This window comes from Mus musculus, chromosome 12, assembly GCF_000001635.26.
Source record: "Mus musculus strain C57BL/6J chromosome 12, GRCm38.p6 C57BL/6J".
NCBI lineage: Eukaryota > Metazoa > Chordata > Mammalia > Rodentia > Muridae > Mus > Mus musculus.
Window position 1 is genome coordinate 26,306,081 of NC_000078.6, and position 112,580 is coordinate 26,418,660.

General features: G+C 46.3%; 1 protein-coding gene, 1 long non-coding RNA gene and 1 other non-coding gene across 11 annotated transcripts; 1 reads left to right on the plus strand and 2 right to left on the minus strand.

The window, feature by feature from the left end:
* Positions 1-713: 713 nt before the first annotated feature.
* Positions 714-109,239, minus strand: Rnf144a (ring finger protein 144A). 9 transcript variants are annotated; one of them, XM_006514948.4, is made up of 11 exons: positions 109,021-109,091; positions 107,684-107,751; positions 99,239-99,312; positions 83,314-83,495; positions 33,226-33,371; positions 21,423-21,527; positions 21,198-21,258; positions 14,872-15,079; positions 11,569-11,716; positions 7,940-8,029; positions 803-4,709 (listed from the first exon to the last, which is right to left on the minus strand). In XM_006514948.4, exons 5-11 carry the CDS (start codon positions 33,358-33,360, stop codon positions 4,578-4,580), a joined length of 879 nt encoding a protein of 292 aa, XP_006515011.1. In that variant the 5' UTR covers positions 33,361-33,371; positions 83,314-83,495; positions 99,239-99,312; positions 107,684-107,751; positions 109,021-109,091; the 3' UTR covers positions 803-4,577. The 9 variants fall into 9 exon arrangements, with proteins under 9 accessions (NP_001075446.1, NP_542130.1, XP_006515007.1 ...); NM_001081977.2 differs by lacking the exon at positions 107,684-107,751 and having other exon boundaries at positions 714-4,709; positions 109,021-109,182; XM_011243807.3 differs by lacking the exon at positions 99,239-99,312.
* On the plus strand, positions 40,630-65,668 carry 4930549C15Rik (RIKEN cDNA 4930549C15 gene). Its single transcript, NR_130981.1, has 5 exons — positions 40,630-40,830; positions 49,926-50,032; positions 51,548-51,741; positions 62,479-62,640; positions 65,066-65,668. It is a non-coding gene; the product is annotated as an RIKEN cDNA 4930549C15 gene (long non-coding RNA).
* Mir6538 (microRNA 6538) lies at positions 108,821-108,930 on the minus strand. The gene has a single exon (NR_105856.1). It is a non-coding gene; the product is annotated as a microRNA 6538 (primary transcript).
* Positions 109,240-112,580: the final 3,341 nt, after the last annotated feature.

The window sequence follows — 112,580 nt, forward strand, 5'->3', positions numbered from 1 at the left end:
ACCTTGGTCATTAGTGAAGAAGCACACCTTTGAGTGTGTGTAGAAGGTGTTTCTACAGACTAAGGGGAAATGATCTCATGGGCTGGTATGATGGTCAATCTTCAGGGAATCACCATGCAAACAGACCTCTGGGTCTACCTATGAGGGTACTTCTATTAGGATTTAACTGAAGAAGGCATCTTAACTGTGGGCAAAACTATCTCGCCATGAAGTAAATTTTGTTGAAAAAGCAAGCTGATCATCAGGGTCCCTCCCTCCATTGCCCCACCCCCTGCACTTGCTGACTGTGGATGCCCTGTGACTAGCTGCCAGGTACTCCTACAGTCACCTACTGATGCAGCTGGTATTCAAGAATGGATAAAAGAGGAGAAGAAAGCCAGCTGGGTGCCAGCTGTTCCCTCTTTTGCTTCCTACTTGGTTGAGATGTAAAGAGTCACAGCGACACACTCTTGCTGCTAAGGACTCTGCCATCTATTTACCATTGTAAGAGACTGGCATCTTCAACCATGAGACAAAACAAACCCTTCAGTTGCTTCTGTTGTGTATGTTGTCACAGTGATTAACAGTCCCAGAATACACATGTTGTGTTCCAAGCGGCAAGATGCCCCTCTTTCCTTCCTACCTGTCCCCCTCCCCCCTCCTACCTCCAGCAGCATTTATTATCCAATCTTCAGGCTAGCCAATGAAGCAGCTACAAAAGATGGAGCCAGGCAGGGTTTACAAAATAATCACCTGTATTCCAGCCAAAATACCTTTAAAAAGATATCCCTTCGAAAGGGGAGACAGACTACATAAGACACAATACATTTAAAATATGTATTGAAATTATAAACCAAATGTTTCCATAGGATTCTAGAGTACAAATCACAACATGAAAAGGCATTCAGACAGCTCTTATACATCACAGTGTTAGTGGTACAAAGTGTACTCACGCTGCAAAACCACAAATGCAATTCTCTTCTTGTTTTTTTTTTTGTTTGTTTGTTTTTTTGGTCTTACCACCATTTGTCAAATACAGAATGTCTACGTGTGCACGTGCGCATGACCGACACATGCATTTTTGTTTTATACAAGATTAAAATATACCCAAGGCAAAGTAAGCAAAGTACAAAAGAAAAGTCAGGCACGTGGCACACAGCTACACCTAACGGAAGGGCCCTGGGATCTTGGAAGACAGGATTATACAAGTCAGGAAGGCTGGAGACCATGGGGTTTTAACTACCAAAAGGACGTGTTCCCCTAGTCACAGGGCATCAGTAATTGTTTGAACATAAGCCCTTCCCTCCTGGTTGAGTTTTTGGCAATAGCCAAATTTCTTCACCTCATTTAACTTCATAAGGGTTTGGGTTCATTGTGAGGGAGAAACAAGCTTTGGTATTTATTTTATTTAAGGAAACCTTCATAAAACGGTATACATGCAAAATGGTTTCCCTTGAAAATTTCATTGTGATCTACATATATATATTCACAGGTATATTTATTAATCAGTGGAAATCTGGGAAGTATACAAAATAAGTCCTCCCTTTTTTTTCTAATCCCTTAATCTTTAAAGACTACCAAGGGAAACTCTTCTCTTCTAACTCATAAAATAATCTTTCCCCTTTCTAATTCCAATGGAAAAGATAATTTCACCTTGAAGCCAATTTTCCAGCCTCACTATCCTTCCTCTCACGTGCACTGTTTTCAGTGGGGAACTGGTCAGAGTCTCACATCTGCTTTATGAAATAATAAACTATAGGGAAGATTTGCTCTCCTCAAGATAGGCAGGAAAGCGGGATGGGTGGGCAAGTTTTGGTTCCACACTCTGGGTAGTGAAACTCATGAAATCCAATTCCCCTGTCCCTGCAAGGAGCTGTCACCCAGTCCTCCACGAACACCTATCATGACTTAGCCACTGCTGGCATCACTCTGGGGGAGAATGTGACGCCTCATCCCCCAGGACACAAGGTGCAAGAATGAATTTGGCAGAGATAAGCACACCCAGGGAGATTCTGTAGCAGGGTCAGCTGCGGATAACCCACAGACCAGCGAGTGCTCAGTGAAGTCTTACGGAACAGCCCCATAGCCCGCCACTCTGAGCCTTCTCTACAAGGCCAGCTCTTCTTCCATCAGGAAAACAGTCTGTCTCAGGGAACTCCATTTTCAGTTCTGAGGTACCACACTGAGCAACAGAAATGAGACTGGTCACAGAGGCCCTCGGGCTTCTTAGGACCGACAGAGAGGCCAGCTTCATCGGGGGCCACCTCTTCTGTTGCATATGCATTTCAAACCACAATTGGCTCAAGCTGAATGTCCATAGTAAACGCATGTGGTAACCTCTACTTAGAGGACTCCCTCGGGCGACAATACATAAGTTTATATATTTCAACGTGATCTTACTGGTGTTTCTATAGGGAATGGACAAGTTAGGTTTTATTACTGAAGCCAACTGAGTAAGTGTACAAAGACTCAGGGCAGACAGGATACAGTTTGGCCCATGTCCCCACAATTCCCGCTTGTGCCAGCCATGTGCTTAGGAAGCCCACTATAGGCTGCTGTGTGAGCACAGGTGGGGTTACAGAGGTGTGTGGACATCCAGAGGAGTCTCCTAGACATAAGGGGACCCCATCTTTGATTAGGGAGCTTGAACTGCAGCCTCCCCCACCGCAAAGACAGAATGTCACTGAACAAATCAGACAGCAGCAATCAAGGCAAGGCAAGAAGGAGCCAGGGCCCAGGACAGCTGAGATTCCTGACAGGCATTTTAAGGGGTGGTGACTGGATAACATCTCATACAAACTGCAGGCTTGAGGTCTCAAATCTCAGCTACTGACCAGTTTCTCACCACAGAGCATCAAGACCTAGGCTTCACCCAGCAGAAGTCACACCTGTAATTTGCAACTACCAGGGGGACTTTTTGAGTGTGGTTTTGATGAGGACTGAGACTCTAAATGGCTTTAGCTTAATAAAGAAAATCAGTACCAGAGGATGAGAGACCAGTGGTTCTGTTTTACCTCAGTTACTCACTGTCAATTAAAAATAAAGAGAATTATGCCATTGCCCTGCAGGGAGTGTCTGTTAGGGCTTAACATTGACCCATAAACGAAGAGTCATACAGACAGCCCCTAAGGATGTTCCTGCAGTAGTCAAATGCCCAGCCACCCCCTCCCCAAATCTCTACATCTCCTGGGAAGCACACTGGACTATGAAAGCCAACTCTGAGAGAAAGCACTGCTCCCTATTTTCAGAGACGATTTAAGGAATACCTGTGTCTTCTTACTAACTTGCTCTTTGTTGATATGTAACTGTCACATAGCCCAGGGAAGGATCAATTCACAAACTCTGCACATCAGAAAAATTAAGTGAAACAGAAGGGTCTCTCCTTCCTTCCTTCCTTCCTTCCTTCCTTCCTTCCTTCCTTCCTTCCTTCCTTCCTTCCTTCCTTCCTTTATTCCTTTTTTATTCTTTCTCTCTCCTTTTTTCACCTAGCAAGAACAAACTGGTTAGCAGGGTTCAGAGTGTGTGAGCCACATGATTTTTCAAATTACTTAAAACATTTTAACAATGCATAGACTTCAGAAAGCTCTAAGCCAGCCTCCAAGTGTTCCCTAGAGATAGATGACACTGTCTCCTTGATGCCTACCTAAAAAGTTGGGCATGGAATCAAAATAGAGTCACTCGGAGTAAAATTAGTTCAGAGGAGAACATCCGGTTTAAAGATGCGCAAAGGCATCTGATGTCACCCGGGAGAGAGGACTGAAGGGACGCGCCCTGTGAGCTGAACTGGGGCAAAGGGCAATGCTGTGAAGCTAGAGATAATCCTTCAAATGTAGCAGTGTTTTCAAAGAAATGCAATGACACGGGGCCCGTGTGGGTAACAGTACACAGCTCACAGCATTCAAAAACTGATGACAGCAGGTTCCAAGAAAAACACAGAGTGTGCATAAGGCTTTCTGTAGCTCCTGAATAAAATGGTCAGGCCAGAAAAGATTTATATCTATAACTTCATAAAATGCACATTTCGAAAAAAGGCATAGGATGGTTTTTACGCACCTTATTGATTTTTCACTACTCAGTTGACAGGGGGAGAGAGTCTTCTAAAAAGGGTTTTACTAAATGCCTTTAGGAATAAAAACAGTTGTCACAAACAGGGTGGTTTTCTCAAGTCGGATATTCAGGTGCTGGCTGAAGACAGTCTAATCCTTGAAGACTTCTCTTGACACCACAGTGCCATCTGGAAGCCAAGGAGACCCTTTGTCCCAGTGGGTCTCTTAAACTTGACATTTCCAGTCTACGGCCAGGGGGAGGAGACTGCCTGGTATGCAGCTGACGCCACCTCCAGCCAGGTCTGCAGACACAGAACGACTCTGAGGGGATGCCCCCACCCACTTCCGCCTCCCGTGCCTCAGCAGCACCCAGGAGACCACACCCGGGCCTCTGCCCACTTGCTGGCGCCATCCCTGAAATCTCTGCAGCAAGCCGGACACTGAAGCTCAATGGGGCACATAAGGCAAATAACATGTTTAGTGTGAGGGGTGGTAGGGGTAGGGGAGCCACACGTCCCGAGGAAGGGGTCTGTTCCAGCGTCGTGCCATCCTCTAGGTGGGCAGTGGGTCGTCGTCACCTTTACTGCACTTGCATTTGCAGCAAAGCACGAAGGGTGTGGCCAGGAGCAGGAAAGGGGAGGCCACTAAGAGCAGGAGCCCAAATCCAGCAAAAATTCCCACCACCTAGAAGGGAAACATAGGAGAGAGGTGAGGAAGGCTGGTCTGTAGGTTCTATAGCTGAAGTTTAAATTACACCAACTCTCACCCACCATTACCAAATCCATCAATACATCTATATCCATCTATCCATCTACCATCCCGCCATACACTTTCCCATGTATTCATCTATTCAGCTAACCACCCATCTATGCATTCATTCATCCAACCCACCTATCCAACCATCCACAGAGTCACGCATGCATCCATCCACCACCTATCCTCCCATTCATAGATCTATTTCTCTGACGAGCATCCATGGGCCCATCTTTCCTCCTATGTTCCCAACAAACCGCTGGCTCATTCACTTGTATTCCCTCTTCTCCCCGCTTCCTTTCTATTCTCCCTTCATGCTCCACCCCAAGCCATACTTCCATGCATTCAACCATTTTGTGATTTCTCCCTGGACGACCACTATTTGTCAGATCATGGCTAGTTGTCACATAATCAATGGCACCTGAGATCTGGACACTCCAAGAGAACACTGTCTGATTGAAAGACCAAGATTTCATCAAAGGCTAATAAACCTAACAGGAAGTGGGTTCAGCTCTGGGTAAAGGCCATCCAAGAAAAAGGCCTACCTTTGCTAGAGGACAGGAAACAGCTGAGATGACTAGATTCCTGGACGGTTAATGTATAAGAAGACAAGGACAGGACCCTTCCAATGAAGTAACTAGAATGACTGGGACATGGGACATCAGAACTAGCTTTGCTCTTCTGCAATTTAAAGCCTAACATGGACTTTTTTGATTAAAAAAGAAAAAACTCATTTTCCCCTCTTGGTAATAAGGCCCAAACACAGACCTACTGACACCTACAGCAGGCAGTGGGGTTGTTTCAAATGAACAAGGTCCTCTTTTCCCTATTCTTGCTTAGATTAGCCATTCTGCCTACTGAAAAGCTGAACATGGAGTTTGACTGCCACCTAGTGCTCAAGATGATAAGTGCATGACTCCCCCAAGTCTGTTTCCTCAACTTTGGATATAATAAATGATCTCCAAGGCCCACTATATGGTGAAGCATCAAATATGAGTAAGGGAAGGAATTCCTTTATTGGAATTGTCCCTGGGAATAAACCATACATGTGTACTTACATAGGTGTACATGCCCACAATTAAAATAAATGAATAAGGTCACATTCCGAATTGTAAATGAGGCTCTGATGTAGCTAAGCCAGGGACGCTCCTTTGATAAACATAATATTGGTGGTGGGATCCCACCAAGCAGGCCAGGTGACATGTTAAAGATCATGTGCACACTGTGGGAGCTGAAGAGATGGCTCAGCACTTGGGAGCACACTGCTCTTTTAGAGGCTCTGAGTCGGGTTTCTAGTACCAGTGCTAGGCAGGTCACAAATGCCTGTAATTCCCGTTCTAAGGAATCTTTATCTCTGCAGGCCTCTGCAGCCAGGTGCACATACAAACACATATGTTTAACTTTGGGGTCCCAAAGCTCACAGTGAAGTCCCTCAAGGTCACTTGGAGCTCCTGATAACCCCAGCTGGCACATGACACAGCCTCCACAGTGACCTGACCACATGGCTCACACTCTGACCAGTACAACCCACCTCGGCTCAGATCCTCAGCCTACCTCGTCTGTATTTACATGCTGTTTGGTAAGTTGAGCTTTCAAGCTACTGCCAGTTGGTGACTGGCAGATAGAGAAATCACCAGAAAGAGAAAAAAAGAGAGACAAAAGTGAGTGACACAAGGAAAAAGTCACCGTGAACATGCCCTGATGGCCAGGCCATGGATATACCATACGGGTGGCAGAGGGATGGGTCCAGGCTCCAGAGAGGGTCACTCATCACAAACATGGTGACCTCCGCATGCACTGTGGAGTACAGGAAAACAGGCCTGGTCAGCCCCTGGGAGTAGTGCCTGCTCCTAAGCAACACCTTGAAGGCACAGGTTTTATGCCCTTCCCCTCAGCCCTGCTGCAGACAGTCACACTCGTGGGCTTCCAGCCCCATCAACTTGTAGCAATGAGTGCCAAGAAAAAGTAGTTACAGTTAGATCTGCTCCCAACTCTAGGCCACCAACCTGAAAGTGGGGCTCTGTCTTCAGATGGCCTGGCACAGTGAGCTCAGAGGATTCATGGGAAAGTCTGTGAACGAAGCCCCTTCCACAGCAAGTAGGGGGCATTGCAGACCCCACTCTCCTAACCCCTCCATAGTTACCAACTTCAGTATGAATACAATCCATGTCTGCTAGGTCTTGCATAGATCTGAGACACGGTCTTGCTGAAATGTCAAACTAACCCTGTACTCCCTGTCCCACTCTGTCCTTCCATGATCCAAGCCACTTACACACAGACATACGACGTGACGTGCAGAAGTAGCGCTAACCCATAAAGAACCTTCCCACTCACTCTATCTAAGCCCCTGTCGCTGTCCCTCACTCTGGAGACCAGTTATGTTGTGGGTGAGAATGCTGGTTCATCATCCCTCTGCTTTCCACCTAACAGACAGCAGGCTCCATAAAAGAATGTCTTACAGATGTGGCTCCGACTCCCAAAGGGGCCTGCCACACAGGTGATAAATACCACTCAACATATAATTATGCTAGCTGAATCAGCTAACATAAGAGCCACTTACAGCACAGACAGAAGAAGTGTTCCTTTACTTGCCCATCAACCTTCCCTGTTAACAACTTGCTTGCCTCTCTCAGGACAGCTCTAGGCAGTTCTTCATCAAGTACAAGGGGTTCAGGGCCATCAGCATTACTTTCAGTTGGCAAGTCTTTTAGGACATGCACACAAACACAAACATACACATACACTCATCTTCTAGAATACACACACACACACACACACACTCATCTAGAACACATATACATACACTCATCTTCTAGAACACACACACACACACATCTTCTAGAACACACACATACACACACTCATCCTCTAGAACACATATGCACACACTCATCTTCTAGAACACACATATATACACACTCATCTTCTAGAAAACACATTCCTGTCTTCTGAAAAATACAGATATACACACTCACCTTCTAGATCTCTCTCTCTCACTCATCCTCTAGAACACATATGCACACACTCATCTTCTAGAACACACATATATACACACTCATCTTCTAGAAAACACATTCTTGTCTTCTGAAAAATACACAGATATACACATTCACCTTCTAGATCTCTCTCTCTCTCTCTCTCTCTCTCTCTCTCTCTCTCACCTGTGTCCGATGCCAGATCACTGATGCTCGGGAGTGGCCCAGCTTGTTGCGGCAGGGCCCCTTGTCATAATGTATCAGAAGGAAATCATCCTGTGAAGGTCAGAGAAAGGTCTACAGTGAATGCTGGATTTGGACTCTCAGTCTTTTGAACGCTTCAGTTTGTTTGATCTTTCCAGATACCCGGTGTGCGCGCACAGGAAAGAGTGAGAGCAGGGGCATGTATGTGCTGCACACCTGGAGACTGTTTCTCTTGACCACAGCCCTCTCCACAGAGCAGCAAGGAGGAGCTGTGAGCCTCGGGCAGTAGAGGGAGTCTTGGCCACATTTCGGTACTGAGCCAGAGGTCTCCTGGGTGTAGAGGCTGCCTCTGGAGTTTGTACCAACACAGGTGAGTGAAGAGAAAGATCAGGTTCTGAGTGTCAGGAGTTTTTCTGGGGCCTGCCTGTGTCAAATCCCACGGTATGAGAACAGCTTCTCATCAGGTGAGTCCTCCCTGAGCTCAGAACACTGCCATGCTTCTCTTTATTCAAGACCTAGTCCAGCAACCACCCTCTACCCACAAGGTCTCCCTCCACCTGCCTAGAGGGAGCAGGGGTCCTTTCATAGTGCGCAGAGAACTGTCCGGTCCATGTCTCTTTCCAGGTGGCCCTGCCTCACGTTCTCAGGACAGTCACCTCCAGACTGCCAGGTCCCTGGGCTGAATGAAGGCTTGTTATATTGGTCCCTCTGAGGATGATCATCCCTCAAATGTATCTCAGTCTGTATCAGCATCACCGAGTGTCAGGGACAGGCGTTCTCACCTCCACACATAGGAAGCCCTGCCTGTCCATCACGAGCACAGAAAACAGGAAGGAAAGGGCACCCAGCAGGCTAACACCCTTTGCTCGTTTTACCAAGGCCACCAACGGAAAGCTTCCTTTAAAGAATATCCATGGGGTCTACTATGACTGAAAGGACAAGAAAACCAGAGAAGCCTAGGATAGCAATCATCTGTCCCCTCAGACCAACACTAGGGGATAGTCGACCTAAAATGCCTCTCAAGCTGAAAGGGGAACCACCCTGGAGATTTCTGTTCTAAGGTCTAGCCCCCTAGACAGTGTGGCAGCAAACCCTGGCTTTTCCGATGCAGTTCCAGGCGATGACCACTGGAGGCAGAAGCTCAACAGCTGTCTCACCCTCCTTGGACAGGTGAGCTCACAGCCTCTTTCTTCTAGCTCCAGATGTGTCTCTGTTGAAACTCCATCTGGCCACTTCTGCCCGCCGAGTGCTCTCCTCTTGGAGTCTTAATTGCCTTTTCCTTCACATGGATGTTAATAGTACATTACCCCAGAGGACAGCTTGAGTGCGCTTGTCTCAGGTTTTGTTTGTTTGTTTGTTTGTTTGTTTTTTCTCCAATCTGCCTATCACAGCATCTTATTCTGTGGGCTCTCTAAAAGGCGTTGAAGTCCTTTTCTAAAGCACACATTGAGCCACAGGGCATCAGCTACTGGACAGTCTTTACTGATGTCTGCCCTTGGAAATGGGTACTGGTCATCCAATCCTCCTAGATAGCCTGTGGCAAATAAAAACTTGCAGAGCACACCCCATGGAGAGTGTGACCACCCTGGCAGAGGTAGAAATATTCTAAAGAGACACTTGGGACACCAGTAGCTTGAACCCGTAGCTCATCAATTCAGCTAGACTGGCTGTCCAAGGAGCTCCAGTCATCCCCCTGCCTCTGGCTTCCCAGCCCTGAAATAATAGGTCCTGACTTCAGTGCCAGCTTTTATGCCAGCCTCTAAGACTATTAAAAAAATGGACTCCAAGGACTTGGGGTTTTCCCATGAGTCTCAAGATGAAAGAAGAAATAAGCTGAAGTCTGGTACAAAGGGGAGCTGTGGTTGTCACTCTCAGGAAAAGTTCACGACTTCGTGACAACTCATCAGGCTACCTTGCAGCAAAGCCTAGAGCTGAGACAACAACGGCCAGGACCACACCTTGGCCATGGCTGCTAGACTCTGTCTTCTATCTTGACCCCTATTTAAACCTAAACCTCAGGCTGGTACCTGGCAGAGGAGTCCAGGGGGTGAGGGCAGGGTCACCGGACTCCTTTTCCTGTTCCTCCTCCCAGTGCGACCACACTGAACACATACACATCTCTCTGCTTCTCAACTGGGTAGCCAAGTCTAGTTGTGAGAGCTACTGAAGTCCAGGCATTGATCCTGACAGTTCTGGTAATAACACGGAACCCCAGGCAAAGAGCAAGCTCACTTTCCAGATTCTGCTAGGGGTTCTATCCAATCAGTCCTTGCATGGCTGCTTTGCCAGGTATCCAGGTCCTGAGGGAGGTCAAAGCCTTCAACCTCACACACAGAGAAGAGTTACTCCATCCTGGCTTCAGCTCCTCCCACCAGCATTCCTTGCCACATCAAGCCTTTCTCGTGTCCAATTCTTTTGTAACCACTGGCTTCAACATCTCTTGTTCTATTTGGCAGGTGAACAAACTCTTGCTCAACTTCCACGTCCCCAGCCACCCCCATCCTCTAGCCTCTGGTCCTATATCACTCTGCATAGTGGATTGATTTCACACCCATCAAAAATCGCCCCCTCTGTGGGTTGCCATGCACTTCCTGCCTGGCTGTGTGTGTTATCTGCTTTCTTTGGTATATGACATAACTTTAGGAGGGGATCATTTTGGCTCACAGTCTGAAAGGATTATAAAGCCTGGCTTCACACAGGAGCTTGAGGCAGATTGAAGGTCACATTGAAGCCAGTCAGCTTCCTCACCCTTGTTCAGGCGAGGACTTCAGCCTACATTTTTCCTCACTTAATACCATCTAGAAACCTCTTCACAGACATGCCCAGACGTGGGTTTCCATGTAAAATATATATCCCATCAAGCTGACCCATCACAGAGGAAAACCATGAATGTTAACATACTGGGTTGTCTTTCCAAAGAAAAAGATGTATAGAATCTGTCTTCCATCCAGAAGGCTGGGAGATGGAGGTGGTCAACAGTCTAGGACCTCTGTACTATCTATACGGACAGGGGATGCTCCAAGCTCTCACAATAAGGACTACAGGTGGCTAATAGCCCAGATGACCCCTCTGCTATCTGTATCACCCAGACCACAGCAGATCCTCTCTTAGGCCCTTAAGACAATACATGTACCCTACCTCTTGAAGCCATCGTCACAGAAGTGACATGTATTTTGAGAAGAGTTTCGATGTAATCACGCCTCTTTGTGTACTCAGGAATGTGTTAAATAGCTTTCCAAATTGTGCTGTACTGAAACATGCCTAAAATGAGCTGCTCGTGGTCAGACTCTAGAAGTTTGAACCAGCACTGGTTACCTATGGAATCATGTAGAACCAGATAGCCTTTTTGCCTCACTACGAACCTTACTCTGATGTTTGCGGAGACCCCAACACTCTTCAAAGCAAAGCTAAACCCCAAGCCTGGCCCAAGCTTCCGTACCCAGATGTCACCTCAGGGAACCAAGATCCGCACAAACACAGGAGAATCATCCCCCGGTGCTCTGTCTTTGTTGCTAGTGAGGCCTCCAGCTTTCCAGGGCAAGGATGGTCCCTCTCCCACATTATCTGAATCCACAGCTCATGTCTGCCATTCGAGGTTGCATAGTACTCACATCCAGAGACTCCAGGCAGTACCAGCAGAAGGCATGCTTGCAGTTCTTACACATCATCTGTGCACAGCCCTCATCCCGCTCGATGTACACCCTGCACTTGGGGCAGCGTTTGATGGGTGCGTCGCCCTCTTCCATCTTGAAAGCAGAGCTGTGGGAGACATACTATGAGGGTCATGTAATAGGGACCAAGAGAAACTCAGCAGCAGGGCTGTTCTGGGAGCACCACTCTACTGCAAGGACCCCAGGCCCTCTTGTTACTAAGGGAAGTGATACAAAGCCAAAGAAACAAACGCTCTGGAAAACAAATAGCCAACATACAGTGATTCTGCTAGATTAAGGCAAAACAAAACAAAACAAAAAGCAACGTCAGCACATACCTAAATTTAGACTTCTATAAAAAACAAACAAACAAAGCCTTCACAAATGTGTGCATTTTCCAAAGGGGGATAATAAATTTTATCCACTTTAGTCTTGTCATAAAAAAATCATATATACACGTGTATATGAAGATACACACTTGGTTCAGAAGATTTGCCTGACACTACTGTTTCACTGGGGACTTGGAATAGATGTGCAGTAGTTACTAGTTTTAAGTCTGGTGGCAGATGCTGGCTTCTCGACAAACCAGCTACAGGACACCTCTACAAAGCTGTCTTCAGTGTGAGGCTAGTTAAGTACCCTGCTTGTGTAAAGCAGCTATGATATTGAGCTGTGTCTCAATGATAATGGCCACCACAGGCTCATGTATTTGAATGCCGAGTCACCAGGGAGTGTTTAAGAAGATTTCGAAAGGCAAGGGCACGTGGCTTTTGGAGAATAGGTGTGGCCTTGTTGCAGGAAGTTTGCTAATGGGGATGGGCTTTGAGGTTTCAAAAGCTCACACCATGCCCAGTGTCTTTCTCTCTCTTTCCCTCTTTCTGCTTGCTGCCTGCAGATGAAAATGTAAAACTCTCAACCACTGCTCCAGCACCATGCCTGTCTATTTTCCACCACGGTAAACCAGGCCCCAGTTGAATACCTTTATTTATCAGAGTTGCCTCTGTCATGGTGTCTCTTCACAGCCATAGAACAGTGACTAAGACAGTAACTGATTTTTTTTAATTGACAATAAGTAGACATTATTAATTTTTCAAAAGTAAAACAGGTATTTTGGCATAGCAGAACAAGATCATCCATTGCATTCTTTTAGTTTTTAAAAGATGGCTATTCTTTGAAATATATATTCATAACAACATCCAGGAGAATAAATGGGAAAGGCCAAGAGAAGATGCCACTATTACCGGCATACTGTAGTAGAACCCACAGCATCAATCAAGTATGACCTGCAAAGAGATGGCTCCACTTTGAGCCAATCATAGTGCAATTTGTCTTAGTGCACAGTCATTGAGGCATCTTGGCAGAGGGATCATTTGGAAGGACCACAGTATATGCAAGAGTCAAATGCCAATTCCTTTAGTACAACTTGCCTGATGATCAGCAATGAACATGCCTCATGATCATGCCCTCTGGTTTCCTAAGTGTAGTGAGGTGTGTGCTCCTGATGGGGTTCTGTTTTGTCCACCAGTGGAATGTGATAGGTTAAGACATTCTGAGAAAGGCTGGAAAGATGGTTCAGTGGAGAAAGTGCGGGTCATGCAAGCACAAGAACTGGAGTTTGGATCCCCCAAACACAACTAAAAGCTCGGTTGGTGTGGTATCTCACTACAATCTTAGTGCTAGAGGCAGGTAGGAACAGGGTATCTCCAGGGCAAGCTAGAGAGCTAGTGTAGCTGATCGATGAGCTCTGCACTCAATTGACAGACCCTCCTTCAATATATAAAATGGAGAATAATCCAGGAAACTGCTCGGTTCCAACTTCCTCCTAAATGCTGGGGTTATGAGCATGAGCCACCATGTCTGATTTATGCAGAGTGGAGATTAAACATGGATCTTCTTGCATGATAGGCAGGCAGTCTCATTTCCAGCTCTGGTAAAGTTTTATAATTAGAAAAATGCATGGGCTGGCAACCTCCTCAGGCCTACTAGGAAGGCTCCTCACTCCTGTCCTTCCTGTTCAGAGGCAGGACTCACTCACTCACTTTCTAAGGATTACACTTAGAGACAAAACACTGGACCATTCTCCTGGTAGATGCTTATCTGCTTCTGCTCGCCTCTCCCTAAAAAACCTCTATTGACCACTTTTAATCAAGCCAAGCAAGTACGTTTCTTCTTAGAGTCTAGAAGTTTCTACGACCCTACATCTAAATCAAATGCTGGTATCAAATGCCTGATGTATGCCAGGTCAAATGTCAAGCATGCAGGATCCCCTAACAGCAGAAGCATCAGTCAGTCATGGGAAGATGTGACCTACAACACAGTAAGTCCTGGACGGTGATCAATGCATCTAAGCTGCAGTAGGGAAACACAGGATGTAGTCACCAATACTACCCTGGGGAAAAAGATGACAGAATGGGTAGGGAACCCATGCAAAGGGTGGTGAGGAGGAACATGGTGGACCTGAAGACCTAGAGACCAAGGGAGAGAGGACAGTGCTATGCTGGGAGAGCAACAGAGGATCTGTGGCTGGGGCATGGCTGAGGTACCTTCCTGAGGATGGGAAAACAAAAGAAATCAGGGACCAGGTGGGGAGGACCCCATTTGGGTAGGGGGTGAGCAGCCACGAGTGTGTGATCACCAGGACCACAGCCACTTTGCCCAGCTGAGCTACATGATAGCACACATTTTATTGTGGGGAAATACCCCTGATATAACCAGTTGGTTATGGTTCACTCTATTCAATTCATCCATAAAGTCCACCTGGGAAAAGAGCTGGGCTATCTGACTAGGAGAAGCAAGAGGAAAGAAATACAGCAGTCTTTTGCCATATTCCAATAGACTCAGCATTTTAGAAAGACGTGGGGCTCTTGGCTTCAGGTACCTGTGGACGTACTAGTGACCTTGCTTGTCCCCAGCGCCTACTATGCTTAGTGGTCTTACTCCTGCACTCCCATTTCAGACCACCTTCAACAGAGGGTAGCTGTGGAAAACTTGCAGGTTCCAGAGGAATTAATCTGGGTGCGCAGTCCAGTGTGGTTCTATCATTTCACTCAGGGAGGGTGGTTCTTAGACATCTTTATATATCCAGGGTCTTGTGTCTTACTTTAGGAGGTAGGGTGTTTTCTGAGTTCAAAGTATTTATAGCCACATGTTCTCAAGTGATACTTTCAGGAAGGCAGCCTACTTCTTCTGCTGGCCCCCACTCCCAGTCCCCAGCCCTCAGCTCCAAGCCCATTCTTTGTACCATACATGGCTCCTATACAGTACCTGGTCTCTCCGGGAAGGAATGTGATGGGCATGGTCTCTGGGCAGCCTTGGCCAGGGTGCCAGCGGGCTTTGCAAGCAGAGCAGAATTCCATGTCACAGGCTTTGCACTGTACCAGCTGCGGGGTCTGCAGCCCTATGTCCTGGAGTTGGCACACGGCCTGGCAGGTGGATGCTGGGCACCACGTCCGACAAGGGTCAAAGAGCACCTCTAGCACAATGAGACAGAAGGCAAAAATCAGATTCAGGATGCCATGGGCATCGCAGAGGGTGAGCATGGATTCAGGATGTCATGGGCACCAGGGAGGGTGAGCATGGAGACCCTCTGGGGCCTGCCCATGCAGTCAGAATGCAGGGCATCTAGGTGACCCAGCCAGACACCCCCCAGACAATTGCTCCTTTACTGCTCCTGTGTTCATCCAACTCCTTGCAAACCCCTTGCAGCTTTTTACTCTAGTACCTGGTGTGCCCAGGGCTCCTTCAGCTGCCATCTTAACCTCCAGTTCCATTACTTTCTGGAGAAATACTAGCCCAGCCCAGCTCCCCTGAGCGTCAACATTACCAGATCTTTGTCTGCAACCTGCCCACTGGTTCCCCCACCACAAGCAGTCCACATTTCCTGGAGTCAGGTGAGAACCTTTTCTTTTACCACCCAGTGCCAGGGGTGTACATAGTCAGTTGCAAATAGTTGTTGAATGGTGAAAAGAAGGAAAGAAAGAAGGAAGGAAGAGAAGGAGGGAGGGAGGGAGGGATGAGGGAGGGAGGGAGGGAGGGAGGGAGGGAGGAAGGAAGGAAGGAAGGAAGGAAGGAAGGAAGGAAGGAAGGAAGGAAGGAAGGAAGGTAGTTGGTATTGCATTAGTCTTCTTGCCTTACTACATTTTAGGGAGGCATACAAAACCGTGGTTTTTGCAATGACATTTCCAGACCTAGGTGTCTAATTTTGTTCTCAATTAGTCTTCTACTAGGATGGTTCACATACCCAAGGCAGATTCTCTTGCCAAGCCTGACCCCCTAACTACTGGGTAAAACTAGAAATTTGTCTTCTATGCTGAATAAGCCCAAGTTACTGCAAAGCCTGACTTGATGGGGTTGGTCAGGGAATTTAGTTTAAAAACAGGATATGGTGGCACTCCCCCTCCTTCACATCTTGGTCCAAACCCTGCATTTATAATTCGTCCTGAGCTGCCCTCCCTCCATAGTGAGCCAGCAGGCCATCTCCATTTCCCTCTTCTCTAGTGGACTTTGAACTTTCACCAGGTGTGGTAGGAGACACAAACAGGAGGCTAATAGCCGGGACCATGGCAGGCCATCGAATTACAGGACCATCTCCACAAACCTGCACAAGCTGCTTGCCCTCAGCTTTGCACTCAGGCTGTTCTTGAGAAGCAATCTGGGGAGCAGTGACTTTTGCTGAGAGAACGTGCTTGCTTGCAAACCCCCGGTCCTGTGCCCGGTAGCCTGACATGGTTGTAGTTCAGCCAGTCCAAAGGCAGGCGTTCCACCTAATGGGACACCCAGCAGACTGAGGGTGCAGAGGGCTGTAATGATCATCATTGACTGTCAACTACAGAGGAGAGTTGATCACCTACGATACAAGCCTCTGGCAACACAATTCCACAGACTGGAGCCCTGGACTGGATAAAAAGGAGCAATCAAGCTAAGAAGAGTTATTCAGTACTTTCTGCTTCCTGGCTGAGGATGCAATGTGACCAGCTACCCCACGTTCCTGCCACCATGGTTTCCCTACTTATATAACTTATAGAATGAATGTATAACTTCCAACTGAGCCAAATAAGCCCTCACTTACAGGGCCTCACACTGCAGAGTCCTGACCTCATACACATGTGTGTGCCTTTCTGTGGGTTTCATGTTGCTCCAATTATAGAGGACCATTCTGATCAGTGTTGGAGGAGCAAGCCTGTCAGGTGTGAGATCAGCAATGGTCGTATCTACTTGTGTGAAGGCAGGCCAAGCTCTGTAAGGGGCAAGGTAGGGATTATTTACATTGTTATAGACCATGTGATTTTTGGTTTTCTATGACATCTGCTTTGTTTGCTGCTGGGTTAAGAGCAGACAAACCAACCTACAAATGAAGGTTCTGGGGAAACCTTAATTATAGCAGCTGGGAGCTGGAGATGGGCTGGCCTACCAGACATGGCTGGCGGACTCTTAACCCAAGGTTACTAACTACTCTTTATTTATTAAGAAGTGTTCATCAAAAGCATAAAGGGATCTTGTTGCTATGACAGCAAGGGCCTGAGACGATGTATGTGACACTCTAGAACTGAGAACTGCACTCCACATTGACTGGACTTCATACAATACTGTAAAACATTTGAGGTGCTCCTGACACTCAACAAACAAACAGTAGCTACTGTCCAACTTGGGTGTCAACGTTTGCTATCTGAAGAAAGGTTATGGCCAGTAAACATGTAAATACATATAGAACTGGAGAAGTGTTGCCCAGGAAGCTTGAGGTGTTGAAAGCTCCTTGAAACTTCACAGCCCTCAGATATGTGCTGAGAGAAATCCCCAGCGAGCACCCACAGCCCAAGGACCCCCAGCATTCTCTCTTCTAGCAGCCCTTCCCCTTCCACACACACCAACTTTCAAATTCACCTCTCTACGTACACATGTTGGGGGAGTTAGCCTGGCCCCACACCAGATATTCATACTCCATCTGCATAGCTACTGAATGATGTTCTGGGGAGAGGGAGACATGGGCACTTGGCATGCTGAATGTGTGAATGACCATAGGCTTCTGGCCTTATGCTTACTCATTCTGTAGGTGAACCTTGCTGGAGTAGGCTTTCTGTCTCAGACCCTTGGAGTCCTTATGTCCTGCCTCTTGCCTGCTGACTTTCCCTCTGCTCTGGAAGCCCCAGACATTAGTTGGGGTAGGGTTCTCTTCACACACTTCCTGACATGTGCTATCACCCTTGACAACAGTAAGTGAGTCTACCTTGTTCCTTTATCACAGAAGGCCCCACTCTGCTGTGGCATGGAAATGAGGCCTAGGGAAGGTTTCCATGGTAACAACTCCAAGAACATGACTGTTTTACTCAGGGCAATGATATGACCCTACCTATCACCACGGAAAGATTCCCAGCAGACAAGGTGAAGTGATTTGTCTCTAAGTGGACTACAAGCATCCACCTTCTGCTGAGGCCCATCACGCCTGGCTATGCAGCAGCTCCAACCCCTGGCAGGAATCTATTAATATGCTCATTGTCCTTCTCACTGCTCAGTTCTGCCAGCTGTGCACACAAGCAAGGGGCATCCATAACAAAGCCCACAGAAAGCAGCATTCTTGTGTTTCTCTCAGAACATAGAGATGTGTCCCTCAGCTTTCCTGACGCCAGCGTCTATTAATAACACATGATCCGTGCTACATCTCACATAGTGGATTATATCTACTGTATACGTGCATGCATGTTCATAAGATATGTTTACATGTAGCAAACTATACCTTCTAGGGAAGCAAAAGCATCAAGTCAGAACTCTACTCTGCCAGAGGCATACTAGTCATGCAGAGGTGTTCTTGAGGAGGCTGGGGTTAACACAGATTTCCTATGGACCTTCAGTGAAGCAGAGTCCAACCACTGTTTACAAAGGTGGTTTACATTTTAAAGACAGATGGTAGGCTAAAGTATCCTGAGGGACTAGTACCCAACACAGCCTCATGTGTTCCCTGTTGCCGTGTTGTTCCATCTGCCCAGAGCCCTGGTCCTTGTCTGTGGTGGTGAGTAAACCCATGCTGGGAAGACAGAGCAAATTGAGGACTCTTGGTAGGGAATGGAAACATACCTGGTCCTTTTATTAATCATTCTGAAAAGGGTTTTCTTTTAGTAAACAAGATGGTGTAGTTGAGATACAGCGTGCTTCCAGACAGACATGGGAAGAAATGCATGTAGCCTTCCATGGCACACAGACAGACACTGCAGGGCAGGCATGCACAAGAGAATGCTTCATGGACATCTCTCCAGAGCCTTTCCTCATCCAGGTATCAGAGTAATAGGCCGAGTGGGAGAGAAGGTTCCAGAAAGCAGAAGCAGTAACTAAGAACCCTCGGTGCCTCCAGATGGTCAAAGACTTCAGGGGAGAGGTCAGTCAAGACACCTGGCTGTATGTGTGGCAGGGGCCTAAGTAAAGAACCTTTTGCAGCTAAAACGAACTCTAGGACTTCTCTGTAACTACCTGTTAGAAAATCATCTAAATGAGTTTCTTCCTAAGGTGTCCTCCACTGACTAAATTTTGAAGGAATGAAGCAAGTCAAAGTTGGCTTTGAGATCACAGCTCTAGGTTAGTCCAAGGTGCTGGCTGGAGCAGACAGGTGTGTCTTAGGTCCCACAAGGCCATCTGGCCAGCACTTCTGTGGTATTAAGTCCAAATCCTCTCTAAATATCACTCGATGTAAGGCTGCTGAAATGTTTTCTAGTGAGAGTTTTCAGTATTTTTCTAACCTTAGTTAAGGTGATTCATTTCTTATTCAAGAGCCAGAAACTTTTAGACTCAGCCAAAGTACTGGGAGGGAAAAGAAAGCTTAAAATTATTTGATAGGAAAATCTACCAAGCTTCACTTTGGAATTAAACCTCATGTCACAGAAAGTTCATCTCCCTGGGATCTAAATGACCTCCAGTTTCTGTTAAGATCCTCTGAAAATGAGTTGAAAAGAGTCTGAGATTCTCAGAGATCCAAATGAATCAATTTTACAGCCCCTCATTCTGTCTTTAATGCTGCATGACAGTATATTTACGGTAAGCTGTCCCAAAGAGAATGATGGGCGCCATCTAAAGAAACAAACCATGGACAGCAAATTCTGAAGCCATTAAAGATCCTTATTGACCTGTTGAGAATTTTATTTCATCTAATTTTATGAGCATGTATGTAGCTTGTATGTTTGTCTGCATGGATGTATATGGCCCTCATGCATGTGGTGCTCACAGAGGCCAGAGAAAGGGTGTCAGACCTTGCACTGGAGTTATACATGATTGCAAGCCACCACCCGGATGCTGGGAACCTAAGCAGAGTCCTGTTGAAAAACAGCTATAAGTGTTCTGAACCTTTGAGCCTTCTCTCCACTGCCCTGGTTGATCTTTGAAGTTGTCCATATGTACACATGTACATATAAAATACAGGTATACATAAAAGTGTGCGTATATTATATTTTAAGAAAATTGGAGATTATCTTTAGCATTTCTCCTATTTTCTTTTTAAGCTTGATACCCTGGAGTGTCCACAGCCCCTTGTCACAGGTGTATCCTGCTCCGAATTTTGCATTTCCATGTAAGCACATCACCTTGGGATGTGGCTCAGAAGGAGACCTCTGGTACAGGCTCACAGTGTCTAGGGAGAGGGGATATGGTCACAGGAGCTTCCACTGCACTGTCAATCAGAGCAGTTACTGGATGCCTTCACAGAGGCTCTGCAGCAGAAGCCACCTGCATCGCAGTCTCTGATCTGCTCTTTGCAGGGGACCTCAAGTCTCTGAAATCGGAGGAAAAGGGTTCTGTAGGTTCTTTCAAATACCATTTCATGAGTGCAGAACACCTGAGAGAGCAAAGATGGAAAGTTCCCCAGGCATCCAACATGTCTCAAGCTTAGCAATGTAACCATCAAAGTTAGTCCTCCTCTCATTCCACTCCACACACCTATTTCTCTGTCTTCACCAAGACTGCATCTAGTAGGAAGGTCTGTGAAGGGCCCAGCAGAAGGGGAGGAGTTGGCCCTCAGAGATGAGTGTGTGGCCAGACTCCTACTGGAATTTAGAAACCAGGGAAGTCACCCAATAGCCATAGGGAAGGGCACCGTGGACCTTGGTATATCAGGCCTGTGATACTCACTGAGGACCAAGACTCATTTACTCATGAGCACAGCTAGCTAAGCCTGCAAGGCGCAGTGGGACAGAGCAGGTTGAATGTAGATTCAGTGTTCTACAGTGGTACCTGCAAGGAGTACCCAGCTTGGGGACCTCCTCCCAGGCCTTTGGGTTTTTTCAATGCAGGAGAAATCTAAAAGTTTCCAAAACCAATAAACCCAAGCCTGGCTGAAGAACAACGTGAACCAGGGATCTCTTTAAGCCACCACGAAGCCCCAATCCCTGTATATACACAGTGTCTCCCAGGTCCCTCCTGGTGCCAAATAGATCACATACCCAGGCCACCAGACTCTGAGCATCTCAGAGGATTTCACACCAACATTATCCCAGAGGTGCAATATTTCACTCCCACCAAATCAGGTTCACTCATCTCTCCCAAAAGAAGGCTTCATAAAAGTTATCCACCTTCTGTTGTAGGATTCAAAGGCGGATACACAGCAGGCCACCTACCTCTTTCAAATTGTAGCTTTTTATATCTCTGCATTATTTCTGCGGCAACCATACACTCAATCTGAAAGGGGAAAAAAAATAAGACTTCAGGTAATGATGGTGATACTGAGAGGTCTAGAACATAATACAACATCAGGCCAAGCAGAAGAACACAGCATCCTGATAAGCCAGACACAGCCAAGCAGACACAGACAACCAAACCATGTGCTCCCTCCCTGAATGTACCTCATTCTCCTGAAGGTGGCCCTGTTTGGGACAGGCAGCATCCGGGCAGCTAATTGCAGTTTCTAGCCCTTCTTTGATCAAGAGCTCAACATACTGTTTCAGGCACTGAAAGAAAGACAGAAACGTGTATAAGCACCTTTACCTCTCAAACATCAAAGACAAAGTGATTTGTTAAGCAAACAGCTAACTGTTAACCATAAGAGATACATTAACTATTGGACTGGCAAGATATGCCTGCTGGGGCAATAGTGGTATGAATGCTACATAACCAAAAGTCTGGATTTAAGTCTAGTCATTAAGATAGAACGCATACCTGGTATTGTTCACTGTCTAGGTTATAGGCCCTTCAGTAAACCTACTACCACTATTCTGCCAAACGGACATTGTATTAAATTGCTCCCTACGTTCTTATCACCATACCCATAGAGTAGTACATCTCTCAACCTTCATCAGAAAAGTTTCTTTCTTCAGTAGAGAATGGAAAATTAATATAAGTCCTAGTAGCCAATGTGCGCAGAGTAATGGGATAGCAATATTATATCCCCTACTCACAAGGATCAGGGATCATTGGAGAAGAAGAGGCAGAAAGATTGTAAGAGACGGAAGGATTTCATGTCTTCGGCAAAACATGTTTTTTTTTTTTTTTTTTTTTTTTTTTTTTTGCCAGATGTGGCAGGGCAAGGGAAGAGAAGGAAGGAAAACATGGCAAGACAAAGGAAAATGGAGGGAGGAAGTAAGGAAGTAGGAGAGGAGGGCCAAGGCAAACTCCCCAAAAAGCCATTCTCAAAGCTGCTTTCCAGAGACTTGACTTAATATACAAAGTATTGCCCGAAGCTCTAAGCCAGTGCCTCTCAACTTGTGGATCACTACCCCTTTGGGGGTTGCATATTATGTATCCTGCATATTGGATATTTACGTTATCATTCATAACAGGAGCAAAATTACACGTATGGAATGGCGATGAAAATAATTTCATGGTTGGGAGTCACTACACATGAGGAACTATACAGCATTAGGTGGGTTGAGAACCACTGCTCTAAGCAGTGGCTTTTGTCCAACTGCCTCAGCTTTCTGCATCTTCCAGGGCTCTCTGATAATGACACTGGTTCTGCACATCACCCACTTACATCTCTCTGTGGATGAGAGAGGCTTTGGAGTTCTGTTTGAGGCACAACATGGTGAACTTGTCAGAAACAAACTCATCGTCATCTATGGGAGGCCCACCCAAGACAAGAGAGGGCAGGTAACCAGAAAAAGATAAGAACAGGATTATCACCAAGTATGTTAGGGTTACAGTGACACCCCACCCCAACCCAGACAGCATTGCTAACCTGCTATGAGGTGGCACTTGGCATGCCTTGTCTATGGTGATAACTGAGAGGGGAGCATGACCCCTGCAGTCTTAGAGTCAAATACATTCAGTTAATCTTGGTCCCTGTAGTACGGCCATGGTGGCTCATCTGTGATATGTTTGGCCCCTAGTTCTTTAGATGATAAAATCAAAATGCCTGCCTTGCTGGGCTTTTTATAGACAGAATAAAATGAAGAATATCCCAACCCTTGGTCCAAATCCTGTTATAGGAACTAAGTATGCAGAGGCTCTTGTCTCATTTGTCCGACTGTGTGATACGCCTTTTACAGTCACAGGCATAAAACGCTCAAACCCTTAGCAACGAGAGCATTGCTTTACTGTCTATAATTAAATCTGTCTAATTGGGTCTCTGGGGGGGGATCCTGGAATGTCTTAAACCAATGGAACTCAGAAAACTTGGACCACACTGGCTAAAATCCAATATAATGACACAGCCTCCTTCTCTCTAAAAGGGAAACACAACAATTAAACCAGGTGTGAGATGTATACCCTGGGGAAGTCTCACAACCACATTGTTCAAAGGCTTGCTTATAACAACAATCAGTGAGTCATGTCTTGGGGGGTGGGTGCCTCTCCCTAAGAGCAAGCTCAGAGGGCTGATGGACTGCATCTCTGAGCAGCACACACCATGAGCTTATGTCATGAGAATATTGATTTGTTTACTACAGAGTGACCGCTCCTGCATCCATCAAAAACCAGCCACGGCCCTCTTCCAGATGTAAAGTGGGTCATGACTCACAAGCCTTGTTTTCCAATCTAATAGCAAAAAGATGTCTTAAAATGAACACACACACATACACACACACACACACACACACACACACACACACACACACACAAATCAAACAATCAGAGAAACTTTTGAAACAATAAATAAACATCCCCCAAACAGGAACAGATGCAGTTTCTGATATATCTATCATCTTTCTTTAATCAAATGCCTTCCAAGGACCAGACTGCTGTTAGTCATTCTGCCGCTGTAGCTCAACAAACAGTCCTGGAAACCAGAAACCCATGGGAGGTGTTATCACTACCATTTACCGAAGTGAAACTGAGGGCCCACCACCTAAGGCCATTCTCTGCAAATGCAATCACTAAGACCCCAGAGCGTTTGTGCCGAACTCCAAGGTTGGCTCTATTTTTTTTTGTCTGATCCTTCTATTTTTTCCTCAATTAGGAGCTCCTTAAACTGGGTCTGATGACTCAGGCCTGTAATCCCAGAACTTTGTAGGCGAGACAAAAAAATTAGTGAGTTAAAGGTCACTCTGGCTACACAGTAAGTTCCTGTTACTAGATAGCTGGTCATCCTGAATTAGAGAACAAGACCCTATCTCTGAAAGACAACACACACATACACACACACGCGCGCGCACACACACACACACACACACACACACACACACACACACACACACACACATTATACACACTCAGACGCACACACTGCACAAAACGCTCAGATACACACACACACACAGAGGCAGGCACACATAAATTACATACACACACTGCACAAACACACACATATACATGTTGCACATAAACACTCAGATACACACACAAACACACACACACTCAGACACACCACATACACACACACACACACACACACTCAGGAACACATACATTGCACACACATACACACTACACATAAACAGACACACACACACTCAGACACAGCACACACACACAGCCTCTCGTAGCATAAGCAATAATTTTTGAAGCATCTCTGTTACCTCAAATTTTTTTCACAGAACAAAGACTACATGTACTAAACTGACAACATCCAAGACAACACAGAGGCACATCATAGCTTTTACTGTTCACTGGACACAAACCTAGAGACACTTGGTAAGAGCTAACATCAACTGAAAAATTGCTTCAATCAGACTGTCCCATGGCCATGTCTATGAGGAATTTTCTTAATTGCTAAGTGATGGTGGAAGGCCCAGCCCACTGTGGGTGTTGACATTCCTAGGCAGATGAGCCTGAGATGTATAAGAAAGGTAGCATGAGCCAGGGAGCAGCCAGTAAGCAGCCTCCCTCCACAGTTCCTGCTTCAAATTCTTGCCGTATCAGAGTACCCTCAAAAATGGAGTATCACCTGAAAGATGAAACTCTCATCCTGTCCTCTGTGGGTCATGATTTATCACCAAAACAGGAAACAAAGACACTGGGGATCTGTGTCACCTGGGGTCAGAAAAAGGCTTGGGAGAGAAAAAATGGCCCTAAGGACAAAAGAGCTCCAGGAAAGGAGCGTGGACTATGGAAAGCAGTGCAGAGCGGGAGAGGAACCACAGAACGTTCCAGGCACTACACTTTCCACTGTGGCTTCCAAGTCTTTCAGAGAGCTGGAGAGACAGATCTGCTGACTGGCCAGGACACTCCCACTCCACTGGAAGCTTCCTGCCAAGGAACAGTGGGCTGCAGAAACTGGCCTGAACCTCCAGTGAGCCAACTATGAATGCTTTGTCTTCAAAAGCCTGCTTGTGACAATACCCAGACACTGTGGCTTACACATACCCAGGTGGCCTAGGCAAATCACAAACCATGGTTTATAAAGACCACTCAGGGACAGATGCAGACCAAAGAAGTAGGCTCTGAGAATGGCATTTAGGGAGCCAGGACCCTGGAGTCACAGCTGGCTCTGAACCCATGAACCAGTCTTGTCACAGTGGGTACAACCTTCATCTGGGAACCTTGTGCCCTGGGTATGAGGTAAGCTTGGCAGACATGGGAAATGTCACTCTCCAGAGACATGCTGCTCCAGGTGACAGCTGGAAGTCAAGATTCTCCCAGCATTCCCAGAACCAGCAGTAACGGACCTCTTTCTGCCATCAGCAGGCACGTTCTCTGAAGGTCAGAAGAGTTTAGCATTCTCTCTATTACCTGTGAGAGAGTGGCAGTCAGTGGGGAATCAGTGGTCTACAGCTGAGCCAGAACTCAACTGGCACGCTGTGTCTCAGCAGAAGACCTAGTGATCTGAGACAGCATCAAGCTGCTCACACACGCCTGCAGATAACTGAGCTCCAGACTCCGAGACTAGCACTCTATACAGCATAGCCCTCTGAAGACAGTTTCCTGAGAACCTTGGGCAGCCCCAAACGCTTAGTACAAACTGCCTGACATGTACAGGCCCTGATGTCACTCACAGCATCCAACATAGAAAAGTCTCTGAAAATTAATGAAATAAAAATAAAATCTAGACTTTACATATTTAAAGAGAAGATGGAAACCACTCCTGTTTATTAGTCTGGATGAAACAGGGATTCTGTGTCTCCAGAGTAAATGTGGCTGTGGTGCCAGCCCTGCCACTGGCCAAGTGCATGTCACCAGCTGTGCGCAGGTACTAACCTGCTGCATCCGCCCAAGGCTTCCAAGAAGAGTTCTTTCATGCACGAGGGTACTTAAGCATGTCTACTGCCAGTGTCTAGTCATTATGTGCATATTCCACTTACCATTCGATCTGTGTTCATAACCTCCCTACTGGAAGGCCCGGTATTGCCTCCCAGCAAGGAGACAATTCTTAAATAGTGACCTTCACCTCCTACAATTCCTTACTTCCAACTTTACTTTTAAAACTGTTTTCATTATTAAAAATATTAAAACAAAAAACTCTACTTCCCAGCCTTAGTAGTCTTCTAGTCCGATACAGAGTGGCCATCCTGGTCATGAAATGAGCCACCTGGTATCTGAGGAGTACAGTGTCCAGTGTCCCTGTCCAGTGTTATTGCATGATTCATTCTCACATCAGGTAATGCACATCTCTCTGTTGACTTTCCAGGCTCTACACAGAAGCCATGGCTTCTTTGATGCCTAGTGAAGAATGGGGCCTATAATTGCAGGTAACCAGAGAAGAGCAGTCTATGGCACTCTTCCAGGCTGCACACAGAGGCTCAAGATTATGGGTGCTCACTGAAATGACCTTTAGGGTCCACAAAGAGCCTGCCGCTATGAGCATCCTATGAAGACACAGACTGAAGTTTAGTTGATACAGGTGCTGACCTCTCTCCTGTCTAGGGTTGAAGGTCAAGTCGACATAGACAGTTTCTTCACAGGGAAATATGCTGAAACTTGAAGAAGGGGCTGACGTCAGAGCAGGCCTCTATGCCCGTGGGAATGTAAGAGAGTCTGGGGAGAGTACAGGCTAAAGTGTGTGGTGAGGCTGGGAGTCTGAGCGTATCACAGTGTGATACTTGATCACATTCAATTTCTCAGACTGGTAACACTTGAGGCCTAAACTCCAACAGGGACACTCTGGGAGACATGAATTTTCTAGACCATCAAAGATCAAACCATCAAATAGCAAAGCCAGGAGTTTTATGTTGTTACATCATGATGACAATGGGCTGGGAGTCTGGCGAGCACACTCGATGGGGAGTCTTTTTATCCCAGGTTCAGGGTGGACCTATTTGCAACACATCATAGACAGGCCTCTTGGGAGAACACAAGGACCAATTTGGGGATAGACTAGTCAAAACAGGAAGAGGGAAGGTATCCTTCAATTCCTGCCTCTTTCTCAGGTCAAAAGATACCTGGCCTTGGGGATAGTAGGAAGGAACTGTAACTTTGGCCCATGGCGGGTGAGAACATGCCTACAGAGCAGCCCCCAGTTCCTAGCTATATTTATTTTGGGAAAAGTGATATGGGGTAACAAATTCTTAAAGACTGCCATGAGATATGAATAGAGATTGCTCTCCTTCCTGGGACATGCCACTCAGTCCTGCATAACAGGGCAATTGTCAACCAATGAGGATGTCATTGAACAGGCTGGTAGTAAGCATGGGAAGAGGAGGTGAGAAGCCTCCAGGGCAGAGAAGATCTGTGGAGAAGTCACTGAGTGACATCTAGGTCCCAGACGTGTACATGAGACCTGGGAGGCAGAAGTAAAGTCTACACAGCCAGGTACAGAGCAGCAAGGGTTTGCCTCAGAGGAGCCCAGCTCTCAGTAGGGGCTGTGATGAACAGCAGACATGAGAGCCACAAGGACTGCCCCTCCTTGCCCTGGTGACAAGCAGCTATCTCTATATAGTGCTTAATCAGTAGCATGGGCTGTGACATTCTGCTGGCAGGAAATGAACTGTCACTTCTTGTTGCAAAAAACCTCATCTTCAAGCTTGTGGCACTTGTCATATTATATATTAGTGCACACACATGCCAGCTTGGAAGACTGTGCCCAAAGCACTCAAAAGCTATAAGTGAGGAGGAGCTGGGAGCATTAAGGATGCTCAGGAAACTGTCCTACTTCAGCCAGAATTATGGGCTATGCTCTGCAAAACAGAGGCTGTCAAGACAAAGAATGGGCTTCAGGGGCACACAGCACAGCATGGTGCTGGGACAGCATTAACAGAAGTGTGAGTGTGTGCATGTGTGTGTGTCTGTGTGTAGTGTGTGTGTGTGTAATGTGTGTGTGTGTGTGTGTGTGTGTGTAGTGTGTGTGTGTGTGTGTGTGTGTGTGTGTGTGTGTAGTGTGTGTGTTTGTAATGTGTGTGTGTGTGTTTGTGTGTGTGTGGTGTGTGTGTGAGAATTCACTTTTGCCATTTCAGTTCATCAGCATCCCATGTAAAATTAATGATGACAGAAGGCACAGACCTGGAAACAGAGGCATACATACCCAGTAACAACTTGACCTTTATAATAACAACAGCCCATTACAACATTCCCATCTGTTGGTCCTTTATACCAGATGAAATCTGTCCATGTCACAGGCTTTTAGAAGCAGAACACAGAAAGGACACAGTAAACCTTTAGCATGCCCTGCCTTAGGGTTCTATCACTATGATAAAACACTGTGACCCAATGGAAGTTTGTGGAGGAAGGGGCTTATTTCAGCTTATAACACTCAGGTCACACTCCATCACAGAGAAGTCAAGGAAGAGACCTGCATGCAGGAACTAGAGCCGAGGTTATGGAGAAGTACTGCTGACCGGCTTGCTCTTTATGGATTGCTTAGCCTACACTCTTATGCCATCCAGGACCAAGGACCCCAGGGATCTCAGACTATCCTTCATAGGCTGGGACCTCTCACATCAACCATTAACCAAGACGAAGCCCCATAGGCCTGCTTGCAGGCTAATCTGACGGAGACATTTCTCAGTTAAGAGTCCCTCTTCCCGGGTATGCCTACGTTTATGTCAAAACCTAGGTGTATGTTATGACAAAAACCAACCAGCACACACCCCAAACTATCAATGCATTATATCCCCAATCCCTTGTAGCAAGTATAGATGAGGTAGTTTTATAAGAACCCTAAAGTCTGAGGTAGATGTGGAAATGCTTCACCCGTGGCATGCAAATTGTGTTAGAGAAGAGAGAAGTCCACCCAGGTCAGAAAACTTTGCTGAGCACAAAACACAAAAGCCTGCTCTGCGGCCTCTTAACAAAGAAACGCACTCCTGCACCTCAAGTCACCCCACCTAGCCTTCTCCACCTGGTGGACCAATACCAGGATACTCACCCGTTCTGATCATTGGTTCCCTCATCTGTGTACCTCTCTGATCCCAGAAAAGGGGCCCCACCGCCAGACAGGAGGATGTAGGGTGAGGGTAACCAGCTGACTCTTGGCCCCTAACTCCATCTGTCAGAACAACCTGATTCAGGCTGTTCACACTCCTAGATTTCCCTGTGATGGGCACTTGTACCAAGGCACCTAATCTCAAGAACACTTTTGGAAACTATTTGCTAGAATTTTCTCTGACCAGGGCCAGCTGACTCCACATAGTAAAACAGAATTTGTTTCTTCAAACCGTGCCAAGCCTACAAGTAATTAGGTACACAACCCTGCTGGACCTGCAGACTACTCCCAGCAGCAGAACTGGATCGATAAACAGAACCACAGTGTCTGGCGAAGACGAAACTTAAACACCAGGTGACTGAGGAGATGAGAAGCTTCAGGTATGGATACAAAGGAAACCAAGGCAGTGGGAGAAGCCTAGTCATAGAGGTGCTTTGTGGTTGCAGAGAGAGGAGGCGTGTGCAAAGGCTGTGTTTTGAAGTCTTTAGCATGGACGGTATTTAATCTCTACATTCACAGAAATGTTCTGACTCTCTGCTTCCATGGTTCTCCCTACCTGCTTGGTCTTAAGGTTTAGAGAGACTATCTCAGAGATCTATGCCAGATTCCAGTCCCCTGGCTGACCCAATCAATGGACCTATCTTCACTAACCCAGGAGTCAGGTCCTACAGCTGGGTCTTTCTTGGGAAAGGATTGTACTTTTGATCCAGAGTTACTGGTGACACCCCTCCTCCTCTTCTACTGTCACGAAGAAATGACCACTGAAGTCACCCATCTATTAGTGACCCTTTTGGGAAAGAAAAAGAGCCCAGTCCTGGTATAAGCCATAGATATGAGTAGCTGGCACATACCACAGAGACTAGGGTGAGAATGGCAAAGCTGGTTAATACATCTTAGTGTTCAGAGACAACCCAGGTTCCTAATGTGGAGACCACAGACGATAAGGAGTCAAACTTATCACTCCACCTCTGGGCACTCCTGAGGTGATTCTCAGTCCTCACACTACTGCGAGCCACGGTCAGTCTGAGGCACAGAATCGAGAACCTTTGGGGCCAACATCTTCCATCTCTAGATCAAACATTACTATTTCCCGTGCAGCTGTCTTCCAGTGCGACACAGTTGTATCACTTTCCTGTCTGTCCGTTCAGGAGCCCTAGCCGTTCTGTGGCTTGTCCATGCTGGTGTGACCCCAGTGACCCCAGCAGAAAAAGCCATGTGCAACTGGCTTGGCACTTTGGCTCTGCTTTGCTTTCTCTGCCAACTATGGGTGTCCTTATTGCTTCAACCCCAGAGCTGCAGGCAAGATGACTATCTTCAACATCCTCAAATTTAGAAAATAGCCACGGGGGACAAGTCACAACTTCCACAAAATTACATCGCTCCTTGGTACTTCTGGCCTGGCTTCTCTGAGAAAGCGGTGGATCTTACATTCCTTCGAGCCCCTGGCACGAGTTAGGGTTGTTTATTTGTTTTACAGGAATTCTCTAGAAACACGGAAACAACAACAGCAAAGGAATGAAAGGTTTGGCACGAAGGCAGGAAGCCGAGTATTTCAGGAGGAAAGAGCACGCTGTGGCTCTGACGGCTCCAGGTGATTGGAGAGAAGCAGGTGCGCCCAAAGGCACTCAGAGTAGATGGATGTTAGGGGACTGTAGAAATGTCCCTTCTGGCAATAGGGAAGCACTGTGCAGAAAGCTATTTTTTTTTATCACAACTTGACAAGCTCTAGTCCTAGCCAGTGTGCTGGCTAAGATCCGAGCCCTGCTCAGTGCATTAATCAGATGGGGAGAGTCGGTCCATCTTCTTCTAGTCTCCAGCCTCCTCTGTCCTCCTGAAAACATCAAAAGCAATTTCCTCTCTCGCAGGTTGATGTTAGTTTTTCCTGGGGCTTTAATGAGGTACCTGGCTTTGAATGTGAGCTCCGGGAGTAAGATCAAATCACTTTGGTTCATGTCCTGAGCCTTTATTGATTAGCTATTATGAGTCCTGCACTAAGCTACGCATTGAGGGGATAAGTAATGAACCAGAGGAGAGCCAGCCTAGGACCAGCTGGGAACAAGGTGCTGTGGGCTTAAGGCTCAGGCTCCTAGATCTGAAGGCCTAAATGAAATAGGGTGCAGGCCCTGGGCAGGAGAGTGAAGACACTCAGGGCAGGGAGTTAGGAAAGACTTCCAGCCAAGTCCCCATCTCAACTCCATAGGCAGCTGCCCACATTCTGCAGTCAGGATGCCTTTTAAATTCAGAAGTGATGTTTTTGTTTTTCCTTTTCTTTTTTCAAAGAATATTCTAAAGAGAGTTCTCTCTCCGCTTCTGTACCTTTAAAAGTAACTGTAGTGTTTTATTTTGCCATTCAGTCTTACTGGTATATAACTAACAAACATGTGTGTTTAAGCCGTCTGAGGTGACGCTTCATGGATTTGCAGCATATATGCAGTGTGTGCATTCACATGTGTGAATATGGGCGTGCGCAGAGGACAACCTCAGATGTAGAGCCACTCCTTCCACCATGCTTCAGACAGGGCGCCTTCACTGTTTTCCTCAGTGTGAGCCAGGTTAGGTGGCCCATGAGTTTCTAGGGCCCCTCTTGCTCCACCTCCCAGTGCCCAGTAGGAACACTTAGATGGCACAGGTTCCTGTTATGCCTTTGGCTTTGTGTGGCTTCTGCTAATCTGAACTCAGGAATTTACATTTGCAAGCCAAGGACCTGTTCCTACTGAGCCAGCTCCTCAGACCTGATGGCAAATATTCTGAGGTAATCAATTAAGCACGTATCATGTCCTTTTGCCTTTGGGCTTATTGCTGTAGTTGCTCCTGTTTGCTTTGCTTCCATTCCGGAGAGAACAATTACGCTGAGACGGTGCACCTATACCCTCAGTGCAGCACGCTAAGCCATCCATCACATTACACATCATAGTCACATCACACAATTGCAGCCACGCCCTCAGATCACCACTGCCCTGTCCTACCTGCCCCATCTCTGTTTCCTTCTGTGCCCAGGGACTGGGGGGGGGATCGGAAAAGCTGAGTAAATATTATTTTTCCAGTTTTTAAGGCACTCCTTTTTTTCTGTTAATTTTTGTTGTTCTTTTCTTTTATGATGGATAAAAATCCTAAGTTTCAGACTAGAGAGCTGGCTCAGCAGTTAAGAGCACTTGCTGTTCTTCCCAGAACCTACATCATTGGCTTAAATTGCCCATAACTCCAGCTTCGGAGGATATGATGCCTTCTTCTGGCTTACACTGGTGCACGCACACACGCACACACACACACACACACACACACACACACACACACACACACACACACACACTCACTCACAAAGAAAGAGAAAAACAGCAGATACACATACATAGACAGAAACAAAACATAAAATAAAAAGGAAAAATCCATGTGTGAATTAGACCCAAACCCAAACTTCTTGAATTAGGAATCTCTACATTCATACTGAGAACAGATCACTTGTCCTCAAGAAATTCTGGCTGCAGTGTAAGAAAGCTCTAGACCTCAAGCTGTAGGCACAGTCATTCAGCCTCCAGCAGGGAGAATTAACACTAATGGCTACATATCCAAGCTACTCACAGTGCTCAGCTTAGCTCTGTCACAATGTCAAGTGTGGACTCATCATTAAACTGAAAATGAGATGTGGGAAAGCCTCCTGTCTGGCAAGAAGAATGTGTGCTGTGTCGGGCATTTATACTGTCCCAGCAGATACCACAATCCTGCTTAAGTGATAGCTTGTGTGTCATAAGCAACTGTACTCCAGCCACCTGCCTGACTTACAGAAGCAGCCTTCCCACACAGGTAGGATCTGAATATATGTTTAGGCTCCCACAATGTTTAGTCCCAAGGTGGCTTGGTGCATCTGGATGTGAGAGCAACAAGCTCTTAGAGTATGGACTTGAGCCCAAGAGACCCACCAGGGTACAGAAGATGCACTGGCATTGGGCGATGGTTGTCATCTGCTCCGCTGGGTATTCCCCGAGGCACAGCTTGCAGGACACCAGTGGGTCGAGGGCCAGGTCCCAGGTGGGCCGGTACCTTGCTGTGGTCATCGCAGAACAGTCTGAAATGAGAGACATACACACTCAGATCTCCCTCCTGTGGCTTCCACAGAGACACGGCGAGAATTCCATCCCCTGGATATAGTGGGATAGGGTTGAGGAGGGGACAGCAAGTGATTGTGGATGGAGACAACCTCGGAAGAGGTTTATCCAGGGCCCTTGCCTCAGGTCTGAGGGTGGCGATTTTACATTCTGGTGTTAATCCTCAAGACTGAAATTGACCACACCCACCCATCCTTTAACCCCTCTGAGATGCAATTGATAGTAGTGTGTTGGTGAAGTTTAGCAAGCACGGAAGGTTGGCTAAGATACTTCTTGCTTTCGACTCTTCTCCAGTTTACAGTGGAGAAACATCTGAGGGAAAGGACCTAATGAAGCTCATCTCTTAGGCCCTTCTTATTCTCACAAGATAAGCAGCTTCCCAGTGGACTACCAGTAATACCTTCACCCCTGTATGCCTCTTAAGCAACCCCATTTTCAAGAATGTTCAGTTCTGGACAGTGAGGGTCTTTGACAGTCAGGTTCACTTAAGGAAATCAAATATGTACAACAGTCCTTCAGTGATGCTCACTTCCCAACCCCCCAGGACATTCTTTGCCACATTCCAAGAAGCCTATGACTGATTCTCCTGCTCATCTCTGCTTGCCTGCTGCACACCAGCTATGCTGTATTACTCATGCTGGCTGTTTGACCATCCATGATGAGTGACACAGCTAAGAGGACCATGGAGAGGGAAGAAATAGACCACCAAGCTCCCAGGTCAACACCTCTCCAAGGATCCTCCCAGACATCACCTTTTGTTTACATAAGCAAATCCTTGCAACTGAGGATCTTAATTCTCACTTTGAGCCCCTGCCACTTGATTTTAAGCATCATGTACTTACTAGGACCTGGTATACTTCAAGGTGTGCTTTGTGATTCTAGTAGCCTGCATTCCAAAGCCATGCTTTGCCAAACATTGGACTAAATAGCACTTGGTTAAAAATCTAGATAAACTCTCTAGCCATGTGAATACTCACCAATTCTCCCTCCCCTCATCTTAAGATGAACACTGGCACACAGGAGTGGTACTCATTGTTCTTCATCTAAATCTCATTCCGAATGAAGGCGACAAGAGTACCTGGATCCCCCAAGTGAGAGCAGACAGCAAAGTTCTGTATCCCCTAACCTCTTCCTTACAGCACAGGATTGCATTCATAATGACATAGACACATACAGGAGGTAAATGAAGAGGAATCTGACACCACTATCAGCAACCACCAGCTCCAGCATCCAGAGAGACTCAAAGATGTCTGAGGAAGCGGTGATCTCGTTAATACTCTCAAAGCCACAGAGAAGTATCTCCGGGGTGACCCCAAGTCCTGCCCAGTTACAAAGAAGGATGAATCATGCAGATGGCCTCCTCCTTCCCCTGTGATGACTCATGCCAACATGGCTTTATCACTCACTCTAAGTCTGTAGTTCTCAACCTTCTTAACGGTGCAACCCTTTAATATAGTTACTTATGCTATGATTGCCAGCCACAAAATTATTTCATTGCTACTTCATAACTATAATTATGCTGCTGTTATGAATCATAATGTAAAGTATATGATATATAGTGCATCTGATAGATGACCCCCCAAAGGGGTCATCATATAGGTTAAGCACTGCTGATCTAAGAGAAGAATCCCAGGATGCCGCCATATTCTGCAGTTAGCGTTAGATCCACAGTCTAAACATTTTCCACCTTTCCTTACGTTCTGTCATCCAAGGCCCACTGGTACTTATGTGCAAGCATTCAATGAAGACAAACTGCTAGTTGAATTCCATACCTGATGCCTTTGAGAGAGAAGGCATCTGGGACTCAAAAGAAGCCAGCACAAACTGCACACATATAAGACAGATAGGACACAGTGAATAGTGGTGTAGGAACATGAAACAAACAAACAAACAAAAGTAGAGATTTAGACACATGTGAGACCTGACCCCAGGAGCAGAGCTCAAGGAGACAGGGTGTGGCCATAGTACTCTGGAATCATCCAGGAATAAGGGGTACCAACCTGCATTCAGGACAGGGAGTGAGTGGCAGCAAGGAAGGACCAGCAGCTTCCTAGGGCAGTTAATGGCTGCCATTAACTTATTCTGCACCAAGTATATTCTCTATTGTTATAGAGGACTCGTTGGCATAGATAAATTGACTTTAGATAGATGAAGTAGAGCCTTTAAAATAATTTAAAAATGTGTGCCCTAATGTCGTCAATGCTGACAGGCTCCTGAGGATCTCAGCAATCTGGGGTACAAGGGGACACTAGCATTCTGCTACCCTGTACAGTCCCTGCACATGAGGAATTGCAGAGTGACAAGAGAGATAATGCTAGCTTGGTAAGCAAGAGTCATTAACACATGTCAGGTGAAACAACTTGCTCCTGTGTGCTCATACAGGGCATATCCATATAACTCCAAATTTATTATCCAAATGACAATGAACCCCAACATGGGTTTTTAAGGTCCTAAGAACAAGGCCATGGTTTGCTGGTTGGCTGGTTGGTTGATAGTTCTATGCATCTTTTCCTGTTTATATCTCTAATTTTTGTCAAATATATACATTACACTCTACAAAGTGACTATATTTCGGTTGAAAATGGTTACTAGTCCTAAAGGGTTCACAAGCCTAAAGACACTCAGTCAAGCCGAAGGCTGATAGGGCTTCAAACTCAAGATTGGAAACGTCCCCAGGGAGCTGTCTCTGCTAAGTGATTTCTTGATCCTGGAGGGTAGAATATGGGGAACAGTTGTTGCTGATGATGTCATACAGACACGGGGTCGGTAGTTTGCAGGGCACTGTGCCAGGGATAGGAGGAAGGGATCCAATGGGGCTGGTTTCAATAATCTGCCACATAGTTAGGTAATGTTGGAAGGCCAAGGGAACCATCAACTGTTTCTCTCTGTAAAACCCATGGACAGTCACTGCACATGCTGAATTGCAGAGGTTGAAGGCAGATGATGCCAGCTTGGTAAGCAAGAGTCATTAAAACCTGTCAGGTGAGAGAACTTGCTAAACAACCCCATTAAGGCTGCAAGGGGAAGAAAAGACATCTGCAGGGCAGAGATAGGCCCAAAGCAACTTCCAGAACATCCAGTACAACAGCGGGGACTTTTGTAAGATGTAGACACCAAAACCTTGTTTGGTTATGAGCTGTTCAAGATGGCCAAAGATGGGACAGCAGCCTATAGTGGGTTACACAGTGCAGAAAAGTCGGGCTTAACTGAATCCACACAGTCCTGAGTCCTCAAACACTCTCCATAGGCTCTGGCCTGTGCAAGAGCAATTTCCTGCTTCCTCAACAGCCTCTGTCTCAGGCCACTGCTCTGTCCCATCTTACTCATTCCCAAGACTTGTCTCCCCCCAACTTCAGCACCCCACTCCCCTTCCTGTTTACAGTCTCCCTTGGAGCAGCTGGAGGATTTGACCTGTATGGCTTCCTTTCTCCCCTTCCATGCTTTCCGCTTGACCCCCTAGACAATGAGTCAGCCCCTGCCCTTACCTCTGTCCCCACTCTGCACCTGCCCTTCACCACAAGCAACTTCAAAAGCAGGACAGATTCGCATTTCATTTGCCACTTCTGTATTCTGTTTCTTATGAAGTACATAGTGTTTTAACTATGGCCAAAACTATGCTTCCAACAATGACAACAACAACAAGACATGGAAGAAAAATGTCTATATTGTGTGAGAGTCCACCAGGGCCTTCTCTCTCTCTCTCTCTCTCTCTCTCTCTCTCTCTCTCTCTCTCTCTCTCTCACACACACACACACACACACACACACAGGATGGCCTAAATATGGTTCTGCAAGCACTGTACAGCTGCAGACTTACAATAGGGATTTGCTAAGGGACTCACAATGCACTATTAAAAAAAAAAAAGGTCTTTGTTTTCCTAATGTGAATGTCAAGTCCTGGGAAACAACCAACTATTTTAAGGGCGTCTGGTCAACTATAATCATGAGTCAAGCAATTCAAAATGTTTGTGGGGCAAGATATTTATTAAGCCCAACTGAAGATACACAGAGGGTTATACACTCGTAGGAGAGGATTGAAGTCAAGGACAAGAAAAAGTTGAAGGAGAGAAAATGTCTAACCATTGAAGACATTTAGCACATGAATAGGAAGCTGGCAGGGTTATCTGCCAGAATCATCTCATCTCAATGCTCTTCCCCCCAAACATCTTCAATACAAAGCTAGGGAAGGGAGGGGAAGGACATCATTGTCTTCCCTCAACTCATGACCAAGTTAACTCTAACAAGCCCCTGCTCTCCAGAGTCCTACCTATGTTTCTTCCCAATCAAGCTCCTTTGCCATCCTCCTTTCTTCTCTAAACTCCAGTTTCTTGTGCTGAGCTTCTGTGCCCAGTGATCTATGGAATCCCTCTGAAATCTCAAAGTCGTTGGCTATCTCCTCTTTTCTCAGTTGTGTGGCCCATCGCTTCCTCTTACTCTCTGGAACTGCAGCAGCAGCAGACACAGTCCTGGATAACCTGTTAGATCCATCTGACAGGAGCTACAATCCCTAATAGACATGCTCTGGGCAGGCTGTGAGTGATTAACTAATTTAGGTTAATAGGGTAGGAAGATCTTAACTGTGAGCAGCACCACTCCATGAACTCTGGTTCTGGACTTGATATAAAGGACAGAGTATCAGCATCCACCCTGCTTCCCCGACTGTGGATGCAATATGACTCAGGTTCCTTTGCCATGCCTTCACCACCATCAAAGGTTGCATCCTCAAACTGTGAACCAAAAGACACACTTTCTTCTTTAAATGGCTTTTGTCAGGTATTTTGTTAAAACAAGACAGGTCTCGCCGGGCATGGTGGCACACGCCTTTAATCCCAGCACTTGGGAGGCAGAAGCAGGTGGATTTCTGAGTTCGAGGTCAGCCTGGTCTACAAAGTGAGTTAGTTCCAGGACAGCCAGGGCTATACAGATAAACCCTGTCTCGAAAAACAAAACAAAACAAAACAAAACAAAACAAAACAAAAAACAAAAACAAGACAGGTAACGAATATAACCTGTTAGTTTGCAATTTCCAACCCACCCAGACCTACTAAACCAGAAACTCAGGAATGCAGCCACAGAAGGCAGTGCCTACACACTAGTTAGCGTCCTTTCATGCTGGAGTCCCCACTCATATCCACATGACTCAAGGTCCTCAAAGGTTCAAGATTCCAGGTACGGAGCTAAATTATGCAGAGGAATTTTCAACCATTCTGAAGTCTATTATACCTGTCAGTTTTTTCTCCTTACCTTCAAGTGAGATTACGCAATGGTCAGTGTTGTGATCCATCCTTCTAGACATCCATGGGCAGGTAGTCCATAATTATAATAATCAAAGATAGAAGAGACAATGGGAGCTGTGGAGATGGCTCAGTGGGTAAGAGCATGTGTGTGAGGATTCGGGAATGGAATCCCCAACACCTATGTAAAAGGCTGTGTTCACCTGTAACCCCAGCATTGATGCTGGGGGTACACTGGGGCTTACAGCCAGCCTCTGTTAGAAAAGCAGGAACTAAAACAGCTACATAAATTCTAATGTGTGAAAGAAGCCAGCTTGCAGAGCAGAAGCCCTTCCTTTTAGTGGCATCTTCTAAAGAACAGAGCATGCCTGACCTACTAAGGGTGGGGGAGGAGTACAAAAGACAATATACTGCCACCAGGCTGGATACTTAGGGGATACTTTTCTTTGCTCACTAGGGAAACCCATTCTTAGGGGTGCTTTTTTCTTTCTTTGTGTTTTGTTTGGTTTCTAGACAGTTTCTCTGTGTAGTCCTGTCTGTCGTGGAGCTAGCTCTGTAGACCAGGCTGGTCTGGAGTTCAGAGATCCACCCTTCTGCATCCTAAGAGCTGGGATTAAAGGTGTGTGCCACCACCACCTGACATGTTTCTTTTTTCCTTAATAAGATGATTCTTTTCCATGCTTAACATAAATAGCAATACTTTCTCTCAGTCTCTTTTCCCAGAATCTTTTCTTAAAGTCTAATAACATTGTCCTTTGCTTCCTCTTGAGTCCATTACTAATTTATCTTATTAATGAGGCTAAGAACCCCAAAATGGAAACTTAGCTTCCCTGGTAACCATCCTGGTCATAAAATGAGGAACTCTTGCTTCAGTAAGAGACTCTGACTCAAGGGAATGGGATGGGGAATGACAGATCAGGATAATATCAGGATACCCCATAGTCCCCTGTGGCCGCTGCATGTGAGCCCACAAGCCTGTGGCTACTCAAGACACCTGATAATCCTTCTCAGTCATCACTTTTCCATGCTTAACATAAATAGCAATACTTTCTCTGCACTGACTTCAAGGCATCCCTGTGGGTAGGAGGCTGAAGCTAATCTAATTGAGGCAAAGACACTAGAACTCCTGGGATAAGAGAATAGCACTGGAGGTTTAAGTAGGAACCCATGCTTAGAATACTATAGATGCAGATGGAAAACACAGCTCAGCAGTGTGCTGGTACACACACTGGTTAGTATGTGTGCACATGCGCCTTCCTTGCACGTCAGCTGCGAGGACGCAGAAGGCATGGACTCTGCATAGAATGCATGCCATGCCCAGATCATCAGTCCAATAAAGTGCTCCAGTTTAAGGAACCAGAACGCACAAGACAAATGGCTGATTCTAGCAGGGTCAATTAGGGTTCTTGAGGAGCACGGAAAACCCCACATCCCACAGAGCAAGGATATGCTCAAAGCAATCCACTCTCATTGGCAGTGTGCAAAGACACCCACAAGTTGAGAGATTGTGCCACGATCTGAATACCCTGAGCAGGGTATGCACTGTGACCCCCAAATACAAAAGCACTGCCCTTGCGCCCATCAAGAAACAAAACAAAAAAACAAAAGAGATTGAACAGTTAAGTAACTGACTGGAACTTGACACAAATTTCAAGCTAGTCACAAGAGTTTGCACCAGCAATGCCAGTGTTCTGGAAGCAGAGTCAGGAGGGCAGTGACTTCCAGAATAGGCTTGGCTACACAGGGAAACTCTGTCTCAAAATAAAAAAGAGAAAAGACACATATCTTGTGTGAGAAAGTTCTGCTGGCCTCTGTAGCTACTTCCCCCGGGGAGATGGAGCCCAACTCAGACTCTAGGGTGGGCTGCACACAGGGACTGTCTGTCCAGGTGCAGAGAGAGGAGGCTGCCAGGGTGATGTCACACTGTGTCTGGTGGAGGCACACTGTGGGTGTCACAGTAGTCAGGCCGGGTGACAGTGTGCACCCTTGACTAGGCTGGGTGAGATTGACACTTCAGGCTGTGGTCTACTCCATAAACCTGCAACACCCAGTCTTATGGTGGGAAGAATAGCAGGCAAATAGTGATTCAGGAATGTCCTAAAGAATGCTGGACAACGATCCTCAAGATTGCCAGGATTCAAATTTTCTTGAAATCATCCAAATATGTATGACACTGATCTTGGAAGGTAAGGTGGAATTCTGGGTAAAAATAAAGGAAGTCTGATCAAAGTAAAAGTTTTAGTGAGGAATGCATAAGCTTGTTGACCATAAAGAGCCAGTATGTCACCAGAGGAGCTCTGTGTATGTTTGTACATGTTCATGTGTGTGTGTGTGTGTGTGTGTGTGTGTGTGTGTGTGTGTGTTTGTGTGTGTGTGCGCGTGCGTGTTGAGGCACTCTCTGGTCTACCTGTGACCTTTTCCTACCTCTAAATCCAAACCTACAAATCCCAACCTAAGTCTCACCAGTGAATTTTATTTTTAAAAGCCTCCTCACCCCCAGGAAATGTAGGCTCAAAAGAAAAGGATGACATTTTAAGCTAAGGTTTTCCCAAGATACTACTAAATTCTAAAAAATACCTAAAGAAAGTTTACAGACATCCCAGTGAATTCATAATGACCTCATTCATTAAGGGTTTGACATGCTAAATAAGTAATATATGATAAATCTAAGAAGGCCCTATGTTGGGGATCAATTGGGTCATGAATTCCTTTCTATAGGAAGACAGCTCAGCAATATGGCTTTGCACCATAAAGGCCATTCCTAAATTAAGATGTTGCCATAGGAGGACCAGGCAGACAGCGGAGCAAAGGACAAAGAGGGAGCCTACTACTTGTCTATCTTGTAACATGGCTGGGGGGGGGCGGGGGGGTTGGACAGAGACCACTCACTCAAAGATCAGCAGGTGTCAGGGAGCTTCACAGAAGCTTTAGGGGTTCACACCTTTAATACACACCTGTCCAGATGAGAGTGCAGGCCAGGCATTAGGAACTCTAGGACAGGAACAGCAGTCATGACTGAACACTGAGATGTGTAGGGGGCTGGATGGGGTATAGACTGATACACAGACACAGAACCGTAGGCAGGGTGGCTTCACAGCTTTTCACCCCATACTTCCCCTCCACTTGAGTGCTCAGAGATTCACAATTACATCATCAGCACCACAGAAAGAAATGTCCACATGGTTGTCCAAATTGTTTCCAGAGCTCTTGCTGCCCACAGGTGAAAACAATCAAACAAACAACCAAAAACAAAGTCACAGACACACATAGGAGAAATTCTGCTGAGACCATCTTTGGGGAAATGTTCAATATCAACCTGAGGCTCCAGCAGACCATCTTGAAGAAGTTTCAGAGTGGCTGATCTTGCTTCAGATCCAAAGATTGAGAAACTCACAGATTAGGAAAACACACCTCTGAATGCATCTATGAGAGTGATTTCAGGGCAGATTAAACCATGGAAATTCTGATCCACTTGTATATTCAAAATGTAAACAGACCAATTGGAGATGGTGGCACATGGCTGGAAAGAGTGGATCACTATAGCGTGTCCCCAGCCAGTGAAAATTATCTAGATAAACCTCAGGATACACAATTTTAAAAGTACAATAATAAATCTCATCAAAGAATTCAAGGAGGTTAAAGACACAAACTCAATAAAATTAAGGAAAAATAACATCTACGTTCTCTCCAATCACATGCACCACATCCCCAGAAAAAATCCATAAAGCTAAAAAATAAATAGGACAAAGACGTCTTGAGAATGGAATTCAGTAAGAAGAAAGAAACATTGAATATATAAAATTAGAGAGAGAGAGATAGAGCGAGAGAGAGACAGACATGAGGGAGAAAAATCTTCAGTCAATGGCATAGACCAGATCTTCAAAAAGATCACAGAAGAAAACTTTCCTAGACTAAGGGAAGACACAGACAGCCATACAGATACAAAAAGGACACAGAACACCAAACAGATAACACCAGAGAAGAAAATCCCCATGATATATCACTTAAAACACTTTTTTATACAGAATGGAAGAAAGTATATTTGTCCTAGTTAGAGTTGTTGTTGCTCTGATGAAACACCATGACCAAACACAACTTGGGGAGGAAATGATTTATTTGGCTTATACTTCCCCAGCACCTTTCATCATCAAAGAAAGTCAGGACAGAAACTCAAACAGGACAGGAACTTGGAAGAAAGAGCCGATGCAGAGGCCATGGAAAGGTGCTGCAACTGGCTTGTTCCCCCTGGCTTGCTCAGACTACTTTCTTATAGAACCAGGACCACCAGCCCAGGGATAGCACCACCCACAATGGGCTGGGCTCTCCCATATCAATCACTAATTAAGAAAATGTTCTACAGGTTTGCCTGTAGTGTGGTCTTATGAAGACATGTTTAATTGAGGCTCCCTTTTCACTAATGACTCTAGCTTGTGTCAAATTGACGTAAACTAGTCAGTACAGTATTGAAAGCTACAAGAGAAAAAAATACAAGTACCATATAAAGAAAAACCCATCACAGTAACAGGTGATTTCTCTATAAAGCCAAAAAATACCTTTCAAGTCCTAAAATACTATGACACCCAGCCTAGACTAATGTACCCAGCAAAACTATCTACAAAATAATTGAAGGAAAAAGAAATACCACCAAATGAACAGCCTAAAAAAATTATACTCAACAAACCAAATGTAAGGAAAATACAGGAAGCCATAATTAGAGAGGGGAGAGGGAGAGAAATACAGAAGATGGGAGGAATGTAAAATACCAGTAGAATGTCTGAAAATGTCATAAAGAATCATAACAGTTCACTGTTTACCTTAAAAAAACCCTATAACACGTGTGTATATAAATATTTACACATAGTTTAAATTAAAATTACTGATCCTTGATGATTATGTTCCCTCCAAGAGCACAAATCATTAAACCACCAACACCAGGCATGAGAAGCCTTCTTGAGTTGTTGGTAAGAGTAGCCCAAGAGACTTCCAAAACATTACACTATTGCTGCTGCCCTTGGTTGACCCCAGAAGTAGAAGGCAAGTGTCTATTACTGAAGTTACCATGCACTTCAGACACAGGAGCCAGAGGTCTCTCCTTCCTAAGGACTAGCTTTCATGGCACCAGGAGGTGCCACACAAGCTTCCACAGGAGAGAAACAATCAATAATCTTCTCGGCTATGGCATCTATGAATCACAACAACAACCTCCAAGGATGGCACAATAACCCTAAGGGCCCAGCAGTGATATACATGCCTCTGCAGTAACCAACAACTGTCTAATTGGATATAAGATTCAACCGACATGAGGAAAATCTCATCTGACACAGGAAGCCTAGCCAACTACCCAGGGCTAATAAAGTCATGGATCTAGGAGGAGAGTCTACAACCACTACTTTACTAAACCAACATATTCCCCAATGTATATATACTCTAAACATTTGTCTCTATAAAGACAGATAAGTGTAGTCCGCATGACTCATCAATGAAACTTCTCTTTGTAGCAGATGGAGACCATTACAAAAAATAAAATAAAATAAAATAAAATAAAATAAAATAAAATAAAATAAAATGACAGCCAGTCAAAATTCAGAGTTGTAGAGCCCAGTCCCAAGAGATACATCTATAAATCAACTCCCGAAGGCTCAGAGACCATTGCAGAAAAGGGAGTGAGAAGACTGTAAAAGCCAGAGATCAGAGTTCAGAGAGTTTGCTCTGAGATAATGTTTCCTAGTACTATTGGAACCTATACCCATAAATTTTCACCCACACGACTACTTAAATATGAGCTCAACAAGGACAACAATGGATGTGTCAAAGTGCACAGGGGAAAGCCCATCATGCCTCAACCTTACCCAGAGAACTCCAGTCAATTGTAACTAAGGAATCCTGAGAACAGGAGAAACTTCCCCAGGGAAGAACCTACTAATTGGCTGCCTGATACCAAATGGTCAGCCCTGAAAACATACATAAAAATAACATTAGACAGACTGAGCAGGTTATACTTAGGAAGATGTATATACATATAACACACACACACACACACACACACACACACACACACATGTAGCAACAATTAATGAAAAACCAGACCATGAATTTGAAGAGAACAAGGAGAACAGGGAGATGTATGTGTTTTGGAAGAAGAACAGGGAAAGGAGAAGTGACGTAATTATATTATAATCTCAAAAAATGAAACAAAACAATTTAATGTTCAGTATTGTTATCATCATGGCTTGCTTCCCACAGAAGGCCAAGGGCAGCTAAGCTCTCTGAACCCCATCCATGAACGAAATGCAAAGGAAGACATAAAGGGCCTATTATATCAACATCAGTTTATGGTAATCAGATAAACATTATATTTGGCTACCAGAGAGCAACATTTTAGACATCAAGCATTAAATTATTACATTTTTTTATGTTGAAGGGCTCTCTGAATTACCCCTGATTCCAGAGAGAATTTTCCAACCTCAAATGCTTACAGACTCCCTAAGCAGTCACACTAAGCAACCTCAGCAACAATTCTGTCTTTTGGAATAAACTCCCCTTGATGTATGATTTCAGACCTGGTGAGGGACACTGTCACCTTCAACTTTGTTCTGCTTTATTTTCAGATAATGGCATATAGAGAATAGAATGCAGGCACAGCTATGAGAAGCTTGGAGTGGCTGGACGTGGGGCACACTTAGCTGCACAGAGAGCCCTTTGTGGGGTGCAGGGGGATGTTTTCTCTTGTCATCTGCAGCTTTTGTGGTTCCTTTAATTTGGTGCTTGTGAGCATGGTCTAGAACAGGCCTGCAGCCAGCTCAGCATGGAGTACAATAGCTGTTTCCTTCAGGGTACAAACAGAAGCTTGCTGCCAGGGCAACAAGCCTGGGAAACTTCTGGATGTAGAGCTTGTCAGTCTTTTGATTGAATCAGAACTGAATGGAGGTAGCAGAGGGGTGAAGAGTTAGTCAGGGTGAAAGAAGACTCTGCGAAGACCAGAAGAACTCACGTTTAACTCAGCTTTGGGAACTGGTCACCACGAGGCCCTGGAGCTAAGACTGTACCTTCATGAGTCAGTGATCTCACAAGTAAGGAGGTCGTCTGACTGGGGATGGCTCAGGGTTTCTCAAAGCCATAAGCTTCTCAAAAGATGTGAAATACTCAGCCTCTGGCCAACCTGGAATCATGTGACTGAGCTCCTCATAGAGAGAGGAACAGATCTCAAAGGGAGAGGTGATGAGTACAGGGTATACTTTGCAAAGTTCAAACTCTGCTAACACAGACCAGAGTCAAATGAGTATATCCCCTAGGTCAGTTTAGACCTGTAACCCAATATTCCATATTGTATATCTTCCAAGCCTCCTGAAAGTCCAACCTCCATCACAGCACCGCCCCAACCTCTCCCCCACCTCTCTCTCTCTCTCTCTCTCTCTCTCTCTCTCTCTCTCTCTCTCTCTCTCTCTCTCTCTCTCTCGTGTGTGTGTGTGTGTGTGTGTGTGACAGGATCTCATGCAGCCTTGGCTGGCTTGGGACTCACTATACAGCTAAGAATGAGCCTGAATCTCTGGTCCTCTTGGCTTGTCTTCATCTCTCATTTCTCTGCGATAATAGTTACATACCACCATGCCCAGCAATCCCTCATCCTTTATTTCCTACATCCATACATGCATGCTTCCACTTCCATCAAGTATTAAGCAAAGGATATTAGGCATCTAGAAAGCTTGAAGCAGTATCGAAGATGAAGAATTACAAACGCCAACCAAGCCAGTGGCTACCTTCAAGGCACAATAGACGGGAACTCTTTGCCTTCTCTAGTCAAAAAACCTGCCCTGCCAAATCTCACTATGAAGCCAAAGGCAGGGAGATAAATGGCAAAAGAGGGCCCTAACAAGTTCACTGTTATTTTGTTACAGCGCAGTGTCTGCCTACCTGACACAACTCTGCCAGAAAATTTAGAATTTATTCTGAGCCCCTCACATGCCTGCTGCAATAACTTACCCACCATGTTGGAACTGAACCTTGCATATGCTGTGTGAGCCTTTAATACAGTTGCTCACGTTGGGGTGAGCCCAACCATAAAAATATTTCATTGCTAATTCATAAATGTTATGAATTGCAAAGTAGGATATATATGCTATCCCTGTGAAAGAGTCTTTGGACCCCAAGGGGTCAGTCATCCACAGGTTGAGAACCACGGGACTATACCATCACATCGTGAATCAAAGAAGCCCTTCCTTCCTTGAGTTGGTTCAATTAGGTGTTCTCATGTCACAGCATGAGAAACTACTTAGTGTGGGGTTCAGGGGGTGCTGTCTGGCTCCCAGGAGATGACCATGTTCAGGAGGAACAGTCTCAGCAGGGTGATGATGTCTACAAAGGTCTGCTATTCCTAGAAGGTAAAGACAAGGAATGAAGCCTCCTAGGCACCACTCCAGGGGTCTGGAACAGGATGTTGTAAATAAAAGCTGGCCGTTGGCAACCTGCTGGAAAAACCCCAGTTGTTCTCATCTTCAGATCTTCAGCCTTGGGAGAAGATCGCCAGCTTTAGGAGGGTACAGGCAGTGATTAGCAGCCTCCTGCAGAATCTGACCCAAGGGTTAGGGCAAATGAGGCAGACACAGAATGAAGGCATAGTAGCCAAGCTTTGTCTTGGGACTGGGGATCCATTGGCTATTTCAAGTCCAAAGGAAAAGCTGGTGCTTTTGGCACAAACAGTCTCTATTATAATGTCACCTGATCATCCCTTGTCACTCAGGTGCTCAGGGCTATGCAGATGAGGTCCAGAGGTAGGGAATATTCATGATAAACACAGCCACAAATAATTGTTTGCTTTTATGCTTCCAACCCCAAGAAGGTCATAAGCATTTTAGCACAAGAAATGGTGCTGAAGAGATGGACACTCTTCCCCTGACCAGAACATCACAGTCATTAAATATTATGTTGGCATCCCATTGATTTGTACAGCTTCTGTGCCAAGTTAAAACATAAAAGATAAAACTGGAATGAAACTGAAGATGGAACTGTTCTCACACACTCTACAGTAAAAGATGGTCATCTACTTAAGCACTCTAAAGGACAACCCCTCTGGCAGGAGCAGAGACACTTCCAAGAGGCACAAGACTGCTCTCCTATTGAAAAAAATGCTAGAAACCAGACTGATGGGGAATTTATCTTCTTGAGAGAGTTTGCACACAGTTCTGACAAGTCAGACTACCTTCAGGAGAGCCCATACAATGAGGAGGCAATGAGTGGCAGGACCATGCCTCAAGTAGGACATACTTAGTCAAACATGTCACTTGCCTTCTTTTTAACCTAAATCTCATGTTAGATCCCTGAAGATGGACTTGGAGGTTTCTTTTCTAATTATTATTTTTTGACTTTTTAACTTATTCACTTTACATACAGCTCACTGCCCCCGTCCCAGTCATCCCCTCCCACAATCCTTCCGCCATCCTTTTCTCCTCTGAGCGGGTGTAACCCCCTTTGGGTATGCCCCCATTGGGGTACATCAAGTCTCTGCAGGGCTCAGTAAATCCTCTCCCACTAAAGCCAGACAAGGCAGCCTATCTAGAAGAACATATTCCATGTGCAGGCAACAGCTTTTGGGATAGCTCCCACTCCAGCTGTTTGGGACCCACATGAAGATCAAGATGCACATCTGCTACATGTGTGCGGGGAGGCCTAGGCCCAGCCAGTGTATATTCTTTGGTTTCTGAGAGCCCCAGGACTTGGGAGTTTTTGGACCCCTTTACTTGTTCCTCTTCCCAAACTGGCCACAGGCAACTAATCTTGCCCTGATGTTCATGATGTCTCTTTAATTAGCATTTTGCAGATGAGTGGCAGAGCTCAGCTTGTTAGTGTGGCCAGGGCCCAGGCTCTGACCCTGACAACTCTATTAGAAAAGTGTTCTCTCAGCCCAGACCCTGAATCCGTTTCTAGAAACGCTGATAGGGAACGGAATAGATTTCCTTCCTCCTCTAGGAACTTAGCATCTTTGGGAAACAACAATACTAACTTGAAAACCATGCAGCTCATCTACAGGTAAAGCAGAAAGGGGAGGAATGCTGAGGGTATAGAGTATACACTGGGTGTCGGGGGTCCACCTGGGAGGAAAGCAAGGCGTGGCTGGAGAGGGTGGTTTCTGATGGGAGATGAGGGTGTAACCAGATGCAGTGGCGTTATCTCTTGGTAAGTGAAAAGGTAAAATAAGCAGAGGCAAGACTTAGAAGAGTGCAGAAAGATTTATCGCCCACAGTGGGGAGGGGGAGAAGGAAGTCTTCTCTAAAGTAATGTCCTCTGGAACAAAGGAAGCATGGCAAGCTTATTCATGGGGCTCATAAACATCCACATAGTGGCGAGGCAATTCCGAAGCACACTCAGGGTAGTACATTCCTGGGCATGCCCAGTTACGATCATACATATGCTTAGAAGACGCAAGTGAAGAGTGAGACAGGAGTGCCTCTGAGCATACTCGCCTTGCACTTAAAAGCTGAACATATATACACGTGTTGACTATATGTAAATATGGGAATCTGTCCCTGAAGATGTCTGCCTTGCCTATTGGCTGACTGAAGACAGTTCAGGTAAGACTTAGGGACTGGAGAGAATAACCCCACAGGTACAATGACAATCAGAGCCTATGACAAGCAGATCTATTCTAGATACATTTGGAAAGAGTAGCTGGTGGTCGGGGTGGTGCCTGAGAAAAGCTTAGCTCCACAGTAACCCAGAAGCCTGGGGAAGAACTCTGTGGCCACACCCATCAGGCTGGGATGGGGTCAGGTACATCACTGTTACTTAACAGGACTTGGGAACATCTATGCCCTCTTCTGAAGGTTGCTACTCTTTTAGAGTAAACTCCAGGTTATGCAGCCCAGATGCAATCTAAGCTGGCAATACAGAATACAGATGCAATACTAGGCTGGCAATACAGAATGCAATACTAGAACTAGGCAATACAGGCTGATGAGTCTATGGCCCAGCAGCTAAGAGTACTGGCTGGTCTTCCAGAGGAACCAGGTTCCATCCCCAGTACCTGCCTTGTCTATTTGGTCCCAGAGGGTCTAACACCCACTTCTGGACTTTGAGGGCACTACACACATATGATGCAGAGACATACCTGCAGGGAAAACATCAATAGACACAAAATAAATAATAAAAAGAGATAAAGTAGACTTGGATGGCAAGAGGACTCAGCAGATAAGAGCACTTGCTGGACAAGCCTGACAACCTGAGTTTGAACCTAGAACCCATGACAGAAAGAGAGAACTGACTTCCAAATGTCCTCTGACTTTCACAGGTACATCATGGCATGTGCGTGTGCATGTAAACAGATATGATGATGATAATGATGATGATGAGGAGGACAATGACAAAAAAGATGAAGACATCCATTGTCAACTTCTGGTCTGTACACATACACACATACACATGAACATATATTCCTCTCAATGTCTCTGCCTCTGTCACTCAGGCACACACACACACACACACACACACACACACACACACACAGGAACAAGCATACACATATTTTTAAAGATTACCAAGTAAACAAAACATAAGCTCAAAATAGTTATCCCTCTGGCCCGGAACCAAACAATCTGCTCACCCCTGCTTCAGGGATCCGCCCTGCTTGGTTTGGGTGCAGGGCTGCTGGGGAGGAACTGGGGAGATTTCCTGAATGAGACTTCCACATGTTGGGAAATTCCAGCCTCAAATTCTCAAGGGCAGTGGGTGAGAGGTCAGAGACAAGGAAAGGAAGCGAGCCACCAGCGACAGGCTAGCTGGCCCCCGAGCTCCCATGAATCCCGTGAATTCTGTACGCAGGGGCTGCAGACATACTGTACTTGGTTCAAGAGATCCAAATTCAAATCCTCACACAAGCAGGCCTAGCATCATAGCAACAGGGCCAACTGGGCCCTGCTATGGAATTCTTTTCCACGGGGCCTCAACTCTTAATTCTCGGTCTTTTTATAAAAAAAAAAAAAAAAAAAAAGAAACTCAAGGATAACAAAGAAAACTAAGTGCAGTGAGCTCAGAGAGCCGCAGTGGGTTTGGCAGCACTATATCTTCGATGTGAGAAATCCTCACATTTCTGAATCTCCCATTTCTTTAAGCACCGGATTCTTTGCTGAAAACAGTACCCAATCACTCCCTGCCCCTCCTCTCTCACCCAGAGACACTCTCCAATAGCCCAGATACCTATTTAATGGCTTGTGTTTGCCTCCCCCTTGAAAAAGAAAGGACCCCTGTGGAATTGGTGTTGATATTACATTTTTTTTTTTAGACAACAACAAAAACTTCTGAAAAGAGAAAAAAATACCATGCTGCATTTCATTTTTCCTTTGTTAGCAAGATCTACAACAGGGCTGGGCTCCCTTGGGCAATGCCTGATTCTTAGGTGAGCAGGGCGGATCCTTCTCCCAGCACAAGGTCCCCTCCACTGATAATCAGAGAGGACACCCTGTGCAAAGCCACTGCATTCAACATAGACCAGAGTGTGTCCCATCCCTTCTGTCTCAGCTGGGAGTCCCCCGAGTTGCAGAATAACTGTCAAGGTGGGATATGCTGCCATTTATCTATGCAAGTAGACTAAGCCAGCAGATGCGGGCACACCTAACTGGGCAGATTGTCAAAGCCAGAACAGTGAGGCAGACACACACACAAAGAGGCTGCAGTAGGGCACATCCCCCTGGTGCTCCGTCAGTGACTACTTCCATGTACTTCTCCCAGCCTCTGCGAAGCAGATTGACAGGCAGGACTCAGCTCTGCAATTCTCACTGCCATCAATGCTATCACATTGACACTGTCTATATACCCTTTCCCCTGGGTCTCTAGGATCCGTTTTTTGGTGGTGGTGTTTTTATTTTATTTTATTTTATTTTATTTTATTTTATTTTATTTTTTATTTTTGGACAGTAACCACCTGCATTGAATCTTTCCATCACCCTCCACTCGTTGTGGCATGTTTGATAATCACACGTGTACATGTAACCTGCGATCTACCATTTGATTGATAAGCATATCGATAATAAGATTCAGAAGGAACAAAGAGCTTGCAGTTGCCATGGTACTGATTCCAAATGAGACCTCAAGAACTCAGTCAAGTGAAGGTGAGAAGACTGGTGTAGCTTAGTAAACTAAGTGATCCTCAATAAATAACTGTAATGCTCTGTATCACTGACATGGCTGGTTCACAACACCCATGTACCAGTGTCTACCCAACAATGCTGCATATGATCTCATGACACACCTAGAATTATCTGTCGTATTCTCTCACATTGAATTACATCTTGCATTTTGTAATTCATGGTTTACAGAGTAAACCAAAGAGAGATAAATTCAGACTAATTGTCTTCACTCAACAGATAAAATGTGGAGGTTCAAGAATGATACTAGCAGTTTACCCAACAACTTATTAATGCAGGACTCCAGGCCAATGTCCCTAACGTCATTGCCTACCAAGTAAAGGCAAGCCCATCCATTGCACAGACTTTCCAGGTTCTCTTCACAAACACTGACTCTCTTGTCCTCACACATGAGCTCTTGGTGTTTGTCTGGGTCACCTGCAGTCTCACTCTGAGAAAACAATATGGTTTTCATTGTAAAGCTCTCAATCTGGTCATGGAGGCCTTGGCTTCCTAATGTCAATCTACAGTGGTCCAGACTTACAGATCCAGGGCTCAACACCTTCAACCACACTAACAGCAATCCTTAGCCTGCCATCTCAGCCAATCCCGGAGAACATCTGTCCTAACACACACGTTCACTAGCTGATTTGAAATCCCTGCCTCTCCATGAGGAGAGCTGGATGATCAGTCCATCCTAGACAGGAAAGACAACAGGTAAAGCTGAGCTGCTCCTGTTGTGGTCCAGGGGCTCAGCAGATGTCTCTTCCCAACTCCTCAGCACCTTCACTGTTGGATCCCGACTGCTTGTGGACATTCAGGAAACACCATGGCTGCTCTAATCCCTCTACCTCTGGAGCCTGGCGGAGGAGACTTCAAGTCCAGATGAGCTCATGAGGTAGAAAACCACAACAGGGAGTCACAGCACAGCAATACCCCAGACCTCTCGTGTTGCTCTTTTTTCCTAGAAGACAACACTTCATTTTGGGAAAAAATACTCTGTAAAATTTTATTCTTCAAAACTTACTTAGAATGAGTTCTGACATGGTGACAGTCCCCACAGGCGCAGAGGGAGAGCTTGAATTGGGTGAGAATATCCACAGAGAAGTAAAACCCAGACTGATGGTCAGGACTCGGACGGCAGAGCCAGTTGTGTGCAGCCCCAACCTGGTGGGAACTGAACCCAACCAGAACTGATGCAACTTCTCCTTAAGCGAAACAGAGATGCAGATTTCCAATTATTCCCAAGAAAACCCAAAGACAACCTGGGTGCAGTCCCCAAGGCCAGATGCATGTCTTTTGGGGATACCCACTTAACAAGAGTCTAGAAAAGGAGCTTATTTACAGCCCGACTTCAACCTGAGGTTAATATTACTACAACAATGGCAAGATGCCCCTATGCTTGGAGGTCCCACCTGGGGAGAGGACACAGTTGGAGAAACGATAATGGGTCTACTGGGATCAGGGACTCCTGAGGACTCAGGTTATTTGGTCACCTGAGCTCCATTGATGCAGAATGGCAGCCTACAAAATAACAAAGTCACTCTGTCCAGCCACTATTTTCCTAACTCATAGCTATCTTGGGCCTCTGACATTTGAAGGCCACCGACAAGGTTCTTGACACTGCAGAATAGCTCCCTGTCCCCAGGACTACAATGAATGACAGACTCCCTTTTCCTAGTAGTCTGCTGCTGAACCCTATGCAAAGGTGATGGGGTATGGAAGGCTGGGATGCACTTCCCAGGAGTGTCCAAACAGCTTCATAATGACAGGGACACCATTTCATCTTTCCATCCTAGTGACTATTAGACTTGCTCCCTCCAGCTCTCAATGTTTAGTGCTGATGGATTCTCCTTGCAGAGAATCCAGAATCAGACGCTTCAAGAGCACAGTGATTTGAACATGGCTTGTCTACTATGTCACTACTGTGCCCTAGCGATCCACCTCAGCAGTAGCACAGAGTAAGAACTAGTCTGTAACACTCATGTGACACCCTACAGCTCTTCTCTAAGAAACAGAAAATGCTCATTCAACAGAGCATGCATGGGTTGGGTGGCATTCGGCTCCATGTACACTGAGATGTTTATAAGACTCATGTCCTGTCATCTGCACTTTGTTGGGATGACCCTGCATGGGGAAGAGCCAATCCCAGCTTCCTAAGAACAAGCAGTCTGACTCTGGGCTCTGGGCCAACTCTGGGCACTTGGTACAGGACCTGAGCTCTAAGCTTCCTCCGAGACTCAGGCCTCCTGTAAAATTAACCATCACTTGCTAAGTTGCAGTGACCTGGTTAAGAGCTCAGAGACGCTATTAAACAAACGTGGGTGATAGTGAAAGTCAGTGAAATGGCGCTTTTGCTAGGCAGAGGGACATACTGCAGGGGCTTAGAAATGTTGTTGTCTTTAGCTGCATATGTATCAAAAGATGGCCTAGTCGGCCATCACTGCAAAGAGAGGCCCATTGGACTTGCAAACTTTATATGCCCCAGTACAGGGGAACGCCAGGGCCAAAAAGGGGGAGTGGGTGGGTAGGGGATTGGGGGGGGTGGGTATGGGGGACCTTTGGGATAGCATTGAAAATGTAAACGAGGAAAATACCTAATTAAAAATAAATAAATAAATAAATAAATAAATAAATAAATAAATAAATAAATAAATAGCTACAGAGAACAAAAAAAAAAAAAAGAAATGTTTCCATGTTGTGATTAAGTTACTGTCATTCATGGAAGTCATCTACACATCAGCAGTGGGAGGATGTTCCTCATGGCATTCCCTGTGATGTTAGGAACCTCTGCGTGTGAGGTGCCTGTTAAAGGGATTGGTAAGGCAGAGAAAGGAAGCACGTACCATACCGAGGAAGGGAACAGGAGCCAAGGTTTTGAGGTGAAAATTTCAAAGTCCACACCACTCTCACTGTGGGTTTACTACAGAGTGGGCACGGTCACCAAAGGAAGCTATCATCTGATTAAAAATGAGGACAGGCTATTTTTCTTCCTCCAGTATTTCTTTATAAAAAATGAATTTCAATAACTGCAAAGCCAATAGACGTTTTAAACATAAAAACAATGTAAAACTGATCACAGAAAAAAAAAGTTCATGTTTAATCCATCCAGGGCTTCAAAAATCACTAACTAAAAAGCTAGGCACGGGGCGCTTCTAGCATGCTAATTTTCAGTTGGGGGTTGGGGAGTCAGGAGGGTTGCCTGAAGCTTGAGGGCAGCCTGGGCGACTCATAGAGTCCAGGACAGGAGGAGCTTCAGCGCATGACTGTCTCACAGAAACAAACAGCAGAGAGTAAATCATCAAACAAATAGCAATGACTTAAAAGATGCTGCCGACAGAACAACATGATGTGTACAGGAAATCAAACAGCTGGAAGATGCTGTTCCCAATGAGCAAAGGAAAACTCCAAATGCCCAGGCAGTGAGGTTCTAAGTTCCTGGAACACCCCATTGAGAATGGTTCAAAATAACACAGTTCATGAACCCTGGAGCATGTCAATATCTGCCCAAACTGCACAATTGACTCACTGACCCAATAATCTTATTTCTCAGCACCCAGCCAAAGTTAGTCAGTTACCATGGCCCCGCTTGCAATGCGAGACTGGAAGCCACACAAAGAGAAGGCTCGTGACATGAAGCGGAGCTCCTCAAGGTGGGAGACTTCGGAAAGAGCAGGAAAGCTGCATGCATTCGAGTGGAAAGAGCTGCAGAGCGTATGATGTAAAAACTGCAAGGCATTCAGGGATGCACAGTATAGGCTGCATTTACAGGCTTAAGCATTAGATGAGCACCAATATGCTAACCGAAGCTGTTACCTAAGGAGGTTGGGAGGGCTGCACCAGGCCCAGAATGGTCACAGGAAAACATCAGCAAGATTCCCAACAGAGACCTTTTATTTATTCATTCCTGTATTTATGTGTGCTAAGTGTGCTAATGTGTTTATATAGGTGCACATTCTCTCTCTCTCTCTCTCTCTCTCTCTCTCTCTCTCTCTCTCTCTGTGTGTGTGTGTGTGTGTGTGTGTACTTGTAATAGGGCAGAGGTCAACCTCAAGCATCATTCCTCAGGCACTGTCCACCTTATGTTTTGAGACAGGGTCTCTTACTGGGATCTGGGGCTCGCCAAATCAGCTAGGCTAGACTGGCTGCTTATCTCCTCATCTATAGCACCAGGATTCCAGGCATTGATGTACCCCTATGCCCAGCCTTTCACATGAGCACTGGGGCTTGAACTCAGATTCTCATGCTCACCTAGTAAGCAATTTACTAATGGAATAGTCTCTTCAGCCAGAAAACTCTCTCTCTCTCTCTTTCTCTCTCTCTCTCTCTCTCTCTCTCTCTCTCTCTCTCTCTCTCTCTCTCTCTATATATATATATATATATATATATATATATATATATATATATACACACACACACACACACCTACCTACCTTTAGGAAAGTTTAACACATGATGTTCACTCACTAATAAGTGGATATTAGCCCAGAAACTTAGAATACCCAAGATACAATTTGTAAAACATATGAAACTCAAGAAGGAAGACCAAAGTGTGGATATTTCTTTCCTTCCTAGAATGGGGAACAAAATACCCATTGAAGGAGTTACAGAGACAAAGTTCAGAGCTGAGACAGAAGGAAGGATCATCCAGAGACTGCCCCACTTGGGCATCTATCCCATAAACAACCAACAAACCCAGACACAGCAATTTTTGGCTGACAGGACCCTGATATAGCTATCTCTTGTGAGGCTATGGCAGTGCCTGGCAAATACAGAAGTGGATGCTTGAAGTCATCTATTGGCTGGAACACAGGGCCCCCAATCAAGGAGCTAGAGAAAGTACCCAAGGAGCTAAAGGGGTCTGCAATCCTTTAGGAGGACCAACAATATGAAGTAACGAGTATCCCCCCAGAGCTTGCATATATAGCAGCAGAGGATGGCCTAGTTGGCCATCAATGGGAGGAGAGGCCCTTGGTCTTGCAAAGATTATATGCCCCAGTATAGGAGTATGCTAGGGCCAGGAAGCAGGAGTGGGTGGGTTGGGGAGCAGGGCAGGGGGAGGGTAGAGGGGACTTTTCGGAGAGGAAACTAGGAACAGGGATAGCATTTGAAATGTAAATGAAGAAAATATCTAATAAAAAAGAAAAAAAAGTTTAACTAGGTTTTATAAACTACAGAGATTTTAATAAAAGAAGCATTGTGGCCACTGTGACCATCGTGGTAATTCAGAATAGATGGTCCATAACTTGTTTTCTTTATTCTACTGAAGAGGGGTGACCACACATGATAACTGAATTCCAAAACTGTCCGTGTAGATCTGATCTCCCGAGTGTCTCTTCCTTATTTAAAAATCTGAAATCTACTCGATTGTCAAAAGGAACAATGCCTTCGACTCATCCCCATCAGAGAAGAAGTGACTCAAGCATTTCTCATCGCTGAGTCGAACCTCCAGGTTGTCAGCCTTTGGGAAGGAGCTTCATTATTCCATAGAAGAAGGGAGAAGCAACATAAAGTCTAGCAAGAACTTAAAAAGGAGAGTAGTTGGGCTAGGGAGACAAGTCAGTAAGCGAAGTGCCTGCTGCTCAAGCATGAGGAGGACCGGAGTCCAGATGCCCGGGGCCCATGTAAAGTCAGATGTGCTGGCAGGTCTGTAAGCCCGCACTGTGGGGAGGGTCGGGGTGGGAGAGAGACCGGTAGATCCTCGGGGCTCATTGGCTAGAGGCCAGAATTCGGTATCAGGTGGCTTCCCCAATTATTCTCCAGCTCTTTTTAAAATAACATTTTTATTTATTCTTTGATAAATTCATACATATATTTTGATCAGATTCTTTCCTCCCCACCTCCTTAAACACCACTTCCCCCGACACACACACCAAACTTCATTTTCTCCTTCTTTTTTTTAAAAAGCAAAAGCAAACACAAAACATGGGGTCCCGTTTGTGCTGGCTGACTACTGGATGTGAGGCCTGCCCTGGAGTGTGGCCAATATACCCAGTGTCACTCCACTAAAGAAAAGTGACTTTCCCCACCTAATAGCAATCAAATCCCTACTGCTTTGTGGGGAGGGGTGGGACTTCACGGCCACTTCCCCACCTCCTTGCTGGGATGTGTCTGGCTCGAGCTTATGCAGACCTTATGCACGCTGCCTCAGTCTCATGAGTTCACGTGTACCATGCGCCTTGTTGTGTCCCGAGGCACGGTGTTATCTTGGAGTCATCTACTGCCTCTGGTTCCCACAGTCTTCCTGCCTCCAGTTCAGCATAGATCCCTGAGGCCTGAGGGGAGGGGTGTGATACAGACATCCAATATCGGGCTGAGCATTCCCCAATCCCTTCTCTGCATGTTAGCAGCTGTGGGTTTCGTTGCTACTTACCATCTACTTAGAGAACCTTCTCTGATGAGGGCTGAGCATTGCACCGACCTGAAGTTCTGGTTCATACTGTGACTGAGACCCCAATCAGTACCAGATCACAGTGGTGGGTGGGATGATTTCTCGAAATCAGGTCACTAACTGAATCTGGAACTAAAGATAACATTCCCAAACCCTATCTTCAACTTTAAAATTTGAAAAATCTCATCAAGTTGCTGGGTTGACCTTGAATTCACTCTGCAACCCAAGCTGGCCTGGATGTCGCAACCCTTCTGCCTCAGCCTCCCCATGAGCTGAAATTACAGGCCTGAAGCACATGCTTAGTTTGTGAACACACTTGATAGCAGGAAAGTGAGACAGAAGGAAGATGAAGTGATGAGGATCTTGTTGACAGTCACCACATCAGCTGTCCTTTGATTCTGATCACTGCACTTAGGGCAACACCACCAGTATGTGTGGTACTCCTGCAGTCATGACTCGGCCACTCCCTCCCTCAGAATCTGAGGACCCTGCTCAGACAGCCATTTTTCCTCTAGAATTCTATACTGTTCAATACTCAAGAGGTCTAAATTGAAATCCAGACTGAGCTAGTCCTCAGTCCGTCCTAACATCCACATCTTTCATTCCACTGGTGAGTATTCTGCTACAGTGAGGCCCAGAGTTTAGCAGACTGTAACTATAATGGACCACACAGTCAATACTTGCGGCTCTGTCGACCACAGCACCCCATGGACCACTAAACCCTGATGCTCAGGCCTAAAAGCATGCAGAGATAATGTGTAACCCAAGGCCTGGCTGGGATCCAAGGGCACAGGCTAGTGGCCAGACTCAGCCCACGTACCATATGCTGATCCATGGGGTGAAGCCTAGTGACTCTCGAGCCATGATGAAAAGCCCTCTCCAGCCCAAGCCTTTCCCTTCTGTGCATGTCTTTCTGTCTCAGGAAAACCTAACTTCAGAAATACAGGATTTCTGAAATTAGGGTTTGATTCCAAATCCGTAAGCCAGGAATAAGCCTAATTCTGACCTCTCTACACATCTAGGGCCACTGGTCTCTGCGCTACGACCTGGCCACCCCGTGGATATCACAGGAAGGGATATGCTTGCTCTCCAGCCACCTTAGGAAAGGTTTAATGGGAGCATCGCGCAGAAGAGAAACTGAGGAAGGCTAATGAAACAAATCCAATCTAACTCTGGTTAAACCCCTGGTGATTCTGATGTGAATGTTAGGTCTCCATACAAGGAGCCTGATGCTGTATTAGGGAGCGTGCAGCCTTGCCACATAGAGGCCTGCTGATGTGAGTCTCAGCTCAGCAAACGGTCAGTGGCAGCAAAAGCAACCTGCAGTGACCACAGCTCAGCTACCAAGTCCCCACTAAACCCCCACATCCTCCACCCATCCATCCCCTGGAATGTTTCAGCCACATTGTCTCCTGGCCAGAAAACTTACGGTTTTAAAGTCCCACAAGGAGCCCGAAGTCACAAAATGAGTCACTATCAGAGTCTAGTCTGAAGCAGAGACAAGTTGGCTATGAATTCAACTTTTATCCACCAATACCACACAGTTCCTGGGCCTCTTGGATGCTGCTGCTGGGCTTCTGTCACATCATCATTGGGTGAGGACTTTGGCTGGACTAACCAGCTGTCCATATAACATGTGTCCTGCAAAAATGCTTTCCCATATCTGCAGGGAGGTGCTGCTGGGAGGCTGGGCCTGGGTACAACCACAAAACAGAAGCCAGTCCATAGTCTCAATAGCACTTTTGACCAGAAGGGGACACAACTATGAACCATAGCTGGCAACCACAGTCCCAAGAAACAAGTACAACAAGCAGCCACTTTCACAGATGACTGATATACATTCTGAGGACTGGAGAGGGAAGGAGGAGTGAAGTCAGCCACTTTCACAGATGACTCATCCACATTCTGAGGACTAGAGAGGGAAGGAGCAGAGAAGTCTAGGAAGTACCAAGAGGTACTTCAACCCTGAAGTTCAACCCTCGCAACCCTGATTCTAGCCCTAGGAATTGAGAATCAGCTAAAACAAGGAACAGCCCATCTGGGATTGTGTTCCTACATGGAAGGCCATGCTAAAAGTGAAAACTACATTATCAACACTACAAGCCTCGTGAACTATGAAGGGTGCATGGGGCTAAGGATAAGAAATTATGTAATTTTAATTTCATTTGCCAGCAACAAGAAAGGTTGGCTGCCCAAGTTTACCAGGTGAACCGAGTGCCTTGGCATTTACCATGTCACTCAGCCTGAGATGCACCCAGGCAGCTGAGGGAACCTGCCCACAGTCCCAAACTCAGAGTGACGAGGTGGCAGAGAAGAGGAGGTGGACTCTCATCAAGGTTGGAATCCACTTCACTCTTGGCTTTTGCTGAGGCTTCAAGAGGTGGGAGGGCTCCGGGGGCATCTTGCATAATGCTACAGGACTGATAGGAGCCGTAAGGAGGGAGCAATTCACCTCCAGGCTGTATAGAAAAAAAAAGGACTCCTTCCCCAAGCTTCTGTGCTTATAAACCAACCTGCAGTTCCTGTGCTTTGCAAACCAGCAAGGAAACAAACAAACAAACAAACAAACAAACCAGGAGAGGTGCCAGAGTGATGAGCAATGAGGCAGCACTGGAATGTGAAGGGATCAGCCCAATGTCTCATGAGCAGTGACAGGCACCTGGGGTCTTGGGGACCTGCTAAGAGCAAGACAGTTCCCTGATGGGCAGCTCTTTCTTTTGTTCCTTTTGCATTTTCTGAGACAGGCGCTCATTAGCCCAGAGTCTCCTGAGTTTCAGGATTAGATCTGGGCAACCATCACACATGGCTTATAAACAGTGCTGAGGACAGAACCCAAGGTGTTATGCACACTAGGCAAACACCCTAATAGCTGGGCCAGCACATACCCACCACAGGCTTTCCTGGACTTTCCCACCATCACAACTCTTGCCCCAATCCATCCTCTCAGTGGTACTTAGCAGCTTGCTAATGGCCTAGTGGGGAGCTACAGACTCTGGCAGACTCCCTGCAGCAAGCAGGCACAGGATGACCTAGGAATTGGACTCCTGTCTCCCTATTTGTTTCTGCCACCAACTCTATGAACTTCCAGCTGCACAAGGACTCTCTAGGTCTGACTTCGACTTTATTTTTGGCATAGAGTAAAGTCATATTACCTCCCTCCTCTCCCTTTTATGGGCCTTGGATAAACAACACAGGAATTGCCATCTCCACTAGAATGGCTGGTCACAGAGTCCCCATCCATGACATTCCTCATCACCATGACCAAGTCCCAAGTGCCAAAGACAACAGCCAGTGTCAAGAAACCAGACAGCTGGAGCAAGAGGAAATTAGGCAAGGGTTCGCAGGCTTGGAAATGGAAGAGAACATGGGGGAAATCTGTACACTACACTGCTGTCCCAGAGGAACCCATGTGACTTCCTGGTGAGTGCTAAGTCCAGTTTGTGAGTCCAGCCAATGGTAGAGTTTGCAATAAAAACAAGACAAAAGGACAGTGGGAAACCCAGATGCGATATCAAAACATCAGATAGAAGCTGAAGAGATGGCTCCTTTCAAAGGACCCAAGTTCAATTCTCAGGACCCACATGGCAGCTCACAGACATCTGTAACACCAGTTCCAGGAAATCAGATTCCTTCTTCTGGCAGAAGCCAGGCATGTGCATAAAACACAGACATACATGCTAGCAAAACACTCAAATACATACTTTAAAAAATTAAAAATGTTAGATAAAATGGCAGTTATTTTTTTCTGTCTTTACTAGAAGTTCTAGGAAGCCATACTTCATATTAAAAGAAACAAAGAAAAAAATATGGCTTCTCAAAATGTTCATACAGTAGAGTCAGGAGTGACCCTATTACTCATAATCTAGATGCTCAGAGCCTTCAATTGTTGTTATGAATTATTCTGTGGGACTGAATGGTAGAGTGCTTGCTTAGCATGCAGAAGGGTCTAAGGACCATCCTCAGTACTAAAAAATAATTTAAAGAAAGATTGATAAAATTATTATATTGTATATGAGAGTAAATCTTATATTCGGTATTTTTAATCTTTTTCTTTTGCATGTGTGCACGAGTATGCACCTATATGCACAGCAATGTGGCAGGTGACAGGTCAAAGTCAATGTTGAGTGTTTTCCTTGACTGCTTTGAATCTTTATCCTTTGGGACAGTCACTGAACCTGGGGTTCACTGATTGGTCTAGACTGGCTGGCCAATGTGTTTCATGGATTTGAGTATCTGACATTTTTTTTTAAAAGGTTTGGGTACAATTGTGTATAGAGGCACATAGATAACCTGGTATCTGTTTTTTTTTTTTTTTCTTTTCTTTCTCCCAGCCTCCTCCTCACGCATAGGACCTGGGATCTGAATTTGGATCCTCTTGTATGTGGGGCACTTTACCAGTGAGCCATCTCTCTGCCTTTCAGTGATAAAATAGCATCACTAGAGAGGCTGGAGGAAACACATTGGTGATAGATTCATTTATGTCCCAGATGATGGTAAGTTTTGTATGTGTGTTAACTCATCTGCAAACTCAGTCATATACAGTAAATGAGCACAGCTTCTTAAATGTCAGACGTACCTCACTAGAGTGACTTTTGAAAGCTGGGGGGAATAAGAGATTTTGTGCACTAAATTCTGTGTAGCATGTAATTTTGCAGCAATAAATTGGGGCTCCAAACTGAGCAAAGCAAAGGGCAGCCGGCAGAGAATTAGGGCCTAGGGCTCACCCATAGGTTGAAAACTGGCCATACAGCTGGTTCACTGCCATAGCACCCTGGGGCTGATGTATGGCTGACTTGCAGCATGGATCCCCACCACAGCCTAACATGCTCTCGGCAGGCTTCCTAAAGCCCCTGCCCTTTGTGGGCCTTGTTCCATACGGTGAGGAAAATGGTATTTGCATGCTTTTGTCTCTTATGGCTGCTGGAATCAATTATCACAGTCAGGCTAGAACATAATAGAAATTAATTGCCCCACAGTTCTGGACCCTGGAGCCAAAGGGAGGACATTGGTAAGTTGGCTCCTGAGCACCATGACAAGAAACGTGGTACATCTTCCTCCCTGTTGTGTCTCTGTCCCCACACTCCTCCCTCTTACAAGAACACAACCTCAACTGAGTTGAGGCACCAACCCTATAGTAAGCGACCTTCAACCTCATAACCTCTGCCCAAGACTGCCGGCTCCCATTCTGAGGTACTGAGTCCAGGCAAGGGCTGCAGTAGAAATCCTGAAGTTTAAGGGAACACAATTTATCTACACCAGCATTGATTCCCCAGTGGGCATCAGCAGGTTGGCAGATGCAGCCAATAAGACTTGGCTCAATCAATGGGACACCATCATTATGGTCTCCATTCCCACCTCGTCACCAGCATTCCAAGAGCCTCGCCCCTGAGGATGAGCATCTCCTAAAGTAACAATGGGATGTTGTGCTTCAAGGCAACAATCATTGAGTATGCCTGAGTCCAGCCACTGGTCTTACCATGTGACCTCATGCTGTGGCTATAGCATCATTGACCTTAGACCTCTCTGATCATAGCCATCACCCAGGCTTCATTGGCCTCCCAGGTCCACTGCAGACTTTAAGATACACAAAGGGCACTGTTAATACTGTCACCTCTCTGAGGACAATCCTCAGACATTCTGGGGGCTGCTACATCAGTCTCGGAGTGTCTACCATGCTCCACAGAAGAATCTATTTGCTTTCCTGAACATTGTGGCTAGATTATTTTGTAAAGATAAATAAATAAACAATTGTACAGGTAATTCCAGCTGCTATTTTAGAAACTCGAGAAAATGAGTGTTTTGTCAAGTACGTTGGCTTCCTGTGCTCAGGACAGACCCGCCGCCACTGGTAGAATACTAAGAGCTAAGTCTTCCATGCCAGGACGCTGTCTCACGGGCTCGGCCTCATTACTGCCACAGCCACAAGAGCTCATTCAATTCCAGGAGTCTCTTCAGTGTTCCCAGAATAAATCACTGGTTTGCCCCAGCTGGGAAGCAAGGAATAATTGGCAGAGCTGGCTACACCAGTCAGGCAGGAGCCCATGCTGTGATTCGTACTGATCCATTTGGCTGAGCTCTGTGTGTTAACTGGCCTCTCTTGCACCCAACACCACCCCAAAAGGATTGCCCCTGTTCTGACTCTTAAATAATACCACATAATACTCTCTTCTGGGATTTCTTGTGTAACTAATGAAAGACAAAAGTTTCCAGAACATGCCTCACCCAACCTTCTCAATGGTGGTCCCTAGAGGTAAAGGGACTATTGTCCAGACAGGATGAGCTAGGTCTACCTATGACCTTAGATGAAATCACCTTGGGAAGTGGTATTCTGTCTTCATCAATAATGGCATTTTTCTCCAGTCATGGCTACAATACCATTGAGAGGGTCAGCCATAGCCTAAGTGTGTGCAGTTTAAAAGGATCCCAGGGGCATTCCAGCAACAAGCATCATTTGAAAAGGCAGTCACTGTGCCCAACACTAGGGGTATGGACAATTTACAGAACACACAGATCCATTCTGGAAAACCTCTGTGTTCCTTGAAATGTGGATAAAAGTCTAACCCCCTACCAAGCAAGTTTAGTGCTTTGAGTTTAAAGGGAGACCCATGTTCTTTAGTCATTTATTCCTTTAATCTTGAGTCCAGGAAACTCTTGGTCATATTCATGTTCATTTCTTAAGAACAAAGAAATCTGCAAGAGGGCTCTGAGTTGGCCTTCTCCTAAAAGCCCACAACGGTTCAAGTGTAGGCTGATGATATTGGGAAGTGTTTCCCACAAAACCCAGTTACAGACATGGAGAAGTGAAGCAGACAAGGAAAGACAGCCAGGGAAGGGGCCATCTTCTGGAGGATGAGTGATGCTACTGGATGCTTAACCCCAGGGGAAATCTGAGATGCCAACTCACACTCTGTCTCACAGTTAACCCTTTTAGGTTGCAAGGAACTGGTGGTGTCCGGCACACTTCACCATCCATCAGCTGAGGGATGCTCTAGGTTGGAGCCTGGACTACTGGACTTGCTGCCTTCCAGCCACAACACAGGCTCTGCAGAGGCACTTCTCATATAAGCAAATGCCAGTACCCACAGTGGACAACCAGACACTGAGGGTGGAGCAGGCAAGAGTGACATATTGTCATCCCCACAGCTCACATGGAGCCACTTTCTTCACTTGTTCCTCCTACACTGGGCGCTGAAGGAAACCAGGAGTGTTTCCTCCAGAAGGTGATAAAGGAGCTGTCATGATGTGACTGTGCAGTGCCCCGCCCCCAGGCTCATAGGTTTGAACACCTAGTTTTCACTTGGTGGTATTGTTTGGGTTGGTTGTGAACTCTTGAGGAGTTGTAGCTTTGCTGGAAGAAGTGGTTTAAAGGGGTTTTGTAGTCAACTCCACATCTTGTTCTCTCCCTTTCTGCATTCTGACTTCGGATTAAACTGAGAGCAGCTGGCCTAATGCTCTGTGGCCACGCTTCCTCTGCCATGGACTGCCCTGGAACTCTAAGGCTGGAATAAATCCTTTCTTCCCTAAGTTGCTTGTGTCTAGCTATTTTATCACAGCAACAGAAAGTAACTATGATGAGAGCTGTGTCTCTGGGTGAACTGAGTTTCATATAAGATTTTCAGTGGTAGTGTGGTGTTTGGGGTAAGTTAAACAAGCTGGAATTGGTGAGCTCTCTGTTCAGAAAGGGACCCTGCCTATATAAATTCAGGGGAGAGCTCTTGAGGAAAATACTAGTCATTAACTTTTGACTTTCCCATTCATTCCCACACATATGCACATGTATAAGCACACACACACACACACACACTCCCACACATATGCACATGTATGAGCACACACATACATGTATGAAAATCACAAACACATACACATGAAAAGAAGGAAAGGAGGGAGGAAGGAAGAAAGATGGAAGGATGAGAAGCCAGAAAGTTGGAGGAAAGTTGCACCAGTTGACTTCCTAACCTCAAACTTTCTGCATCTGAGACATTTGAGGACACCTTTTCTGTATTGGCCTTCCACAGAAAGACTTGATTTCTCTACTTGGGATTAAAAGAAAGTGGTTGTTTAAGGTGGTCATATGAGTATACATGACAATATTACCCAGCAGCTTTAAATTGGAGTTATTTTTAATGTTAGATAATCCCCATACACACACACTAGGATGCAGAGATAATTGGCTTTGTAGAGAGCCAGCCATCTCTAGTTGTTGTGACTTGACTTCCTTGTTTTCCCAGAATTCAAGGTGGCTGTGTCCATGAGGTTTGATTAGGGCGAATGGTCAACCCAGTGTTCAAACCGCAGTCATTGGGATGTGCAAAGCACCCTGGATCCCCTGTCTCTGCCTCCAAAATGGTGGGCTTACACTCAATCCCCAATCTGAATGGCTTTTAGATGTTTTTGGGATTCTGAACTCCAGTCCTCAAGTTTGTGTGACAAGCACACTCTCCTGAGTCAGCTCTTCCGCTCTCATCTGTACTTTAAAATCATCACTACCATGACATCACCCTCCTCACTGAGCAACACATTCAGAGGTCAACCGGACATGGATGCTCTCAAGGATTACAAGGCCTTCAAGTTATAGCCAGCTCACCTCCCCGAAGTAAAGTCCGAGCCAGCCTTGGGTTCACATCCTGAGACCTCAGATGGCAGGATTAAGGAACACAGGTGTGTATGTAATCAGGAGAAAAAGGAGAGCAGATAACTAAGTAAGGGTTATAAATGTGACCGGTTATCTTAGTTAATGAGTACCATACTCCAGTGGGATGTACATTCAGATAGAGAAATGAGCTCAATAGTTTACACAAAGTTTTAGATATATTTAGTAAACAATGATATTTTTAAAGAAGCTGAGGATGTAGCTCAATTGATGAGAATACTTGCCTGGGATGCACAAGGCTCGGGGTTTAGCATGTAAACAACTACATATGGTATACCATACATGCCTATAACCCCAGCAATGAGAAGTTGGCAGCATGAATTCTAAGGTTACCCTTGGATATACAGTGATATTCCCAACTGAAACCAGACACAGTGACAAATTCTACATTTCTATTTGTGACACTGCCTAATGATTCCCAGGAGGAGGGATAGGGGCTGCCAGGTGATCTCATCAGGATGGACTCTCCCATGCAGGCTTCTTACGGTGGCCTTCAGGCAGCAGGGCGGCCTTGTTATGTGAGCGCAAAGGACTTTTTCAGAACAGTAGGAAGAGTAAGCCCCACAGTGGAAGTACAAGTTCAACTTTGTTCCCAAGGAAAACATGCTCTGTACAACAGACCTAACTCTCTTAACATCATCAGCCATAAACACAAAACATGAATTATATCCTTATCAAGCCCTTCTTGTCTCTAAGAACATGTTCAAGATTCCAAAGGCTGACTCTATACTTCATCTCTCGAGATCCCAAGAGATTCCCCTCATCCGTCCAAGGAACAGCAGGTATCTGAGAATGCCACAACCCCAAATGGTCCAGTTTCCACGAGGATTCAAACTTAGAGCTCATGAGCTCTGACAAGCTTAGACTTTCCTCTCCACATCAGGGCTGCCTGTGACCCTTGTCACCATTCACATCTGGGTATCATGGAAGACAAAAATGAAAACATAAACTGAGCAGAAACCAAATATCTGTGAAGCAACAGGCCTCCCTGTGACGTAAGAGAAGACAATGAGAAACAGTGAGCTGGCCGAATGTCAGCCTCAGGAGAAGAAAGCATTTGTTATTTTTTTCTCGGTTGCAAAAGCATTGCATGGTGTTTTCAAAAGAAATTACCAGAAAGGCACTAAGAAGATAAACTCTAAACCCACACGCCGGGAAATATCCAAAGGGTCCAACCTTACTCTAAACATTACGTAAAGCTCTCCAGAACAAGCACACAAATATGAACACGTGACTACAGATACATGTGCCCCATACAATTTAGGTTGGCATTAAACCAACCAGTGACTTTGCTGGCAGTTTCAAAGTCAAGAGCAGACTACACCGTGCTCTAGCTCTCCCCTTCTCCACACTTCAAGTTGGGGGAGTAAACAGGCCATCTGAGAAAGAGGAGCACCTCCAAACGAAAAGAGCTGGGATCCCCGAAAGGAGGCAAATTCTCATTTGTTTCCTGTTGCTGAGTGAACATTACAACCAAGAGCAACTTGGAGAGGGAAGGGTTCATTTCATCTTACAGGTTAAAATCTTAAAGAGAAAAAAAAAACTAAAAACAAAAAAAACCAACCAACCAACCAAGCAAACAAACAAACTAAAAACACCACCGAAGAATGCTTCTTACTAGTTTGTTCCCAGGTTCTCATTTAGCTACATTTCTTATACAGTGCAGGCCCCCACCTGCTTAGGAACAGCACCGCCCACAGTGGACTGAGCCCTCCTACATCAGTTTGCAATCGAGAGAATGTTCTAAGCAAGTCTGTAAGCCAATCTGATGGGGACTTTCTTCACTTGGGTTCCCCGCTGAGATATGTCAAGTTAACAGGAAAGATTAGCCATCATAAGGCAAGAGTTCTTACTGGGACCCATCTTAGCCACAGAACATTCAAGGATTGGAAGGGTCTGGAGAGAGGTTACCTAGCTGGCCTCTTCCTTAATAGGGGAGAAAACTAAGTTCTGAGGAAGTAGAATAAATGCCTAACCAGTGACCCTTCTAACTCCCACCATTTCTTTTCAACTTTGGCTCTCTCCTTTGGTTAGTATGGGAGTTCAGGGTTTGGAATGTATGTATGGTTTCATGCAACCATGGGCTTAGTGCCCAGCCTAAGACTCCGGTCTAGCAGTCTACTGCCATGAACCTAGCACTCAGGGGGTATAGGCTAAAGGGTTAAAAGTTCAAAGTCATTCAAAGTCATTCTTAGCTACACAGTGGGTTAAAGGCCAGGCTGGGCTATAGGAGACCCTGTGTCAAATAAAAGAAAATGTTTTGCACGCAGGGTCTTCACTTTCCCCATGGCACTTGCAGCCCACAGGATGTCCCTGGTTACAGTTGCCCAATGAACAACAACAACAACAAAAACAAAATGTTTCTTCCTCCAAAATCCTAGCAACAAACCTCAGTGAGGCTGAGGCTGACGTTGAGAAATTGAGACTGTAAGGTCAAGTCTGAGTGGATCTGGAGACCTCAGAGGGTTTGGCTCAGCTGCACAGATTCCACTTAAGGCATGGATCTTCGGAGGCTCCTCCTGAGGGAAGGAGGCAGGAGCATCTAAAACCATTTCTGAGAAAAAAAAAGCCAAGTGAAGTTTCCTTTTCCTCCTCCCCTATTTCCATTGGCTTTTCCAATGGTTCCATGGCTATAGCACATACTTCCCATCAGCGGGGCCAGGCTGCACATCTGTAAGGAACACTATTTCTCAGGATCTCAGAACATGCGGACTGAGAGGGTCCCAGGAAGCCAAGCTAGGGAGACAGTAACACAGAACAATGATTTCCATGAGTGCAGGTGCTTGCAGCACCCAGAGACCAGACAACCCCAGACTTCTAGGTACATTCTGGGGAGCACATAGGATGTGGGGGGGCTCAACTGTGGATTTTTACTTTTGTATTTACTTTTTAAAAAATATTTCAGCAATGCTACACCTGGATGAATTTCAAAGTGAGCCATGACCTTTGGGTTCCTAAATAACTCTCCACACGTGTGAAGAGATGCTCTGTTCACTCCTCAAGTCCTCCCTACCTACTATGCTTCCTTTCTACATTTCCCACCTCCTGACCACCCACAAAGATCATGCAGAAAGAGCAGATTACAAAGTTCTGAGGATTCCCAGGATCAGACCTGCTTGGAGTTGCAGATCTGCTGAGATATTTCCGAGGTGGCACATGGCCTGCCTCAGCCCTTATGGGGGTGGGGGGGCTATGTGCTTCCGATGGATCAGCAAGATGCTCTCTGCTTCAAGGGTAGTAACAAGGATCAGACAGAAATGTTCTACACAAGGATCTAGAGCCTACTCCAAGCACAGGGATATCAAAAGTGTAACTGGGGGACTGATGCTTGGTGTGATGCAGTTCCTAGGCTATGTCTTTCTTGTCCTTGCCTTTTCTATTGCACATCACTCATGGCATATGAGTCACCAAACCCAGGTACTGACTTGGCCTTTCTCCTCATCCCTCCCTTTGAGGTTGCTGAAGAAAGCCCTGTCACTCATCATTAGTGTGTGCCTTTTATAAAGCAGGCAGTAAGTTCACTGGTAACTCCTGCATTAATTATCCCCAGGAAAATGGACAGAGCAAGAGAATCTTGCATCTACTAGAGGATGTCAAGCCCCTCTATGAAAGGCAAGAGAAAGTAAATGGGGTCAAATGAGCCCAGGCAGACTTGAGTTTGAGCTAGACCAGAACATCATGGCAAGGTGGCACCTCTGCCACATGATGGAGATCCCTACACTTAAGAGAAGAATGGCTGTTGTGGGAACAAGCCTAGAAAATGTCTGCATCAGATGCCTATGTCAGACTGCAAGAGATCCCATATGGGAAAGAAAGTGCAAACATCCGGTCTTGAGAAAAACTCAACGTAAACATCTGTCTATATTGTTGAGACGTGATAGAGTCTGGAACACTGACTGTACCCTGATGCTGCATGCTGGAACGCCTCTAAACACCACAAGTCTACTTAACGTGAGCCAGGGTAACAGCAAAGGTGACAGGGTCCCTGTATGGCCATGTGCTGCAGGCAAAATAGAGAGCAACCCATCTTTATTCTAGGTCAAGCCTCAGAAATGGCCACCCAGGTAACCACAGGACTGAAAGCCAGAGGCCATACGAGATGCTCCAGGAACTCGATCAGTCACATTGATCTCCCCAGAGTAGCAGACAGAAAGCTATGACTTAGAACACAAATAAAGCAACAACATACTGAAGTTCCAGGAGCTTATCACTCTGATGCAGAAATGCTCCTCCCTGTAAGAGACTGAGGTGGTAGCTGCAGCCCATGGCCAAGAACTCCCTAGGGGGAGTAGCTCTCAACCTGTAGTTGAATGATCTTTTTGCAGGGGCTGCCTAGAACCATCAGAACACACAGATGTTTCCATTACAATTCATAACAGTAGCAAAATCACAGTGACGAAGAAGCAACAAAAACAATATTATGGTTGGGGTCACCCCAACATGAGGAACTGGATTAAAATGTCACAGCATTAGGAAGGTTGAGAACCACTGCCTTAGGGAGTTCACTATCTGTGGGTGGATAAAGATAAATGCTGACAGGGTTGGAGATCTGAAACTTTCCTTGTAGCACACTGTTGTATTGGCGATATAGCATGTCTTTTGCTTACCAGACTGAGTGAGTACCAAACAGCAGAGATGGGACCGTGAGAAGGGCTTTCTCTGGTTTGGTGTGGCATCCTGCCCCACACTTGTCTTCAGCAGCCCTCCAGAGTTTGCTAAGGGACAACAGCCCAGCCCAGTGGTGTTGAAAGCGCCTGCTCAGGCCAAGCAGAGTAGAGATCAAGTCTCACCACTGAGGGCGAGACCACGTGTTCTGACTATGTTGTGGCTAGAGAAGTCAGCTTATGCTCCCATCTGTCACCTTCAGAGCAATGGTGACAGAAGCCTTCCAGCGATCCGAGTGTATCCCTGGAATCCCATCCTAACTCCCCCACCCCAGTCTGGATGCATCCACGTTTAGAAGCCTCAGCTGTAACCCCAGAAGAAAAGCTGAGAATCTGACATGGAGCTGGCGAAAACAGACAGATTGGGACCGGCTGGTGGGAGGGGAGTGCGTGGTGGCCTGCAGAACCTACGAGACAATCCATGGTTCTAAGATTGGAAAGGGGGTGGGAGGGAGTGAAGACATTTCTTTTACTTAAAATAACAGCATTTGCAAAAAGGGTGGTCCTCAGGTTGTGCCTCCAGGTGTCCTGCCAGATATCAGGGGTCAGTGAGACCCAGAACATCACTAAATCCAAATGCTGCTGTACCGTCCAAACCCAGATACACTATTCAGACATGGCTCTGGGTCAACTAAACACAAAGCTGCTTAGAAACAGCACAGGGTGCCCACCCCCCACCCATGCAATCACTCTGTGCAGCGTGGTTCTTTGATCCAAACTCAACCAATGCCAATGGGACATTAAATAGGCCACTGGACAGGTAAACGTCTTGTTCATGATACTGTTTCAAAAAAGCCACTCCCACACTTCCCAGAGACCCCTGGATAAAGAGAAAGCCTATGTCAGATACAGTAGAGTCCAAAGAACTGAAGGATAGAACTACGTCTCTGGAGGATATTTTATTATCTGAGATGTGTTGGTGGGCCAGAGAAGGGGAAGTTGCAGTTATCTTCCTTAGGTGTTGTTTCATGGGACCAACTTAGTCCACACAGCCCCGAGTACCACTGATGAGAGTTTTCAACCACAAGTATCTCAAGATGTTTGACATTTCAGACTAAACCTATGAGGACAGCAAGGAGGCTCAGGAGTAAAAGCTCTTGCTGCTGAGTCTGATCCTTGGTACCTGTATCAAGGTTTGAGAAAAGAACCAACTCTACAGTGATCTCTCTCTCTCTCTCTCTCTCACTCTCTCTCTCTCTCTCCCTCCCCCCCCTCTCTCTCACACACACACACACAGACAGACACACACACACAAACACACACACACCAATACCAACACCAACACTATCAGTAACAACAATAAGTAATTAGAAAAATATAATGTATGTGTGTGTGTTCTACCTGCATGTATACATGTGCACCATGTGCCTAGTACCCACAAAGACCAGAGGAGGGCATTTGATCTCCAGGAAAGAGAGTTAAATGTTGTTATGAACCAACATATGGGTGCTGAGAAATGAAGCCAGGTCACCTGCAAGACTATAAAGTGCTCAGATCATGTACAGGGGAGCCCTCTATGCCTGCCTGCGTGTCTTCAGAAGCATGAATGGTTATCCTCAGCAGGAAGCCCAGCAGCCTGGTGGATACCATTGTAACAGATAGAGCATCAAAACTGACCCTAGGACAACAGAGGGACTCTGGGTCTAAGAGACTCTTGGACTTAGGACTCAACTGCAAATCATACTCCCTAGGGAGGGGGCATTTACTGCCCAGGGTACCTCAGTCTTGTCACCTGTCTCTAGGCTGTTTCTCACAGGTTGCCATGGGATGTATAAGAGGACTTCTAGTCTAAAATACAACCATCAATGATGACCAGTAAGAGAGAGAGAGAGAGTTGCAGGGCCTTCCTCAGGGTGCCTCTGACTCCCGAGCCCTAAGTGCCACACCTCTTTTGAGTATAGAACAAGCACTGGGTATCAAGGACCCCAAAGCCAGGGACTGTCCTCAGCAGTTTATCAGCAAATGGAGTGATCTTTTTTCAGAGCACTTCATCTCTGTAAAAGTAAACACAAGAAAAGAATTTGCCAGTGAGCATCCAGGACACCTCAATGGTCAGACAGTGTCCCCTGTGAATCAGACAACCCCTTAAATGTGGTCTGTGCTATTCTGAAACCCCCAATAAGCTCTCAGAAGGTTAAAAAGGATCATCTTATTTTGAAAGGCCCCAGAGGGCCTTTGGCCGTGTCCGATTTTTATAGCTTCATTCAGGGTCAGAAGATGTAGGGATTTTTAATTCCCTCTGAATTTAACCAGTATTTAAGTGTACCGATTATAGCTGGAAACACACGTCTCTTTCCAGCATGTGGTTGAAGAGGTGGACGGGGAAACAGCTTTGGAAATTTACAGCCCAGAAATAGCATGCGGTCTGACTGCTTGGGTAGAACCAACTCCTCTGTGACAAACAGGGAGAAGCCTAGCATCGACCAGCAAATAAAGACAGCCCAGACAGCAGGGATTTCTGTCCAGTTGCCCATTACTGGCCGCCAGGCAGGCTTCCCGAGTCTAGGACATACCAGGGACCAGCACACTCAGAGCTGGGAATGTGGTGATTGGACAGGCTGAAATAGGTGTGGGCCACTTGAGCAAGACAACCTGACAAGAGGCTGACTTACAGGAAGCAGTAAAGGAGATAAGAGCACTGGCTGCTCTTGCAGGACTGGGGTTCTTAGCACCCAAATGGTGGCTCACAACCATCTGTAACTCCAGTCCCAAGGCATCCAACACCCATCAGGCATACACACAATGCACACGTTTTCGAAAATAGATATTGGTGTGAGCTGGGGTGGGGGGAATAAATGTGAAATGTATCAACCATTTCCTAATTGCCTTACATGAAGGAACTACTATGCCTGGTTGTGGGAAAGCACATTAGAGGATTTGGAAGGGGCTTTTGAGATCTGCTGGTCCAGCCCCTGGCCAGCTCTGTGAAGCTCTGAGTTTCTGATATCAAGTTCCTGAACTTCTGACATGGGGTCAAAAGTAAATCAAGTTTCCAAGGGATTTGCAGGTATCCTGACTTTGTCTTGTAAGCATTGGCTGGAAGACCCTGGTGAACACAGGACACGGCTGTTTGTTTTGATCTGCGCCCAGGCAGAACGTTGTTGTAACTTAGTTTTAAGGAATAGGTTTCTTTAAAACAACCTGTGAGAAGCATTGCTACAATGCCATCCCCAAAATGACATCTGGAAACCCCTGCCCAGAATGATCCCTGCCATTTACTCAAAGCTAAATTTTCTGTGGTTCCACTTTTAAACACACGTTAACTCACAGTAAGACATGCAGAAGAAAAGGGACCCAGCTCTGTGCCACAGACACCTTGTAAATGTGCCTGGCAGTAAAACCTTGATGTATGCCCAAATTTCAAGTCTCTGGGGAATAATGAAAAATGTATGTGCATATGTGAGGAGGCCAGTGCCTTCATCGATCCCCACCCTGATGTTTGAGGCAGGGTCCCTCACTGAACCCAGAGCTTGCAATTCTGCTAGACTGGACTTCCAGCAAGCCCCATGGATTCCACCATGTCTGTCCCTCCAACCCTGGGATTGCAAGGCCATCTGTGTTTAACACAGATTCTGGGGGGCACCAAATTCAGACGTGCATGGCAGCCTCTTATGGACAAAGCCATCTCCCTGGCCAGATAATTATTAATCTTAATACTAGAGCAACGACCCTTCTTCATGTTGTGGACATAGGTAAAAGTTCTCTCAAAGGAGTGAGGCCTGAACTGTCTACCTAGCTCAAATGGATCAAAAATACTTCTACCTTGCCTGTTAGTCATGCCTCTTCACCGACTGACCATGTACACAGTGGTTATGGGACACCTCCTAGCAGAGAAGGGATCCCACCCACCTTCAGTGTTCTGCACAATGAAGTCAGCTTTGAGACACAGGGACTTTTGAGCATTCAGGAGCCACAAAGACAAAGCTGAGATGTCAGCTTCGCTCTGATGCTATAAAGACAAAATGTCTAGGCACAAAGTGGACTTCAAATGAAGCACTAAGGATCCAAAGGTCAGAGAGCAAGGGGACTCGTTGAGCTTGAAGAAGACCAGAGTTGAGTTCCCATCCCGCACACACTGTTCACCACAATGCCTTCCCACGATGGATCACCGAGCTTCACTTATAACCGAACATATCGCAACTGTCAAGAACAGGTAATTTCACCTCGTGTCAAAAGAGTCTTCTGACGAAATGGGAAATGGCAGGGTGGGGAGGGGGTGGGGTTTAGAAGTGATGAGCTGAGAGGTAAGAAAGCCACTTTTCTCTTAAATCAGATAAAAGCAGTTTAGGGAAAGGAAAAAGCACGGGCCAAACTTTCTCATGAGTAAAGGAAGAAAAATTTAAAACAAAATATGAGCAAATAGGATCCAGATGTGTGTGAGACACGTATTTAAACATGTTTCTCCAAGGACAGCAAGAGAATCTGACATTGCAATAAGCAACGTGTCACGTAACACGGGGTGGGGGTGGGGGGGGAAGACATGGTGGGAAATGGATCCGATCCCAACACATGGAGAGAAACCTCATCATACATCCTCAATAAAAACTGAAGATGGAGCGCTGAAAACAAAGGAAAAGAGAAGGCAGGATTTCCTTTACCTAATACACTGAACACAGAGAGAAGGTGGTAACAACCAGTCCTGGTTAGAATCAGGCATGGGGAAAAAACACATTTCATAGCTCTCCTTCCTCCCTGACCTACAAAAAAAAAAAAAAAAAACAGAAAAAGGAAGAAGAGTAAACTACTTTTCATTATTCACAACTGACTTTTATATGTTGGAGAACCTTCAGACAAATGTTAAAGAGTACTAAATATTTGGTAAGGTGACTACATGTGGGACCAGCGAAAGAGTCGACAAATGAGTCTGTAGACACTAACAGTCTGCCCTTCCCAAAGTAAGACAGCTGGGAACAAACACCATAGGAGAGGATGTCAGGGTTTTTACAGCTGTGATAAAACATCATGATCAAAAGCAACATGGGGAGGAAAGGGTTTATTTCAGTTTCTGATTCTCAGGTCACACACTCCATCACCCAGGGAAACTGGGGCAGGAACTTAAGGGGGGAACCTGGAGGCAGGAGCTGACACAGCGGTCAAGGATGAGTGCTGCTTCCTGGTTTGCTCAGTTTGCTTTCTTGTATCACCCAGGATCAACTGCTCAGAGATGGCCCCACCCACAGTGATCTGGGTCCTCCCACATCAATCACCAAACACGAAAAGGCACCACAGGCCAACTTGTTGGGGGGTGGGGGGGGCATTTCTCAGTTGAGGATCCCTCTTCTCAAGTGGCTCTAGCTAGTGACTATCAAGCTGACTTAGAACTAGCCACACAGATGGACAAGGCAAATCTATATGAAAGCACAAGATTGGAGAAAAGCTGTTAAGGAGGGATATGAGAGACACCAATGTCCCCCTAAAAAGGTACAGTGGGGGAAAATGGCAGTACTGTCTTCTTGACCTGCAGCCAGTCTATTCATCAATGGGGTTTGTTGGATTTGGGGTGTTTGTTTGTTTGTTTGCTTTAATCACTGTTATTGTTTAGGCTGGGTTTTGGTTTCCTTTTTGTTAACTCAATAAAATGCCATGGCCAAAGCAACTTAGGTTTTTAGGGAAGCACATAACTCACCTTACACTTCCAGGTCACAGTCCACCACTGAGGACAGTTAACGCAGGGATATACCAGGCAGGGTGCAGGGAGGAGCTCTGCTTGCTGGCCTTAAGGCTCACACTAGAGCTTTCTTATGCAGTCTAGGTCACCTACCTAGGAATGGTACCACCCATGGTGGACATGGCCCACCTACACCAGTTAACAGTTAACACCACAGCTCCCATAGACCTACCTGCTCATGGCCAAACCGATCTAGGCCACTCCTCAATCAAGGCTTCCCTCTCAGATGATTCTGGCTATGCCATGTTGACAATTAAAGCCATCCAGGTCAGGGCATGTTCCAGTTTGCTTCTGCTGCTATAATGTTTTATCATTTAGCTCTACCGTTTGATAGAACTTTAAAGGCTCAAGTACACAGGCAAGAAGAAATTGCAACTTTGGGTGGTCCAAATGTGGAACTTTCTTCAAGAGTTGTAATAATACCACAGGCTGTAGCGACACAGGAATGGACAGATAAAATGGCAGAAGGAACCCAAAACATGGATACACGACAGGTAGGAGGATGCGCATGTCATCAAGGTTGGTAGAGATAGGGAGAGCTGATCAACAGAGCCCTGGGTGCTGTTTGTCTCCTATGGATAAATGTCATGTCAGTTTACAATATCCCCACCCACAAAGTAGTGCCCAATAATTTACAAACCTATCCAAAGAGAACATAAAGAATCGACTAAAAACCTTGGGATACAAAGCACATCCGATGCATGGCCTTAGTTGTCAGGCAAAATTGATAAGCTGCAGTCAAGGATGTGTGGTCATCCAAAAGACTCTCCACAGAGAATAAAAATCAATGGCACAGACTGGGGGGTGCTATTTTTAGCACACAGAATGAACAATCCTCTTCAGCATGTATGAGGGCTGGCTGTTCAAATCAGTGAGGGAAAATACCGCTTAAAGGATAAAGGTGAACAACGGCACACAATAGGCGTTAACCCCGAGGAGGACAGAGTGTGAGGTGTGGGCTGTCCAGAGTCACATCGCCACTGAGTAAAAATTAACCAGTCCCACAGCGCTAAGTGACAGGTTGATCCCAAAGCCCGATTTTACAGAAGACTGGTTCTCTGCTGGCAAGGGAGTAGTGCTCAACATACTTCAGGAAGTTGCCATGGCGGTCTTTGTATCTGATTATTAGTAAATCTCTCCAGCACAGGTGCCCTTTGTGGATATCTGATCAAGGGGAAAAATGCACTTGTGGGCAAGAAAGACATGGAAGAATATTAAAAGTAGCAGGCTTGAGATAGCCAAGGCTGACAATAACCTCCATGTCTATGACAGGAGAGTGCCTGGTTGTAACTACAGCTACTGGAGCAATAGGACTGAACTGGAGACAGACTGGGGAGATGGCTCAGTGGGGAAGAGCCTCGGACCTGAGTTCAGATACCAGAATCTACACAAAAAGCCGCCAGGGGTAGCATCGTTTCTCCTTCAAGTTCCCCTGCTTATGTTCCTGCCCTGACTTCTCTGAGTGATACACTGTGACCTGCAAGCTCAAATAACCCCTTTCCTCCCTTAAGCTGCTTTTGGTCAGAGTGTTTTGTCATAGCAACAGAAAGAAAGCTAGACCACAGCAAAAGACTACATGAGAATTATATAAATAACTCATTTTTATCTATGACTTGTCTCTTAAACACATACTATTTTAGGCCCATATATATAGAAAAAAGTTGGGGGGAAATCAGTATATGATTGTAATTTTATTACAAGAATTCTTTAACCGTATGATAGTGAGGTCTTGTTGGCTGTTTTGGTCATTGCCGAAACAATAGAAATGGGAAGAGATTATGTTCAAACCTGTCAATTATACCTGTGCTCTATCAGAAGCGGCCCCGCCTACGATTTGAACACAAATGTTTCATCTTTGTTATATACTCTATGTGTTTTAACATGTATGCAGGAGACACAGGTTCTAAAACACTGAGAAATACGAGGTAAGGCACAACTCACACAATGATTACTGTAACCAATGAAGTCAGGATTGAAGTGAGTTTGCGATGACTGAATTATGCTATCCACTCTAAAGCATCCGACAAGGCCAAGACACTAATGGCTTTCTCATTTATATTTAATTCACCAAGAGTCAAACGAACTAGAGTGGGGAGTTACTTAGGCAGCAAATGTGGGAGGCGGCTGCATGGGACTTCTGTAAATGTGAAAGTGTGTCTATGAAACTCCACTGTTGGCCTTGAGCGTTTTAAAATCAGAGGAAGGACACATCAGTCTTTGTCTGGCACATGCCCCAGCTTCTCCTTCTGGGTCTTCTCCTGTTCTTCAGGTTGCTCCTGGGATAAAAGCTCACAGCTTCTAATGAACCTGTCCAAATATACCATCACTAACCTATGGCTATCTGCAGGTATGTCTCACAAAGTCTCTGCAATTGTGTAATGTAAAGAACCACAAGAAGACTGGAGAGTCGACTCGGTGCACAAGAGCACTTGGTATGAACACCTGCTGAGTTCAACTCCCCAATCAATACCCAGGAAAAGCTGGCCATGGTATGTCTGTAGCTCCAGTGTTAGGGGATAGAAACAGACAAACCTCAGGAGCTTGCTGGCCAACCATCCTAGCTGGAACATGAAGCTTCAAATGAATGACAGACCCTGCCTCCGAAAATAAAATGATGAGATAATTTCTCTAGGTCAATGCCCCTGAGCCCAGGGAGCCGGGCACCGAGACTCGCCTTCCTATCTGAGGTCCCCTCAGCTGCCTCCGCCCTGCAGTCTATGAAGCCTACTGCACAGCAGCAGAGAGCTAGAGTAACCAGATGTAGTTCTCTGAATTCCAGCTGTTCTCAAGGCCGAGAGAGGGTCAAAGCTCAGCCAAACTTTCTCAGTCAGATTTCCCCCATCCTGTTTTTAAAAAGAAGGTTATTTTTCAAACTAAAGAAAGAGGGAAGCAATTAGAACAAAAGCAGAAATCTATACATCTCATGTTATTTCCACTCCAGATGTGCACACTGAATCTCATGTTATTTCCACTCCAGATGTGCACACTGAGGGTATCTAGAGGCATCTGAACCATGTTATTTCTACCCTCAACATCAACAAATCATCTGTGCTTGTGCAAGAATGATATTTTCTGGTATTTTGGCCTCTGTAATCTGATTTTTTTCCTTTTTTTATTTTTTTTTTGAAGCTATTCCATACTTTTTGGAATCTGAGACAGATTCCCAAGCAAATGTCCTAGGAGGAAGGTGTGGGCGGATGGATGCTGGACAAAGTGCAGAATGCACTCAGCCTTGGAAAGGTTTCTGGCCTGCTCCCTGATGGTGATCCCCACAGCTGGAAGAGTCTGCTTCTGGTCCATAAGTGCCTCGCAGACAGGGCTGCAATGACCCTATCAGTGTTAATGAGAAGATAAAAGCTTACAACACTACATTCCAAGGACAAAATGGGCAGCAGGAGTATCACGTGAAAAGCCAGTCACCTTTGATGCCGCCATGCACCTGGCCATGGTACTGGATCCAGAAAGGCATCAGTGACACATCAGTTATCAGTCCCACTGTCCTTAAAAGAGTGAGAGGGTCACAGGGGTGTGTGGTGGGTGAGCACAGGAAGATGCCCCAAGCAGACCATTTTTTTAAAACAGACAAAGAAAATGCAAGGCAGAAGAATGCCTCCATTTCTGGGGATGGGAGAAAGTACTCTAGAGATTTTTGATTTCTACAAACACCCAAAGAGTCCCTCATCACTCAGAAGGCCACAGGTGCCCATGCTGACCTCCTCTAAGTCCCTGATTCCCAAGGTATGGACGGACCTCCCTCAGGCCCCACCACCAGCCTCAGTTCTTCTGGTCTCACTGCAGGCTCTCAGCCCCCACCGTGAGCCGACTCCTCAACTCTCCTGCATGCCAGCAGCCTCACACTCTCGCATATTGTCCCTCTCTGTCTAGCCAAACAGAGCCTCAATTCACAGCCTACAGTGTGCCTGCGACTCCCCAGCTGGGCCACGTTGGTCTAGTCCAGCTCACTGCAGCAGGAACGTGAGGCAGCTAGCCACACTGCATTAGCAGTCTGGAAGCAGAGAGGGATGAATGCTGGTGTCCAATCAGCTTTCTCCTTTTCGTTCAGTTTAAGACCTCAGCCTGTTGAATGATGTCATCCGTCCTTTAGGATTAGCTTACCTGTCTCAATTAACCCAACCTAAAAGCTCCCTCACAGGTGACTCTAGATCCCGCCAAGTTGACAGTCAGCATTAACCATCAAAGCAGGTGAACTATTCTCTTAGATCTCAAAGAAACATAGCTGCAGGCTGGTCGATTTTTTTTTCTTCCCATTACTTTGTCATAGCTACGTATCTACTACACAGCCTTCATGTGGCAAGCCCCTGTACCTTCTAAGCCAAAGACAAGAGTGGCTGCAGCAGCCTCTGAGCTCGATACGCATGATGTCATTAGACTCGGTCACTCACACTGGCACACAGACCGTGGAAACTGTTTCCAACTAAAAATAAATAACTCTTCTGACCTTTGCACCACAAATTATGCTCTTCCTGCAGCAAAGCTGTTCACAGCGGTTCCCAATTGTCTCCATCACTCCTGCCAGCACCATCACAGCCACCAGACCAAACCACCCCACTAACCGGTGACCCAGATGGCTCAGATCCCAGAATCCATTGCTCCTTGCCTCACCCAGTCCACCAGCACCTGGACACAGCTCCTTGGAAACTCCTTCTGAAAATGCCCTCAAGTGTCCAGCCTCTCCTTCCTGGATGTCCCCTCTAGGTCTCCTTTACTGGCTAACCCTTCACACGTGCTCTTCATGACGCTAGAAGGTCCTACAGCACAACTTTTAAAATGTTCCCTCTCTGGGCATAGCACATCTTATTACTTTAAGCATCAGCCACTAGTCAGAATGCTATCTATGTCATCTCAGAGTGTATCAACCTCTTAACAGAGGCTCTGAGGATACTGCCAGTGTGGCATCCCCACTGGGGTGTCCCATAATCATCACAGACTCTACAAAAGAATTTAGTAGCCTCTTCCTGAGTCTAACCCTTCTCTAGCCACTCCTTTCCCTCTCTGCTCAGTTGTGTGAAGACATCCTCATTATCTTTTTAAGCACTTTGGTTTTTCTCATACTATCTAATGGAATCTGTCTTTAAGATATGCCCAGTGAGTATCCTCTTTCCTCTACTACTTCCACACCTGACCAACACACTGCCATTGTGTGATTCCTTCTAGTGGTCTCAGGAACAACCTCCTAGATTCTACCTCTGCCCTTCACTCCTTGTGTCCACTCCTATCACAACCATCACAATCAGTCTACTCAGGTGGAATGCAGCCTCCCTTCCTCCTCTACATAAATAAAGCAGCACAGCTTTCCCATGATGCAATGGCTGTCCTGACAGACAACCCAGATGCCTGCAGTGTCTGGACCCATTCTGACTCTGGCTCTCCTGGGCTCCCTTCACGACACCCTGTCCTCCATGGAGCTCCTGCAAGCTCCCAGGATGCATTGCTTTCAGGCTTCAGTGACCTTAGGTTCCCTCAACAGTGCTTATTGCCCAGGTGCTAAGTGGCTAATGCTTGTAGCTCCTTGAAGCCTGAGTTCAAATCCCATGTGTTTTAAAGACCTCCCTGGCCACCTATAAAAACTGCTATATGTATACTTCGAAAGCTTCGCGACATTATTTTCTTGCTGCATCCCTGTCTTGTCAGGTATCATAATTTACTTCTTCACACCATGTACATGGTGTCTCCCCATGGCTGCCCCTACTCTGTCCTCATACCTCCTCCTGAGAGACAGCAAGAGCCAGTCCTGGTACTGCTGTGTGGACGGCACGTTCTGAATCACAAGAGCACCAGGCACAAATGAGAACTCGCTCCTTATGCTGCCAGAGCATGAATGAACACAGGAGACCCCGGTGAGTCACATAAGTGACAACAGCCTCATGAACCTGTCACTAAGATCCAGCGTGAGAGTGGCAACATCAGCCCCACACAGGGAAAATAAGCAACCGAAGTGAGATCTGTTACAAAGCATAAATTTAACAGTGTGCATATATAACACCCCTTAAAATTCATCCAGGAGAGCCCTGCAAGGCATATGCCTACATGCCACGGTTTAGGATGGGTAGAAAATTCTATTCAGGCAGTCCAACTGTTCCTGTTCCTGGCCTGAGACTTGGGTAGTAAGAAAGAAATAAGGGAAGGTCTCCAAGCCTTCCTTTCCAGAGGCCAAGGTTACCTGTGGGAAGGGCAGAGGTGAGGAGAGGTGGTAACTTCCAGCCAGGTCTTGGGGTCCTGCTGTGCTTAGGCGTATTCAGCTGCTTCTCCCCATAGGTAGAAGGATGAGGTCTCTGCACTAGGGGTCCATCCAACTGAGAAAAGCAGCCCCGGGTACACCAGACTCAGCAGAACACAAAGTACCTAGGAAGCAAGGGAACAGAGAGCGGTCAGCACAAGAATAGCAGGAGGACGGCATGGTCTGGATGCTAAGAAGGACCAAGGTGTTGGCACTGATCTTCCTATCTCCAAACCCAAGGGAAAGCTGGGTAAACAGCTGTCTGAAAACCTATCACATTAAGCACCAGTGTAACTGTACAGTTTGCCAGAGAAGTAATGACGGTTCACTAGGCAACAAAAGCAAATCCCACCAAGAAGTTAACAGACCAATCCATCATCAAGGACCATCCTGCAGGCCTGGACCACCCAGCTCTGTCTGTCTCCGTGGGATTCCTGCAGGGATGTGGGTAGTGATGGTCTCTATAGGCACTCAGTGGAAAGTCTCTTTCCATCAAGAAAAGCAACACCAAAAACCACAACTGAGGAATGCATAATGAGTGAAATGGAGTTAGGAGAAATAAGAACCCTGGGAGGCAGAATGAGGGTGAGCACAAACTCTCCATTAGTAATTACATTAAATGCGTTGAATGAGATGCAGAGAAACCTACAGGGCTGGGGTGGTGGTGGTGCAAAGCAGTGAAGTTTCCTGCTTGGGAAACACTTTGCAGCTTGTGATTAAAGTCAAGGCTAGCCTATGACCCAGGAAATGCCTTCGATAAATGAAAGGCAGCTACACACTAAGTCCTGCACAACAAGATCAAAGTAGCATCATCCACACTAGGCTACATGTGAAAACAACACACATACCCATTAGCTGGTAAACTGCATGACCATGCAGCTGTTTTCGTCCTGAAAGGAACTACAGTACTGATTCACACTCAGGCACAGATGGTTGTATGAAGACCAGAAGATGAAACTAGGAAGTCTTTCTTAAATTATTATCATGTTTTGTTTTTGTTTTTTAACACAGGGTCTCTCACTTAAGTTCATCGTTTGCCCTAAGTAGGGTCCAGTAAGTCTGGGGATCCTTCTGTCTCTGCCTCCCAGTACTGGGGTTGCTGGAGCCATGCCTGAGTCTTCACATGTGTTCTGTGAGGTTGAACTTGCGTCCTCAGCAAGCATTTTATTCACTGAGCCAGAAGCTCAGTCTTGAACACACTATGCTGGGCTAAAGAAAGAAGAACACAGAAGCTCTTCATTGTATGAAACCAGCCACATGCAAAAGGCCTCGATAGGCAAATCCATGGAGGGAGAAAGATAATGCCTGGCTTGCCGAGACTCAGTACGTAGACAGGGGTTACTGAAAACATTCTGGAATCAGGTAACGGTGACAGTCACAAGACCACCTGTAAACATGCTCAAAACCCTTGTATGGGGACTCAAAGATGGTGACTTTCAAGCTATGTGAAAGTCTGGGAAACTATTAGTTTAAATGGGGAAGAAGGAAGGAGGGAAGGAGGAAAGGATGGAAGGAGGGAGGGAGGGAGGGAGGAAGGCAAGGAGGGAAGAAATGCACAGGCTCCTGGAAGATGTAGAAATACAAGGTAAAACTAAGGTAAGACTGCAGCAGAATTTCTAAATCTTTTACTCACCAGGATTGCAACACTCTTGCCTGAACTCTGAGTTTTTGTTTTCGTTTTTGTTTTCTGATGAATTTGTGGTCCTGGAGCACAGACCACCAGTGACCATTTCCTGCTCCTACCTGAAAAAGTTTCCTGGTGCCTTCAATGAGGGCTTCTAGAGCCACCATTTGACAGGATGGAAGACTCATCCTGGCAGATAGACAGACTCGTGTCTCTTTGGTATTTCCCTCTCTCTCCCCTTACACTAGAATATCAAGCTTAGCCCACAACACATGCAAATGCTCATTTTTCTTGCAACACTCAGATTGCTCAAGACTGAGGCCTTCAGCACTCTGTTTTCCCAGCAGAGCCCTAACCCCTCCTCCTAAGCATCTCACCTGCACACAAGCTAGTCTTGAACAGCTTCACTATGGGTATTTCAGAAAATGCCACCACTAGGCTTCAGGTCTATTTTCTGCCTTCACTTGGCAATAACTTCTGACTCTTCAGACAAAAGGCGATGCATTCCCTCTCCAGATCCACCTTTCTGCTGGTATTCCCACATAAGAAGAGCTGAGAAATAGCAATGCCTTATTGCCAGCAAGAGAGCAACACTCTGCTCAGACAGCACAGGGGAGAGAGGAGCCTTTTCGAGCTGCATCAAGAAGAGCTTGGCATAGGCCTGCCAGCTGCAAAACTCTCTACCTGGGCTCAGAGCTCAGAGCTCGGTGTCCCACCCTTCAACCTTTCAGGCTACAAAGCCCACTGACTCCCTCATTCCCAAAGCTCATGGTCTCAAAGCCTGTTTGCATTTTTTTCTGGAAGATTGGGCACATGTAAGACACAGAAATAGAAGAGAGATCTGGGTGAAGGGGTCTGGTGGGAGTGGGAGAAAACGGTAATATGATAATAATACATTATACACATGTGTGGAAATGTCACAATGAACCCTGTTACTATGTGTAATTAACATGTGCTCATTAAGAGTAAAACTCCATATGTTGCATACAGGATGCTTCTACAGTGATGAATCATATTAAACTGTATTTTGTTATTTATGGATAGGTATGTATATGCCTGTCTCTATGTATGCATATGTGCTTGCAGGTGCCTATGGAGACTACAGTCGGTTATTAAATTTCCCCATAGTTACAGTTACAGGCAGTTGTGAGCCGCCCAATGTTGGTGCTGAGAACAAAACTATGATCCTCCACAAAAGCAGTAGTCACTTCTAACTACTGCACCATCGCTCCAGCCCCTCATTTGCAGTTTTAAAGATAAGTTGTCAGTAGATGCTATTAATGGTGGTAAAAGTGTTTTATTTCTCATTTGCTTACTGATTTAGCATGCATGAAGAATGATAAATTTTGATACTTTTAAGTGTAGGTACTTGGCTATCTGTCTTGCATATTCTCCCAGATAGTCCCCAGGCAAGGACTGTGACTCCAGGGTGAACAGCACCACTCGTCTCAGTATGAGCCTGAGATAAGACAGCACAGCCTGTGGCTGCTCAGCCCTCTCCGTCTGTGTCCCAGTGAGCCCTGCCATGTTTCCATGTCTCTTCTGCAGATACCAACAATGCATTTGTTAACTTCATCTTCCATTCCCCACCTACACTTGGACTTCTGCTGATACAGGTAGGTGTGCCTGGAGCAGAGATGGGCAAGAAGTCCTTGCTCTTAAGAATCCTGCACAAAATGGAACCCCATGTTGACCCATGACTCTTCTAATAAGTAACAAAATTCATTTGTGTGTCCCAAGAAGCAAATATAATGAAGAATTAGGTAAGATGTCTCATTTCCTATCAGGCAATCCCAATATTATCTAATTCACTCCTTCATATGAACACGGATACCGCCACAAAAGATAAATCAACCCCAAAAGCCAAGCTTATGCAGAAAATATAAAGGAATGATCTCACTGACCCCTATCATCAGTGTACGCACATCTCTATCTAAAGGGGGACATATGTGATCATGGCTTATTAAATAATGGGAACCACTAAAATAACCGGGTTTGTGAAGAGAATGCAAAGTGGGAGCATCACTTGGCCTCCTTCCCAGCATATCCAACTCAGAGCTCCAAAGCTGTGTGTGCCACAGGACAGCCATAGCTGCGCAACACAAAACCACACTTACTACAAGTACTATGAGATTTTTCTTTCTAGATTTTATTAATTTTTCCCATTTAAATTGCACAAGTATAAACTTTGTAGATGACAATCTGCTGCCCTGTGTGACTATAAAACAGACCTGCTAGACCTTTGCAGTCTCAGTGTCTGTGTATACCTATCTGCCCACATATACATGCACACCCATGCGTATGCACACTTGTGAGTCACAAGTGATACACTAAAGTAAAGCCTCGAATTGTGGGGGAGGTGCTGTTACTTAGAGAGGTCTCTCATGATCTCTGAGGGATGGTAGCAGACTGACTGAAATGGAAGCAGGGCGTAGAGAAGGCTGAGAAGGAACCAGCTCAGCAAGGTGGGTGTGGGAGACTCAGGGGAGTCCTAGCAGCTGTGGTGAGAGGAGACTGATGTGTTGTGAAGTGAGTTTCAGGAGCAACAGACTGCAGAGGAAAAGGGGGAGAGGAGATCGGGGGAGATGCGGTAGGGAAGGAAGAGAAGGGAAGAGAAAGGATCTTGAGTAGGGGAGAGAAGGGGAGAAAGGAAAGAGGAGAGAGGAGGGAGAGAAGGGGGAAGTTAAAGGATAAAGGAGGGGAATCGAAGGGAGAGGAGAGGGGAGGGAAGGAAACGAAGAAGGACCTTGTATCTTTGAAAAGAGAGTCAGAAAGAAGAGGGGAGGAGAAGGAGAAAGGAGGAGGAGGGAAAGGAAAGAGAGGAGAAAAGGCCAAAGATGCTTTCAGGTTTTCATTTTGATCAGTGGAGCACCTGGACTGTGAGTGGCAAAGCACCTGAGAGGATGAAGGCAGGTGGCAAGCCTGAGGTCCCTAAGCTGCTCTGGGGCAGACAGAACAACTCTATGTGTCTGTGATATCATCGGGAGACAGACAAGAACTAATCAGAGGAAAGGACAACAGAAGTCTGCAGGGATGCCTCACTATCTAATGCCAACTCACAGAGACACAAAGCACAGGGTACCAATAGCAATCAGTGAGGCTAAAGCTATGCCCAGTGTCCTTTAGGAAGTCAGGGGATGGGGCAACACCGGGGAGCCCTCACACAGGAGGATCAACACTGACCGGCGATATATCAGCTTTGGGAGCCATTGCAGGAATAAACACTAGAAGATAGAACTGAGGATAGCAAGCTGAATCAATAACATGACGCCATCCTCATGAGAGACAAAGCGATGGCCCTTCATCTGCTGGGATGGAACGCTGTCTAAGACACACCTGGGAATAAAGACAACGTGCCAAACATTTGTATAATAGCATTCCACTCGTGAGCAGGACTGAAGACACAGTTCTTCTAGAGGACACCAGAGAAAAATGAAGACATTTTCCCTTTGCTCCTCTTGAGAATTCTGTACAGCCTTAGATTTTCAGAGGTTAACAATCCCTGGCACGGTAAACTTCAGCCACTACTTACTTTTTTTCTCTGAAAAGGGTCACATACGCCATGTATAACATACCACAAACTATGATTTAAAACCCCACAGGAAGGGCCTAATTCCCTGTACTCTTGGCTCCACAAACAGGGCTTTCTTTCTCTCCTTTTTACTGCCCCCCCCCCACACACACACATGGTATATTGACATTAAGCCTCTGCTCACCTGTTTCTGGCTATCACTACAAAGCAAGTGTAAGAAGAAAGACCCATGTCTCGTTGCACAGGCACACAACAAAAGGGACCCAAAGGGACCTGGCTGCTTCTCCCCAGATCTTCCCATTCCCCAAACAGTCCCAGGACTGTCTTCTCCTCCGTGCCATTGGTCCTGAAAGTCTGGATTCCAAAGCCCAGAGCAGTGGCAGGCAGGGAGGTTCTCACAGTGGCTGAGAGCAGAGGTTTCCACACGTGTGAGCTGCTGGAGTTGAGTATGAATGGGGGTCTTGTCTGGCTTCAATAAAGCACCTCTCTGTTTGTATGCATGCTATACTGAGAGTCTTGTCCATGGAGAAGCCACCCAGCGCTCCTCAGCAATCCCTTTCCTGTTGTCTTGAAGGGACCTATTTAACATTTTCCTTCTCTGCGGTAAATTAGGCAACTGAAGCATTTCTCAAGGCAGGCACGAAGCACACGCATTGGCTCATTGGATATCAATTAATTTTTTTTTAATTCTCTTGCTGAGATGAAAGGCCTCTCTCTGGTTAGCCTGCCATCCTTGCCAATTGAAAGAAATCACTCATAAAAACGAAACTGAGTCTCAAGCTTCAAGCCGCTTACAAAGAACCAATTGATTTACCCAACTGGATGCAGACGCAGGCCCAAAATAAGAATCTTGTTGCTGTCGGGACGTTACATTAGAAAAACTAATTTACTTAGAGTCGTACGACAATAAAACACATTGTGACTTTAAAAAACACAGAGAACAGTTCCCTTGGCGACACATCTTAAAAGGGAATGAGGTGGGTTTGTATGTGCTGAGCAAGGAAAAATTTCTCCAAAGAGCAAGATGTATTATGATTTTATTCAAAACATATGTGTGCTGGGAGAGATGGGGACTCTAACAAGGAGAAGATTCCAATGAAGGAGTTGATGGTTCTGTATCCAAAGACTGAAGGCCTGGGCAGGAAGGAGAAGCACCCGATACCGCGAGATCCTGTACTGTCTGGCTTGTGCATTTATAATGTATTCTATTCGTGGTACACACATAATGTAAGACTGGGTGTTTTAAAGTTTTCGCGTTAATGTGGCAAGTTATTTCACAGGACCATATCATTATGCCACCATCAAAACCAGATCTCAGGGCCAGTGAGAGGGCACAGCTGGTAAAAGCTATCTGCCCAGAAGCCTGATGAACTGGGTTTGATTCCAATCTCACACACATACACGCACATCCGATAAATGGATACATAAATAAATGTCCTTTAGTTTAAAATATACTCCCTCAGATCTCTCACATAGGCCATCAGTCGTTTCTGGCATGCACCAATGGTCTTGCATCTTTGGAACGTTCCTACGATCATAATCTGACCTTTTAAGTTCTTGTTTAAAAACTACAATTGAACTGATAGAGTTGGTGGGCCAGTCCCATAAAGGCCATGAATCACATTTCTCCCAGGCTCTCTGCTTGTCTAATGGCTCTAAATCAGTTATATAGCCAATCCCACAGATGACCGAAGATGAAACTATCCACATAACGAGTACAGAGATAATTACTGCCCACTTAACAGAGCAAAGAGTAATGAGTGAATAAAACCTTTTAAACATCTCACCGATGTAAAGGTGCAAGAGCTATTCTGATGCAACAATGTTAGGCTCAAAACCAGAAGAACGGGGGCATCTCTAGGGTCTCTTACAGTCTAAAAGGTCAATTCTCAAAACCCTGTCTTTAAAATAGCCCAACCTCACAAGGTATCTCTCTGAGCCTTGTGTGACTTAAGTTCTTGCCACCTTCACAGACAGGGACTGCAGGACACTGTGACTCGGCACTGCTGGGGACAGGAATGGCACATTAGGGTAGAGACCTAAGATGCCAGCTTCATTTAGTTTGATAAGGTATGATCAATTGGCTAATCAAAACCTGCTAATACCATAAATATACAAACAGGAAAATCAAAAAGGAAAAGAAATCAATGAATTGAAAATAGCTATCCATTGGTATTAGAGCTCCTAGGCAATCATATCAAAAAATCATGTTAAACATGATTTGCCTAAAAAGATCAGTTAAAAGACCTCATCCAAGAGCGGTTGTGCAGCGAGTGGCGGTTAATCAGAAATCACAACTTCTCAAAGTGAGCAAGTGTCTGTGTGGTTCTTGGTCACAGATCTTTATCCCAACTCACAGGCTCAGAGCAATGAACAGAGATTTAAAAGTCTGTGAGACTGCAGCTGGGAGCGGAACAGAGTCTTCTGGACATCATAGGACCACTGCACTCAGAAACTCACAGCAGGGCAGTGGTGGCTCCAACAGAAGATCAAGCCAGGTGACATTCCAGTAGGGAGGATAGAGGGGACTGTGAGCCCCTACACCTAGCTGAGAAAATGACAACGATGGCTTCCAAGGGATGGGAGTTCATCTTCTTTAAGGGTGTGACCTCTAATAGGTCCATCATGCCCCTGCAGATGACTCTGCACACAGGAGTATATGAGCAGCAAAAATTATTCTGTGCATTATTAAATTAAATTTTAAAAAAAAGAGGGCACAAAGTTAGGAGGGGATGGAAGGTGTGGGTGAACTCAGGAGAAATTAAGAAGAGATGTAGGGAATGAATATATTCAAAATACATTGTATATATTTATGAAATCTTCAAATTAAAAGTATTCTATTGAATGGGTACAAGAATGAGCTCAAGAGCAAACTACAGCTGCCCATTGCGTTGTTTATGAGAAACTCGCTGAAAAGCTTCGGAAGCAGATTAAAAGTTAAGGGATGGAGACACGTGCTCCATGCCAAAGCTAATCCAAAGAAAACTGAACGGCAAGAGTTCAATGCAAAGGGGAACTGTTGTGATGCAAACTATAAAAGGGCAAATTCCACCACACAACATAAAAACATGTACATACTCAACAACGGTGTGCCAAAACTCATACGGCAAAGTTGATACCAGTACAGAGGAGAAGCAGCCATTAAGTCGATTTAACACCACCTATGGGTGTTAAATGGACAAATCCAGCAGGCAGAAAAATAGAGCAGGCCAAGATGATCTGAAGACCACTAACAATCACCTTGATCGTTTTGATCCACAGCCTCCCATCTGAACTCTGGCTCCCATGTGACATCCTAAGCCTAGAGCTACACGTGAATGTACAAGCAAACAAATAAAAGAACCAAGAGACCATCCCAAGCGTGCTCCTTCTTCACAACCCAGACCAGTGACCAAAGATACCCAGGAAACCCTGGAGATGTCCAGTCTACCCTAGACACTGTGAGAAAGAATCTGTGCATGAACAAAATGGGGAAGAAAAAGAGAGAGAGAGAGAGAGAGAGAGAGAGAGAGAGAGAGAGAGAGAGAGAGAGAGAGAGGATGCTTACAAAAATGCATGTGCATAAGCATGTATGCACATGCATGTGCATGCACACATACACACACACACACACACACACACACACACACACACACATCATTCCTGGGCTACAGATATCACTGCAATCTTAACAAAAAGAATATGTTTAAAAAATAAGGAGAGCATGGGGTATTATTCATGTATGTGTTTCTACCTTTAGCTGAAAACTAAAGAAAGTAATGAGCAGTTTCTAATTTCTACTATTTGTTGACTCATTTTATGCAGTGCCAGCCATGGGTCCCAGGAATTAGGGACAATTGTCAAGCGCTCTACCACTAAGCTACAACTCCAGACCCCAGCTCTCTCCATTGCTATGGATAAGGTCTCACCCTTTCCCACCAGGAGGTATTCTTGGATTCACTTTAACGTCTGCCTTTACATTTTTAGAGGCATGATGTCTTCAGTCCTCTAAGGAGCCCCATGACTAAAATAACGGTGGTAGCATTCTCCCTATATAGATGAACAAATTGGGAACAATTGCAGAAGCCAAAGGCCTCCACTTAAGTCCCACTGGGGCTGAGAGCTTGGGCAAGACCCTCTTCTCTGACCTCATCTTGCCACATCTTGCACAATCCTGACCACAGCAGCCACACGGGGAGGTGCCCTGCATGCTGACTCTGCAGGTCACTGCCTCCCTTCTCAGGTTCACCATCACAAACAGATCTGCAGGGGCCTGACCTCACAGGAGCCAACCAGCAGCCCTCCTGAAACAGTGCTGATGTTTGCACTATTGTTTAGTTTAATAACAGGAGGGTTCCTTCCTGGTCTGTTACTCATTTCTCTCTAAACCACCACTGCAAAATGCCTATCTTAGACCTCTGGCTCACCTCTGGCTCATCCGCTGAAATGCTTGTCATGTCTGAAATAATGCATTATATCGTGTTGGGATGAACCTTAATTTACATTTAAAAGTTTTTTGGTGGGGAGCTGGCAGGGTGGATCAGTGGGTAAAGTCAACTGCACCAAGCCTGAAGACCTAGGTTCAATCCCATGAAATCACATGGCAAAAGGACTGACTCTTGCAAGTTGTCCTCTGACCTACAAACACATGGACACAGAGATACACACACACACACACACACACACACACACACACACACACACACACACACACAGTCACATATCCCTTCATACACAAAGGCATACATATATGCATACAAAATAAGGTATAATTTACAATTTGGTCAACATCTCAAACTACAATAATACGTTTCACTGTGGAATGGAATATAGTTATCACCTGGGATCAAGCCAGTGATGATGGCCCCAGCTTCTGCCTCCTCCCACAGACACCAAAATCTGCAGATGCACCAGACCTTATGTAAAATGGCAGTCTCTGCATAGCTGAGGCATGAGAGAAAGGCAGAAAGGATAATGCGGGAAAGAGTGAGAAAAACCCCCAGCTGGCCAGATGGCCGGTCCTGCCGACCGCATCAGAAAGCATCAGCAATCCCATGCTGCCCACAGAGACAACTTATGCTTTCCATAGGATGCCTATGAGGCAAATGTGAACCAAGTGTGCTTACTGAGGGACCAAGCAACATTAACCTTGAGTTTCTGGTGCCTGCTCTTTGTCGTAAATCTAAACAGTGTCTGTAAATCTATCTCACGCCTCCATTTCCAAAGGTCCATCCTTGAACTTCTCTTCCTCCTGTAAGTGGTCCTCTGGAGCAAAGAGGAACAGGAGGCCCTTACAACCTTCGGAAATGCAACTTGAGAGTGATCCTGGTGTGCTTTTCTGTTTTGTCATAGACTCTGTGATCGATTCGTCGAGGAAAGGGCTTATTTGGTTCATACTTCCAGTTCATTGTAGCTGAGGGCAGTCACGGCAGAAACTCAGGGCAGAGCCCATGGAGGAGCGCCACTTACTGACTAGCTCCCAATGGTTTGCTCAGCCTCTTTTCTGTTTGTTTGTTTGGTTGGTTGGTTTGGTTTATTGTTGTTTTTTATTAATTAAGTCACTTATTCACTTTACATCTCAGTAACAGTTCCCCTCCTCTCCATCACCTCCTCCCAACCCCCTCACATAGCCCCTCCCTCCAACCGTCCTCCCCTTCTCTGTGAAGGGGGAGGCCCTCCTGGGTATCAACCCTTTCTGAAACATCAAATCACCGCAGGACTAGGTGCATCCTCTCCCATTGAGGCAGGACAAGGTGATAACTCATTTCTCTCTAAACCACCACTGCAAAATGCCTATCTTAGACCTCTGGCTCACCTCTGGCTCATCCGCTGAAATGCTTGTCATGTCTGAAATAATGCATTATATGTGTTGGGATGAACCTTAATTTACATTTAAAAGTTTTTTGGTGGGGAGCTGGCAGGGTGGATCAGTGGGTAAAGTCAACTGCACCAAGCCTGAAGACCTAGGCTCAATCCCTTGAAATCACATGGCAAAAGGACTGACTAGTGCAAGTTGTCCTCTGACCTACAAACACATGGACACAGAGATACACACACACACACACACACACACACACACACACACACACACACACACACAGAGAGATACACCAGTGAGGTGAATGGGATCCAGAGGCAGGCAACAGAGTTAGGGACAGCCCTGTTCCAGTTGTTGGGGGATCCGCAAGAAGACCAAGCTGCACATCTGCTACATATATGCAGAGGGTCTAGGTCCAGCCTATACTTGCTCTTTGGTTGGTGGGTCAGTTGCTGGGATTGGCCTACTTTCTCATACAAGCCCAGATCACCTGCCCAGGGGAAGATGCACCCTCCCACATTAATCATTAATCAAGAAAATGCCTCAGACTTGCCAACAGGCCAACCTAATGGAGGCAATTACATCACTCCATGTTCCCTCTTCCCAGGTGATGCTAACTTGTGTCAAGCTCACAAAAAATACCAGCCAGTGCCAAAGCCAACAAAACCCTGTACACCCCCATCATAGAGAAAGCTGCTTCCAACTTGCCCTAGGGAGGCTCCCCTTCATCCTCCTGGTGTGCTTTTGCTCATCAGTCAGTCATCTGTCTAAACACCCCGAGCATGAGATATACGCGTAAACTGTCTGTTGGTAAATCCCCAGCCTTGCTTCATCAGGGTTCATCATGTGTGCTGGATTAAATATGCTTGACCCATAGAAAGTGACACTATGCAGAGGTGGGTCTTGTCTGAGTCAGTGAGTCACTGTGGGGATGGGCTTTGAGGTCCTGCACTTAAAGCTCTACCCAGGGCCTTAAAACCCCTCTTCTCCTGGCTGCCTTTGGATCAAAATGTAAAACTCTTGGCTCCTCCAGCACTGTCTGCCTGCATGCAGCCATGCTTCCTGTCATGATGATAATGGGCTGAAACTGTGAAACTGTGAGCCAGCCCCAATTAAATGTTGTCCTTTATAAGAGTTGGCTTGGCCATGGTGTCTCTAATAGCAATAAAACACTAAGATACCGTGGTATCCTTTTCCTTGATCTATGAAGCCAGGAATCCTGGTTTTGCCTAAATGGGAATCCCTAAGGGGATAGAAACTTTCTAGGTCCCTGCACAGAGACAGAATAAGGGCTGGGTCTCTGTCCCTGTCACGGATGACAGGACTCACACCCAAGACCCCATAATATTGTACATCCTCTCTGCTTTACACAGGCCGTCCTACACAATGTGCATCTCTTTAACAATATCAAGAGCAAAATCAAGACAGGAAAAGGTCCTCCCCTGAGTGTTTCCAATCAACAGTTTGCTGAACCCAAGCAACGACACAGGAAGCCAACTACAAAACCACAATTAGAAAAAAAAAAAAGGTCAAGGACCAAAACCAAAACCAAAGTCACGTTCTCTGTGAGTTATGAGTCTTTCCCTTGGCATAGTTTCCATGTTGATAAACCGTGTTTTACATACAAGCCTGTCTCACAATTATTTTCTCTTAATAATCTAAACATTTTCCCAGGGCCACAATCTCTGAAAATCTTATCTAATTAGTGAATGATGTTTATTTAACCGCATTTAAATATTTTCCACTTGGAGCTACTACATTTTAAAAAGAAATGAAAACATTAAACATTTGTGCGCAAATCATTTATTCTTCTCCACAGTTAGCATTGTTTTCTGGGGCTGGCTGCGTGGCAAAGAGAAATAATACATGCATCCTTAATCTAGCCCCTTCCGGAGCTTGAGCCAAGAGACGTATCACTCTGCCTAAGCCAACAAGATACATTCCCCTCCTTCCCACAGCTAGTTCATCTTTAAAAAAATAAGAAGTTCCTTTCAGCTAATTTCTTAAAAAAAAAATCTAAGAACTAATGGATTCATGTTTACAAAGAAACCTTTATCTTATCTCTCAAGGTCTTTATTCTGGCTGCCCACTGCCCACAGTTACACTGTAACTATTCCTTGTTCCTACATCAGCAGAGCTGTGCGAAGCAGACTGGGATCTGGACAGACAAAGGAAAGATCCAAATATAATTAAACCCAGACACCCTAGGATTGTGTGAACTTTAAGCGATTGTTCTTATTAGCCCATTAGCTATTGGTTTAGACCTGGCGCACGGCTTTGAAAATTACCAACATATACCTTCGAGCAATACCCTTCGTAAAAATTGTATACAGTGTCTTGCGTAGCTCAGGATTCCTAGAACCCACTAAGAAGCTGACCCTGAACACCTCAGCCTCCTGCCTCTACCTTCTGAGTGCTGAGATTACAGTTGTGTGCATAGCTAGGGGTGGAGTCAGGGGTTCATTGCGTAGGGAGCACTGTATGATCTGAGGGACACTGTCAGCCCCTCGTGGATGAGGTCAGGGACAGTGGGTTCCCTTCCTTTCCCTCCAAGCCATCCTTCCTTTTAGTTCCTGAGACAGGTCCAAGTTCTAAGCTCAAGCTGGCCTAAAACTCAACACTGGGGCTGGTGTGAACTTGCTTCTCTCTTCCTGTCTCAGCCTCCCAAGTACTGGGATGGCAGTCATGCACTCGGCCCAGCCAAGGGTTCCGGGAAAAGGTCGGCACATGGAAGTTTGGTTTGCAAGGTCCTCTGAAAGAAAATTTTAAATGTGCCTGACACATACTTCTGCCCCGAGAGCCCACCGGCCACTCTGTCACCCAAGGAACCTCAGCTACCCCCAACTGCCTGAGAGACCCAGAACAAAACAGTATCCAGAGCCAGGATGTGCCAGACTCCTGGGGCCTCCCTAGCTCTGGCTGGACCACTAGGCAGTGCCTCATTTCAGAGGTCATTCGATCTATCTCACGGCACACGGGCTTCAGTAGGCCCCACGAGGGCTCAATTTTGTTGATGCAATAAAACATATGTGTTGACAAGAGTCCCAGCTCTGTCTCTTCATACTTCAGAACTAATAGTTTTATTTCCAGGCTCTGACAAATATCCCATTTGGCAAAGCTCAGCCACCTTGGCTCTCTGCCGGCCTAGGGAACAGAGGGATGGTGACTTCCTTCCCGTTTGTCCCTACCGTGCCAGAGCCACCTGGGGAAGCCAGGAGGCCTGACTCTTGATGGAAATACGCACAGCCACTACCTAGGACAGGAAGACAGGGAGCCAGGATTCGTACATCAGAGCCAGGGGCAGAGTGAATACGGTGGAAAGACCAGCGATGGGGAGGAGTCTGCCAGGAGGCACACTGCTCAGTGCACAGGCCAGGCAAAGCCACAAGCTGCAGAGAAGCAGAAAAACTATGGGGCAGCTATGAAAGCACACACACAGATGCCGGGGAGAAGAATCTTCTTAGGAAGGAGGTCAGCGGCACAGAGGTCACGGGAGGAGAGTGGAATCAGGGCGATAGAGCAGCTGGCTGGGATAACGGCTTAGCATCAGGACATGGCTATGTAGTCAGGAACAGATGCAGGAGTGAAGCACAGGGAAGAGGGGCTCCTCCCATCAGCTACTCTGAATCCTCCATGGCTACCATTTGATTTAGACCTAGAAGGCCGGGAAAATAAGTTCCCAGCAGGAGGAAAAACTGGGACACCTGGCAACAACCTCAGGCAAAGGTGAAAGGTGGTCAGATATATTTCATAGGTTGGGAAGCTTTGTTAAGGAAAAGGCTACATTCTCCACATTAAAATAATAAATAAATATTTTTTAACACTCTAGAATCCAATTTTATGCTGAATTGAGTCCATTTAGTGGCTTAATTACAATAATATAGGTTGCAGGACTCAGGAGTGCCCAAATGGAACAATGTGGGTGGGAATTCACAGTGTCAAGTGGACTCATAACCTCAGTGATAACATAGGACCAGGAGCCAACCCATGGTCAGACGATCCCTGGGAAGTGACTTCTCCAGAGGGACAGGCCTGGTCAGAGGGACAGAGCTTTGGGGCTTGCTCCTGTTGCTCTTTCACAGCAGCTGCACAGTCCAAGAAAACAGAACGCCAAATGCACGTGTGACTTTGTATTCTCTGATAGGAGGAGGAGGAGGAGGGAGAGGAGACAGAGAGGAGAAGGAAGAGGAGGAAGAGGAGGAAGAAGAGGAAGTGGAATGAGGAAAAGAAGCAAGTGTAGGGAGAGTGGATACTATCCTGATTTTAAACGATGGATTTTTTTTCTTTGTGTGTGTGTATTTGTGTGATGTGCTCATATGTGTATGTGACTTTGCATATGTGTGAGCACATGTGTATAGGTGCATGAGGGTGGATGTATATACGAAGGCCTGTCACATGAACATGGGAAGTTTGAAGTCAGGAGTTTTCCTTAGTCACTCATCCACTCCACTCTTTGAGGCAGGATCTCTCAACCACACTCAGTCTAGCTGGCCAGCTCTAGGGACCCTGGCTTTGCCCTCCAACATGGAAATTATAGGCAGACTGCCACACCCACCTGGAGTCCAACTCTGGCCCTCGTGCCTATGTGGCAAGCACTTTAACCACGGAACCATCTCCCCAGTCCTATTCGTAATGTGTTTTACTTAATCCAGTACAGCCAAAATATAGTTATCTCAACATGTGATTCATAGACAAATTCCTACTTGTGCTCCACATTGTGTTTTTACACTGTTCACCCACATCCAAACAGCTCAAATAGAATGAGCCGGAGCAGTCAGCTGCCAAGCTCCACAGCACACAGGCTCCAGGGCTGTCCCATCTCCTCCATCTGCCTGTGTTTGTGGCTTACGGCCACACAAGGGAGGTCCTGCCACCTAGAAACACAGCCCTTATCTGTCAGAGAGACAGGACTCACTCATGGCCAGCATGTGTCATCAACGGGTTCAGTGGAACTGCTGCTCCTGGCTGGAGCTGATCTGTTGCCGGCATCTAGGACAGAGAGGAAACACGGGCACTGTCAAAGAAGCAGAGCTGGGAGCCAATGAGGAACAAGGCCAGAGAGTATTAAAGCATTAAGAGATAAGAGTCCCTCTCTGCAGCCAACTGGCTCGCACAACTGCCTCAGAAGCAAGAGAAGCCAGGTCTTTCAGGATACATTCCCATCAGACACAGGATACTACAGTGCTGGATGGAGGGTGGGGCTCAGTCTTTGCTCAGCCTGTGAAATCCATGCACCTGCAGGCTCACCCCGCAGCTAGCATCAAGGGACAGGCTGTGGAGCTGGAGAGAAGGGATTCTGTGGGTTTCAGCTGAACAGATTTCTAGAGGGAAAGTGGAATGCAGGAAATTCCAATCATTTAGGAATTCATGCTCTGCAGACTGCAGAATATAATGCCCTACCTGTTATAGAAAGACCTCACCAGACCTTCAGCCCCACTTCTCCGTTCCTTACCCTCCCTATAGTGGGTAAGGCTCCAAATCCCCAGAACCAAGTACTCTCTGACAAGTGAATAACATCAAATAAGTACATACTAACAACATAAACGAGTGCAGTGAATAGCCGAGAGTGCATTTGGACTTTCAGGGCTTGGGTGGGAAAAGATGCAGCTCTTAGTACCAAGTGAGTGCCTACTGCAGGAAGCCTCGTGCAGCTATTATACAGTCTCTGCCACCCACACAGGGCTTCAGACAAAGGCACAGGAGCCCCTACCACATCAAGAGTATCAAAGCTGTGCGAACATCCACCTGGACCTTGCTCCATATGGATTCCTGCTCTTCTAGAAATAACAGGGAAGGGAGGGACAGCTGTTTACTGACACTCAGAACAGCCAAACACTGCCCTTGGTTGTGACCAGGAACTCTGTCTCACCCTAGCTTCTGGAGTTCCTGCATGCTTCCCACTTCTCTGTCTCTCCCATGTGTTTACACAGTCCTGCTCCTGCCCAACAGCACACCAGAATCAACTGTAGTGGTTTCAGAAAACTTTCTCTTCCTAATGAAAGGGAGAAGATGTCATGGACATACATAGCCATCAACACATACACACAGGCAAACACACACATCTACTTCAACACAGAGAGACACATACACACATACTCATATACAGATACACACATACACACAAATATCCATCAACACATACATATACACATACACGCATATACACACACATATACATATGCAGATACACACAAATATCCCTCAACAGACATATACACATATAAACACACACACATATACATATGCAAATACACACACATACACACTAATATCCCTCAACCCAGACATATACACATACAAACACACACACACACACAAACACACACACATACACACACCCCTACTAGAAATGAAAACACAAGCCCACAGCTAAGGCCAGACATCTAAGACCTGTATACAAGCAAAGGCTAAGGATAGAGGACTAAGGATAGAGAAGCAAAGAGGAGAGCTTGGTTCTCAGGGACATGAGAGTAACTGCATTAGCCTCCAAGCATCTACCCCTTATCATGAGTAAATATGCCTGTGGGTGCAAGTCCTTGTTAACAGGTACTCTGCTGCTACCAAAGCACATGGTGATGCATATGAATGCATACAAGCACTAACAGTTGCTCATGTGTGTGTGTGTGTGTGTGTGTGTGTGTGTGAGAGAGAGAGAGAGAGAGAGAGAGAGAGAGAGTGAGTGTGTGTGTGTGTGTGAGAGAGAGAGAGAGTGAGAGAGAGAGTGTGTGTGTGAGAGAGAGAGAGAGTGTGTGTGTGTATGTGTGTATGTGTGTGTTACTAGTTTCAATTCCGTTGCAGTGATAAAACACCATGACCTATAGAGCAGCATAGGGGAGGAAAGGGTTTATTTCAGCTTATAATTCCAGGTTACAGTCCATTACAGCAGAGAAGACACAGGCAGGAGCTTGAGACTGCTGGTCACACTGCAGTTGGTCGCACCACAGAGTCACCCATGCTGCCTGCCACTACCTCCTCGGCTTACTTCCTATTCAGTTCAGAATGCAGCTCATGAAATAGAACTGCCCACATACATCCAGGGTGGGTCTTCCTGCCTCAATTAACAATTAAGACAACCCCCCCCCAGACATGCCCAAAGGCCATCTTGACCTAGGTAATTCCTGAACTGAGACTCTCTTCCCAAGGGATTTCTTTTGGATTGTACGGAGATGACAGTGAAAACAAGCCAGCACGCGCACGTGCGGTCCTTATGACGACAGAGAGATGGCACAGAGGTAGAGAAGATGATGATCACCAGGCCCAGAGTGACACCTAGGCCTGGATTCCAGCTTATCACCTCTGGCTGGCTCCTGCCTGCTCTCATGCTAGGAACGCAGGAAATTTCTCTCTCCTCTCTCAGCACTAAAGTACTGGGCCTGAGGACAGAGACTGGGGAGAGCCCAGAGGCAAGGGCAGAAACTGGGGAGATATGTTGAAAAGGTAGGTTCTTGGGCCTCAAACAGATGGATTTTTTTTCCCATCACATCTGGTCCCTTCACCGACCAGACTGCCTATTGTAGTTGCCTTTCTAGGCAGCAAAGACAGAATCAGGGTCTCTAGGCACACCACGTCATCTCTGACCCACCTACCCACGGACTTCGAGTGTCTACCCCTGGCCGTGTAGCCACAAAGAAGTAAACGCTTTTGAGCCAACAAATTCCCCAACCTGGATTACCAAATCTAACAGGCTTCTGGAAGCTCTTGATTTGCTCTGTGGTTCAGGCTACCAAGAGGTATGGCAGAGCCATGGGGGGGTGGTCAGGAAAAATGAATCTGTATTTCTGATCATACATGTACATTTCCAATGCACAGGTCTGGGACGCACCTGCCCCCATGCTTGTGAGTGTTCAAGTGCACGGACGGACTCTTCAAAGGTCACACTGTTCTTTCCCTAAGGCAGAATCATATCTGCCTGCAGTGGTTGCTTCTCTCCCCTCAGAGGGAAGAGCACAGGCTTTCTTCCCGTCTTGGCTGGCAAGCACACCAGGGAACAGTTCTGCCCCCTGCTTTGGGGAGATTACTCCAGTCTTTTATCAGAAGGACTTCCTTATGTAAGGGTGAGGAACTTCCCTGCCCTGCTATTCCTAGGGTTCCCCAGCCAGGGCATCTCCTCAGCACCCTCAAACCTGCAGCCACTAAGTCAGTCTCTGCACCAGAGCACCACACCCAATACAGGTTCACTGAGCCTTTCCTCAGAGTCTCCCCTCAGGTAAGCCTGCTGAGCACAGCCTAGTTCTTGGTCCTAATCTAATGCATCTATCTCATTTTACGGCTCCTTCTAGTTCAGTGTGGATGGATGTCCCAGCAAGTGTACCATGCCTCTTACCTCATCTGCACCACATGAAGCCTCAGGCTGCAGCTCGGTCATTAGTCCACCAGACCCTTGCCCTTGTCAGCATGGAGTTGCCTACACACTCGCTATACCAAATGTAGTACCCCAGGGCTTCCACTGTGCATTCCGGCAGGATTCTACCCCTCACTGCAGAGCCAGTGCCCACACCCGACTGTTCCTGCTCGGAGGTGAATTTGGCTTCAGCCCAACCTTTCAAACAAAGGGCCAGCAGCGTGGGGTGTGCTGAGGTCACATGAAAGAGTGACAGTAAAGCTCTCCTTCACTGACACAATATGTCCATGGAGACCCTGTAGGGCTAGACACTCCGAATGCTGTCAATCCGTTCATGGCAGTTCATTCAGGAAGAACGGGAAGAGTGCAAGGCACCTGTGGGGTGGGTGGGGCAGAGTTCCCAAATGAGTAAGTTCCTGCCTTTGTAGAGCTGATGCTTAGCAGAGAAAACAAGATACACAGATCAGTAAAATAGATTAGATAAATGCAACTGTGGGTTCTGAGGGAAAGTTGCTACAGAAGTGCCTAATGGGAAAAAATCTACCTCAGAGGAGAAGGGAAGGTAGGGGCTGGGCCTAAGGCAATGTAAGGCTAGGGAGACCTAAGCCCAGGGAAGCCTGGGCCTAGAGAGCCAGGCCCTAGGCCTGAGCCTTGACTCTGTAGTCTTGCCTCGTTCTTCTCTGTGCACCTCCGTTTTTTTTTTTTTTTTTCTCTGCAAAATGCCTATGTCGGGAGAAGTAAAGACACATTAGTGGTGCTCCAGAAGTTATCTGTGGGCAGATCATCTGAGTCTGGTCTTGACAAAAGATGGCAGCAGAAGGGTCCCAGTCGGCAGCTACTGAGAGATCTCCTTGGAGGACAGGCTGCTCAACCAAGCCTCCCAGAGGCCCCCCATCAGGCCATGGAGTTGCTGGTGCTGTCTGAGCAGGAGTGAGTAGACAGAATGTTGAGGGACAGCAGAGGCAGATACAAAGTATCACATGAAAATTCAGTGTGGGTGCTGGCTTCCTGTGTTCCTGTTAAGAGGTCTACAGAATGAATTCCAGGACAGCCACACTAAACAGAGAAACCCTGTCTCAACCCCCCCAAAAGAGTGGAAATGTATGAAGGGGGGCTAGAGATCCCAAGCTCTGAACATTTATTTCTGTGACAGGAAACCCCTCCTCTACCCACGGTCATGTGAGTACTCTCATATAGTGGCTGACCCCGACAGCAGGCTGGCTTCTTCCTTCAGGGAATGAGGGCAGATTCACTGAGGAGGGTGTGATGGGGCTCAGGGAAATGATACAGAAATTCAATGGTTGATGCTAGAAAGGAAGTCACCTTTACATGAAGTGCAGGGAGCCCATGATGGATGTGTGTGTGTGTGTGTGTGTGTGTGTGTGTGTGTGTGTGTGTGTGTGCACTCGCCCATGCACATGTGACAATGCATGCATGAATACATACGTACATACATGTAAGAACAGAATTTCTGAGCTACTCAGGAAACTGGCCAAGTAACAGAGTCACATTATGAGATGAGCCATCTGTCCAGGAGGTCAGGGGACATCCTAGTTTGATGTATCACACAGCTCCTTCCTCCAAAACACCTCCCGTTGTGCTACCATCCAAAACCAAGCACGCCTTGACCCACAGATTACATGTAAACTGGTTCTTTGATAGCTTAACACAATCTCCCAGAAGTATAGCAGTGCATGAAATGCTTACAGTCTTTGGTTAGATATCAACAGCCCAGCTGACTAGCCAGCTCCATCCATGCCAGACTCTGAGAGCTTTCCCAGTTGCCCCATGTTGGAGGTTTGAATAAGAATGCCCTTCATAGGCCCAGGAAGTTGAACAATTGGTCCCCAGTTGGTGGAGCTGTTTGGGGTGGCCCTGCTGGAGGAAATATGTCACTAGACATGGCTTTGGTTATTTAAAGCTTCATAACTTCTTCATTTCACTTTCTCTGTTTCCTGCTTGCTGCTGAGGATGGGAGCTTCCTGCCCTGCCCTGACCATCAAGTCTGCCACTTGCTGCTGTGCATCACGGACTCGTATCCCTCTGGAACCATAAACTAAAATTAACTCTCTTCTTTAAGTTGCCTCCGCCATGATGTTTTAACACAGGAACAGAAAATAAGTAATACACCCACCTCAGTTGGCAAGCTGGGTGGGCCCAAGAATAAGACCCCCCCCCAAAGCCCACGTTACCACACCCTTCCACACAAGCTTGCTGGGAAGTTCTCAACACCCACAGGAGCTGCTGCAGTCACGGAAGCCTTCTCAGGCCACTCAGGAATAACACCTCTTGCCTGTGACAACCACACCACTTCATTGCTCTCATAAACCTGTGCTGAACTCTGACCTCCACCATAGGTGAAACTGGGCAAGAGTGAATGGCAATGAAAATACCCTGGGGAACCTTCCAGAAGGTACCAGAAGTGAAAACACTGTGTGACAAGCAAGAAGCTTGCTTTGGACAGCTCTCCAGCGTGCGGATGTCAACCAGGTGAGCTCAGAGCCTGAGTTTGTTCTACGTTTCTATACAGCCCAAGGTGTCTCATGCCATTTCAAGTCCTGATTGGACACTGGCCTTCTAATCTCCCAGATTAACAACCCGCTGGCTTCTGCAAGCACAGGGCCCACTACACTGTACATTTCCAACACAGTAGACCCCACCTCAAAAATCAACCTGCTCTTGTCTTTGATCCTAGTTCTTTCCACTGGAGATCAAGGTCACACACTCTTAATTTTCTGCAGACTTCTAAGGTCAAAGTTCAGCTTCCACATGTACCCTGTGAGACTGTGGATTATGCTTGCCCACATCAGGTGGAAGTAGACCATACACCTTTCCGCTGGCTATGAGAACTGCATTTATAATCCATATGATACTCAATACCTACCTATGAGCAAAGTTTAATGGATATACTCCTGTCTGCTCTACTACCCGCATCAGGAGTCTCGTACACAATCAAACACGAACTGACACATGACTTCAGCCTGGCAGGAAACTCACTCTTCCCTGTAACACTGAATCTAGCTTATAATCTGAGAGTGGTGGCTCTCAACCTCCCTTATGCTGAAACCCTCCAACTACAAAGTCGTTTTTTGTTGCTACTTTGTAACTGTAATTTTGCTGTTATGAGTTACAATGTAAATATCTGGTATACAGGAGGTCTGATATGAAACAGTCATTCTACCCCCTAAAGGGGTCATGCAGGTTGAGAGCCACTGCTCTAGAGCAAGCCTTCCACAGTTCTGCTCAATTGATAAGAGGTCCTTTGAGCTTTCACAAGTATGTCAAGTGTTAGCTGTGAAGCTGCAGCGGCCTCCCCAAAGCTCACTTCTCCCCATGCAGCCTTGGAGAACAGCCACCCTTCAGAGTGAAAGCACACCTTTTCCTCGGGAAAGTTCACACAAATGGCCGTATCCGTAGGTCATTCTGTACTATTGATTCTTCTAGAAATCTTCTAGAAGTGCTCCTGGACCTAGGAGAACATCTGGGCCAATGCTTTACAGCCATCCCCGGGGAACTGCAGGCATCCAGGCAAGCAGATGCTTGCCAAGGTCAGACAGCTGGGTGGGATCCCGGCTGGGAACAAATGCCCCGCAGACGTGTGAACAGGGCTTCAATTAATTTCTCCAGCTAATTAAGAAGAAGTATCCATGTGTATCGGCGATTGGGAAACCCTCCCAAGAAAAGAAGGCTAGTCTCAAATAACTTATCCAGGCTAGAAAGAATGAAAGGCACCTTCCACAAAGACCCAGGAGAAGTACAGCAATCCACCTTCCAAAGACGAGTCCACTCCACACAGTCTCAATATGGGAACATCCCACGTGGGTAGGGCTACTGCTAAGTCAAATAGACATTCTCCCAGTCAGCTAAAGATCATGGGCTCTCAGGAGAGCATTCACACCCCTGACTTATTCCAAGAAGCAAAAAGGGAAAGGGTCACTGATACTCAGGACAGATCCACCATGTGGTCTGGGCACCTGATTGCTTCTCTTCAGCTACAGTGTCCTCATGGTCATACAGGAGGGCTGAGGACCCACCTATAGCCATGCCTCTCGGTGGCTCAGGACAGGCTCCAGCAGCTCTCTCTCTCTCTCTCTCCCTCTTTGCCACTATAGAAAGAGGCCTCTAGGAGATGTTTGAACAAAAGGAGGCAGCAAGGCCAAGTTAGGAACCACAGTGGAAAAAACAGCATTCTCAGTCAGGCAACGTGGCTCCTGGCTTGGGGCCCTACGGCTGCAAGCAGGACAGCGCATTAGCTCTGAACATGGGCAGCACTGGGAAAACAGTGTGTGGTATCTTTTCCAAGTCTCAAGCCACAATAAGGCCCCAGGAGAAGCCACGTAGTCTAGGAACAGTTTGGAAACAGGCACTGTAAGCTTGCAAGCGGAGTTTTAAAAGACACTTGTAAAGTACTAACATGCAACTGTCCAGAGCTTCCGCTGGCTGGTGGCCTGTGGACTCTCCTTTTCACCCGTGTTTTCTTTCAGGAATTTATCTTTCAGTAATTCCCCCTTGACGGGGGTGAGAGGCATTGACGTGAGAACTTAGAACATCTTTAGAAAAATGAAGTCCAGGGGCTGGAGATGAAGCACAGGAGAGTATTCGCCTAGCATTCATATACACAAAGCCCTGTGTTCAAACCTCAATTATACATAAACTGATTATAGCGGTCCGTCCCATTCACTCCAATACTCCATTGGCGCAAACTGCAGAAATTTAAGGTCATGTTCAGCTCCCTAGGGAGTTAGTTCCAGGCCAGCCTGGGCTAGGGAGCCTACAAAAACTCACTTGGAAAAAAACTAAAGAGGAGTGTATATATCAAAATGTTAACTCCAGAATTCAAATTGTGCTGGGTCCAGAAAATGCTGAATTAGATGCACCCATTTTCCCAGAAGGGTCAGTTGGACCCCTGGAAAGTAAAATGGGTGTGTATGGCAAAGGGTGGTGTCTGACTTAAAACCCGACCGGGGGCACCTGGCCCTTTAACACTGCTATAGCCACCCTGAAGCATGAAGTACTTACTGTTTGTAGTCCTCCTGCAAGACCACCCATGAGTCCCACTCAACAGAGGCCAAGTCCAGAGTCTCCACCTGCAATTCAAAACCCCCTCCAGATATACTTCCCTAGCAGTCTTTAAAATGTAATAAGAGCAAAACTGTGGAAGACACTGGAAAAAGTAGTCCAGACCAATGGTATGGCTGAAGAGGAGCGAAACTTTGGCTCTTTGGGAGCCAAGGAGGCAACCCCGTGGGAACGGTTCTTCACACTCTGCATTCCTTTGCTGGTGCTTTTTCCCCCACCCTGGCTACGCCCCACTGGTCATCTGATTCCACATCCCTCCTTTAGAAAGGCCCCTGTCTCTGCTCTCTCATCGGAGGGCACACTGACCACCTTTCCTTCTGTCTGCTACTGTGTTTATGTGCGTCTCTTAGCCGTCTAAACTACTACCCTGGCCGGGGTCATTGAGAAGGACCTGTCTCCCAGACACCACGCCTGGAAGGCCCTTCCTTCCTAGAACTGTCCTAAGCAAGATTGGACTGTCCTTCTAATCCTAGGACACAGGAACCCTGGGAAGGTTTCCCAGAGCCTTGTCTAGCTCTCCTTGTTACTTGGCCTTTGACCCTGTACCAAGCAGGCTGTAGGACTGTTCAAAATAAGTATACTTTAAAGTATTCTCTGAAAAAAAGAGACCAAAACAAGAACTAGAGCAAACTTTAAGTGCGACCACCAGAGACCCGCCTAGGGTGAAGAAGTCGCCTCTTCCCGCGCAACGGCGGCGGCCAGGAAGCCTTCAGTTTTAGCAGGAGGAGCGATACAATCTCTGAGCTCCACGGATGGTGTAGAAAACCGGGAGCAATGCGGAGCACGGGATACGAGAGTCCTGAGGGGACTTCCTTGGGCAAGAGGGGTACAAGGGACACGGAGACTCCTGGGCCAGAGGCTAGCAGAGGACCATGCCCACGGCCAGGCGCGGCTAAGCACTGCGGGGTACTCGCGACTGCCACTGGCCAGAACGGACCCGACCTTCCCCACGCCCTCGCTCTGCCCATGTCCAGGTCACGGCGGGAGTCCACCCAAGGCCTGCAGACGGCCGCCCACCCGGGCCACTCCAGCAAAGCACACCCCGCGCCTGCGGCTGGAGACTTCTCCGTGGCGCGCGATCCCCAAGTGCAAGCGGCCAGGAGGACGCGGCCGTCACCCAGCGGAATCCCGGAGCATAGTCCCCATCGCCGCCCCGGAGCCCGCGGGGTCCCCGCCCGGCAGCACGGGTTAGGGGGCCGAAACCAGCCCCGCACAGCCTTATCCCGCGCGGCCCGCTCGGGCGATGCCGACACAAAGGGGACGCGCGCGTCACCCACCTGGTCCCGCGCGGTCCGGGCTCCCGCTCGGCCTCTTTGCGCGTGGCTGTGATGGCCCCGCCCGGTGCCGGCTCGCGGGTGCCGCTGCCCCGTCAGCCTCCCGCGTGCAGCCCGCCCCGCAGCGCAGCGCCCTTTATGCCTCCCCGCCCTGCGCCCTGAGAACTGCGCGCGGGGTCGACGGGGCGCGAGCGCGCACTAAGCGCGGGCGCGGGAGGCAGAGCCAGTTTGCACGCCAGCGCCCCCTGCCGTTCAGAGGTGCCTTAATGTCCATGCACCAGGACCAGGCGAGCAGCCCCCAGCAATGCCAAAGGGAGGGCCCAGATCAGTTGGGGGGTGGGGGTGGCGGGACAAGGGGGCAATGAGTCCTCCTGAAGTTGGACCCCTGTTTTCAATACTAGAAGAACGAGTGCCAACAGCTAGAAAGAAACGAGTGAAAAATCCCGACCCTACCAGTCAGAAGCTGGAAATCTCACTCAGTGAAGTATCTGGGACCCTCTAGAGTAGTCTGTCTATGCAAATTACAGCAAGTCTCTGGACTTGCCAGAACCTGCCCGACAGCTATCCTGCCTGTGAGTAGTTTACCATGAATACTATGAAAGAATCATCTTTTCACCCTAACTTCTGATAATGCAAATGAATGAGAAGAGTCCTCAACCTGCTTGGACCTGAGGCTGAGGCTCTGTGCATATATATGAAGCACAAGCCAAAGCATTTCGTTTCTTTCCCTTAGAGCCTAAGATCCACCAGTGGATGGGAATTCCCATAAGTTATTATCTTGCAATCCCTCTGGTAGGTCCTGGAAGTTCATGTCAAACGTGCAAAAATGGGTGAACCTTTTGAGTATGTATTAAGGCTAGAATGAAATGTTCCCACAGGCATGTGTTCTGAACGCTTGGTCTGCATCTGGTAAAGATATTTCTGAGAGGCTCTGGGAATGTCAGGAGGTGGGAGTTAACTAGGGAAGGCCCTTGGGGGGATCCAAGACACACACACACACACACATACACACACACACCACACTTGTGTGCGTTCTCTCTCTCTCTCTCTCTCTCTCTCTCTCTCTCTCTCTCTCTCTCTCTCTCTCTCTCTCTCTCTCTCTCTCCTAAGATGTTCTGCTCAAGCACTTTGGGTCCAAACAGCTGTGGACTGCGTTCTTTGGCTGGGGGACTGGAGAGCCTCCATTTGCTAACTCAACTTCTCTAGTTTTCCCCTAGAGAATTAAAACAGGATTAAAAGCTCTGTACCATCTACCGTCTGCTGCTACATTCCCAGGTGCATATTTGTGTTTATACATGTGTATGTGAGTGCAAGCCAAAAGTCAATGCTGGGGTGTTCACCTCTTTTTCTCTACTGTATATTCTGAACCTAAACCCCTTTAATTCATGCAGACCTGTTGGCCAGCAAGTTCCAGGAGACCTTCTGCCTCTACCCCAACCCCCATTATCCAGTGCTAGGATGCTGAGCATGCACCACATCTGTATTCTTACATGGATGCTGGTTATTAAACTCAGGTCCTCAGGCCTGCATGGCAAGCACTGTAGTGACCAAGCTGTCTCCCCAGCCCCTCATCCGATACCATCACCAGTTACTGGGCTGAATGTTTCAAATCTTCAAAGACACACACTTGATAGATACCGTGCCTCACACAAATAAGCCTAGCATTCTGAGGGCTGAGCTAGGAGGATTGCAAAGTCAAGGCCAGCCTGGACTAGATAAGTGAGAGCCTATGTCCAATAGGCAAAAGCCAAAACAAAACAAGGACACACGTGGCCTCCTAGAGCTTTGGCTTGCATCAGACTCTGTATAAATGCCTTTGTTCAAGAAAGCACACAGTGTGAAGAATCCTAACAACAGCACTTTGTTGCTTCGGCCTCTCACTGAAAGATAGAAATAGTTTTGCCTGAAGGCCTGAGCTCTGAGAGAAATGTTTTCACACCTCCCCAGGCCTGGTTGGGGAGCAAAGTTATGAATGAAGGATTGAGAGTCTGCTGGGGGAGGGGGGCTGGAAGCTCACAGCAAGTGGAAGACTTGCAGCTTGACTGAGGCTTCCCGTGTTGTCCATGACACAAAGGACTGGTAACACACTGCCTATGAATCTCTGTGGGTAGGTGAAAAATCCACCCCCATCAAAATGCATAGATGACACCTCCCAGACCTTACGTGCTAACCTGTGCATCGTCACACCAGTGACCTGACGGGCTGGCTAATGCTATGTAACTATTCCTGGGGAGATGGTCTGAGTCCACTACACAGGCACTGAAATCCAGATTTGCAGCAGACCACACAGCGAGCGCACTTCCAGGTTTATCTATGAAGCCTGTCGAATCTGCCGTTGCTTTCCACCCTCCACCCGTACCCAGGATCTATTTACCTTGTTTTTATGTGGATTATGGTACTTACCATGCTCCCGGTGTTGGGTATTTACTCTGGAGCTTAGATCACCGCTCTTCAGGATGTCTTTCTGTGAGATCCCACACAGAGCCGGAGAGTAATAAGTGCTCAATAATGAATGAAGCTGACTCCTCTGAGCCTCTCAACAGCTAATGCCATTCTCTCCAGAAAGCTGCCTGGCTCTCAAAGCCATTCCACCCTGACCGGGCTCCTCAGTCCAGCTCTTGCCTGAAGAAGACTGACTATCCCCCTGCAAGGTGGTCACTTCAAGCCTGTTTGAAAGACCTTACTGTTAGGAAGGACCTTATTGTGCTGAGGATGTACGGTTCACTGTCTCACTGGGCATGTATCTTATGATCAGCCACAGTGGGAAGTGCGGGCCCAGGGAAAGTGGGCCCGAGTCCTGGTACCCATGTAAATGCTCTAGACACTGAAACGAGGCAAAGCCACTGGGAAATTTTCTCCCTGATAAAATTAAAGGAAACTTAAAATTGTGACTTACAGTTAAAGAAAAGAAGAAGAAAAATAGTGCAACTTGTTTAAACTCCCACTTGCACACTCTAAGTCTAGGATGCACATCCTTTCGGGTTTTTTTGTTTTTTTGGTTGGTTGGTTGGTTTTGTTCCCCCTGCCCCATTAGGGACAGTCTAACTCTGTAGCCAGGATGCACTGGAACTCAAAATCTAGCCCAGGCTTCTCTCAAATTCATGAGTCTCCTGCCTCAGCGTAATGTTGTAATTTTTATTTAAATCCAATTCTCTGTTTCTAGAGAAGAGTGCAAAGTCGAGTGTCTTTCCTCTTTAAGCTTCTCTTTAGGGAAACCCAGGATCCTGAGGGACTTAGTGTTTCTGGAGACATGGGATATAACCTTCCACACGTGGCCCGTCTCTGCCTATTAATCTCATTCTGGAAGTCACTCGAAAACAAGGGCACTTTCTGCAGTGTGCACTGTCTCAGGTGAGACAAGCAGCCTACCAGGGCACAACCTCAGGAAGGAAGAAGGTTACCAAAACTCTCAGGCCATCCATCTGGGTGGGGTTCCTGCCCACACCCACATCTTCTACACCAGAGACTTCCTCTTTTTCTGTTTTGAGATCTCAAGAAAGTCTACCAATGTCCAAATGTCAAAATGGAGGACATTCAATGTGGTACAAGTAAATTGTCAGTTT

Bases quoted from the DNA above. Each gene is read 5' to 3' on its own strand.
- Rnf144a (XM_006514944.4), bottom strand. From the start codon at position 38,706: ATGTCTAGAAGGATGGATCACAACACTGACCATTGCGTAATCTCACTT. The intron at 21,528-33,225 runs GTGGGTCTCTTG...TCTTTCTTTCAG, and splicing joins AGTGCATCTTCTGTACCCTG to TGCCTGAAACAGTATGTTGA. The intron at 4,710-7,939 runs GTGAGAGAGAGA...TTTCCCTTCTAG, and splicing joins TGATCTGGCATCGGACACAG to GTGGTGGGAATTTTTGCTGG.